The sequence below is a fragment of the Chamaea fasciata genome, unplaced genomic scaffold (assembly GCF_029207755.1).
Source record: "Chamaea fasciata isolate MVZ Bird 193981 ecotype frontalis unplaced genomic scaffold, bChaFas1.0.hap1 SCAF_5, whole genome shotgun sequence".
In the NCBI taxonomy this organism is placed as follows: domain Eukaryota; kingdom Metazoa; phylum Chordata; class Aves; order Passeriformes; family Sylviidae; genus Chamaea; species Chamaea fasciata.
The window spans coordinates 54,203,038-54,313,630 of NW_027094090.1; the positions used below are offsets into that span (position 1 = coordinate 54,203,038).

Genomic DNA, 110,593 nt, shown 5'->3' on the forward strand with positions numbered 1-110,593 from the left:
AATGTTTTGAAACTGCCTGAAACTCATGTTGGTTGAAGTCACTGGGGGCCCATGTTGGTCTCCCTTTGATGTGTCTCCCAACTCGTTAATGCAGGAGCAATCAGCTGCATAATTTTCATGGGAAGCGGGAGGACAGCTTGCTTTAATGTCTTCCTACGTGCAAAATATGACATGTTGAATTTAAAAATGCCCCCACACACTTAATGCAGCTTTGGTAGCTCACTTTGGGGCCCACACTGATTGCTGCAGCCCATGGGGATTCTGTGGGCTGAGTGACAATGGAGGACAGCAAAGGCCTGTGATTTTTAAGTCCTTTTTCCATCATACTTTATGATAAGAAATGCAACATCGTTTGTCCTGTGTTGCTGTAATGTTCCCATGATCTCCTGTGTTTGCAGGAGAGGGGGAGCTCAGTTTGTCCCCTACAGGGACCTGCCCATGTATCACATGTTTATTTATTAATTATATCTGACGAACCTGGCAGACCTGGACACGTGTGCTGTCCACAGAAGAACCCATGCAAAGCTCATCACTTTTTCATAAAACGTAGCTGATTTAAACAGATCATTTACAGGTGGTGAATCAAAGTGCTTGCGGCTGGTCGGTATCCCTCAAAATGTAATCCTGAAGAGAGGTGGCACTTCCATTCCCTGGTTTTATTCATAGTTCAGCCAGAAACACAAGCTCTTGGTGGGTAGTACCCAGTTAGTTTCTCAGCTTTGAACTTATTGCTGTTCCTGTTTCAGATTATTTAGCTTGTTCAGCTCCAATATCCTTTCTGCGCATGGAAAAAAAACCCCTGTTATCAAAAGCTGGTTCACTTCAGCCAATTCTTGTTCCAGATGTTCAGATGGTAATTCCATCAGCTGGGCTGATTTTATGTTCTTTAAAACTTTAGTAGCAAATGTTCATGATTTTCACCTTGAATTTTATTTAATTTTAAAATATAAATACTAAACTTATGTTTTAATATTCAGTGGAAGAATTTAACACTTTATTTTAAATAGTCTTATATCTTAAGTATGCTATTGAATTATTAGTGAATCCAGCTAAAGTGTTTACTTATGTATATGTAAAAGTATAGACATACACTTTAAAAGAAGACAAGATTTTTAAAAATCATCCAAAGTCCTGATTCCCAAACATTAAGAGGGACTTTTGTGTTTGAAACACACTTGCCAGAAGATAATGATTACTTGTGACTTCTGTTTTATCTTAAATGTGAAAACATCATTCTTCAGATGGCTGAGATGGACTGAAACATCTTTTAATGTCCCCTGCACATGTTTTGTGTATAAATTAAAGGCCTCGTATCTGAATTTCCTTCCCTTTTTAATTTTTTTTTTTTAATTTCAGGTGGCTTGTGTACAAATATAGCAGTGCTGTATATAAGTACACACAGTAATCTGTATGTAAGGGGAAGTGGTGACTAAATTATTTGGAAATGCAGAAATAGTTCTTTCCAGAACCCAAGATTAGAAAAAAAAAAAAACAAACCCGCAGCAATGACCTTGATCACTTACATTTGAAATTTCTTTAAAGAACATTTGTAAGAGAAAACGATTTATTTAGGAACCAAAGCTGCTTTTCTAGAAGATGAACACAGCTGTTCTCTGAAACTGAAATAGACTTCCTGCTCTCAGAGGCCTGGGTGAAACCTGCGTGGGGCACTCTCACCACGGTCTCTTTAAAGAAGTTCTCAGGAGTTTTTGGCACGAAAACAAAACAGGACAGGACCGCTGATGCGGGATCCCTCGTGCCTGTGCATTAGTAAATTGGGCACTAATGAGCTGATAGGGCTTGTAAAACGTTTGGCAGGAGGCATTTAGCCAAGCAGACGTGACCGATGCAGGTATCGTCCTGAAGCCGAGCTGCCAGAGGAGGTGTGGCTCTCATCCTCAGCAAGGTCGGACTCGGGATGTCATTAATCTCATCTGAGATGCGTGTTTTCTTATCTGCCCTTACATTGTGCTCACCTGCCTTCTGTGCCTTCCTTTTTCTGCTGTACGTTTGACCTTTTATCACTCACAATGTGAGCTGCATCCAGGCTGTTCTTCTTGTCCCTGTGCAGGAGCTGCAGTGGCGGCAGGACACATTAAATGGATGCAAAAAGTACAGCTGAACAAGTCAGAAGGACCCTGCAGCCTGGCAGAACTGCTGTGCTGTGTCCCAGCCCTCACCTTACTTGCTCTCCACCAACTTTTCCAAGCTAATCCGTGGATGGACACGTGTTCCCATTAAATAGCTTGATGTTTATGCTGTGATTTTCATATTATTTTTCTTAGCTGCTGTTCTTGGAATATTTGCTTTCCTGAAAATCCTAAATATCTAGCTCTTCATCCCAAATGCATTGCTCTGTTTCTCTCAAAATGTTAAAGTCCATGCTCTGTCAGAGGTGGAAGCTAAAATGTTTGACCAGCAAGGACACTGTTGAATAAGTGCCACCTGAAAAACCAGAAATTCTTTCTATGAGGGTGGTGAGGCCCTGGCACAGGTTGCCCTGAGAAGTTGTGGATGCTCCACCCCTGAAAGTGTCCAAGGCCAGGCTGGATGGGGCTCTGAGCAACCTGAAATAGTGGGAGGTGTCCCTGCCCATGGTGGGGGGCTGGAACTGGATGGGCTTTAAGGTCCCTTCCAACACAAACCATTCTGTGATTCTGTGACATCCAGATTTCAATTGTGTAATGACTTGAGTGAGATATTCAGGCACTTTTGCAATGGGAAGAGGCAGCTATTCCACCAATTCACCAGCAGACAACTGAAATTCAGCCCATCCTGCACATCTTCCAGCAGGAATGCTGAAGGGTGATTTTAGTTTTTACCCCATTGTTTGTCTCATGGATGGTCCTCAAATCATTTGTTTTAGGTATATAATGTAAACACTTCTGTAGGTTTAGTGAAGTTCTATTTATAAACTATTCCTATCAGCCATAATCACTCAGACATGACTTACTCCCCACTTAAACAAAATCCCTTTGTTTCTTCTTCTACTTATCCTTAACACAAAAAGACAGGGCTCACAAGTGAAGTGGAGAATAAAGATCATTTTGATGTCTTTTCTAACCTAAAAAATAGGTATCTTCCATGAATGAAAGTTTTATTCTCCACATCTGTGGAGAGGGAGAGAGAGAGGGACATCAAAACCAATAGTACCTACACTGATGATCACCATTTCTTTGTGCTCCCTTGGAGCTGTATTTTCCATGTCTCTCCCTTCTTTCTGGAAAAAATAATCCCTATTTTCTGGCTGTCTGTCACTTTGCTTGGAGCATGGCAAGCACGGTGCTGACTGATACAGTGAGACAGCTCAGTGACTACTCCAGTCAGCCCCGAAGACTTTCCTTATCACTTCTTGTCTCTCCAAGTAATCTCAAGTGATTAACTTGCTTGGGTCCTGCCACCTGATTGACTCAGCCGGGGAGCCTGGTTTGGCTGCCCACCTCAATGAATCACCAGCAAAGGGCATTTCCAGAGAGGTCAGTCCAGGAACAAACGCTGTGAACGCATCTCTTGGAGATGGGAAGCAAACGCAGTTCCTGCCCCCGTCTGGGCAGGATGCTGTCGCCCTCCCCCGTGGCCTCTCAGCCCGAATATTTCAGGAATGTCTGAAGCGCGTTGTTTTCCGCTCCTGAAGGCCACTTACAGCCTGAGCCCGGGGCCCGACTGGCCGAGCCGGCTCTGACACTGCCTCATTGTGCGAGCTGCACCGAGTGGCCGCGGCTGTATCGCAGCGTGCCGGGCAGCGACATCCGCGCTCAGCACGGCTGCTCCTGCAGGGAATGCACGAGGGGAGTGAACCCTGAGGCTGCTCTGCAGCCTCACAGCCCCGCGGTGGTACTCGCACTGTTTGAGATTCTCCTCAGAAAGGTGCTTCACGGCTGTCGCAGCGCTGGAGGGATTTGGGCAGTGCCTGTCAGCCTGGTTCTGTCAGGACTGTAGAAAGACCGCCTTGAGCAACACTTCAGGTGGTTCTTCACTACCAGCTAGAAGTTGATGCCAAGAACAAACCAGGAGATGTGCTTGGGTATCTGAGAAACTTCAGGAAAATTTAAGGAAAATATTTGCACAATTCCCCAGGCAATGGGAATGTGGAAAGACATTTTGAAAGGAATGAAAGCAATATGTGCTCTGAATGTGTGGGAAGTGAAAAATGAGAGTTATCCTGGTGGTTGGGGAGCAAAACTTAGGTGTAGGATGTCATCAGCAGCCAGGCACGGATGAAGGGTGGCAGTGAGGTCAGCCGTGATTAACAGTGTGAGTTGTGCAAGGGATGAGTTTGGCTGTGGCTAGAAGGAAAGTCTCCTCCAGATCAGGCAGATGCTACAAAGGGAGTTTCTGGTAGGGTTGTTATGTCCTGCTGCATCCAGCACGCCTGCTTTGCTCTGATAACACTTTGCTGTGCTTCACAGACTTGGGTATGTGCCTTGCTGTGCCAGCCTCCTGTGTGTATTTCAGCGGAGAGGTGCTTATCTGGGACATTCCAGTGTGGGGGCTACCAGGAAAAGTTATTGCTGGCTCCTCTATGCCAGTTCCTGACTCTTCTGGTGAACATTTTGTCCTGTGTTTGAAGTTAAACACTTTGAGTACCCAAAGGGCTTCTCTTCAGCCCTATCGAGCTCTGACTATACCAGAATTCCTCTCCTGAGCGTAAACAACAATTATCCGCTGATACTGAAATTGAGAGAATGCTGTAACAACTACATGTACGTGGACCTAATGAGGATTTCAGCCCAGTTAAGGTGCAGTTATACCTAAATTAGTGAGTGGGAGACCTCCACGGAGAGGAAAAAAGAAGTTTGGTAAGCCTGCAAAAATTCAGGAACGCAAAACTTTGTCAAAGTGTAACCTTTCCTGTCCTGCTTTTTGATGACAGCGATGATTCAGAGTAACGGGAAGACAATGGTCTGGAACACCCAATCTTTTCAAGCAGCTGTGCTATTGCCGTGGTATGGATTCCCCCAGCTGAACCTGATGTGATTCCCACTCATGTCAGGAGGTTTTCTCTTGCTCACATTTTACATCAACTATGCAGCATCTTCTGATTTGTAACACTGCTCTTTGTGATTTCCAGATCCACCCTGACACACCTCTGAGGTTCATGCAGTGTTCCTGCTGGAGAGATTTCTATAGCTAATTACCTTTTCACCCTCATGGGTGTGTGAAATTTTATGGAAAGCTTCCTTGTCCACTTGAAAAAGAACTAGAATTTGCTTTTTTTCTTGATTTTCAGGGGCTAATTACACAGTGTTCCAGATCAAATACACAAGACTGATCATCTGAAACTGGGCACTTGCAAGAGTCCCAAGCGCTGGGGCAGACTGGGCAATTCTTAAATGTCCTTCTGCGTTTTGGGGGCTTGAAACCAGAAACTTCAGGACAGAGAAACTTTAGACCAGAAACTTTGCAGCAGAGTCAAGACAGGACAGCATCTCTTCCATCAGTTCAGCAGCAGGTTCAGTGTGCAGGGTTTTTCTTCGTGCTTTCAAGCACTGTGGGAAGAGCCAGGGATGGGACAGCCAAGGTCAGAAATTTGACTGTTTCAGGGACAGTTTGGAAGCATTTTGTACTTCAGCTGCTCTGGATTATGAATCCTTTGGGCACCAAATCTCTCCTGTCCTTTTTAGGAAGGGATTGGAGGGGAATTTAAACATGAGGAGAAAGGTTCAGGTATGGATTTGACAGCTAGAAATTGTTTGTGCAGTGCTTTGTCCCAGGACTCAGCATGGTGTCATACGGAAGCTCAAGGCCAAACCAGTTTGCTGTGTTGAGAATTTAACAATCAGGACACTTCAGGTAGCTGAAATCCTGGACAGCTTTGACAGCCCAGCTACAATAGTTGCTCAGAAGAGCAAACATTTCCAAAATAATGGCTTCTAACAGTAAAACTGTGCTGCTGCTGAGAGAGCAAATTCCAGCTCCCTCATGTGAAAGAAGCTCCCAGGAAAAAAAAAAAGTTTCCTCTCCTTAGACTTCCATCTGCACAAGGCTCTTTTGCTGGCACAGCTCTGTCTTCAGAGGATCTTATCATAGCCCTGACTGACACAACTGTGCCAGGAGAGTCGGTGATGGAGCCCTGACCTGAAAACTCCCTGTCTCAGCTGCAGAGTTAATACCCAGCTGGGAATAAGAAGAGGGATTCACTGAGTCCACTTTCTGAGCTGTCCTGTAATGAAAGTCGTGCCTAGCCTGGGTGGGGAATCATTGTTCTTTGGGAAAGAGATCCCCCAGCTCTTTCAGCTATCATGTTTTGGGGAATGGGTTTGGTCTAGAGGAAAACCTTTGAGGCCCAACAAAGTGCTGAATTTATTTACAAAAAAAATGTTAAGAATTGGCTGTGATGTACATGGCTTGTTATTGTGTTTCAGTGCCTTTTCTGTGAGCTAGCATTGATTAAATCATAGAATTGCAGCATGAGTTGGATTGGAAGGGACCTCAAAGATCATCCAGTTCCCACCCCCTGCCATGGGCAGGGACACCTTCCACTATCCCAGGTTGCTCTGAGCCTTGTCCAGCCTGGCCTTGGACACTTCCAGGGATAGGGCAGCCACAGCTGCTCTGGGCACCCTCTGCCAGGACCTCACCACCCTGATAGGGAAGAATTTTTTCTTAAAATCACTTGCTTTCTGCCAGGGATCTTGGAGCTCATCTGCTCACCCCACTGACCCAGCTGAAAATTAACTGCACTAGGACACTACTCCTGGCTGTACCATGCTGTGAGTGTGTGGGAGATGGGAAGTATTGCCCAAAGAAAATCCTGTAAGAAAGTGCATACTGCTCCTTCAAAATGCCTCTGACAGCTCTTGAAATACTGGGCTTAATGCCATTTATTGATTTGTAACCACGGAGACAGTGCGTGCTCCCAGTGCAAAGTGAGGGAAAAGCTCTTTTCCTTCACCTCCTCAAGGAGTGAAGAATGCTGGAAAATGCTCTTACTCCTTGTAACCTTCACAAGGAGGGACCAGCAAATTGTTTGCCTGCTCAGAGGCTGCTGCATTTTCACAAAGATGGAGAAAATCAACCATTCCTTGTAAACCAGCCTGGAGCAAAAAGGGCTAAGCTATTCTGGGAGATGAGAGATAAGCACACCAGAAAGCCTTATCAGAGATTTGTCTTAACTTGCAAAGGTATTTTCTTTGATGAAAGAATCCATACAGTTGTTTGAAATGTTCTGTCTGCTAAGATTTGTTTTCAGAGGTCTCTCTCACACCATCCTGACAAATGAAGCCCTTCTGCATTAGGTTTTTTAATAAAAATCTTCACTCTTTGAATTAAAAATTTGAAGTGCAAAACCCACAATCAACAGAAAATTCAATTCAAAAAACAAAGGCTGAAGAACAGTGGATGCATATTCGTTCCGAGTGCTTGTTTTTGGGCAAGTCCAAGTCCAGACATTTCAGGAAGGATGGAGTGCTGGAGCAGGATCCCCGTGATTCAGCCTGGTGTGACCTGGAGTGTGATCAGCACTCACCCATCAGCTGACAGCAAACTGGTAACATTTGCTGGAGAACTGATGAAGATTGGAGGAAAATGGGCAAAAAGACCAACAGCAGAGCATCAGAACCATGGGCAGGCACCAAAGTCTTGAAACAGAGGTACTAGAAATAGAAGACACCAAAGGAACCCAGGCATTTTTAAACTGCCTTCATTTTCTCATAGTCTAAAACTCACTCCTGCTGTTAAATCTGAGACACACTGGGGCCGTGTAGCCAACGTGATGGCTGATAACTTGCCAGAAAAAAAAAAGTGTTTTGGATCACTTGTCCTCTTTGCAAACTGTGCTTAAAAAGCAAATGATACCTTCCCATTTTTGTTGGGAATTAAAAAGCTTTGCTTTCAACATGTCACCAATACTTTTTTTCATTTTGAATGGAAACGTCCACTTTTTTTTGCATGTTATGGTCAAAAACAGGGGACAAGAATTGTCTTTTCCATGAACAAAACATGAAAGTTTTCTCTAACCCAGCTCTTGGAGAAGGGATGGGAGGAAGAGCTTTGAGTCAACTCCAAACAAAACTAAGAGTTACTTGGCTGAACCCCTTGGTCTGTTATTTGTGTGGCTCCACTCCTGAAAGAGCAGCATCTCAGGCCTGTCTGCCATGGAGCTGGTAAAGCAAAGGCTGGTTCTTGGCGTGGCTGCGAGCCTGTTGATGGCGTGCAGAGTCCCTCACACTGTACAGATGAGAGAGTAAAGCTCGTGTGAATGTAGCAAGGATCACTGCATTAAAACCTGCACCGTTTACCCTCGGCGCTGAGGCAAACCGCTGGCATGGGTGCCCTGCAGATTTACCCAGGGTGTCACTCAGCGCCGCGGTGCTCCGCCGCAGGGCTGCTGCCTCCTGCCAGCAGCAGCACCGGGCTCGCTGCTCGGCGGCCGCGGCCGGACCCCTTCCCTTGCCGAGGAGCGATTCGGGGGGATCTCGGGCTGCTTCAGCGCGGCGCAGACCGGGGACATTCGTCGGGCCCCCGAGGAGGGCAAGGAAGGCCGGGTCCCGGGCAGGGCACCCCGGGCTGTTCCCAGGGAGGTGGCGGAGTCACGGCTCCTGAGGGGGTTTTAAGCCTGGACGCGCCACTTGGTACCAGGGTGAGGTTCGCGCCGTGGTGCTCAGTCACGGGCTGCACTCGATGATCTCTGAGGTCTCTTCCAGCCTCAGCGATGCTGCGATTGCCCGTGAGGGGCATGGGGAACCCGGCGGCTCGCACCACCCCACGCCGTCTCCCTCATGGCCGGCCCCGGCCCCGGCAGCGGCGGCGGGCGGTGCCTCGGCCGGGCGGGGCAGAGCGGCGGCTCGGGGCCGGTCCCGGGGCCGCGGGCGGAGCGGGGCGGAACGGGGCGGGCACCGAGAGCAGCGGGGCGGGCACCCAGCGGAGCGGCGCGGGCGGGACGGCGGCGGGGGCTGCCCGGAGCCGGCGGAGGCGCGGCCGCCCCGGGAGGGCTCTGCGCGGTTCGGCCGCAGGTAAGGGAAGTTCCCGGGAGCCGCTCCGAGACCGCTCGGAGCCCACTGCGGCAACTTCGTGTCCCGGCGGGATGAGCCCCGCCGTGCCCTGCCCCGGCGGCTCCTCCTCTGCCGCCGCCATGGCCCGGGGCCCCCGGCAGCGGGGCCGGAGCCGCCCCGGGCCCGGGGACGGGAGCGCCGCGTGTGCCCGGAGCGGGCGGCGGCGGGGGAGCTGCCCCGCCACATCCCGCCAGCCTCTGTCTCCCTGCGTGTCCCTGTCCCCGTGCCCCGCCACATCCCGCCAGCCTCTGTCCCTGCTTCGTGTCCCTTTCCCCGTGCCCCGCCACATCCCGCCAGCCTCTGTCCCCGCTTCGTGTCCCTTTCCCCGTGCCCCGCCACATATCGCCAGGCTCTCTCCCCCTGCGTGTCCCTGTCCCCGAGCCGTGTCCCAGCGCTTTCGGCACTCCCGACCTTCTGTGCCTTGTTTCTGTGCTGGACTTGACGTAACTTTTCGGGAGGTTTTGGGGAGAGCTTGACGGTCTCCGGTTTAATCTTTCCAGACTCTCGTAGGACGCTTCAGGCACTGGTGCTGTGAAACTGCAGTTATGAGTTTTATCTAGAGCTAACAAATGTGGTTTGATTTAAGGCCTGGGGTTCTTACATCCTGTAATTATTTTGTCGAGGTCTGTTTCTGCTCGAGCCGTGACTTCTAACAGCTGAAATAGCCGTGCCCGCTCGCACCGGGGCTGGGGTGCCGCTGGAGCTGTAAAAAGGTGCTTTACACCTCCGTGGCTGTGTCTGGGGGGAAGGGAAGCTTTGGTGTTAAACGCTTGGCTCTGGCGTAACACGTGTGCGCTCCCTCGTGTGAGTGAGGAGCACAAGGAGAGTTTCAGGCTGGGCTTGGCTGAGCCTGAGCCTTCGGAGGCTCTGCTGGCTCTCCTTACTGTGACCCGAGCAGAGCCGGTACCGGCAGCACCGTGTGTAGGCTCTGTGTGCGTTGCGCTGGCAGCACGTTGAGCAATACAAGTGTCGCCGCATTCCCAAAAGTAAACAGCAGAAATGGGTCACGGGATGGGAATATTCTCCATGCTTACACCGTGGAGCTTTGGGGAGGAAGATGTCCCAGAGTGTCAGCCTGCCTCTATTACAGAGGATTTACTGCCTCTGTTAAAGAGAGCAGCTGTATCTTGAGGATTTACATTTATGTAAGTAGAGGTTTCAGTAAAACTGGTGCTCTCACTAAGAACTGAGGAGCCAGAGCACTCCCTCGATCAGTTTAGTAGCCATCCCAGTGGAGTTTGGCTTTTAGCAGAGCTCCTTGAGAAGCTGGATCAGAGATCGGCTCCTGGCAGTGCCAGTGACTGTCCGTGGTGTGCTGTGGTGCTCACACATGAGGATTGATGTTCTCATGCCAGGGGTGTGAAGCTGGTGTTTCTCTCCTCCCTGGAGGCAGCGGGGGCCCCACCTGTTTGCCTGGCTGTGAGGGGGCTCCTGAGGAGCAGGTTCCCTCTTGGGCAGCCCATCTCCTGCCTTGAGCCCTGGGAGTTCATCCATTTGCTGCATCTGGGTGTAAGAGTTGTGCTGAGGAATGTTGAAGTTGGTTTGTCCTGTGCCCGTGTGTCTGCAGCAGGTCCAGGCTCTGGAGGAAACTCGGTGAGTAACGTTCCTGCTTGTCCCTGACACACAGGGTGGAGTACCCTGGAACCAAGGATGTCCCATGGGGCAGGGAACCGTGGTGAATTTCATCTTCTTTCCCACTTAGATGTGAGCCCTGTTTCCTTTTGGGTTGTGCTGCCAGTGCAGTGTGACACACGTTGCAGGAAGAAGAGGGGTGTCACTGAAAATGTCTGTGCAGGTGCATGGGGAGGCTTTGCCTGTGACCCGTGGCAACAGGAGGATGATTGTTAACATTCCTGAAATGAGCCATTCCCAGGAGACCGAGATTCCCGGGTGGTGCTGCCGGCCTGTCTGGTGCCATTGGTCCCTGGTGATGAGCAGGACAAAGTGTGGTCACTGCTCACTGCCAGGTCAGGCTGGCCTGAGGACGGGCAGGGCTGTGTGTGCTGAGGTGCTGGGTGCAGTGTCCTTTAGGAGCTTTAGTCGCTTTGATCCATCCAAGTGGGAGTTCTCTGATGGTTCTTTCCCCACTTAAAGGAACACTCTCAGTGAAGTGGAAATCCTTCCCCTGCAGAGCTTTGAAACCAGCGAAGGTTTAGTCACTTTCTTGTCGTGGTGTGATTGCATCAAAGCAGGCCTTTGGCTTGCTGAACACAAGGGAGTTGCTGTAAACTCCTTTGAGGAACTGACTGATTTTCTTGGTTGTGCTTTGTATGTGGTTTTCTGGGAAGAGAGGAGGGAGCACGGAGAGGGGACCAGATCCCAAATCTGGTACAGATGTTCCAAAAGCATATCCTTGACTCCTGAGGTGGTTCAAAAGGGGTGCAAAACCCCCCAAATGCCTCTGACCTGGGAGTCTGCTGTTTTGCAGTAGTTTTCAATAGAGAAAGTAAGAGCCCAGGATTTCAGGGGGTGATAAAACATCTTGTGGTGTTAGGTGTGGTCAGTAAAGCCCCTGTCCCTCTGCTCAATTTGCATGCCTTTCCTCGAGGTGCTGGTAACTTTTGCCTCTGCTGCTAAATGGTGATGTGCAGGTTAAGTTGGTAAATCCGAGACAGCTTCTTCTCATTTTTCCCTTGGTGATTGTCAGGGCTTCAAAGCAAAACTGAAGTTATGTGTCTGCTTTAAAGTGGGCAGTTATGATCTGACCTATTTCTGCCTGGCCAAACCACATCTCTAAACTTACAAAAGCAAGGAACAGGTTTATTGGAAGGTTCAGGCAAGTTTTGTTGTGTTCATTTTTCTTGTGTGGAACGTGTGCATGCAGCTGTGCATTAAGGATGTGTAAAAACACTTAATACCTTCATAAATAAAACTACTTAATACCTTCCTGTACTTACGCTGAATAGTGAACCCCTTCCCCCATTAGTAATTGTGAGATCCCATTAGTCATCCCATTAGTCATCCCATTAGTGACTTTGCTTTTGAATCCAGCCCAGGAGAGGTGAACTGTTTCCTTGCCTCATGCTTACTGCTGATGTTTATGCCCACATTTTTTTTGGCATTTACTATAAATTCCCACCGTGGTTGAGTGAAGACAGGGTGGTCATTTAATGACAGCTTCAGAAAAGGTAGTTCTTTGGTGATGTTTGGCTTGCAAGCATTAACCTTTTCATCACGCAGAAAAGGCTCTGTGGTATTCCTCAGAGATTACATCTCTTGCTCTGTGTTTGGAAAAGTCAGCATCTACTCCAAAATGAAATCTTGGTCGTCTTAGAGGTCAGTGTTTCTCTTACCATGAGTTTGTTACCTGCACTTGTTGTGTGTTTCCAATTTGAGGCACCTTCAGCAGAGATCACTATATGTCCTGACATTTCTCAGTGGGTCTCTGGTGAGATCTTTGCCTTGGATCTCCCTCGGGAGGGTGCTCAGCTGGGATCATACCTTGAGATGTAGGGAATGATGCATTTTTCTATTCTCTCCTTTTTATTCCCCCTCCTCTCTCTCACAAATTGACCTGGGTGTTGACTCAGCTCATACTGAAGACAGTGCCTGTTAGTTACTTTTCTACTAGTGCTTGCTGCCAAAATAGTACTTTATTTGGGCTTAAAGGGTGGAATTTTCAATTAATAATTCAGTCATCACACTGGATTCACAGTTGCTTGCCTGTGCTGTGTGTTGCTCTTGCTATGGGCACATATAATTTCCTGGTGTTCTTTAGTTTCCAGAGCACTTTTCCTCTGTGACTTCTGCAGTGCACGAGGAAAGTGTGCTGGGTTGAAGTTTTCTCCTTTTTCCATTGGCTGTCCTTCTGTTTCTGTTAAAAGGCCAGGATAAACCAATTGTGTAAAAAGCTGATTTCTTTCCTCAGTGGAACTATATTTAGATGCAGGTTTTGCAGCCCATTGTCAGTAAAGCCTTCCGGTTCCCTGCCCCTGCCTGGGTCATCTTTATCATTAATCATGGAATCACAGCATGTGTTAGGTTGGAAAAGACCTCCAAGGTCAGTGAGCCCAACCTTGGACCAATCCCCACCTTGTCACCCAGCCCAGAGCACTGAGTGCCACGTCCAGTCCTTGCTTGGACACCTCCAGGGATGAGGACACCAAACCTCCCTGGGAAGCCCCCTCCAATGCCTGAGCATCCTTTCCATGAAGAAATTCCTCCTGATGGCCAACCTGAACCTCCTCTGGGACAGCTTGAGGCTACTCCCTCTTGTCCTGTCTCTTGTTCCCTGGGAGCAGAGCCTGAATTCCCCTGGCTTCACCCTCCTGTCAGGGAGCTGTGCAGAGCCAGAAGGTCCCCCTGAGCCTCCTTTTCTCCAGGCTGAGCTCCCACAGCTCCCTCAGCTTCCCTTCATCAGACTTGTGCTCCAGCCCCTTGCCCAGCTCCGTTCCCTTCCCTGCACACTCTCCAGCCCCTCAATGTCCATCCTGCAGTGCCAGGCCCAGAACTGGACACAGCACTCGGGGTGAGGCCTCAGCAGTGCCCACGACAGGGGGCCAGTCCCTGCCCTGGTCCTGCTGGCCACTCCCCTGGTGACCCAGGCCAGGAGCCCTTGGCCTTCTTGCCCACCTGGGCAGGTGTTGGGTCACGTTCAGCCACTGCCAACCAGCACTCCATGTCCTTTTCTCCTGGGCACTTTCCAGCCATTCTGCCCCAGCCTGGAGCGATGCAGGTAGAGAACTTGGGAGGGAGAGATTGGGCTGTGTAGTCCAGCCTTGTCAAACTAACATATCTGCTGGCTGTGAGTCCTGTTAGCTCTTGCCCTGGAGTGCTCGGTCCCTTTGTGCTGACAGAGCTGATACTTCAGGAGAGTGTTCCTCAGTAGAGGTGCTGGCTGGGAGGAATTGTTTTTGGTGAGGTGAGGATGCTCCTGTTCCCTGCTGTGCCTTTGCATCATTAAGCAGTGCAAGTTGTGTCAAGAACGGCATCAGAGGCCACTTCAGCAGTCTCTGGCTTGTGGTGTTTCAGGGGAGATAAAAGTAACAAACCCAGTGACTTTAAGGCAGCCCTTGGCATACATTTTGATGGTAATCCCTGTTCCAGCAGGCACAGTGTTGTAACTTTTTCATGAATAAAAAATGCCAGATGGTACCTGTGCACAGAAGGCTCCAAGCTCAGGTGTCCTGATGCAAAAGTTAGATTGCACTTGCATCTGTCTTTATAGGCTTTTCCCTAAATGTTAGTGGAGAACTGAAGGCTGAGACTTGAGCCAGCTGCTGCAGCATCTGAGGTCCAAAGTGGAGAACTCTGTGCTGCCAGACAGCTGTCAAATTGTGTCACAGATGGAAAAAATCTGATAAGCGCTAGTGTGAATCAGCATTTTTTAAATCCAACAGTTCTCATGGCTCCAAACGTGATGGATTTGGGAGAACTTTGCGTTCGTGCTTTGTGACAGATGCATCAAAATAAGAGGAAATTATAATGGTCTGGTCTTCCCCACCTTGTCTCAGACTGATCAGTTCTGAAGCAAAAGCACACGGAAAATCAGAGTGTATTTTATGTCAGTGTAGAATTAACCCCAGATAGTTCATGGGCACTGCAGTGGTTGTGAAGAGAGACACAACACAAACAATTTATGATTGGTAACAGAAAAATAACAGTAAAATAACTAAATATACAAACTGCCAAACAACCAACCCTCCAGCTGCCTCATTCTCAAATGATTCCCTTGTTGTGCTCTGTATGGAGGACAGAAACAAGAACACACATGCATTTACCCAATCAACACCAGGATCTGTTTTGAGGACAAGGGAGGGCAGTTCCTTTCCTTGGTTCTGTGGCAGCTGTGCACACAGCTGTCCATCTGCTCTGTCAGCAGGCGTGGCCATGGGGGTCTGGTTCTCCCGCAGCTTTGTGGTTCGTGGGCTGAGTCTGTCCAAAGAGTCCAGACAGAGAAAGGCTGTTCTGCAGAGTCTTGACTTCACATTTTCTCTCTAAAGTGTGTGTACTCTCTCTAAAGTGTGTGTACTAGCTACAGCCAGGTAAGAAGTTCTGACAGAAATACAGCCTTTGTGAAACATGGAAAAGGTGTGAGCACTGTTGAAGGAAGTTAGCTATTTAGACTAGCCCAGGTCATGCAGAGTGTAAGGGATGGGGAGAAGGTCCTGCATCCTGTTTGGAGCCTGGTCCCCATGGTTTTGGGTGTTGTGAGGTTGGCATGTTAAGATGTCTATAGGATCAAGTTATGGTTCTGCAGCGTGTAGTGCTGCTAATTAAATGTCTGTCTTGAAGAGCAGGTGAGAAGAGTATCTTTTTTGTGAAAACACCTTGAGCTGTTGGTGTGTTTCTGGAAATTGTTATGATCTCATGTGGTTGTAGCCCTTGTGATCTTGGGTTCTGCACAGCTTTGCTGTGTCCTTACACAGCTGCCATAGGTTGGTAAAAATCCCTCCGGCCATATGGAGACTGTCAGAGTCTGGTCTCTGTTAGGCTTGGTTCAGGTGGGCTGCTCCTATGGAAGAAGTGCTGTGGAGACAGGGAAAGGGAGCAAATGCCTTGGGATCTTCTCAGTGTGAGGGTGAGCAGATAGTAATAGATGTCAGCTGTGTGGTTGTGTTTTGCATGATTTTGGAACATTTTCTTGTGTCTTCAAAGTATCCATCTCCTCTGTTCTCCTGGTTTAGGTTTTGGACCTGTGCTAAAAGTAGGATGGATTCATCTTTGTCCATCCCCAGCCTTAGGGGGAGTGTGCTGTCTCTAAGAGCTGCTGCATGCAGGATGCTGAGGCAGGCAAGGGCTGGGCTGTGGGTGAGGCTGTGGCTGTGTAGGAACAGGGAACATTCCTGGTGCTGGAACCTGCATTCCAAGCTGGAAAACACGTGGGAAGTGGTGGTTTGATGGCCATGACGCTCAAACTTCTGCTCTCCCTTGTGCACTGGAATTATCTGTTAGACTTTTGTTCAGTGGTGGGGGATGATGTGCAGAGCTCCCTTTGAAAGAACCAGACAGAAATTTTACCCTCCCCAGGAAAAGCAAGGTGCTCCATCCCACAGCTGACAGATCTGTTGTGTGATCTACACCCTGGGGACCTCTGTGCTGCGAGGGGGGACCTCCATGTTGCAGCTGGAGGCTGAAGTAGCCATTCTTGGTGACTTCCCTCAAGATCCAAGTTCAAATGTCTGTTCTCCTGGACCTGGATGTGCATCATAGGCAGTGTCATTACCTTAGTGGCCTACAGAGAGGGAGGGGAGGATGTGTTGGAGCAGCCAGGGCACACTGAGTGTTCCCCATTGCTGCCCACAGCTGTGGGCACAGTGCAAAAGGGTCTTGCTGATAAAGGGGTGGGTGTGTTGAGCAGCTGATCTCCAGGAAAGGCTTGTGGCAGCTGGGTGACTCCTAGTGGGTTCAGGTGCTGGCTTTGTTGTAGTATCCTCTGTCCTGCTTCCAAACCAGGATTAAGCCAAGGAAAATATTTCTTTACTCTTAATTTAAGTCCCTGGGAAGTTGGTTTTGCATCAGAGCGGACTTGAAAAGGCTTGTCAGTTGGATCTTAGAGCCATCAGCATTTTTTTCCCCTCCACTTAACCAAAGCTGGTTTAATTTGTGACAGCACTTTTAATTTGTTATGTTTGTAAAGGAAACATCACAGGGGAAAGTTCAGAAATGCATATTTATATTTCTTGCCTGAGCTTAAATTGGCTCTAAGAATTTGGTTTTTGTATTTTTATAAAGAAAGGCCAGATTTTTTTTTTCTATATCACACAATATTTTGTTTGATGTTTTGTTTGTTTTCTTCTCCTCCAGAAGAAGCATATAGTGACTTGGCTTGGTGTCCATCTTCTCTTGGATGTGAAACATGTAACTAACAGGTCCTAACCAAAAGCAATTTCTCAGAGGTGTCCACACTCATGGTGGAGCTCGTGTTGGACCTCCTGTGCTGGGCAGGGCTGCTGCAATCTCTGATGGTGCTGGACAGAACTGTATTTTCTGGAATATCTTTAGGATATGCAGCAGGAATTTGGATGCTGTGGGGGAGTTGCACCACTCCCTGCCCCCCTCCTTCAAAGGACTGGAGCCTGTGTTGGTGAGGGATCCTAGGGAGGTCTGTGCCCTGCTCTCGGTGAGTGGGAGGACTGCAGCTGGGTTTGGGGTGCAGATGTGCCTCCCTCCCTCCCCCGTGCCCTGGGGGAGGCATGCAGCCATCCAGCAGCAGTGTCTGAGGCTGGGACTGTGCCCCATGGTGTGGGGACACTGCAATCTCATGGCTTGCTGCTGGCAGCTGTTGGGTAGTGGGACCAGATTTGTCATACTGCTCCAATGCTGGGATGCTGCTGGTGGTGTTTGCCTGGTGGAAACATCTGGGACCAGCTGGCTGCCTGATGGGCTGAGTCCTGGGACTTCCCCATGGCATTGCCTGTCCTCAGCCAGCTTCTTGGGGGACTTAGAGGATGATTAATTCTTCACCCCTTTCAAGCCCTCGCAAGAGTTAAAAAAGCAGCATTGAAGGTGTGGCTGCATATCTGGATGGGCATTGGGTGGACAGAGCAGTCATAGGTTTGTTCTGCAGCAGCAGCACCTTGCTCTCTTTCTATTTGCAGTAGAGCTTGAGAGTGTCCTTTTGGTGAGCAGTCATGAGGCTGTAAACGCAGCGTGGAGATGAGAAGATTGAGATTTGTTTTCAGGGTGGTGCTGGTAAACTTCCTGCAGCTTGTGGTAGAGATAATCCTGCAGGTTCTGGCTCCATTGTTGTGGCTGGGTCTAAGGTGAATTTAAGAAAAATGTTTTGGTTGAACAGGCTTTCCTTTCTGTTTTATCCAAAGGGAAGTATCTGTTCAGAGCCTGAGCTGTTGTTCTCATTACTGTGGGAGTTTCTGAACAAGATCTAAATCCATGATTAATTGCACATCCTTATCTGTGTGACACAGAGTTTTCCAGGTCGAAATCTCATGTTTCAGACTCTCTTGTCATGGTGTGCGGTCCTGAATCTGCATATCAGGAATGATTTATCTGAAAGGGTCAACAGGGTGAAAGGCATTCCTCTCTGCATCATTTTGGGCAGAATCAGCCACTGAGGACCAGCAGTGCTGAGCTCACAGACAGCTCTTGGGCTGTTGTTGGAAGGAGAGTGAAATGCAGACCTGTCCATCCTGTCCATGACAAATCTGAAATGCCTGGTGGGGGTGGAGAGGAGGCACTGATCACCTGCAAGGCGTGTCAGGGATGAGACCTCCATGTAACCTGCTCAGAGGGAGAGGGAAACATCTTGTAGCCCAGCATGACTGCGAGGATGGAGGCTCCCATGCCTCCAGAGAGATTTGTGTTGGAGCAAAACCACAATCTAGCCTTGGGTAGGGCCTCCTTTTGTGCAGCATGATGGCAGTGGTAGCTGGAAATATTTTTCCTTGTGGAGCTTGTTGGAAGACAATCCCTGTTACGTGTGTGTATGTTTACCTCCTTTTTTACATAAGTACCAAAGCAGGACCAGGTTCAAGGCTGTATTTTGCAAGGAACCTTCGTGCTGATGTCTCCATCTGAAATCTGTTCCGTTTTCTTCAGCTTGTTGCTCTCAAACCTCACAGTGCTTGAAGGTCCCCCTCCCTTCTCCACTCTTCCAAGGAATTTTGCAAAGAAATCAATAGCTGTCTAGTTATGACAGCAAAATGAAAAAGGCTGTAACGTCTCCATAGCTACCTAAAAAGTACTTGTAAAATGCTGGTGGAAGAGAGTGCCCTGGAATTAGCCCATGCATTCCTTGCATGCAGACTGAAAATCGTTTGCATTAGTTAAGTAATCGCTGCACGCCTGTCGGGTGAGCAATGTTTGGTCACTGCAATAAATTTTTGTTCCTTAAACTCTGTGAAGCTGAAAAAATGAATTTGTTTTACATAGAAAACGAACTGACCTGAACTCTCTGTAGATGAACTGATTGTAAATGGACCAGCCTAATCCAGCTTCGTTTTTTACTCGTGTTTCATGTAGCATCTGAAAAGAGACAGCTTGTGGCAAATTAGCCGGGGTGAGACTACAAAAAGATTGAATTATTCCTGTTTGAACAGTTCCCAGCATGCAAGCACTTGCTGCTTGGCTTGTACATCATCTGGCTTGCCAGGGCTGCTGTGATTGAGGTGAAAGTAAATAACCTCCAACTGGAAATCTTGCTTTTGCTATAAATTATGATCTATTCATTCACCAGTGAAAATACCACAGAGATATGATGAACGAAAACTGTAGTTGCTGTGTGTTTGGCCTTCTTGCAACAGATGTCCCTCCCTGTTGTGTTTCTGAGCAGAGAAGCCGTTTCACACTCTGTCCTGTGCTGTCCTAGGAAATCATTTTGCTCCTGGTGGAACCTGGCACTGGTGTGGAAATGCAGTTGTCAGAACAGAGGTGTTGTGCCTGGCGTGTGTGCGTGCCTCACTCTGGGGCATGGCAGCAGAAGAACAGGCAGCAGAGTTGGGCCTGCCCTGTTTAGACAGGGCTGAGCTGATTGTGGAGCTCTTGGAAACGCAGGAGTTGAAACAAGGGTTGTTTCTGTAGGCGCTTGCCTTGATGTACTGGTGTATCTCTGTGCCGCTCTCAGAGGGGAAGGACTCTGCAGTTTTGAGAGCCACAGGATAAGAAGGATGTGAAGCTCTCAGAGAATGTCCAAAGGAGAGACATGGAGATGGTGAAGGGCCTGGAGGTGAAGCCACATGAGAAGCAGCTGAGGGCACTTGGTCTGTTCAGCTGGAGAAGAGGAAACTGAGGTCAGAGCTCACAGCAGTTCTGCAGCTTCCTCATGAGGGGAGGAGGAGGGGCAGGCCCTGAGCTCTGCTGTGTGACCAGGGACAGGGCCTGAGGGAACGGCTGGAGCTGTGTCAGGGAGGGTTAGGGTGGATATCAGGAAAAGGTTCTTCCCCCAGAGGGTGGTGGGGCACTGAACAGGCTCCCCAGGGGATGGTCACAGCCCCAAGGCTGCCAGAGCTCCAGGAGTGTTTGGACAACTTCAGGTGCAGAGAAGGATTCTTAGGGCCATCCTGTGCAGACCTGGAATTGGACTTCGATGATCCTTGTGGGTCCCTCCCTACTCAGCTCATTCTGTGACTAAAAGGGATAGGGAAGCTACAGCACATGTGGTAGTTTGGGATCAGCTACCCAGTTGTTTAGGATGGTGTATCCAGCTGGACTGCTGATGCTAAATTGGAATTTGGCTGTGATATTGCAGTTAATTTCTCTTCTTACTAAAAATGTTCTATATAATTTTCCTGTGGCTGTGGTAATTAGGCCTGGCTTTGCGCTTGCACATGGTGAGGAGGTACATTTCCATTCCTCTGATCCAGCTGTGTTCATGGAGCTCCTGCAGAGTTGCATTTAGGTGCAAAACAGGGGGTCTGTTTCTGTTTGTGTTAAAAGGAAGGAATTGGATCTTACTACCTTCCCTCTGAGCCTGACTTTGTAGTCTCTTTGCCCTGAGATGTGGAGCCATTTGTGGGTGAGGTGTTACTTGCTGTAAGCAGAGTGAGAAATAGGACAGCTTTTCATTAAATACCTGCTAGAGCCAATGAAAGTACCATTTGTGCTTCTAGTCAGAGCTCCACTTTGCATTGCTTGACTTGCCATGTGTTTTTGGAAGAGAGAGGTGGTTGGGGATGGAGACCCAGTGATGGTCTAAATGGAGATGCCTTTGCTGATGTCCCTTTTGTCTGGGCAGGCTGTTAGGGGGATGGCTGGGGAAGGGAGGAGGACACCCTGGTATGGAAGGGGTGGTGGGGTTTCTGCTGCTGAAGTCCTTGGGCATGGAAGTGAGGGGCAAGGAAACAGGTCCCCCAGGGACTGTAGGGGGACTGGGCTGGGTTTGTTGGAGGGGTGAGAGCTTCACAGCAGGGAGCCCTGCTGGCTTTTGGAGTTGGCAGTGCCACCTGCTGTAGTGTCCATCCTCTCAGTGCATGTCCCTGACTTCCCACAGGCGCACAGGGAAATTCAGAGTGCTGTAATTTGTGGTGTCCTTCCTTCAATCCTTCCTGTCTTGCCTGTGCTGCAAAGTTTTGAGGCAGACATTTTCCTCTGGTATCTAGGTCCTCATGCCTGGATTTTGTTGATGTTTACGCAGAAGGATGAGGGCAGCCAGAGGTTCTGTGGGGTCTGGTAGAAGCCATCCATGAAATTAATCCAAATTAAACTGTTAGTCATTCCCTGATAAGCAGGAGGTAACAGCACAGACTCAACACGCTGCATAGCTTTGAGACTATGAAAAATGAAACGGGAATCCTCCTCTAGAAGTTTGCTGTCCCTGTTTGAGGCCTGATGAGGTTTTGAGACAGGCCAGTACACCAAGCTCACTCTGTAGGCGTTCGTGGGAGGTGAGGCAGATTTCTGGGAGGGGAGTGTGGGTCCAGGGAGGCAGAGGAGTGCTGGAGATGAACTAAAGTAACTATAAATCTATGGGGCTGCTCACGGTGAATCTGTGGACCTGCAAACTCCTCTGTGTGGAGGAGGGAGAGGTCAGGTTGTGTGTCCTGCTAATGTGGGCCAAACTGGAGCTGCTTTTGCCTGCATGATGGGATTTTGTATGCCAGTCTGTATGCCGGCTTCCTCCTGGTGCTCCACAGCCGTGGAGCATGTGGCAGGGATGTGGAAGGCAGGGGAGAGCAGTCTGGACAGGGCAGCTTTCCAGTGAGTGGATGACAGCCCTGTTCTTGTTGCAGAGCCTCTGGTGGGGCTCAGGAAATGCTGGAGGTTGATTAATGGCCAGATCTTCAATGGGAAGCTTGGCATTCCCCAGGGCAGTGGGAAAGTGTGTTGCAGGGACTGGCTCTGGCCCTTGCCCCCTTTTCCAAGCACTGGTGTGAGGCTGTTTTTGGCCTCTCAGCAGTGGTGGCATTAAGGAACCGTCGTAGACTGGAATGATTTTCCCTGGATGGAGCCAGAGACAGCTCCTAGAGGCAAGGGGCTTTGCTGGCTCGTGTCTTTGGAGTGGACAAATTTCTCCCAATGAGGTTTTTAGGCCTCTTAAAGAACAAAAAGTGTACAAAGATGTGCCTGCTCAGGAAGGTGTGCTGGGAGCAGTGGAGGAAAGAGATGGACCAGTGTAATTTTGCAGATGAGTTTGTTCTGGCCTTGAACTGTGCTCCTCTGGAGGGTTGGCAGTGCCACCTGCTTCTTGTAGGGCTGAGAGTGGGGAGGGCTGGATGCTGCCAAGGAGTTTGAAACTGCAGGCCCCCCAGGAATGCAGCAGTGCTTCTCCAAGGGGAAGACCTGCTTCTCCTGCCCACACAGAACTTGTGTTGGTCTGGTGGCTGTAAATAGACCTGTGGCCTTTCTGCAGAGTCTGATGGCCGAGGAGAGGCAGCTTCTGAGTGGGACACTGTGATGTGTCTTGGCTGTGATCCTGTGTGCAAACAGAGCCTGTAGAAAAGGAGCAATTCTGTATTACAGTCTTTAAGTCATATATGTTGATCTCTTTCAACACTGCTTAGGAGTAAAGGATCAAGGAAATACTGCTGGTGGCAAGGAAGGAACTCTGTAACTCTGTGCTTGTGGGTCCCTCCTTCCCGTGGGCTGTAGGCTCAGCACTTGGACCATAGTAACTGCTTGTGTTTGGAATTCCAAAGAAGAGGCTTCCCCTCTAGACTTTTTATTGCAATTTGCATCTGTCAAGTTGAATGCAGATGCTGCTGGCCAGGCTGTGGAGATTCATGTCCACCTGTGTATGTACAGAGGGGAAGAGATGTTATTTTGGCATCTGCAAAGGCAGCTTACTAAAAATAGGTTAAAGCCCATGAACCCAGGAGTGAAAGTAGTTGTCCCAGAAGTCTCACTTGATGCATCTTTGGTTTTTTTCTGCCCTGAGGATTACTTGTTTGGAGTATGCTCCATGTCTCAGCGTTTGCAGAAAAGTCGGCTGTATTCATGCTGGAGCTGCTGCTGTGTGGACGGGGCCAGACTGAGCTCCTAACTCCACCTCTCACTGCCTTTGAGGCTGGAATAAGTTGCCTTCCTTGTTTTCACTGCTTTCCTGCTATCAGGGCTTTTGTCTGGCTTTCTGAAGCCTTTGTGCTGTATGAGGGCAGACAGAAGTCTTCTCTGAGCAGGGGCAATACTTTTTGGGAGGCACTGCCAGTCAAGTGGCACATGAAGAGGTCAGTGTGTCACAGCAAGGCCTTTCCTCTCATTCAGGCTGCTGGCCCTGGCCGCGTTTCATGGGTTTGGTAGGGGCAATTCCTCACACACGCGTAGCAGCCTTTGCCCCTGAGCTGCTTTGTGGCCTCGAGTCCTTTCTGTACCTTGATGCTGTCTTTCCTTGCATCTCTCCCTCGCATGTGTGCATCCTTTGAGCTGACCTGTGCCAAGGAGTCCCTGCCGAGACCTCGTGCAGGTTTTGGGAGTGGAACTGCCAGGCTCCCTCCTACGCAAGGCTGGGGCCTCCGGCAGTGCAGAGCTGGCTTCGTTTTCAGGAAAACAGAATAAAGCAGGTCGGTATTAACTTGTCTTCACAGGGCTGATCCCGGCTGCAGCTTAGCTGGGTCATAGCTGGTAGGGAGAGATACTTCCAGATTTTAATGCTGGGAAGAGAGTGCCTGTGCTTGGCTGTGTCTTCATAACTGTTTTCTGTCATTGACTGCACGCCTGGAATAGTAGGAGGTAGTGTTACATTTCTGGACAAGGCTTTGAACAAGGTCTGCTGTCAGAACAGCTTGATAAACTGCTTACTGTGATGCAGAATGCTAGTCTGTCATTTTGCAAATTGAATTGCTGGAAAGCTCTTATGACTATTAAAAGATACTTTGTGTTAATTTAATTTCCTGTAAAAGACACAAGCTAGGTGATTTAAAGAAACAAAGCAAATGCTTAATCAAGGTAAAAGCAAAAACTTCTTATCTTTCCATATGCAATGCTTGAATATTGCATACTTCCAATGGCGTCCTGTGCAGGGACAAATTAAAAAAATGATACATAAACCCCCCGTACTTTAAAATTTGCCAGTTTTGAAGAAAGCTACAAAATGAGTAATGAAACCCAGGCAAAGTGGGAATGAAGAAAACATTGGTTTAATATCTTCTCTGAGTGATGAGAAGCAGGAAATTTTCCCTTCATTGTATTTTAAATGAGTTTAAAACTGTGTCCCAGACAGCTTGTGAGCAATCAAGATTCAGGGGTGGTTTTGTGAGCAGAAGGGCTGTTATTTGGGCTTTCTGGCTGGGTTCCAGCTCAAGGGATCTCAGCTGGGATGAAATGCCTCCTTGCTATAGGCAAGCATAACCGTTGCCTCTTCTTCCTGTTCCTCAGGGACCAGCGGCCTCTCCTCCCATGTTTTTCATGCTGATGTCCTTCAGAATCCAGTTAAGCTCGAGCGATCTCGCCCACATATATTGAACTTGACTCCTCCCAGCAGTGAGGGGCTTGTGTGCCTGAAATGCTGAACGATTGTCTGGCCACTCTTCCCGTGGTGTTCTCAGCTGTGTGTCCCAGTGGAGCTGGCCCCTCTCAAATGAGTCAAACTTGAGCGATCTCGGGCATCCTTTGAAGGAAGGATGCTGCTCTGGATAGCAGTCGCTGTGCTTTTAAGGATGCCAAGGGGTCTGAAAGCTCTACTGTAATTATATACTAAACTGTTAAAACAAATATATAAAAATAAATATACAAATGTTATGTTGCATTCCGAGTTTATCCACAGGGTATGATGGAGTTGTGTTGAAAATAGTGGGGAATACTTAAAGAGCTTTGGGGTCCCTGAGTGTTGGTTGCCTGCAGTGGTGCTTATTTACTGCTTAAATGTGCTTAATCAAACATTTGCCTGTGTCTTCTGCCAGTTGAAGTTTTGTGTTGTGCTCGAATTCAAGATGTAGATGGGAGAGCAAGTCAGGGACAGTGCTGGAGTTAATTCTTCAATATAGACAAACTCTCTGGTAATCAGTCTGTTTATCTAAGTCCTGCAGCAGTTTAGCATTCCTGTTCTGTTGTTCCCTTTGCCTGTACTCTCCCCTCCTGCTGCACTGCTGTTCAAAGTCCGTCTGGCCTCACAAGTGGCTCTGCCTATCAGTAATACATCAAGTGATGTTCCTGGGGCTGTGTGCGCTTTATAAAGTGTACTGTGTGGATAGCTGCTTGTATAATTTCCAAATGCTTTTCCTTGCAAGAAGCCTGCTGATGCAGCGTGGCTCATTGTGAATTGAATTTATCACTTTCAGTGTTATGTCTCTTACAAGTGCCCAACCCTGGGAGCAAGGTTGGTGTGTGTTTGTATCCAGGTGGTGTTTTATTAACTGTGTGTGTTCAAGAGCTTTGCTTTGTCCTGTTGCTGCTGACTCTGCTCTAAAGGAGTCATAGAATGGCCTGGGTTAGAAGGGACCTTAAACATCACCCACTACCAGTCCTCCTGCTAAGTGGACACCTTCCAGTATCCCAGGTTGCTCCAAGCCCCTTCCAGCTTGGCTTTGGACAGTTCCAGGGATGGGGCAGCCACAGCTTCTCTGGGCAACCTGTGCCAGGGCCTCAGCACTCTCACAGGGAAGATTTTTTTCCTAATTTCCTATGTAACCCCATACTCTTTCAGTTTAAAGCCATTCCCCCTTGCCCTGTCAGTGTCCCTTATCAAAAGTCCCTCTCTCCAGCTCCCTTGTAGTCCCAGAAGGTGCCTTAAGGTCTCCCTGGAGCTGTCTTTTCTCCAGGCTGAGGACTCCAGCTCTGAGTCCTGAGAGAGTCCTGCTACCACGTGTGACTTGAGCAGGTCCCCTTTTCAGGGCAGCTCCAAAGCGTGGTTCCCTGCCCCTGCAGCCCAGGATGTCTCAGTTGGGGTGAGGGGTTCCTGTGCTGAGCTCTCTGTGTGTGTAGCATGGCTGTACCCAGCTGTCCCCAGGCTGGGACTCTCCTAGTGTTCCTGAACTGAAAGCTGCAGGTCACAGGAAGTACAGCTGCAGCGCTTGGAATCTCCTCAATTCTTGAAAAGGATTTCCTGGGAACAAAGGCTCCTATTGCTCTTTTTCTTCAATTTGTTGTTTTGTTTTGGTTCTTTTTCTTCTTCTGCCTGCTAATAATCTTGGCTTCTTGTTCACTGTTCTCTCCCTTTTTAAGGAGGCTGGGGAAATAGTGGTTTCCTTTTTTTTTTTAATTCTGAACTAAGTTTGCTGTGATATCTGTAGGGCAAATAAATCTCCTTTTTGCTTCTTCCTGGCTTAAGAATACCTTTAATTTAAGAGAAACTATAAATCTGAAATAACAAAAATTATAGTTTGACCTTTATTAGTTAGGAAAATAGTGATGTAATGAAATGGCTACTGAGAAGGATCAATGGGAACAATCACATGGCCCTTTACGTGTCATTTTCCTGGCTCTGCTTTCCGGAAAGCCCCATGCTTTGCCAAAATTGGTTCTTAGCCAGTGCAACTATAGTGCTGTGTGGGGCTTTAAATTTACTTTGATATCTGCCCTTATCCAAATGATCAGTTCCATCAAAGTTAGATTGAGCAAAAGCAGAGGGGGCAACTGGTGAGGGGTTGCAGCAGAGTTCCCTGCTGCCCCATCTGTCCCAGAACAATCTCACCCCACTGGAGCTGCCTGCCAGATGTGCCTGCCTGCAGCACAGCCCTTCTTCCCCCTGGCCAGGCAGTCTGGAGCAGGAGGGCTGTGGGCCCTGGGGATAACCTCTCCTTGCAGCCCAGGTTAAGGGCAGCATCCTTGGGGATGGCTCTCAGGTGGCCACACAGCCACCTTCTTTCCTTTTCCCACCCCACCCTGCCCCTTCACATCATCTTGGCAATAATTGCAGCAGTTTGGGGAGCAGAGACCTCCAGCTGCTGAGTCAGTGGGCACACGCATGTCTGGATCGTTCTCCCTCAGGGTTTGGGACTAGACTGTGTCTTCACAACGCCGACTATAAAGGATTTGTGACTGACGTGAAAGGACTTGAAAAACAGTAAAAATTGGTTTAGCTCTGCCCTGGCACCTTCTCCTTCTGCTTTCATGTCATGCAAGTGTGAGCATAAGAATTTGGCTCCCTGGGACTAATCCAGCCTTGGCTTGAGGAGATGGATATTTAGGTGGTGCTCCAGTAAGTCAGTGCTATAACTTTGTATAAAGTGCCCTTTGAATCAAACCTGGTTCCTTTAGGCTGAGACAGAGAGAATGATCAGTGTTGGCCTGGGTTAGCAGACTCTCCTGCTTATCTTGTTCAATGCTCTCTTCCCTCCTTGACTTTACAGTGCTATCAGGTCATGCCTCACTTGGATCCTGTGGTTTGGATGGCTGCCATGGGAAATCAGCTGCAATCCTCAATCTCCTGCAAATCTGATGGAAAACTCTATTGTTCAGCTTGAAAAAGGAGTTGAGGAGACTTGCAGTGGCTCACTGACCTTTTGAAAACACACTGAGGATGGATTGTGCAAAGTTCAGTCTTCAAAACCATATCCTGCACTCTGGTGTGTTTGTTTGGTTTTATCTGTACTAACAAAGCTTATTTTAAACTCAGTATCAGCATTCTTGTATGGTGGCTCCAGTATCACCTCTGGATTTATTACAGCCAACTTCACAGTGGTGGATTTGCATAGGCTTAACAAGGTTACAATGTACAAGTTTTAATTAAAAGTGGTAGAGCCTTTGGATAGGAAGTCAAAACCTCTATTGTTAATACAGTACAATTAAATTTCTCAGTACCTAGTAATTACATAAAATTCATTTCAGTATTGAAAGACTGTTTGGAAACAGAAGGATAGAGGCATGTAGAAGGAGGTTTTTGCAAATATCAACTGCCTGAATTGTTCTACTCTTAAAAAAACACTTTTTTCCATTTGTCTTAAATAGTACTGTTTTTGCTGTTTGCCGTTTGTAACTACAGCCTATTCCTTTGCTTGGCGTGGGTGGTTTTAAACAGCTAAAGCTTTGAGGTTTGTGTGTCATGAGGTGCTGCAATCAGTCATTCATTTTCTCTTCCTTGGTGAGTGTTTACGGAAATTTTGAGGGTTCAGCAAGGACTTGGACTCATCCAGAAGCAAAATCATCTGTCATGAACACTCTTGGATTACAGGGAAGGCTGGATACAAATCTGTATTCTTTGTTTTCAACTGACTTGTAGGGAGTGGTAGTTAGTGCAAGACAGTGATTATTTCAGCAGTGACCTTTTCAGCATCCAGCATATTTATTGTCCAGAACTGTTGCAAAAGCTATAGTCTTTAAAGTCTGGATTGCACGCACAGGACTGGAGTCTAAGCACAGAATAGCAGCTCGGTTTAGGCTGTCTTTTGTTGCTTTCCCTGAGGGAAGCCTGGAACAATGAGGTCAAGAGATGCGCTGGAGCTCCTGAGTGGGTTGGCACCAGAGCCCTGAACCTGAAGCCAGAGCATGCTGTAGTGTGATCACCAGACAGTAATTCTGGAGCCACAGCTCTGGGCAGACACACAAAGTGCCTTACTCTCCTGCTGTGTGTGGTACAGGTGTCTGTCCTGCTCTCCTGTCCTGTGCTCATTCTGAGCATTAGGCAAACTCCATTTACCCTGCTCTGTGTGGAGAGTCGAATTCTTTAATGCTGCAGTGGTGGATTTTTTTTTTTTAAGAAGGAAGTTCATGGATTTCTTTTGGCAAGCAACTCAGAGTAAACTCAGAGATGTAAAGCTTCCTAAATTACTCATCTTTTCCACACAAAACTGTGTAAAAAGTAAGGTTTGTCTCAGACGTTTTTTAATGATCAAATGGTTCTGGCTTCAGACTGAACATCTGAAAGAAACTTCTGGGAAGGAGAGCCTTGGAATAAACAGCAAATGAAATCACTTCACAGCCCTCTTTTGTATTACCAGGGGAGGAGGAGAGTGATTACTTCTTAGCAAATTAGGCTACATAAAAGAACTCTATATAAAGATTATAAGTGCCCTAATGAGTAATAATCAGTGATGCAAGCAGAGAGGGGAAATGCATTATCACCATTGCTGCCATGTCTGCGAGGATTACTGGGGTTTAATGAGGACCTGCGGGAAGCTCTTTCAGTAATTCCATCTTGCAGGAGGTGATCTCTCAGCCTGCCGGTCCCCAGCTTGCATGAAGAGCAGGGGGAAATCCTGAATTAGAAAACAGTGTGGTGTTGCATGTTACGAGCCCTGTGCTTGAGATGCCTTCTCGGCAGAAGAAGCCATGTGTCAAGTTGTGGAGTGCTGCACACACAGCTCATACAGATCTTCCCAGTTTGTTCTTCTCTTCCCTGCGCTTTATTTCTTGTGTTCTCCTGGTTCATCAGTACCACCCTCTGTAGAGCACTGCATTGGTGCGGTCCTCTCTTATGCTGGTCTTGACCTGCAGAGCCCCAGATTTAGAGGACGGTGCCAGTTCAGTGTCTCCTAGACCTTGTCTTTGCTGGGTCAGAGAGATGCTAGGTACCTAAGGATAGTAAACAAGGAATGTATGGGAAGTGAAGGTTGTGTTGCCGCTCAGCAGCTCAGGTGTTTCATAGAAATCAAAGTTTTTGCAATGTTTTTGCAAGCGGTGACTTGCCCTGTAGATAAAGCAGGAACTATGTTTTACTATGTGATCAGGTATGGAAGGCTATTTTCTTCCCTCATAGGTTTATAAGATTCTTAGAGGAAATTTCAGGACCAAAGGAACTGAGACAGAAGCTCCATCATTGAATAAGTCTCTCATGTTTTGTGTGGAGGGGTCTCTAATGAGACTAAACGACTGTGCCCAGCAATGATGGTGGGTTTGGATTGCTGGAGATGAGAGATGTGGTGGTGACTTTCCCTGAAAAGACCTCTTGGAAAAACCTTCTCCTGTCTCTGTTGCTTCTACCATTCCCTCCATGGGACAGCAGCACGTGCTCCTGGGTATGGCTCAAAGGAATAAGACCCTGCAGCCTTCCAGTGGGAGGCTTGGGTTTCACCCAGCCCTTCTGCACAGGGGATGGATCTCTCTGTGCTCCACTACCTCTCCTGAAGATGGTTCCTTCCCCAGTTTCCCTGGTGGAAAATAATCAGTTTAAGTGATGGAAGTCTTTTTTGCTGTCTCCCAAATTTTACACAGCAGTTAAAAATCTGTTTGGCTGAATTGTTGGATTTTAGGAACATCTGTTTGTAGGATGTTTAATAGAAGCATCCTTGTGTGGGACATATCCTGCTTCTAATATTAGCTCTTCCCTGTGGGAAAGATGGTTATTAGGTGATATAACACAACAAATACTTGATGGTGCACTTGTTTACCCTCAGCGTCTTCTAAGTAGTTCTTTCAGCTGGCCTTTCATTTTGGAGTCGAAGCAAAGTTCACCTCTTTCCTTAAAAATACCAACAACTGCTCTTCCACAAAACAAACCAACCAGTTAAGTATGAAATATTTATTTATCCATATTTCATGTGAAATATGAAAGTGGCTCTCACTGCTTGGCTGCCATGGTGGCTAGGGGTTGTTCTTCCATGAGAGTGAAAACTGGGTGGATGAAGTAGGAGAGTTTACTGGACTGAGTTGAGTGGAAAGCTCATAGGTGAAGATGCTGCTCTCTGGGGTCAGATATACAATCAGAGACTGGTTTGGGTTTGAAGAGACCTCAAAGATCATCCAGTTCTAAGCCCCTGCTGTGGGCAGGGACACCTCTCCCTATCCCAGGTTGCTCAGAGCCCTGTGTAGCCTGGCCTTGATATCTGCATCTGACACTGTTTCAGGATGTGGTACAATTAATTTTGTTGGTTGAAATTCATTGTGATTTAAGGCTTATTGTTTTTGCGGGGTAACTTTACTTTTTTGCCTGGGCCCTGTCTTGTTCCCAGCCCCAGTGTTTGGAAGCTCTTTTCCATAAACCTCACCACCTTGCTCCAGACGGCAGTGCTTGGCTCAGAGCCCTGGGCTGTGGATGCCGGCAGCTACTATTAATAAGAGGAGCTAGGCTATCCCAACTGGAGAGAGATCCTCTCATCACAGGACACATCCGTGCTCCTGGCAGGACCAGCATTTTCACCATGCTTCCATCAGGACACGTGTTGCTCTTGACCTGGGGTCTTTGCAAGAGCAGTGGAGCTGTTGTGTCTGTCCTCCTGTCTGGAGGCTGGCTAAAGTGCCCTCTGTCAAGTGGTGGATGTGGTTTTGCATATTATGACTCTGGAGAGCTTGGGGGGAAGCTGCTGCTGGTGACTTTTTAACTTGCTGTATAATTGGTCTGCACTTGAGTGCTGGTCTGGAAGTGGAACATGATTTTGCATCTTGTTTAGCCCCTGAGTCTTGTACTCTGCCTGCATATTTTCTGTGTCATGAACTGCCTCCTTGCTATTTTCTCTGAGAGAAAAGCTGCTTTTTCTGTTGTTGCAAGACACTGACCTCTTTAAAAAGGGTAGACTGAAAGCTAATGAAGTGTTTCCTCTGAGAGTAATGCTCTCTAATTGTTAGTGAAATGGTTTTTCATACTGGTGGCAACAACTGGTTTGTTCCTTAACTAAAGTATGGTAATAGGTTAGTTATAAAGCAGATCCCTGAATAAAATTAGGAAGTGAGACTAACTATATTTGCCACTGGTGGCCATGGGACATGCCCTGAGGTTGCTGATGGAGCAGCTGCTGGGCCAGCCAAAGGAGGGAATTGCCGAGTTCCTGCAGCAGAATATGATCCTGTGAGAGGCTGATTTGGATGTGTCTCCTCGACCTGCATAATAATTTCCCCCAAAGGTATAGGAATGCGATACCTGTTTGGATCTCTTTGCCTTCTGCCAAATGTGGTCAAAATTGACAAGCAAGTTGTAAATTTAAAAGGTTGAGGACTGACAAACAACACTATCACCACATAAGCTTAATTTCTTAAAAAATCCAGGCCAGAAATATGTACTGAGGGTTTTATTCTGCAGTCATGTGCTTTAAAACCGTGTGGAACAATGTGATTAGTAGAAATGGTATTTTCAGGATCATTTACACTGCATATGAAGGCACAGCAGCTGAATCCTGTTGTGTGCATGTGTGTCAGCATGTAACCGACTTAAAATGGCTGAAACAACCCAAGTGTCTGCATGGAGAGAAAGCAAAATACATGTATAAAACTTCTTTGTGAAGCTGGCAAAACATCTAGTTAAGTTGATCCTAATTTCTAGGATTTTCAACTCTAATTCTTTGGCTGCCTCCTCTTGACAGCAGCAAAAAGATGTTATTTTGTTCCTTTTCTTGGTAAGCGCTTTTGGGTTTTGCTTCTTGCAAAGCTTCCTCCTCACTTCCCAGCTCTGGAAACAGAGAGTTGGGCTGTGTGTGCCTCAATAACAGGATTCTGTAAGTTTGTGGTGATTGGAGTTGTTTAAGTTCCTCTGAGGATTGTCAAAGTATTGCTGAGAATGTGAAGGATGCCCAGAACAATTAAGAGTAATTGAAGGGCAGTCATGTTCCTGGAAACTGTTATGGGGAACCTCATGTGAGACCCTGATGCCTTTTTGTCAAGGGATATCTTGTGCTTGTTTTGAGCAGAGTTGGGAAGGAGGACAGAAAACAGTGTGGCAGCACCAGTGAGGTTTAGGAGATGAACACCACTGATAGAGCAGTGCCTTTTGCATTTTTTGGAGTGTGACAGGTTTGAAGGGATGAGGGACATGGAGCCTTTTCCTGGCTTTTTTGCATATGTAGTAGAATAAAACCAAACTGGTATCTGAGAGAGAAAGCACTTTGATAATCTTTCTGTGTTCATTTAGTGATAGTAGTGCATCACTGTGATATCTTGCCCTAAAGAAAAAGCAGTCTCCTCTAACAGAACTCTTGTGCCTTCTGCATTCTTCAGGTTGCTGTCTGATTAACAGGATCCGTGGCTTTAGTCACCTCAGTGTCAGCAAACGTGACACAACTGTGAGGGGAGAACACTGACAGCACCAGCACTTGGTGCTCTCAGATCTGTCATTCTCTCATATCTGATTCCACAGACTTATCATCACCCTGTTTCAATGACATGGGTTTTGGGGCATGAGATCTTCAGTTAAATTAATGAAGTAGTCTTCCATGCTTTTCAGACAGTTCTGCATCTTCCATCAACTAACATCTGCATTTTCACAGATGATGAACTGCATAATCTGTTGCTTTGGCTTTGGCTTGTAGAATTAAAACAAAGCACTAGCTGACAGAAACTTCATGCAGTGGCACTCCAATTCAGAGATGGACACAGTGATTAATATAAAATTAGTCATAGATTAGTCATATTTTTTCTTTGGGTAAATCATGTCTCATTTCACTTAATATCTGATAAGTTAGTGATTTGAAAGCTTTTATTTAAACCTTCGTCAGTTTGTTCTTGCTGCTGGTCTTACAAGTACTTCATTGAGTGGTCTATCTTGTGTTATTCATCTCTGACTCATGAGATTATTCAGAATATTGTATTATGCTTCCAGAAAGTGTTTCTTTTCTGTGGTGATTGGCTATGTTGTCTGTATCCTCCAGTGCTGCTTTGTTGTTTCAGTGACTTCTGTGCATGTACATTGTTCAAAAGTGCTGTTTTGTGGTAGGACACGTGTGAGCTATCAGCTGGTTGGGTCACTGGAGTTAATGATGTGGTTAGTTTTGTTCAGGCCCCTTTAGGTGTGCCAGACCCCCTGGGTTTGGATCAAAACTTGTTTTTTTAAGCTCAAGTCTGGCACTTGTAAATGCACAAGTTTTGGGTTTCAGCTGTGGGTGCAGTAAGACCCAAAACCAGATTGACTTGTTACCATTGATGCTGTTTGATTTTTGCCTGTGTCAGAATGTCTGTGGCCTTCCAGAAACCAAAAATAAAGATAAGGGCCCAAACATCTGTGTTTTCTGTTCTTGCCTAATTTGTCTGAATGCAGCTAGCCTGTCCCAGCATAAATAAGAGATCTGCTACATGGTCTGCAGCAGATGAAAAATGCATCCTGGGATAGGGTGATTTAAAGGTGAGGGAGGCTGTGTTGGTGGGTGATACTTGGCGTGGATGGATGGTGTATACAGATGTGAGGAAACCATTCAAGCTGCAGTCCTGATTGCCTCCATTCCAATTCAAACCAGCTTTTGCCCAAAGGCCTTTTACAAAAAATTGTGCCATTAGTGTTCCAAAATAAGACTGCATCAATGGCTTTTTCCATGGAAAACCATTAGCTCTCCAGATCATTCAAACTGTTAGTGTTTCTTCCTTGCTTTGCTTCTTGGCTTTAAATCCTTCTCCCGCCTTTCCCAGGCAAGATAGCTGGACACAATCAGCTTGCATCAGTGACTTCCTTGGAATTGTACATGTTAATAATTTTTCCTCAGTAATTTTGAATCCTGTTGCCTGTGGAAATTTCTTTTTAAAACGTAGGAAGAACGTCATAATAGATTTTTAATTGAAACACAAACAAGCAGACACGAGGCAAGTGTGTGGGAAGTAGCAGTAATTTGAAATGTGCTGTGACTACTGGGGTCCCATGTTACACAGTCATTTTTGAGCTTTTAGTAGAGAGGAGGGGCTCTTTCAGATCTTACATTTCAAAGCCCTGCTTTTCTTGATCAGAAATGATTAGGCAAAACAGATCTTTACTTTTATCTAGTAAAGAACAGACATGAATCAGACAATTTGCTTGCAGTGCTCTTGCATTCTTCTGGAAATGTTCCTGAAACAAAGCTCCTATGAATCACAAAGCAAAGAAATAGTGCTGCAACTTTCTCGTTAAGCTGTGCCCCTAAACACAAAGCAACATGTGAATTTTTCAGGTCTTTGAGCACAGGGCTGTGTGCTGTTTAAATTCACACAGTGCATAATGAATTGCATGCAGTTATGCATCTTGAATTTGAAAAATAGGTGGCTATTGCAGAAAACATTTGATTGGCAAGGTAAAATACTACTTCTGAACATACAAGATTGTGGGATTAGGATTTGCATTTTCTTCCTGGTTATGAAATTAGAGTCTGGAGAAGAAAAAGAAGACCATATCGTGCACCTTTCTTTCCTGGGGATACTGGAGAGGTTCCCCCCAGGGTGTTTATACTTCATGATGTTCTCTCTATGAAAGCAAAGACCCAATTAACTCTCTCCTGGTTTGCCTAGTCCTGCTCTTATTGCATGGTTATTCCTAACAACTGGCTTTTGATTGTGAGTGTGGTTTTCTGGGAGGTTGTTTTCTTCATACTGAAAGTGTCCGTGGGTTGAACTCGGTGGAGGGCTTTGCTCTTGCAGTCGAGGCTGGAGAGCCCCCGGCTGCCTGTGTGCCCTCAGGTCAGGGCTGTGTGTGACATGGGAGCAGCTATTCCCTCAGCTCCTGTTCTTGGTTGATAATTTACCCTTCCAGTTAAACCAGAAAAGCCCCACCCTTTCCCAGAAGTCCCGACAAGTCCCAGTTTTCACTCATCGTCCTGAACTCCAGACTTTCCCTGGGGCTGTCAGCCTTCCTGGCATCCTAATGCAGGGCACAGGGTGAAGCCCCCTGGATCTCCATAACCAGTACCCTGTTCAGGCTGGAGAAATGCTGGGATGAACATCACAGCCGGTCCTATAGGAAATACTTCTGTAAACAGTCTTCAGAGGTGAGGGTGTGCAAGAGGAGTTACTTTAGCTTAGGATTAGAGGGTGTCTGGTAGTTGCTGGTAGTCCCAACCAGCAACTAAACCCCAAAAAGTCACTTACTCACTCCTTTCCTGGTGGGATCAGGGGGAGGATTGGAAGGGTAGAAGTGACAAAGTTTATGGGATGGGATAAAGATGGTGTAATTGGGAGAGCAGAAGCTGTGGAATTCATTCACAAGCAAAGCAAGGAATTCATTCTCCACTTTCCATGGGCAGGCAGGGGTTCAGCCATCCCCAGGAGACCAGGGCCCTGTCACAGGTAACAGTGACTTGAAAAGATGAACACCAGCACTCCGAACATCCACCCCAAGCTTTATATACTGAGCATGATGCCACATGTGGTCTGGAATGTCCCTTTGGTCAGTTGTGGTCAGCAGTCCCAGCTGTGCCCCCTCCCGGCTCCCTGTGCACCCCAGCCCCTCAAGTGGGGTGGGGTCAGGAGCAGAAAAGGCCTTGGCTCTGTGCAAGCCCTGCTCAGCAAGAACTAAACCATCCCTGTGTTATTCCCACTGTTTGCAGCACAAATCCAAAATTTAGCCCAAACTACCCACTGTGAAGAAAATTAACTCTGTCCCAGCCAAAATCAGCGCCGTAAGTTCATTAGTCAAAATTAAATTGAGTTTGAGGAAGGAAGGAAGCGGGGGAAGAGGAAATGAAGCCCACTTCCCTAGCAGCCTTGGGAACAAACTGAATCCTTGTGTCTGAGGCAGTTTGTTCCCTTTTGAGGAATGCAGGGACACGTTCCCTTCCTCGTCAGCCAGCCAGTGGCCATACAGGTTGCCCGAGGTGTGGGCTGCGTGTGTGTAACTCTGCCTCTGTCGAGAAGGAAATGACTAAACTTGCTGTCAAACCAGAGTAACAAAGAACATCTTTGATTTACCAAAATAGTTATGGTGGAGAGGCTTGGGTTAGGGTTGTGGTACTACCACCCGTGCTAGGGAGTAGTAACTCAGTCTGGAGAATGGCCCTTGTGGGGAGTGTGAGTCTCCTGCAGTGATGGAGGGAGGGAAAACCCAGCAGGGAGCTTGGTTCTGAACAGCTGCTGGGGCTTCCCTGCGCTGTAGAGGACGATGAGGGAGTTGGGGCTGCACTGGTGGCTGCAGCAGGAGGGCCAGGCCAGCTGTGACGGGCAGTGGTGGTCACTCCCACTCTGCAAAGGTGCAGCTGCAGAATCCCACAGCCACCGCGCTCCACGTCTCCTTCCCCTGCCCAACTGCTGCCTGTGTGTCCTGGCAGCCTGGGCAACGGGCATCCCAAAGGTCCTGTCAATCTGGGAGCCTCAGCTCCAGTCAGATATTTGTAATGAAGGGGAGAAGCTCCATCTAATTATTGGTTTTCCATTTCGACCCTTCATATTACTTCAGGCAGGCTTAAAATAACACGGTTAACTAATTTCTTTTCTCCAGCTTTGCAGTTTCATACATGACATTCTGCAGTGCCCTTTATAGAAACCTCAAATATTTTTTTTTCCCTGCCTACCACATTTTGTGTCTTTTTCCATCTGGCAGATGTTTTTTCCCTGCATTGCACAGGGCTCAGTACATAATTATTCTGTTGCAATAGCCTGGAGCCCCAGTCCTGTGACAGAGTCTGCTTGCACAGGCTCCTATGTCTTGCTTAGTTCTGTGTCATTTTTTTTTTCCCCTGGTGGTTTTATTCAATCTACTCTAAAAAACTGTTCTAAGAAGTAACGAGCACCCAATCATTTGTGTGCCCTGAGATCATTTAGTGTATAGCCCTGAAACATTTGGGGTTTTTTTTCCCCTCCCAGTCATACAAGGGCTGAATTCTCTGTCTTCCAGTTTACAACCTCTGGATATTTGCAGTTTGTTGCAACAAGTCAACAGCTAGTCAGCATGCCTTTATTCCTTCATTTTTGAGCTGATTCTTTGCTTCCTGATCATGTTACTTGTTTGTCTTAAAATCCTGCTCTTGCTCATGGCATGATTTTTGCTTGGAGAGCAGTGTCTCAGTGTGCCAGTGAAGTGTTGCAGGTGGGGGTAAACTGGGGTGTTCCTGGTTGTTTCCATCCTTCTACCAACCGTATTTCACTGGGCGCTTGTATTTGAGTCACTTACTCTAAAGCCTCTTCTAATGGGAGCTCGTGTAACTGCATAGGTTTGGAAGTTTTTGGTTATTAGCCTGAAGTTTTATTCCCCAAACTTCCCTTTTGCATTTCAGATACAAAGCTTACTCAGAACCTTCTCCTGGAACAGTTTAGTCAATTTTCCCATACCAAATAGCTCCTCTTTTGTCCACAGTCTGTAGATGGGAGTATCCGAGACTAAAACTTCCTGTCAAACCACAGGAACAGAGAACATCTTTGATTTACCAAAATAGTCATAGCAGAGACTCAGGAACTCAAGTTGTCGGGAGTGAGTTGTGGGGCTGGTGCTGTGCTATAGGCTGCTCTGACTCCCACTGGCTTTCCTCCACACCCTGATTTTCAGATGTTCAGCAACATTGGGTGTTTGTTTGGGGTTTTTTTAGGTCGCAGTAGTGAGAAGGAAGCCTTGCCAGGCATTATTCACCTTTGTTTTGTGCTATATGTGTGTGATCAGCTGGGGAGGTCAATGGCAGGCACAGGCCAACTATGTAATGTAGAGATACTGAGAAAAAATTTTACTGGGAATTATTTGGAATTAAAAAGCTCATTTCCTTTTTGTACATCGACTGTCATCCTTTAATCTCTTGGTATTAGCTTTTTTTAAATGCTGTTATGTACATCATCCACAGTGCTTCCTGTATCCTGTGTCACTTGATATTAACTTTTACAAGATGTCACTGTTAAGTCATTTCAGGCTTTGAGTGATTAATCAAAATCTCTATTTCTCTTTTTCTCAGTGTTGAAAGTTTATATGGATCAGTGGTACTTGTTCAAGAGTGACAGTGGAGATCAACACTAAGTCTGCTCCTGTAGGTGAGTAATCTAAACCCACTGCATTGCTGTTGTCTATTATCTACTATCTGCTTTTTTTTTTTTTGCTTTTTGATACCTTACACAACAGCTCCTTTGGGCTTTCATTTCAAATGTCATTAAAATGATGCTGTATATGATTTCCAGTAAGAGCTGCAGAAAAATGTCAGTCTGCTTCTGCAGATATCCATTGGTTTTGTATCTTTTAAAGGATGGTCCTTACTTAACACAGTCTTAGCTGTCATTTAGAGTCAGAGAAATGTGGAAACTCTCATTTTAATGACAATGGATTTAGGGTTAAGGTGTGGACTGTGGCAGAGTAATGAAGTATATTTAGATTATCCAAGAAGCAAAACTGAAATGATCACTGGAGCTGTTCTGTGGCATATGAAGGGTTCAAGCAGTGCCAGTGCACCCCAGTTTGGAGGGTTCAGCTCCAGCACAAGATCCCCCTGGACATGCTGTGACTGAGTGATGCAGCTGTGCATGTGCAGTTAATCTGACTCAGCAGGTCTATGGCAACGTGCAGTGAAACTGCCAAGAGCTTTCAGATTACTGGGGTAAGTTTATGAGAAAATGCATTCAGCAAAGCAGAGTATGTGTTATGAGATCCTTTGGAAGCGTCCCAGTTCTGTTGGCTTCAAGGAACAGCATTTTGCATTCGGTCTAGACTGATTTGATCCAAGTAGCCTAGTGCATGTCAGAGCTAGCAGTCTTGTTTTGGGAATGGTTAGCCCTCATCTACTTTGTTTTGGATGTTGTGGTATGATTTAGCATCCTAAATTCCAGCTGGAGAGGTGGGTCAGGTTGCTGACCCATGGCTGGGATGTGCTCATCCCATAACTCCACAGCTGGGGTCCCAGTCTCACAGGATGTGAGGACTGGTGTCTCATTTAAAATACCATTTCCCTTATTTTACTCCCTTACCCTCTTCATAGCCCTTGGAGTGCTTCTTTGTGGCTCTTCAACCCTTCCCACACTAAATCACTGTGCTTGAGCTCTCTCTGGGATTCACAGCTGCCCAAAGTCTTGCACCAGACCTGGAAAAAAGTGTGTGTTGTTGCTCCTTGTTTTCAGAAGCCCTAAACTCCACTGTCAAAAGCTTTTATTCCCTGGGTTTTTAATCACTGGTCTACTGGCTTCGCTAGTGGTTGTCACCTGTTGTGTCCCATCCTGGTCACATTTGTTCAGTTTTATCACTGCTTATCAGGATTGGTGGGATTATACTCCAACTGGACTTGCATCCATCGTGGCTGTAAAAGCATGGTTAAAAGTCTGATGCTGGCTGGCAGCCACGTTCTGCTGGATGTGTGTTTGGAGACTTTCAATCTGCTGGCAGCACCATGTGCATGTCTTGCCTTTGCTGAAGGTCTCTCCCTGTTTCCTCCCCAGATGCTGTGCTGATCCCCTGTCCCTGGGAGCAGCAGAAGGCCTGGGATATAAATCTGCCTGGTTTTCCCTGTCACCAGTGCTGCTGCTCCCTGGGAGGGGGTGTGAGTGTCCATGTCCATCCAGGGCTGTAGTAGCGGGTGCTCAGTCCTCCCTTTTCCATTCCTGTGGCTCTAGTACTGGCAGGTCTCTGGCATTTGGAGCAGTCAGACCTGTTGCCCTCAGCAATCAGTCTGAAAAGCCTGATTTCTCCAGCTGCTCCTTGCATTCCCCATTAAACAGATAAATAAGAGCCTCTCCTGACGAGATGGCAGGAAATTCCCGTGCCTGACTCAGCGCTGAGTGACAGGGAAGGGGGCTGTGTTTTGGGGTGCTGGCTGCTTCTTCCAGATGGAGAGGAACATGGGCTTCTTTGCTGGGTTACCACGAGTTCAGCACAGATGTCTGACCTCCAATCTCACCGCACAGAATACACCAATGTGTTCAGACTGGAGTTTCAGTGCCTCTGCCCACAGCCTCTATTTATCCATAAAAGCATGGATTTCCGTCCCGCTGTTCCCTCCCTCGCTCGCTCCATGTTAAACATGCTGCTGCCAGTTCAGCCTTGCCCCACAGTAAGGCCACATGTATAAATAATCCAGAAAAGCTAAATAAGGCCTTTAAAATAAGCCTTAGCAGAGACAGCCGCTTCAGCTTGCTGCCATGAAGACACAGAAACCTGGCCAAGTCCACGTAGCCAGAGTCAGTCGTACTCCCTGCAGCTCCTGCTCTCTCCTAGCAAAACCCTGCAGGTTTGCAGGTGTGTCTTCACCCTCCTACACCGGCTCCAGGTTAGGTCTGGGCTTGGTGGCAGCAGATTTATGGTGTGTCTAAAGCTGAGACAGAGCCTCTCATGCAACACTGAAATAGTGTCCAGTCTACCCTCTTACAGTGCCTGTGTGCAAGAGGCAAAAATCAGTATTTGTTGGGTTTCCCCCCCCCCCCAATGTCACATTGAATATGGGGGGAAAAAAGCACAAGGCTACTTCTGTGTATTCCATTATTGGCACTTGATGACTTGTCCTGCAGGGCCCAGCCCACACACAGCTTTTCTTGGGCTTTTAATAGTTGTGCTAAACTAAATTGTGCTCAAAATAGTAATAATTTCAAACATTTCCCCAGAGCCTGTGGCTGTTCTGCATGTTTATGGGAGGTGCAGCAAAGCCCGTGGTTGGGGCATGGGAGAGTCCCCAGGCAGGCTGTGGGGGGGATTTTTTTGGTGTCTTTTTGCTCCCCTTCGTTTGAGAGGAAACACTGCTTCTTGCAGAGAAGAAGCATGTTATCGTGCTTTTGCTCCTCACATTTTATGTGATGTGGTTTGGATAACCTTAATGTAACTTAAAGTTCTGCTCACCCACAGTTCTGATGGTGGCTCTCTAATACACATAAATCTCTGCAGAGAGGGGGATGTATTTATCTGTAAACAGTGCGCAGCCTGCCCTGTTTATCCAGCATGTGACCCCTCTGCTGCACACGGCGTTTTTCTGCCTTCCTCGCATCCGGCTCTTCCTATTTTATTGACTTTCCCGGTCCTGGAAATTGCTTTATATTTGGAAAACGTAAATTCGTCCCTCACAAAGCTTGCAAACCTGATTTCATTTCTTCCCTTCTTCTTTGAAAAACTCTTTTTGCTCTCTTTAAGACCGAAAACACACATTTTCCCTGTTTATTTAGACAAGCTTATTTTGTCTGCAGAAATCTCATCAAAAGCTAAGTTTCTTTGCTTGCATTTATAATCCTCTGAGGTTTATGTATTGGGAATAATCTTTGTGAGCTGGAAAAAGATTGTCCAATCTGTTTTAAGATGTCCCACTTTTTGAGTATTGCATCTCATTAGGAATACAGTTGGCTGTTTGCATGGCTTTTTTCTTCCTCTGTATAGCTTGGGGGAGAAAATATATCATTTCTTCATCTAGTGATAATGCTTGGCACTTTGCATCTTCAAAGAACTCTGTGGCTATGGATGGAATAATTCCTATAACATTGTGTTTTAGCTTCTCCTTTCCCCCATTTTACAGATGGGAAAGTGAACAAGAAGTCAAGTGAGCTTAGGCCATGGAAAGAGAAACAAGGTCAATTTGAGTTCCCACCTTCCTGACTTCTTCCGAAGCAAAAGAAAGTTTGATTCAGGTTGACACAAAGGGAGATGTAGTGATCTTTCCTAACCTTCTTAACTACTTATTTAAGTGCATTTCCTGGTGGTGCTTTTTTGGTGACTTGTTTTTTTTCCCTATAAATAAGTTTTCTCACTGACTGATGTGGTTGTCGCTTCTTAGTGAGTGGTTGGGGGTGTGTGAGGAATTGTCTGAAGTTTTATAAAGGTGAAGCAGCATGCTAATGGGGTTAGGTTTGTGGGGTGTCACTCCCTGCTGTCTGGGCGATCTCTCTACCCCCTCCTCTTTCCTCTCAAACCAGAAGCAGGGGACACCTTTTCTGTATTATTTGGGAATACTTTTATCCCCATCTTGTTTTCCATCTGAGACTAAGATGGGAAAAGTGAGCCTCAAAATGGGAACTGTGTCAACACATAGCAGCTGATCTTTCTTGTTTCGTCCACCACATGCCATGCTAAGATATTTTTTCCCCTCCCGTGGACTGTAGTGGAACTTGTTGGCTCAAAGTGGTGTGTGGAATTACTGTCATTTGCAGAAATAATTTCATACAACTGCACTAGGCTATAGGTCTTGATTTCCAGCTGCTTAATGAACTGACAAGACCCCCAAATGTGTTGCATGGCGTATAGAAAATGTGAGTGCTGTGGGCAGTAAACTGAGGGATTAGGCACCCTGTTACAGAGGAAGTCATGGTAACAATTTTGTTGCCTACTTGCCAGAAGTTAGTTAAAACTTCTTTTTTTTTTCAGGAGTTCTGGCTTTTTACGAAGTTGCTTTGGAGCACTGGGCAGTGTTAGGACAGGGTAGTCCTCTTGGGGAGAACCGATAATCTGCTAGGTGCAGAGGAGCATGGCAATCACATGAAGAATTCCTTCATTTTCTTTAGGAAAATCTCATGGCTGCTTCTCTGCAGGCTCCCTGGCCACCTTCTGACTGGCTTCAGATGCCTTGTTTGATAAACTTTCTGGCAAAAAGCCTTGCATGGCTTAACACAACTTTATTCTGGGCATGCTGTGCTAGTGAAGGCAGTGGAGAAAGCAGCTGTCTCCAGCCATGTGCTCTTTTGGGGGATGCAAAACTTTACAGAGCCTTTTTTGGGGGCTCAAGATTTAGTTCCAAGATTTTATTTAGTTTTCTGTTTCTGATGGGTGGGACGGATATCCTGATGCCTTAGATGAGGCCTTCAGCGATGGACAGCAGCACCAAGGTATCACAGCCAGTATTTTTTATTTTCATTTTTCTTTGATTTTCTTATATGGCTGGGAGCTCATTTGTGCATGCTCCTTCCCAGTGTTGGGCAGAGCTGTCCTGAACTGCTCTATGCTCCCAGGGCTCTGGTATCATCCTCTGTTTCTCATGACACCCAAATTGCTGATTACTTGTCTGCTGACTTTTTAAGGATCTGGATGTTTTTCCCTCACTGGGCTTGGGAAGCCCTCAAGGCTGAGCCAGGACCTGGATTTTGCAGCAGGGAGTGCACAGCAACTGGTGAAGGCTTTCATGCCTTGCTTGCAGGGTGTGAGTACTTGTGGTGGGGTCTGAGTGTCTCTCCTTTGTCACCTGACAGCTTCTCTCACTAGATTTTGATTTCAGCTACTTAGGAAAAATGTCAGCAGCTCAGCATGTGGGGGCCTGCATGTGCGTCTGGGGTTGTTCCGTTGTGTTTGTTTTAATTTTGTGTTCTGTTTTTTGGTGTTTTTTTTTTTTTGTTTTTTTTTTTTTTTTTTTTTTTTTTTTTGAGGTATTGTGTTCAAAAGTGGTGCATGCCTCCAAGAACACACCCAGGGCAAATTGCTCGGATCATGTAGATCCCCACGGAATTTTGTTGAGATCCTTTAGGATCTCTGGGTGTTCCTTAGGTATCTGAAATTAAGAGGAAGGGACCAACTGGCTGGAAGGGCTGGAAGGTTGGTTGCCCAGGGAGGGTTGGATGGGGCTTTTTTTTTTTTTCCCTGAGTCATCAAACTCACTGTCAGAAAACACTGAGTGGAAAACTGACTGTTGATATTTTTTCAGCTCTCCTCACTGCAAATTGGCAAGCTCCCTATTTCTCCTGTGTTTGAAAGGCTGAGGTGGCACGGTCCAAGTCTGACAAGTGATGACTGGGGAACCTGGGCTGTGCTCTCTGCAGGGGTTCCAGCCGTAAGCTGGCCATCTAAAATGAGCAAGGAAGTGGCTTCCAGGCTGATGTATCTGGAAAATATCAAGGGGTGGGTGACAAGGTGTGAAAGGCAAGGGCCACTCTGAGCAGTGAGAGCGCTCCAGAAACCTGGCAGTGACAGCAGTAGGAGCAGTGCTGGATGCAGCTGGAGATGGGCTGGAGCAGGAGCTCTGTGTCCAGTCTTTCCCCTTTTTCTGAGGGAGGCTCAGACCCACTCTGCATTAAATTGGTGTTTGTCCCAGTCTGCTTATCTGCTGGCCAGCCCACACACTTGCTCCAGGTGTTCTCTTATCTCAAAACCAGAGATGCACCTGAAATTATCCTTCCAAGGATTTGGAAGCTTTTTTGATAAAGCTGTCTGTCTGCCAGTGTTTTCAAGGACACATCACACTTTGAAATTGTGGTATTAAAATAATTGCTTTTGAAATGGAGGGAGGGTCATGTGCCCTACATCAGAAATTCCTCTTAGTGCTCATTAATCCGGTATATTAATGTCATGGCTTACATCCACAGGGTGTTTATATTGAATTTTTAGCTGCATCAGTATCTCTTGCTCCTCAGAATAAATGCCATATAATCTGGTAATAAGCAATATTCTTAATTTAGAAACCAAAAATAGGACATAGACAAATCTGAGTTACTGGAAGAAAGTAGGAAATAGCCTTACCATCATGAGGGGAGAACAAATTCAGTTGAATCATCTAGTGTTTAGTGTAATGGTAAGGCCAGAGAATTCCATCTGTTTCTCTAGGATAGCACAACAATTGCCATATTCCAAAGGCCTGATCCTTCTCTGTTAAACCTCTTCTGAGGTGTGTAAAGGGGTAGTTGGGAAACACCCTTCTTTCCTCACCCTGAGTAGGTCATTGCCCACCAATTGGAGGTGCATTATTAAGCTGTAGGGATTTAGACTTACACCCTCCAGCACCCTGTTGGAGGGAGATTAAGTTGTTCCTCTGGGACCTACAGTGGGCAGCACCGGTTGGGACAAGTTGAGAATTTGGGAGTGGGATCATCCTTGCTCTGGCAGGTGGGCATCATCCAAGATCTCTAATGTCTGGAGCACTTTCCAAGCCGACAGTCCTACACCTGAAGGGGGGACTTTTTCTCATGCCCTTAGCAACTGTTCTTAAGTAACAGCAGTGGAAGCAATAGTCATATAAGCATCAGTGGCTAATAAAGTCAGTCCCTGATACACTAAGGCTGGTAATACTGCAGGATGTCCCCAAGGGGTGATGACTCAGTGGCCAGTGCTTGTTTTCTCCCCACCATGTGGGGCACAGGCTGTTAACTTTTAGCTCAGGTGCTGTCTGGGCGCTGGGTGGATGGGTGAACTTCCTTCAGTGGAGGCTCTCCATGATTCATTCCTTTTCCCAGACACAGCTGCTCTCCCACCCTGTGAACTCCCTCAGTGCAACAGAGCAGCACTTGTTTGCCCTGATTCACTGAGTGAGTTTTGGTTTGTGTTCTGTATGCAGTAACAGTGGCTCTGCGTAGCCCTAGGTAAATTTTGCCTTGAAACACCTTGGTAAACAGGCTACTTTTCTTTGTGATGGTGGTGTCACACCGAACCAGAGTGATGTGGAGCAAGATCCATATTGGAAGTGAACGTGTCTTTGTTGCAGACATGGTGTGAGTTTTGGAACTTCTGTGTTTTCTGTGGTCGCAAACACACCCACACCAGAGAGCTGTGCTCTGGTGGTGCCTCTAAGTGGAGAAGGAAGGCACATTGTCACCACAATGATCAGGATGTTTGTGGAGATTTGCTCATGTTGTGTTTGTGGCAGAGGCCGTGTCTGTCGGATGGTCTAAAGTCAGTTAAGGCGAAGAGAGGGCTGCTATTTATTACTGATAGCACCCACAGGTTGCACAAAGCTGCCAGGATTTGTATTTTGAGGTCCTGTTTTGGTCACTTGGTCAAACAGGCAGCCAGTGCTAAGCATGTTCTCAGCATCATTGACTTCAGTGGCATTAGAAACATGCTTGACATCAAATGTGGGCTTGTGCAACTTGCTGATCTCAGGCTGGGTGGGTCTTGCTGAAAAGCTCCTGTGCCGACAGAGAGACTCGCTATTTCAGGCTGTGGTTCTGCTCGGCTGTCAATCCAATTTAAGGGGACCAGATTATAAACACTGTGAAATGCTGAGCTGGTGCAAAGCTGCTTTGCTGATAAGGAGCTGTTCAAAATATTTGGAAAGTTCAACTGTGCTGCAGGACTGGGCAGCCATTCCTGGCTGCACTCCCAGGGCTCAGTGCCAGGGGTGTTTTGGCTGGTTTGCCTGCTTGGCTTGATGCCGAGTGGCCGAGGCTTGACGTGCCCTGGGTGTCACTGTGCCTGAGGGACAGTGGGGGATGGCAGTGGTAAAGCAGCCATCCTGGTTCTGCCATCTGGGCAGTGAACAGCTGTCTGTCCCTGTGGGGGCAGAAAATAGAGTGGTGCATCCCATGGGGTGCTGCAGCGTTGCCGGGAATACCAAAACTGACCTTACGGCAACTCTGGTCTCACTGTATCTGTTCCCAGCTCCCTACAGGAGATGAAACTCTGATAGGTGGGAATGCTGCATCCCTGTCTGAGGAAGAGCTTTGTTGACTGTCAGTGTTTCAGTCCCAGAATAGTCTGGCAACAGAGCAAATTAGCAGCTTGCAAGTATTTGCAGGAGCCTCTTTGTGGATTTGGTTGCTTTTTGCTCCAAGACATCAGCAGAGATTTCCACAGTTCCTCCCTTGCCCTTGTCTTGGCCCTTGCCCTTTCTCACCCTCTCCTTCACAGTGCAACAATGTGCTAGTGTTTTATTGCTTCCCTTACAGATTTTGGGCACTAGTGAAATTTACAGACTTGCAGAATGGTTTTGAGTTAGAAAGGACCTCAAAAACCATTTCATTCCAACCCCCCGCCGTGGACAGGACACCTTCCACTATCCCAGGTTGCTCAGAGCCCCATTCAACCTGGCCTTAGACACTGCCAGGGATCCAGGGGCAGCCACAGCTTCTCTGAGCACCCTGTGGCAGGGCCTCCCCACTCTCACAGGGAACAGTTTTTTCCCCAGTATCCAGTCTAACCCTGCTGTCTGTCAGTGTGAAGCCATTCCCCCTTATCTGTCACTCCAGTTCCTAATGAAGACTCCCTCTCCAGCTTCCTTATAGGCCCTCATCAGATACTAGAAGGCTGATATGGGATCTGTATGAAACCTTCTCTTCTCATATTTTTGTTATCAAGGGGTGTATCATATATAAACAAAACACCTTTGCATCCCAGAGTAGCTATGCTTGCATGTTCCCACTCCTCTGTAGTCTATCCCATAATTTCCCTTAGGACCTTCTTTGCAGCTGTGCTGCCATTCATAAAATCTCTGCCAGCTGTTCTGCAGTGCTCTGGGCAGGGAATTGGGAGGAGTGAAGTGCACAATCCAGCACGAACGTGGTACTGTGTCCTCTGGATAGTTCCTGCAAGTGCTCACCTGGATCAGATGCCTGGTGCCAAGGAGTTCCCTGGTGCCTGGATGCAGTGTTGTGTTTTCCTGTTAGCAGGATGTTGTCAGCCAGTGATTATCCCCCTGTCACTAAAGGCAGGGGCAGAAATAGCTGCCTGTTGGGAGGATGGGAATGGGGAGCTCAACAACATTGCTACATCAGGAGAAACTATGAGTGCAGTCAGTTCTGACAGTGAGAAACCGTGTAGGTACACAACAAACAGCAGTAATGGGCTGCGTCTGTCTCCTCTAATGCTTCCCCTATCTGATCAGTTGTCAGCATCTGTTAATCTCTGCTGCCACAGAACATGGAGACAGCTCTGAGGTTTGTGTTGGTAAGGGTGTGTGCTGTGTATAATTCACAGAGTGTTGTGACAGCTGTAGTGAATGCTGTGACCCACGCCAGGGAGCAGTGGGATACGGCTGTGTTATCTTCTGTGTTATCCACGAGGAGTTTGGAGCCTTGCTGGTGTTACAGCAGGGGAGGGAACGTGTGTGGTCATGTTGGCCTCAGTAGACATTTGCATGTGCCTCCTTGGAGCACCAGGTTGCTGGCCCGCAGCCACACCAGCGTCTTGGGACCTTGTCAGATCTTGCAAGCAAAGGAACACCAGGCTAGGTCACAGTTCTTGGACAAGAAGCTTCCAGGGAACAGGCTGCTGATGCAGAGATACCACAGACGTCCTTGTGATGCCCTGTGCATTCTGACATGCATGCTGGGTGTGTTTCTCTTTTTCTGTTGTTACTTGTAATTTCTGATCTCAAAAGAACACTACTACAATTCTAGTGTCAATGAGAAATAAGTTGACTCTCCTTTCCCCCATACTGTGGCCAGTTGTAAAGGATTTGAAAGGAGTGTTTTGACATCTGCAGAGGGGTATAGTGTTGATTGTTTATGAGATAAAAATTGCTCAGGCACAAGTTGAATATACACTTGCAATGAGCTTGGCTTTAGCAGTGGGGAGCTGTGCTTCAGATTCCTGGATGCTGCTGCCACATGGAGTGCTGTCTTTTTTCCTCACTGGTGCAAAGTTCCCACGAGTGAGATGTTCCCACTGGTGAGAATGTGTGCTTTACCTGGGTAGGCTCACCCCTTAAGATAGCCATGAAGACCAGAGTAACAGGAGCTCCAGCTCAGGTGAGCAGCTTTTAACCTAAGCCCTTCAGGGTGACTGGTTTAACTAAGCTGTGTTTCTTTTGATTTAATGCCCAGTTTATTTCGCCTGCATGTCTGTCTTCAGTCAGGTTAGTTCTTTTGAGTTTGGCAGCTGGAATTGGGAAAATAATGACTGCTTTACAGCATATTATTGGCACGCTGCTGTGTACAAGTTCAAAATTGTTGACCCCACCTAAGATGGAAGTTTCCTACCTTGGCCCACAGTGCTGCAGTACCAAGAGAGCGTCTTGGGCAGGGCTGCCACAGGTTGAGGTGTTGTGCGAGTACAGAGCAGATGGTCTCAGCTGTCAGAACCACAGCCGAGTACAGCCTGAGGAGTGCCTGTGGCATGGGAACTCGCCAGTAACGGTGTGGAATTGTTTCCTCTGGCTGGAAGGATGATTGCAGCTGTTTGGCCATGATCTGGCTCCTCAGAATTGGTTTCAGGCCTGAAGAAATCCTCTGTCCCATATCTGTCGGTTTTCCTCCTTCCCCCTGCAAGCTCCCTGGGTAGCTGGAGCGCTGCCCCCTGGGCACAAGACACTGGTCACTCACTGTAGGGCTGGTGGTAAATGTCTCCTCCTGAAGCCCTCAGGTGCATGGTCGGATCAGGTTGGCTTCATTACCTGTTTACTCAGCAGGCTGCCTTAGGAGACATCCCCGGTACCCTATTCACACCTCTTTCTTCCCTGCCAAGTGCACACTTGTGCTAAATCTCTTCCTTCCACTCCTCATCAATGGTCACGGGTGTGACAGGACATCAGCTTTTGTTCCATTGATACTGAGACTTAGTTCAGAAAAACAGGACGCCATGGAAGTAGTTGTCTTGTTCATGTTACTTTCCTAAGTCTTGATTTTTTAGACACAGTTGTGCGGCAGGGAATTAAACCCCTACTTTTTGGAAGGTTTTTAATTAGCTGACATTATTGATTAAGATCTTGCAATCTGTAAAACAGTGCACATCAAGCTACTACAACTTGGGCAATGCTCCATTTTCTTTTTAAGGACAATTTAAATAGAATATTAGGGGAGAGGGAAAAAAAAATCCACCCCAAACCAGAGTACAGAAATGGCAGTTTAGGATTCTTGACATTTCTCAGAAAGCTGCTTAAGATTATCTTCTTAAAATGGCAGATTTTGCCTGCAAGTCAAGTAGAGGAGCAGGAACTGATATTTCATTAAAATACTAGGAGAGGCCTAAATGCATTTATGATCATTGAGACATTTGCAGGAAACAGAATCTTAGAACTGCCAAAAGTTTTAATAAAGGTCAAAAAACAAATCCTAAAATCCAACAGCATGGCTCAGATACTTCCTCTGCCAGAGATCTCTGCTTGTAGAGATACCTATCCTGGCTTTTTTTTTTCCCTTCTTGTTGTGTGTGTGCTTGTAAAAGCCCCAGCCTAAACTTCCCAACACAGGTCTGTGCTGCTCCCTCAGGTCCAGTCCCTGGTCACCAGAGAGAAGAGATAAAATTAAATAAAATACAAACAAAATAACATTTCAGTAGTGCAGGATTTCCAGGGTATTTCAGTACTTCCAAAGCTGTAGTGTACCAGGAGGGATCACAGTGGTGTTAAGGGATGCATCCTGGGCTGCACCCAGAGCCCCAGGGCAGCAGGGGAGGGGGGATTCTGCCCCTCTGCCCCGCTCTGCTGAGACCCCCCTGCAGGGCTGCACCCAGCCCTGGGCCCAGCACAGCAAGGACAGGGAGCTGCTGCAGCCAGGCCAGAGCAGGGACACCAAGGGCATCAGAGGGATGGAGCAGCTCTGCTGGGAGGAAAGGCTGAGGGAATTGGGCTTGTTCAGCCTGGAGAAGAGAAGGCTTTGGGGTGACCTCATTGTGGCCTTGCAGTGCCTGAAGGGAGCCCACAGGAAAGATGGAGAGAGACTCTTGACAAGGGCCTGGAGTGACAGGACGAGGGGGACTGGCTTCACACAGACAGAGAGGAGGTTTAGATGGGATATTAGGAAGAAATTGTTCCCTGTGAGGGCGGTGAGGCCCTGGCACAGGTTGCCCAGAGAAGCTGTGGCTGCCCCGGATCCCTGGCAGTGTCCAAAGCCAGGCTGGATGGAGCTCCGAGCAACCTGGGATAGCAGCAAGTGTCCCTGCCCATGGCAGTGGGGTTGGAATGAGATGGGCTTTGATGTCCCTTCCAACCCAAACCATAGTCTGCTTCTATGATAGGAATTAATTTGCAAAAATAACAGAGTTTATCAACAAGACCTGAACCTCTGGGAGGTAAATCACCATGGTCTCTGTGTCTTGCCAGCAAAACCTTCAAGTGGATGAATCCATGTAGGTAAGTGGTGGTTTGGTACTGTAAGGAGGGTGGTGACTGAAGGGGTTTTGTGGCACTGCTGGAGGGGTGGGTGCAGCAGTGGATTTTTCGGTGAGTAGTTCAATGTGTTTGTGATGTAGTGCTGTCCCCATTTCTGTCCAGTAACTGAAGTGGCAGCCGTGCAGAGCTGCCAAAATGCCCCTGCTGCAGCCTGTTTCCATAGAGTGGTAAATAAACATAGAGTTATCCCTGAGAGGAGCTGTACTGTGACAGGAGCGTGAAGATGTGTGACAATTTCCATCCTGAAATAAGCCATGTTTCTTTTCCTAAACAGGGATGAAACTGTAGTTCTGTTGTATATGTACAGCAAACATTCATGACAGTTTTGGATTTATTTTTCACATGTTAAGCAGCAGGATCATCATGGCTGAGGCCTTTGCATCACCAGTGTCTTCTGCAAGCCCAAACTGGACTTGTCTCAGTGCTTTTTTGTGTTCAGCAGAGTTAGTGTAAGATCCTCCTCTAAGGGAGGATCCCTTCCTAACTTTAGCCAGGGAAAAAACATCTTTAGTCCTTTAGAGCTAAATATAACCTCCCAGAAACCATCCCTCCAGTGATGGCTCAGTAAACACGGAAAAATACTCAGCCCCAAAAAGGGAAGCACAGGAGGCAATAGTTTTAAATAGTTATCTGTATAGATCTGTTATATATGAAGCAAGAACCAACATTTTAAAATTTACTTGGTGCTTGAAAGCATGCAGGATTATCTCCAGGTAACTCCAGTGTCTCCGTGTATACCACAAAGGATTTGGCCCCACATATTTGCATGGTTGCTGAGGAAGCTGCCAGTTCAGGATGAGAAAATGCAGTAATTCGTTTACTTCTGTTATTTGGGGTGGGGTTTTGCATTCTTCTGGTTGGTTTGTTTCCTGTAGGGTTTTTTGGCGTGGTAGTAGAGGACAGCTCTAGGATCATCCTCTTACTTCACTGGTTCCAAAAAGGTCTTTGATTGAAGCACAGAAGCTGGTATATCTTGCCACCCTCTAGCCACCCTCTATCACTTTCCATGGCAACTTTTGCAGTGTTTGGGAGTCGGGTTGAGGGTTTTTTTGCCTCTTAAGAAAACCATTGAAGATGATCAGCTCACCCCAATTAAACCACATCAGGGCTTTGACAATGCTGGTGTTACCTTGGTTTTGTCCCAGCCTCCTCCCTCCTGTGGCCTTCATGCACTGGGCACTTCTATAAATCACAAATTCCCACTTGATGGCAGCAAGTCTGGTTGCATCCTACAGGTTAAATCTGTGTTGTTCTTTGGGACCAGGATCTTCAGCCACAGCGGGGGACTGGAGGTTCTGTTTGACCTGGTTCTATTTGACCTCTGATTCATTAATAACTTCTCCTTGGCCAGGTGGTATAGTGAAAATCTGACTATGGTTAATATATGCCTTCCTTTCTGTGAGACTGAGTCTTGCCCTACCACCCCCAAAGGTTAGGGAAGTGTGAAACGCTTTCAGTGTCTGCTTCTTTTAGCATCAGATGTCTAATTTGATTTGTATGTAAGGAGGAAAACTTTGAAGTGTGGTCAAAATACAAAGGGAAAAGTACTTCAAAGAAATGTAACATTATAAGTGTATCTGATCCCTCAAGGTTTTTGAAGCTTTATCTTGAGATTATGTATTCGGAGGAAGATTTGTATGGAAATACTGAGGGTCATTAATGCATCCAAGCTTTTATGAGTGTTGGCCTTGAACTATTTTGTGCTAGTTTTGCTTTCACGTGGTGGCAGGCGAGTGGTCCTTCACCCATCTGTCTGCACTGCCAGTGTCCCTGACCCAACAAAAATTAATGTGGTGTCTGAGGGGGAAACCAAAGCAAAAGCTGATAGAGTGAGACTTGTTCAGCACTGTTATCCCATGATCAGCAGAGATCTCTGGTATGGCTGCATGAAACCACAGTGTGTAAACTCCCCAAACTTCTGATTAGCACTGGTTGCTCTACTGGAGTCCAAGGTTGTCGGTGGTGTTGGATGACAGGTTTCTAATAAATACTTTGAACTTTGGGAGAGTTCAGATCTTGGAGCTGAGCTTTGTTTTAGGGTTGGGCATCCACTCGTGTACAAACGTGCCCAGCTGTGCTGGAGGAGAGTGGTTGTTGTTTTTCCATTTGGCAGACAAGGATTCTGGCATTGAAGTTTTTAATTGCAGGAATTATATTAGCAGTTCCCTGTGCTCAAGGGAGGGTGTGTGTATGTGTGCAGGAGGAGCTTATTAGATGTGTATAAATAATGGGCTTGGGAGCTTTTAATCCTAGATGTATTGTTCCATCCTTGCTATCATCTCTTACAGTGGAACTGTGGAAAGTAAGAAAACTATGAAGTTACACAAGGGCCGCTTTTTCCTAATACAACTTTGAAGCATCAGTGAGGTTACTTTTGGTCTTTCTATGTCATAAAAACATCCTTGATTTATTCAGTGTTTTAATAAAAACATCTTAAATATTATTAATTTTTTATATTGTTTTTGAAGGTTTATTTTAATTAGATCTGTAGGTCAGGGGAACGGAAACAGTTAAGCAGTCTAGGATTTTTTTTTTTCTCTTTTAAAAAACGTCAGGTGATCTTGCTTCCCCGTGCCTTCCTTCCCTTCTATGCCTTACTGTATTTCATGTCAAATAAGGGCCTTTCTGTGTTCAAACTTTCAGGACATTCATAGATCACAAAACTTCCTTCAGCAACCGTGTGCCTCAATAATGCTGTTCTTTCTTAATGAAAACCAATATCCCAGTGGAATGACTTCTCTGGAAGACCTCGAGTTTTGAGAGAGTTTGTGGGGTAAAACTGGCTTTCCAGAAGAGTCTGTAAACCTGACTGGCTTAAACATGTGGCCAATACTTAATAATGGAGAGGAGCAGTTCAGTTCTTGCATGTGATGGTATTTCTACATTATTGTTGTTGTCGAGGGATTTAGCCGCACCTAAGTTTGCTTCAGACTTGTTTACTTGGATTGTGGCCCCACTGGTGCTGTGTGCTAACCCATCCACTGCTGACCCTGTGCCTAGAAAGAAAGTTTTGTAGCCCCTTGCTCCAATTAGACTGTTCTGGATACACAGACGAGGTGATTTGTAGGTGTATTCACACTGAACTGCTACAATTGCACTGTAAACTGCTCTTAAAAGTTATCTTCTTCTCCATTTTAATGTGTTATAGCCCTGCTGCTAAAGGCAGCCCACTATTGGTAAGGTCAGTAATAAACCACAGTTTGTTGCTGTATCTAAAGAAACGGGCATTTTTCATTGTTCTATATAATAAAAAAAAAGTTTCATGCTTACAATACTGGTAGGTAATAACTCCAGTCTCAGTACCTTGTTATCCCAGAGAAATCCATGTAGGATTGCAGCAGCTGCAGTTCTGCCCCAGCTGGGTATCAGGCATCTCTCGATGCAAGCATCTTAATTTTCTGAGTGCTGAGATTTGTCTTCATCTCGTGGACTGCATTGTCCTCAGTTGCAAGGGCAGCACTTTCTGCTCATCTTGCTGATTTGGCGAGGAGTGGGACATTCCCCCCTCCTACATATGCCCAGAGGCTTGGCCATTTGCTGGAGAGTGGTTGCTCCCTTCCATCCCTAGACCTTTCTCTCTTACTGGGGAAGCAGCAGAAAGAAAACATCTCTTCTGGCCCTTTTTCCTCCCAGTTTCTCTCCTCTTCCTGCTGCAGGAGAAAGAAGGGTGTAGGGCTGGGTCCAGTTGTGTTTAAAGCTCTGTTCCTGCAGAGGCCACAGCTCTGGCTTGCTCCTGATCTGCTGCCTCCCTCTGCCTTGCTGGTGAAGACCCTCCTAGCCTTCAGTATCAACCATGACTGTATTAACCTTACCTGTGTAGCCCTCCAGCCCACCCCACCATTGTTTCCATTCCCCCAGCACTGATGTCTTTGTTTTGTGAGCTCCTCTGAGCCCCAGGCGCAGCTCAGCCCCTGCCTCACCAAGTTTTTAGCATTGGGTGATGCTGCTTGGAAGCTGCAGGGACCAGGACTGAAACCGTCTTTCTGCAAGGGGTGGTGCAGAGGTGTCAGTCATGCAAGAGGAGGAGAGGTTGAGATGGGATGGACAGGACAACATCTGTACCCTGAAGAACCATCTGTGGGCTTTCAGGAGAAAGGAATGAGCGGCAAAAGAGCTGATTCCTGTGTCCTGCCTGCTAAATTGCTTCTGTGCTGAGGAGCAAAGCTGGCACAAGGGTAGGCAGGACACATGACTCCCTGGCCAAGCAATGGTGTGGACAGCATATGGTTCCTTAAAGCTGCACTGTAGTAGTAGTGGGGTTTTGGGGATTTGTTTGCTTGCTACTCACCAGTGCAGCATTCAGAAGAGAAAGGCCCTCTCTTCTAGCTGAGAGCACACAGCTTTTGTCCTTCATCTCTTGGCACTGGGACTTTGGTGTTGAAAAAGCAAGACGAAATCAACAGCACTCTGCTCCCTGGCTGAAAATTAAAAAAAATAATTAAGAAACTTTGCTTACTCCAGCATTACTGAAATCCCTGGGGCTGTGCTTTCCCTAGGGATTGGAGAAGGGATATTGGGGAAGAGAAGTGGTTGAGAGAAGGTGTGGGAAGGGCAGATGCCCTGCGTGTGTGTGCCTCTTCACCACCCTAACAAGTGGCTCTGGAGCTGTGCAGTCAGCACAGGCTGTGTCCCAGAGTAAGGAGAGGATGGTCCTGAGGGGATGAGGGAGTGCATCCCAGCAGAGCTACGCTGCCTGGGCAAAGAGGCATCCCATTGTTGTGCATGGGGCAGTGCCTGTGGCAGGTCTGTCGCAGCTCTGGCTGGCTGTGGGATAGCACGCTCTGCAGTTGTCAAACATCAGAGGTCACTGTTTGAGGAGAACAAACACACTTTTCAGAGTGTTTTTGCCCATGAGCCACTTGTCCCTTTTCAAAGCTGAGGAATAATGCAAAATTGGAAGTCTGTGTTTTGAACCCACATCGAGTATTTCAGGAATGTCAAAGGCAGAACATCCATTTTTACTAGTGACTTAAGTCCATGTGCTGCCTAAAGCTGCTTGTCTTGACATGAACTCTCTCATATTCCCAATTGTGCTACCTAAACAAAGGCTGCTGGCTAAGTTCCAGTGTGAGGTATTGGCAAAGGGCTTCAGTTTAGGAGAAGATGAAGATGTCCACAAGTTTTTGAGGAGACAAAGAGAAAATCAGAGGGAAAGTTAGCCTACAATTGACTTGTTTTCACTTTTTCCCTATTTTTTACTCATTAAAATTCAGTTCCATTCTATTACACGGTAAAAAAAAGATTCCTTAACCAAGTTGAATTTTACCCTGCTTCATTTTTTAAATGCCAGGAGAGTTGAGGTGGCAAATCATGTTGTGGCATTGGTGCAGTGTTGCTACTGGCAGCCTCAGGTTCTCAGAGATTATGAGTCTTGAAAAACAAAAGTATCCTTACACACAAATGTGTGCATCAGATATCACACTCTTGTTTCACATATTACTCCTGAAAGGTAGATCTTAACAAAGCAAAATCAGAGGCAGATAAAAGGGGAAGGATGCAATATATACGCAGATTTTCCGCATGTAACAGTTGATGCTGCAAAATTAAAAGGCATTGGATTTTTTGTTGTTTTCTACAGACAAGTATTAAAACACCATTCAGGCTAAACATACTTATTTGTGGACTTTATATGGGTGTTGCCCTCTACTTCTGCTTTGTGCAGTATCAACTCCGAAAGCATGCATCTGGAAACCCTTAGACCTTAAGGTCCAAAATCTAGAGCCAAATCCTTTCAAATCTGGAGGCTTGTGAGTCTGACCTTTGGGTGCAGCTCATTGAAAGAGAGTGGCACAAGCTATGAAATGGGATCTAAATGTGGGTCAGTGCTCAGGACTAGGTGGGTTTTAAGGTATTTTTAAAAACTACCTTTTGGCCTGTCACCCAACAGTGCCCCTTTTGTTTTGTAGCCTGTGTGACCACAGTCTGTCAGTGACATGTTGCTGGGGAATTTGAGGCATTTCCTTGCTTGCATTTGCAGTCTTGGAGTCGGGGATGAATATCTCATTTGTTTTTCTAATCAGTAGACCCAAAGCAAAACAAGTGAGAAAATAATGTATTGGTTCTCAGACTCTTTGAGGTGAGAAGTTGAAGACTATTAAATAGTTAACCAGTAAAACAGGAACAGCCTGAAGTGGTCTGTGGGGGGTGTTTTTTATTTTGGTTTGGTTTTTTTTACAAGACTTCATTTGACCTTGGATTGCTTGTGAGACAAGAGTGAAAGTGAGTCTGAAGAGGGTGTGCAGAGAGGTTTTAGCATCACACAGCTGCTGTGCAGGTGAGGAGCTGCCTCTCTGTCACCCAGCACTCAGAGCCCACAAAACAACATCACCTGTCAGCGCGAAACATGGGTTTTTAAATTTCCTTTCAATTGCAACAACACCACCAAAAGAGCTGCTGGAGTAGGGTGGCAGAGATAAGCAACCAGAATGATTTCAGTGCTGAAGACCCAAATAAAGGGTTTGTTTTGTAATTGGATATGAATCTAAGCCATAAACCTTGACTCAGAGACTTCAGGTGTTTACATAAGATGTTTACTGTGTATGCATCTCTGTCAAAGGATCTCAAGGATGCTTATCTTGTCGAGGCTGAGCTTTTGATTTACGTCCAGAGTGTTTAACAAATTTTAAGGCAAAGTGCAGAATGCGACTCAACTGGTTTGTAGTAAAAGTTGTGTGATTTGAGGTAAGTTTTTCCCAGGTATAAACATTTACATTTTGGAAGGACTTCTGTGTTTTGTGCTCTTAAAGTACTTTAAAGTAATTTGTACGGCTTGAAAGCGTTTATCTTGAGACGTTTCTTACATGCTATGGGATGGGCTTTTATCCCCAGTCTGCTCCCATTCATTTTTATCAGTTAAAGGAAATAAATAGCGTTTGTTGTATAATAAAGAAATAATGAAATTCAGGGAACAAAGAAAGGATCTAGACTTAGGGAACAAAGAGACATTTGTTGCTTTTTTTTGTAGTCCTGCGTCATAGGAGAGCAGTATTGCTTTGATGTCATTGACTACAGCTCAGCAAATTCAAACAGAATTTTATTTATAAAAATAAATAGTCATTATCAATTTAAAGCAAGCCTTTGCCAACATTTGGATTGTTTTTATCCAAAATAATGTTACGGATACACCTGGCTCCACATGGTGACCTCGGATAAGGGGGACAGTGTCTGAATTACTTGGCCAAAAGCATACCTGGGACCTTACTAGATGCCCATCCCTGCCTCAAACGAAGATATTTCTCTATATTATTCCCATTGAGGTATTTCCAGCATTTCCTAATTTGACTTTTTAAATTTAATTTGTTGTTTTATTTCAAAACACCAGAGCAATGTATTCAACTAGGATCCATTTTCTTTTTTAGTTTCTTCTCCCAGGCCTGGAAGGAATGAAATGGAGTCGTCATTTACATTAGAGGAAATGTTAATGACTCCAAGTGTGAATTACCCGCATATATTCATTAGTAAGTGTTAAACTGCTACTGACTGGTGGCACTGTTGTTGAGCATCTTCAAAACATCCCACGAGTATCTGTGCCAGGGATTTGGACTGAATTCATTTGAAACTGTTTGCAATTGTGATTGAAATGTATTTTGTAAATAACTCTCTGTGTGTTTGTGTTTCTCTTCTGGCCTGCCAGAAAAAGCAGAAATAGATGTGTCTGAAATGGCATTTTTCTTCATGAAACAGAGCTTTATTAATTGCTAAGGATGTGTTCTCTTAGTACAGTGAGGCAAGAAAGATGAATTCAGAAGTTGCTTTAGGCCTGGTACATGTAGGACTGAGAATGCAGGACATGGATTTGGACAGCATGTAGGGTCTTACTTTCGCAGTGGAAGAGGTTCTTTCCCCCCACCCTCCCCAGAAAAGATGACTGCAACTTCTTAGCTTTTTCATTTTTCTTTTGTGGTAGGCTGCTCTGGGGTGACAGCCAGCTCTTGGGGGTCCTCTTTTACTCTCAACAGCTCTCAGAAACAAGCCCTAATCGAGGTTTTTAATTTCTGTGTATCAAAATTTCCTGGCTTAAGGAGTGTTATGTGTGAATGGGAGAGCTGGGAAACTTAAGTCATCCATCTTATTGCATCATGTCATAAAAATAATCCGTAGCTGATGCTTTATTTCCCAACGCTGAGCATTTGCAGCCCATGTGCACAAAGAGGAAGGCGGGTGGGACAAAAGGCCAGCCCTCCCTTCCTCAGAGTGGTGACATCCAGGGCATGGTGTGTCCTCTGGGCCTTCAGACCTGCCAGCAGGCAGCTGATTTCCCTTTAACTCGGCAAACCTCTGGGCTTTAAAGCGTGGTGTGTTTTGCAGGTGGACATCCAGAATGAGACCACCCCCAAAATAATAAAAAAATGGACTCGAAGATGTTGCCCCTCAATGCCTCTGTGTGTGCTGTTTGATCTAGGAAAGAGGCAGCCTCTGGGTGGGAAAACTATCATTTCCTACATATGTAAAATGCTTAAGCACTTTTTTTTCCCCTTCTTTTTTGAAGTCTGCCATCTTAATTAAATATGAGATTTTGAAATCCATATCCAGGCAGCTTTCCTGTTTGCATCCAACAGACTGCGCTTCCATTCACAGAGCCCCTTGCTGGTTTGGTTTTTGGTTTGTTTTTTTTTTTCCAGCTTTCCTTGTGTTTATTTGCAGGGCAGCGTTTTGTTTTCTCTGTAAGCCGTTTGGAATACGTCTTCACCAGTGCTGTAGCCAGAGGGTTTGTATGTCATTCAAAAATAAAAATAAAAAATCTCCACCTACTGAAAAGTGAACAGCACAGCCCTAGCAACCGGCTGGTGCGTTTGAACCAGGGGAAGGGACATTAAACAAGTAAGACCACGTTATGTCTTCTCTGTTACAGCCAGGGATGTGGTAGAAATGCCAGCTAGTGATAAGATTAATCATAAATGATAGTGGAGAGAGCTGCATTTTTTTTCTTTCATTTTTGTTTTTTTTTAATGGTGGGTTGTAAATACAGGCTTGACAAAGCGATGCTTGTTCTTGTCGGCATGAACAAGGTATTCAGCTGGGAGCTCTAAAAAGGGGGATCTGCCTCTGTACAAACAGCCCCCCACACCCCACCTGGCACTGGTTGTGCACACAGGAAGGTAAGTGTTGTCATTTTCTTGGAAAGCAGGAGAAAACTTATTTTAAATTGTCTGTCAGGCAGGGCACTGTCAGTACTTTCCTCTCAGGTGTGTTGTCAGTGACCTTATGCGAGGGTTGGATTTCATGAGTCTGCTTGTCTCCTGTGTGCACCTTGATATCTCATTCATCTGCCATGCCACAGATCTGTCTGTGTTAAAATGATGATTTTCCTGTTCCTGCTTCTGTGGATAAAGGGAACTTAAACTGCTTGTCATCGTTAGCTATGCATTATTTTCCTAAGGAGCTTCATTGCACTCCTCCAGGATGGATTTTTGTTTGTGTTACCTGTGTGGTTTTCCATAATCACTGCCAAGCAAAAAACCCCAAAGCCTTGAGTTTTTTCTTAGGTTTTATTTGTGTTAGACCAAAGCCATAAAGAGGAAAGAGTGGAACGTACGTATTGGAAAAGCTCTTCTGCGTCAGTGGCCAGCTGAGGCTTCTCTCAAAGTTTGTGAAGTCAGAGGGTGCCCTTCAGGAGGCACAGGGATTAATCTGCTGGTGTTTTATTGTTGTCCCCTTTCCTATAGCCCACAGAGGGCTGTTGATTGCTGATTCGTGTTTCTTTGGCTCCTGCTGCACCTACCCTTTCCACTCTCTTCCTCCTGGGGTTTGTTGTCTTTTCTGGTTCCATGCAGTTTGGTCCTTTGCTCCCCTGCTGTATGAGGTCCTCTCCTCCCTCTGCCCACCCCCTCCCTGCATGCTGGTGATAGTTGTGCAAAGACCAAAAACAATTTTACGCCTTTGCTAGGGAAGGATACTTCCAATATTATTTTTCTATTGCAGCAATTTTACTTCCTGACTGCTGGATGTGCTGCACTGTGCTGGGAAGGTGGCCAGAGCAGGATGTGCTGTTCCAGGCTAGTTTTCAATGACCACTTTTAGGACTAAATAACCAGGGAAATGGGATTTTGTTGCGTCATCCCCAGCTGTTCAGCCTGGGGGCTTTTTGTTCTTTTTGATTTCACCTCTCCAAGTTTCTCAGCTGTGAGCTTGGTCAGGCTGCTAACAGATGCTCCATGAGTGGTGGAAGAGTTTTTGGAGGTCTGTGTGTATTTGCAGGGTCGTGCTTCAGTAAGTTTTATCTTAAAATTTCTCCCTGCTGCTCTCAGCAGTGCAGCTCCTTTGGGAGTAGCAGTGGAGGAAGCTCTATGCAAAGCAACGTGCCTCTCCTTGGAGGCAGAGCCAGGTAACCTGGAAGTCTCTTGGATACTGTTGGTACCATCAGTAGAGCTGTCTTAGGGATTTCTGACAACCATGGACAAACCCCTTGTTTAGGAAAGCAAGGAGTGCTTTTTGCAAACATGAGGGTTGATTGTACCTGGATGAAGTGCAAGGGTGGTGATTTTTCTATGCCTACAAGCCATGGCCATATTGTGCAAGTACAAATTAGCAGTTCTTTGTCCCCAGTTCATGCATTTCCTAGCCAGAAAGTGAGAATTAAAGGGTGCACTGTGAACAAGTGTGGTTAGGGAGCACTCTGTTCCTTTGTGTGTTTTTAGCCTACATAGGCTTTTCCTACCAGCCTCCAGGACTGTGTTTAATGCTTGATCATGAGCTGCACTGATCTTGCTGATGCTGAGGTGGGAAGGCACCACTGGAGGTCTCCAGCCCAGCCCCTGCCCAAAGCAGGGATGCCCAGGACAGGCTGTGCCATGCAGGGTCCTGTTGGGCTGTGAGTAGCTCCAAGGTTGGAGGCCCCAAAAAGGCAACCCTTTCTATTGCCTGCCATCCTCGTAGCAAAAAAAAAACCTTTTAAAAATAATTTCTTTTTATTTAGGCTTTTTTTCCTCCCCCCTTTTTAATTCTAAGGTGAACTTCCCTGTGTTTTTATGTGTGCCCATTGCCTCTTGCCACGACACTGGGCACCCCTGAGGAGAACCTGACTGTCTGCTTTACTCGCCCCATGAGGTGTTTCTGCACTTTGAAAAGCTCACGTGCACTTCTGATTCCCAAATGTTGGTTGGTTTCTGTGGGTTTGTGGTTGCTTTCTGCTCTTGGTCTTTTTCCACTTAGAGCTGTGAGGAATCAGTGTTTTGCCTGGGGCTGTAGAAGCCCCGGGCTTTCTCGTCTGTTCTTTGCCCTTTGAGGGAAATCCACGGCAGATTGTTCACACTCTGCCTTCATAGACACCCATATTTGAGCAGGACCTGATATGTGAGCCAGAAAATCTTAAGCAGTTTAAAAAAAGAGACTTCAGTGTTTTCCAAGTGAATGTGTGTGCAAAAGCTGCATTTTCTGCTCATTATTATCAGATGTGGAGGCACCAAACCAGTTGTCTTGTAGGATCTGTGTATTCTGGCAGGTCTTGTACTGATTGAAGCTGAATGTTTACATTGTGTTTAAAACTGGGAGCTTCCTCCTTGAAGGCTGAAAGTCTTTAGTTACGATGCGACTGCATTTTTTAAGATTTGCAACATTTTGACTTGTTTTTGACTGGTATTTTTTGGTATTTTGACTGTTTAAGGTTCTCTTGGTTTTTCTGACTCTGACAACCATGTAATGAAACCAGGCATTTGCCAAAAGCGCAGCAGTCTTTGTGCTGTTGTTCAAAGGTTACCTTAGGGTTTGGACCTACTTCATGTAATAAAAATGTTATTGTGGAAGATGAAATGTTTGTTGGCATTTTAAGGATAACATTTCAGCAAGCTGGCTGGCAGCCTCCAATAAGAGCTACTTCCCAGCTGGGTCAAACCAATAAGGTGACTCGTAGGAGGGGAAAATTAACAGGGATTTTTGTTTTGGTTTGTTTTTTAGTAGATTCTTTTCCAGGACTTATGCCAGAGATACGGTGAACTACTTTCTTAATTGCTCATGTTGGGGCAAATGTCAGCAGTGGTGCGGCCTAATACAAAAACCAAATGGCAGGGCATGCAAAGGTTAAAGCGAGTTTTCCTTCCTGATGTTTGTTTAGCTTTGTTCCCCAGCTGTATTTTTAGCAGAAGCAGTCTCGTGTATTAGATTAAAGTCAAGACAATCTGGGCGGTGTTGGTGTGTTGTGTGTCCGTCGTGGTGGGCTGGAGGGATTGGAGATGCCTCTGACCCCTGCAGCTCCACTTCAGCCAAGTTCCTAAGCACCTGCTTAACTTAACTTGTAGCCCATCAGGATTTCTGGTTTACTAGCTCACCTACAGGCAGCACTTTGGGCAGGCTTGCTTTTCCAGCCTGTGAAATCCTCCTCTGGGGACCACTTCTGGCTTGTAGAAGTTCGAGAGTGAGATCACATTGCATCGTAATGATGTGAATCTGCTAAACTCAGAGCAGGGATAGTCCATACATGCACAGTACATCCAGTGAGCTGTGGACATCTGAGAGATCCTGCCTGTAGGCAGACAGTTCCATGCCAGGAACTTCTGGATTGTCAGACATCTAAAAATCTCAGTCAAGTGGTCAGACTTCTCTTTTTCTATTTCTTGGGGAGAAAATTACCACAGACACACATATGGTTTACTGCTGAGTCACAGCTCCCTTTTAGTGATAGAAGGCCTCTGTCTTTTCTGTGAGCTTCCTGGAAGTGCCATGTGGGATTTTGGAGGTGTTCTCTGGGGTGCCCTGTTAGTGGCGTGGCCCTGTGAGCAGAGCAGGCCATGGGCCACTAGAAACTGGGTCATCAAGTCAGTGCTTTGATTCCTTGATCTCAGTCCATGCCTCATGGTGAATACCTGTGGGTTTTATTGTGGTCAACAAATCATCTTTCTGATCTGACAACAGTGATGCCTGAATTCAGAGAACATGCAGTGAAATTAAATTCTCTTTTGCAGATTAAATTGCAGACTTGAGGCTCTGGACCAACTCACACCATCAGCGTTTTACTCTTCGTTAGGGTGTAGCTGGTGATTGTTCCTGGGAAGAGAGAAGATGATGAGTGATGCAAGTGACATGCTCGCTGCAGCCTTGGAGCAGATGGATGGTATTATAGCAGGTAAACACCTGGGGCAGATGTTTATTTTGCTTTTTGGGTGCTCCTTTCTCCCACTGGGAGGACAGAGTTCCAGGCGGAGAAGGGAATAGCCTGGGAATTGCTTTCAGTGCCTTCCGTAGCTTAGAGCTTAGAGTTTACAAATAACCGGAGTGGAGGGATTGCACAGACTCTCACAGGCTCCATGAATTGGGTTTTTGCCTGTCCTCTCTCAAAGGGCTGCTGGAAATGGCTGAGTGATGCAGGTCAGCTCCTTCATGGAGCAGCAGGAGAGTCAAGGACAAAAGTGGCTTCTCTGAACTTCCCTCAGCTTGGAAGAATTAAAACATTAATTGAATTTTCCTTTTTTTTTTTTTTTTCCAAAATTGGAATACTTTGGGTCCACATGTTTGGTTTGGAACTGCCTTGAACATCTGGATTTTTTTATAAGTACCTGTAAGCTGTAAGTTGCCCAGTGAGAGGCATCACAAAGAATGCAACCTCTGCTTTTAAGCTGAGTCTAGTGAGTTAGAAAATAATATGAATACCCAACACATAGGAGGGAAAGATTAAGAAGTCAGTAGTCAAAAATACCCTCACAAGTATAGCAACACAGTTATAAAATTTGTAGTAGTTCCACTTAAACAGTTTTCCTTAGGACAAAAATAATCATACACTGTGGGCTTTGTTTGAACAATGACTCTTCTCTGCCTAAAGATATTAAGGACACATAGCAGGAACACATGTAAAGAGGATTCAGTTTGATCATGATGATCTCCAAAAATACATGTAAGCTGTGACTTCAGTAATTTCCATAAGTAGACACTGGTATTTGGATCCGATCATGTGTTTGTGTTTCCAAGAGCCCAAGTTGGTTATGTTAACCCAGAAACAAAATGTGATGTTGGAAGATTTAAGTCAGCACTGACTTCATTTACCCATGTCTGTGAATAGATCTATAAAGGAATGTAACAAAGGGATATCAGCTCCTGTGCTGTTGAGGTTATTTTTCTCCTTATTGTTTTCAGTGGGAATTTAGCAGAATACTTGGATTTTTGTGACTTGCCAGATGAGGTGAATGAAAGTTCATGAAAATATGTATATGGCATATCCTTGTAGTTTCTAAAAGTTGACAGCACATGAAGGTCTGTCATGAACACGTCTCATTGTGTCGAGGTATTACAGAATTAAGGTCGCAAATCAGTGTACTGGAATTACAGTTGGAATTAGCTAGGTTGGCTTAAATCAACCTTAATCCTAAATTCACAGTTTCCTTTCTTACTTAATATATAGCAACTTCTAATGTAGGTCAAATATGCATCCTGTGAGTTTATGCAAATGAGAATTTTTTCTCTTTATTACCATGCTAATGTCAGTGCTACTGTGTCAAATTGCTGGGTTTAAAATTTATTCCCATGCAGAAGCGATTTGGTCTTATAATTTATCTTCATCTTTATTATTTAAAAAAATTTCCGGTGCCTTGGAGCAGTGTAGCATATTCCTGCATGGAAAACGCAGGGCATGGTTTCCACTGGACACCATCACTGGAATGTGACTTGGATCATTCGGTGCCTGCAGGGTGACTAAGGGCATTGACAGAGGTTGTTCCATCCTTGGCAGCACCTTCTGCCTTGGGAATTCATCCCAGGGAGCAGGAGCCCAGCCCATGCCTCAACCACACAGGCAGGTTGTGGCATTCTCATTCCCTGAGGGCCAGCCCACCTCATTCCTGCTGGAGCTTCCCTCCCCAAGCACCAGTGCTGAGTTCGGTTGGGATAAACCCTGCCAGGAACAGCCCCCAGCCTCGGGGTGCACCCAACCCTTCTCCCGTGCCTGACCCCATGCAATTTTGCTCCCTGCAGGTTCCAAGGCGCTGGAATACTCCAATGGCATCTTTGACTGCCAGTCCCCCACCTCTCCCTTCATGGGGAGCCTGCGGGCGTTGCACCTCGTGGAGGACTTGCGGGGCTTGCTGGAGATGATGGAGGCAGACGAGAGAGAGGGGCTGCGCTGCCAGGTCCCCGACTCCACGGCAGAGGCTCTCATCGAATGGCTCCAAAGTCAGATGGTACAGTCTCACCTTGTTTTACCTCTACCAGGCTCATTTTGGGTGTTGGCTAGACTGGCTCTGTTTCACACAGCTGTTTATTAAGCTTAGAGTGGGTATCAGGAAAGATATTTTGTTTTGGAGATACTGCTGTGGAGTCTTGGAAAAGCTGTTTCTCAAATGCCTTGTGCAGTGGGTTGGCCTTTGCTGTCTTTGTTGGACCACTGTGCCTCAATCTAGGGAGCAAACAATGCTTGGTAACTGCAGTTTCATCTCAGAGGGTTGGGGAAAGACTTTTGTTTAAGAATCAAATGCTTAAGTAGGGGAAAAGAGTTCTTTTGAATGCTTTTCAGTTAAAAAGCATTTTGGCAGCATTTTTTCTATGGGGATCAGTGTTATTACTGAGCTTCCTTACCTGATTTGTAACTTAAGGGAGTGGTGTAGCTCTGCATCCCTTCAATCCGGTTATCAAACCAAACTTTTATTTTCTGTGTTTGTGAATTGGCCTGCTTTTGTCTCCTTACTTTAAAAATACACGGAAATACAACTGACAGGGCAGTTCTTTCCCCAAGACTTGGTTTTCCCAAAAAATCAAAGATTATCTGAGTGTAGGTTACCCAAAGGCTGCTCTGGGAAATAAAATGTTGTACTTACCAGAAGATGAGTTAAAACAGCATCATTTTTGAAGAAGCTGCTGCTTTTGCCTCCAGATGCCCTGTGACTGGTGACTTCCAAGCAGGTCCAAGGAAGAGTCCTCGTGCTCATGGTGTGTGACAGGGTTTGTGTTGTAGAGGCTCAGGTGTGTGCAGGTTTTGGAGAAGCTCCAGCAGTGGAACTCAGGAGTTGCTCCCAGAAGCCACACTTCAGTTTTTAAGCCAGTCTCACCACAGCTGCCACAGTGAGGGCGGTGGGTGGGCACTTCTGCATATTCTGTCAAATCCATCCTGCAGCCGTGGTCAGGTCCTGCTGTGTCCCACACTGGGTGTCGGCCAAGGTGACACCCTGCTGCTGAAATTGGGGTGCCAGCCCTGGTGAAGGCTGGGCCTGCTGCAGGACTGTGGTAGCTCTGTGTTCCATGTGCCCCTGCTGTTGGGACAGATGGCCACCATCACCTGCTCCCTTCCCAGGATGCAGCCCACAGGAAGGACTCAATCTCCTTGGAGTCATGGCTGATCTCACAGAAAGCATTTTTATCTTGACAAATGGGTTGATCTCAGCGCTCAGTCACAGCCCAGAGGACTGCTGGGTGCAGGGCTGCATTGGCTGCGGCTGGCGCTGGGCAGCCCTTTGTGCCATCTGCTGTCCTGGGGGCTGAGCGCAGCTATGCAGGGACAGATGGGCACCTTGGACTTGCTGCTGTAGCCCTTGCAGAAACATCTGAAGGGAGAGCCTTCTTTTTCCTTTTCTAAAATCTTTGCTTTGAACTACTCACTTGGAAATGCTTGAAACTTAATGAAGCACGTGGGAGTCCTCCCACTGCCTCCAGTGGGATTTGGATCTCGCCCCCACTGTCAGAGTGTGGCAGTCAACGCTGAGATCAGGAGGCGGAGACAGGAGTGATACTGAAGTCAAATCTTCAAAACAAGCAGAGTTACTGCTAACATCAGCATTCCCTGCCTGTGTAACATACAGCTGTGAACATCGCTGTAACTACTCACTGCTCTCTGTGGCCACAACAGGTTTCATGCAACTATGGCCTTGATAAGCAAAAAAATATGCCAGATAAACAGTCTTGGAAAGGGCACTCTCCCATGGTGTTCACAGTCATCTCTAGGCCATGTTTAGTGGTGCTGATCCCCTGCAGGTTATTCTGGAATAAAGGGGCTCAGCAGCATGGCTGAGGCTGCAATGCCTGCTGAGATTAATGAGGTGGAGACCAGTCATTGCCCCTTGTGATGGCAGATGTGTGATTTTGGGGTGCCTGGCTGGTGAGGTCTGGAATGGGGCCCTTCAGACTTGCACGATGTGAATTGTGTAATGGCAGTGAGACAGCAGTGGGTTTTTATTGCATCCATAGGCTCAGAAGGAGAGGAAGGGCTCTGTTGTGCTGTTCAGTTTAGTACCTCCCAACCACTGGAAAAGATGTGCAGGGGCTGTGAGTGCCAAAGATTGCAGAAAATTGCTATTCCATCTATGCCTCAATTACTCTTTATTCTGCCTCAAATTATTACCCTGTATTCTCTGTCATCCTTAAAGTCCCATGTAGGAAAAACTTAATATTCCACTTATAGTGTGCTGCAGCTACAGGATTTGCAGGTGTCACCAGTCCCTGTCTGAGCAGGGAGGTGTCACATGAAGTGCCTGGGTGATTTGCAGGAAGGTTTTTTGCAGCTATGCCTCTCCTTAGAGAGGAAGGGCAGACACCTTCTTTGTTTGAAACTGGTTTAATCCTCCATGCCTGAAGTTGCATCCCCTAGGATGCTGGAACTGTTGTGTGACATCCCATGTGGGGCTGTAAGCAAGTCTCTTGTGTCTCAGAGGAAAACAAAAATAGTGTTTGCTGCTGCCAGACAGTGTGTCACAGGAGAAAAATCCTCCCCTGGCTCCTGCAGCCAAGCCACTGGTGCCCACATTGGGAAAAGGGGATGACAGCAGTCACTCGAAGTTTCTGTGAAATAGGGCAGAGCATTCAGTCCTGCCATGCCAGAATGGGCTGCCATGTGTCCTTGATCCTCCTCCTTTCTGCTCCTCTCAGTGTGTGTGCAAACACTCAAAAAGGGCCAGTGGATTAAAACACCTCCTGCTGCTTTTTGGTTTTTTAACGGGTGGGTGCCAGATGGCCACGTGACACCAGAGCACACGTACAGCACCCGGACATCTGGCACACCTCTTCCAACAGAATCCATCGTGTGGTCCCCCAGGAGAGCTGGGAAAAGTTGTACATGCAGCTCTCTACTGCACAGAGAAGCCAGTTTAACTGTAACATGTCATTGCAGCTCAAAACTGATCCCTGCTGCTGAAACCCTGCTCATATCTCCATGTGCCAATGGTGAGTGTCATGGCTGAAACTACAGACGAGGCTGTTTGTTCCAAGTCTGGAAAGGGGCTGAGACTTCTCTGAGCTCAAACAGGTTTGGACTCCATGCTTTCACTGGGAACCAGGCCTGAAATCCATAGCCAGGTCATAACTATTCCAAAGTTCTGGAGTTTTTTCAGAATACTCTTGGTCCGCAGAAATGTTTAGTGTATTTCAATGTGCGCCTTAATAAGGCATGTACGGTACTCTGTGAAAATGGAGTTTCTGGCTTCAGTACAGGCAGTGTGTGAGTAATCTCTAACATCAGCACCAGTAGCAAAAGCATTTTAAACAAAATTCCACATTTTGCAATACCAAGGCAGTCCTGTTGTGTCCAGCTGGAAGCTGATAGATCCATCTCTTGAAGAGTAATTCTCGCAAACCTTGCTCCCAGCCATGAGCGTTGCTCCAGATTTTCTTCAGTTGAAACAAACAAGAGACAGTTTTCCTTCTGGTTATTACTTTTCTTGAAAGTGGTTGAGGGGTTTTTTGCATTTTTTTAAAAATACATCTTATGCAACAACCTTCCCAGAAAGAAGAAACCAACTGTTTCTTGTTAAAAACAAGAGTGAAGGGTAGGAGTGGGTGGACAGTACCGTCCCACACCTCCGAGCCTTTTTCCCCATGCTCCTCATCTGAACTTGTGTTTGTGGGTCCTGGTGTGTGCCTTCTCCTCTTTAAAGGATGTGCCCCTGAAGGGAAAGTGCCAGGATAACACACTAGTTTTTCTTTAAAACCCACAGCAACTGCAGCTGTGGCTTTAGCTTTGGAAGTGACTTTCTGAATTTAAATATGTATATTTTAAGGCATATTTTAATAATTATTTTCACTCCATAAGTGAATTTCTGAAATTGACTTTAGGATGAAGCAAAACTTTATGGCCTCCAAAGGTTTCTTGAATCATATAGAATCACAGGATCCTTAAGGCTGGAAAAGACTTTTAAGATCGTCATCAAGTTCAACCACAGAACATTTTCAGCTCATCTCGGGATGATGGTTGAGCTGAGGTATTCATCATGGCTCATGCAATCCAGTGTGTTGCTGCTATTTCACTGACCGGCTTCAGATTTTCACATTTTTTCTTTTAAGTTTATTCTTCCAGAGAGTAGCTGGGAGTAATGAGAGTTAATATGAGGGGATATTAGCTTTCAGAGAGAAATTTTCCTCGCTGGATAGACGTAGCTTGTAATCTCACAGAGATGTGCTGACCTATTTGGACAAGAGGGTGATTCCTAGGTGGAGGAAGCAGTTTGGTTAACCAGGAATCATCTCTTACTCATGGGAAAAAAAAATACATCTTGTCTTCAATCCCAAGTTTGTTGTTTGATTATCCTGATGTGGGTGTACAGTGCAGTCATTTGATTCAGCTTCTGCTTATGTTGAGTTTAGGTATCAAAAGGTCCTATGCTAATGTGTGGCACCAGGGTGTTACCGCCAAACAGTTTGAGATCTCTCCTCAAGTTGCAATATGAAAGAAGTCTTGTGATACTGTGTCAGCCTGTCATCATCCGCTCCCTGCTGGCAATGCATTTTGTCCATGAGAGATCTACCTCTCAAAGTTCTGGAATCACAGCACCCTGCTCCTTGCTAGAGGTGATCATCCAGATTGGTGTGTTTTTAGCACTGGAAGATAATAGGGGCTCGTTTATGGTATGCCTCGGCATGGCATCTTCGTGCATCGAGGATGAGTTCCTTGGCAGTAAGAACAACCCATCAAAAATCACCATTCCCGATCCAAAATGAATCAGTTTGGCTTAAAAAGCACAGCTTCTCCTTTGCTCTCCTGATATTTCCTGAGTTATTCAGCATTCGTGGTTTTGAGATTTTTCTCTATCAAGGGCTGTTATAGACGTTTCATTATAATAATAAAACTGTTTTTTGAGATAATCACAGGACTCTGGGTGCTGGGCTCTGCGGTCAAAAATACTGAGAATTTGTCATGCTGCTGCTGGTAGTGGGTCAATTGAAACTTGAACCCGAGGACAGAGGCTGGTTGTTAATGTTGCTTGGTACATCATTCTGAAGTATGACATAAACTTGGGACAAACCACTTGTGAGACCTGGGACAGTTGAATCAACTTTTTCTTCCATTTTTTTCTTGGCGTCTACAACTGAATTAATTACATGTGCTCCTGCGGCTTTTGCAATTGCTAGGAAAGCCCCTCCTGTTTATTTTGTGGTTAGGTGAAGGGGTGGGAATTGCTCTTTTCTCCTGTGTTGTTGGGTCGGATGCTTTCCGGGAGGGTCCGGAGGAGTGGGCTGCGCGGGTGACAAGAGCGAGGGTGGAGGTGGCCGGATGACACCTGCGTGGGGCTATCCTTGCTCCCGGTCAGGTTTATGCTGCTCTGCGCCTCCCTGCCTGCATCCTCCTCCCGTGTGTGCCGGGTTGGAGGAGTTTCGTGCCGGGCTTTGATGTGTTAATTCCCCAGAGCTGCTTGCTCCGCCTGAGGAGCGCTGCTGCTTCCCACGTCTCCCACTCCGCTCGCCTCCATCCTCGGCAGGGCGAGGGGACCTGCTGTCACTTAACCTCGGCTCAGAGGAGCCCGGAGCCCTCAGCCTCGGCTTCTGGCGTCCGTGAATGCATGAAAACAGTCATGACCAGCATGGAGTATAGCTGGGACATTCACGGGCACTGCGTCTGGCTAAATAAGGTAAGGCGATCTCTGCTTGTGCTGGCTCCTGCATTTCTCCCGGTGACAAGCCATAGCTGGGCAACGCTGGGAATGAGCCTCTCATCCTTCTCCTGTACCAGGCACCAGCTGGGCTGCTGTTGAGGGAACGGAGTGTTGTGGAAAGGTTGCATCTTCCCTGTTCAGCAGCGTGTTATTTATGCTTACAAAATGTTTCAGGTAAATGCCTGAGTGAAGGGCTGTCTTCAGCTGCTTTTCTTTCAGAATTCACTTTTATTGTAATGAAGTCTTTAAAATATAATGTGGGGGGCTTTGAGTGGGTTTGTGGTTGTTTTTATTTCTCCCCTTGTCATTCTCTGTGGAGGAAGTAAGCTGTAAACTTTAGGAAGAGCTTAGCAGCAGGTCTGGTGCTAGAGTATGTGGAACAGGCTGCAAATATTCGGAGCAGGGAAGCGGGAAATGCAGGAGAGGCTGGTTTGGGAGGGCAGAGCTGGGCTCCCACATAAACTTGTTACACACCAGCTCAGACAGTATGACCAGTATGAATTTGGGATGGGATTGATGCTGACAGAGGGTAAAGCTGTCATGGGTCTGTATCACAGGTGGTGGATACTTGGCTTGGGAAACCTGCAGGCTCTGCCCAAGGTGTGCACCAAGTGATGGTGAGGTAGCTGAGGCCGGAGGAACCCTCTTGCAAGGGGCTCTAAAGCTGAGGGAACAGGCAGAACAGCAGCAGCTTTGTTTAACTGGGCATAGGTAATGTGTATTGTAATGATCTGAACCAGTAAGCATGTTGCTCTAATTTAACTCCAGATGGTCAGGAAAGAGGTGTTGGGAAAGGCTCACTTGCCCAACTGTTGACTTGACTGTGGTGGTCAAAACAGTCAGTGCAACCTGCTGTACAGGGAAATGATGCTGTGGAGTGGCAGCTCCTTCTATGCAAACCAAACTGCACATACAGCAAGAGCAGTGTGATTTGTGCTGCTTGTTTCATCTCCAAAGCAGAAGAGAAAATTAAGGAAAATGAGGGTATCAGCTGGGGTAGGCTAAAAATGAGGTTTATTTTTGAAAAGAGAATTTGGCAACTGAGAGGAAACAGATTTTTATTACTATTATTATTAAGAGGAGGTTTAAACCAGCAGGCACTAGAAACGTTCCTGCGGTTTGGAATGCTAGCTCACTTCCAGGGAAAAGGGATTAAAGACTGAAGGCAGGCAAGCTGTGAAAGTTCGGTGATGCATCTACTTACTACAGGAATAATTCCCTCCAGAGCAGCATGGATTTTTACACTTAGATGATTACAGACAAAGCTTTACACACGTGTTTATCAGATTAGCTGTGGATTGATCTTGCAGAGTTTGTAAGTGCACTGGGTCTGATCTTACAAGGCATTTTAAGTAAATGCTTGACCTCAAACTTCTGCGAAGCCTCAGTGGCATTGTGGCAACTGTTCTTTTGTTTTTAGGATTAAAATCGGTATTGGTAAATCTGCATGCTCTTCCCATATAGTTCTTTGCAATTAGTCACTAACACTGAAAACACAAGCAAAATCTAGCTGCTTAATTGAAGATGGATTTTAAGTTGCTGATGAAAAGAACCTTCTTTGGGAAATGGAAAGCCTTTCTTACACAGCTAGTAAAGTATGTTAATCCTTTCTTGACTTAAATGATACAAATTTGATCCAGAACTACCAAATGCCCTAAATATGCTTGCAGTTGCTGTTCAAATATTTGCTTTTCTTTTTTGCTTCTCTTATTGTTTTATTTCTTTGCTCCCCCCCCCCCCCCCCCCCCAGAGCAGAGCTGTTGCTCTGCAGGGTGAGTAGTTGCTGGGCTCAGTCCCAGGGGAGGATGCAGATTCCCTGGTGAAGAGATGCTCCTGAGGGACACACTGAGTGTTGCTCACCCAGGTTTTGCGCACACCAGGTCTCCTGGCATTTTTCAGACCTCCCTGCAGCCCATTCCTTCCCGTTGGGGCTCCCTCCACCCCATCTCCTGATGCACTAGTTTCCTAAATCCAGTGTTTGATCATATTCCTGCTCCGTTTCTCTTCTGTCCTGCTCACTACCATTATTGCTCTGTTCTTTTCATGTGTTTCATCTCCCCTCTTCCTTCCTTCCTCATCTCTCTGGGAAGAATATCATGGCCAGGAATCAACGTTTTACCTTTGAAGACAGTCCAGAGCAAAGATCTGGGAAAGTGTCGTGTGTCCAGTTCCTGCAGGCCCTGGGTGTGTGCACCACTGTAAGCTGTGCTCAGGCTGCTGCTCTTGGAAATAGCTGCCATGGTCCTTCTTTATCATCCATTTCCCAATTATCGTAATTTTCTCCACTGAAACCAAAGTCAGGGGCTTTCTTGCCTTTTCATACCTCAAATTGAAAGTCAGTCACAGGTATTATACAGAAGTTACAACACTTCAGGCAAAAAGCAAACAATTCTTGTGTTGTACACAAAATTTTCTGGGTTTGGTGTGCTACAGGAGGTCTGATTTTATGCAGATTTTAGAAGATATTTCTGCCAATACCCAAAAAAGAGATCTTTGCACCCGGTACGCACAGCTTGCAAAACTAAGACATCTCTGCAAGGTTTCTCCCAAAGAATAGATGTACTGCCCTAAGTGTTTGAGAGGATGAGACGAAATGGCCTCAAGTTGTGCCAGGGGTGGGATTAGGATTAGGATATTATGAAAAATTTCTTTCCTGAAGGGGTTATTAAACATTGGAACAGGCTGCCCAGGGATGTGGTGGAGTCACCCTCCCTGGAGGGATTTAAAAAATGTGTGGATATGGCACTTGATGACATGGTTTAATGGTGAACATGGTGGTGGTGCTGCTGGGTTGATGGTTGGGCTTGATGATTTTAGAGATATTTTCCAGCCTTAACGAGTCTGTGATTTTATTAGCACTAATTTTTGTTTTGTGGGAGACAGCCTTTGCACTTGTCCTGTTTGGGGTTCCCATCACCTCTCTCTAAAGGCAGGGTGCAGCTGCAGCCTGAACTCTCCCTCTCCAAATGCTCCTACTTTAAAGCCAAGGCTGAGGTGCTGAGCCAAGCGGATTTTTCCTGAGAAATGTGAACGGAGTTTAACAACAAAGGTGTCTTGGCAAGATGCTGTGCACAATGACTAACGTTCTGCTTTCACACCTCGTTGGTTTTCGCAGACATTTTAATCGTGCTGTGAAACCAAGACTTCCAACATTTTCTTTCTGCAGTCTTTGGTTTTAGTTAATTTGTGTCTGGTTACGCTGTCTGGAGGTATCAGGGGGGTCAGTGGTTCAGATGTTTATGTGGCGGTTGGGAGGCAAGGAGTCAAGTCTGTGCTTTGGCAAGGAATTCCGTGTTAGCCTCAGCAGCATGGAGAGGTGTCTTTGCAGCTGCTCTGCTGCCTGTAGCGAGGGATGGATACCACTTTCCTACATCAGACACGTGCACCAGACTGATAAATGTGTTGTATATTAAAAAATACAAATGCTGTTCTTACGCAGGCTGAGTAAGTGCTTGAGATTTACTGGAGGACTTAAAGGACAAGGGAGTTGCAGAGCAGCAAAAGTAGACAAAATCCTCAGTCCTGTTTTCACAAACAACTCAGGTCACAAAATCTGAAGCATATTCTACTAGTTGAACAGCTAAAATATTTGTTTCATTTTGAGTTCTTTCACCTAAATTGAAGTGTTACAAAATGGAAGATCTCACTGATCTTGAATGGCATGAGCTAAATTCTGGTGGAGGTTGGGGGGAAAATATGGCAAACTCAGAAGTTTAGGAGAACTTTGCCCTGGGGTTTAGTGTCTGGGTGGCTTAGTATTGGGCTGCTAAATAATTCAGATACAGGGTCATAATTCAGATCATTGTGATGAGGTACTGGTACAAAATTCTAGAGAGCATCCTTTCTTAGTCTGCTGGAGCAAATTTCAGGGGAGATACTGTGGTCACCAAGTAAATTTCATGCTTGGGAGACACTTGTGGTACTGCTCAGTGATTTAAGACTTGCCAGGACACAACCTGATTTCTTGAGAGCACGGAGGTGAGGTCAAACACTTTTACCTCCTGTTGCTTTATGTCACATCTTTAAGTGATGCTGGAGGGAGTTTTGTTTCAGGCTCAAACAAGGCAGTTTCTCCCACCACCCAAAGTCAGACTTAGAAAAGGAGTAACTTAGAAAAGAAGTTTTAGCTAGGAGGTTTCCTGAGGTATGCTCTGTAATCAGGGGAGATTCAAAGCAGGAGCTGGAGGCTTGGAGCTCCTGAGTGGTGGTGGCCTCTCAAGGCAAGCTTGTGCTGCAGGCTTACAGGGGCACAAGGATCAGTCACCCAGTTTCTTTTCATCACATATTCAGGAGGAAATCAGGGCCCCTCAACGTTGTTGAGTGTCTCTGCTGAGCACCCCGTATTTCAGAGCAGCTTCTCAGACTCCTCTAAGCGATTTATGCCATGAGGGGAACAAGACTTCCTTTTCTGAGCTGAGATCTGATTGTGGCGTGGATCACGAAGTGCTTTGAGACAGCTTTGAATATGGATAGAATAAAATCCTTCCCGCTGCTCAAGAGCATTGAAGTTATTATGGAGAAAGTTGCTGATTCCTCTGAACTCTCTGATAGCATTAACATGTATTCTTGTTTCTCTCTAGCCTCAGGCAGCTTTACAAAGAGATGTGTTTAGAGTGCAGACAATCACCCATACCCAGCAGAATGTGCCTGATGTAAAAGGATGTCTCTGACTGTGTGTATGACTTGCAAGAAGCATAATACACATTTTGTAGATTGTATGTTCGGCTTTTTTCACTTGCTGAATGTCTCAGGGTATTTGTCTCTTTGCAAGTATGGCTTAGTGTTGTATAGCAATGAGTCCAAGTTTTGTTAGCAAAATGCTGAATGCACAGTAAGCGAATTTTGCAGAACTGGGTCACCAGAAGGTTCTTCCTTTCTCATCTTTAAGCCCCTGAACAATTTTCTCCTGAATGGTGGTGGTGTATCCTTTGTTGACAGTTTATTTGATTTGTAACTCTTAGAGGGCTGGAGAATACTTCAAACCAGTTCTTAAACTAAAAATGCTCTTTAAGTCTTTTGATAATGTTGGATGACACTGTGGCACAATAGCTGACTATGCCATATTTGTTGTCTTTTCCAGACTAATGGACACATATCTGGGAATGGAGATGTTTATCAAGAAAGGCTGGCTCGTCTGGAAAATGATAAGGAATCTCTTGTTCTGCAAGTGAGTTGTCACCCAAATTATTTTTTTCTGCTCTTGCATTCACAAGACTGTCTGATAGTGTGTGATAAAACCTCTGAGGATTTTTTTGGAGTTGTGATGACTTGGACAGTGTTCAGAAGACTTGCTGGTATGTGAGAATTAAGCCAGATTAGGGAAAGGTGCGAATTTAGATTGCAGGAAAAATCTAAAGGTCGTTCTGTCTGTGTAGCTGTTCTCTTTGAATTTTGTTAGCGGAGCAGGTCTGTAGAGCAGCCACCTACTTACATCCACATGTATCCTTAAGATCCCCATTTCCCAGGGCCATTCACATGATGTCTGCATCAGGAGACAGTTGTCCTGTCCTTAGGAAAGATGAGAGGGCTGCAGGACGGGCCAGCGGGCAGAAGGAGACAAGCAGGTTCCTTGGTGGTCCTGCTCACCTGCTGCTGGGCTGGACGGGGTCAGCCCTGGCTGCTCTGGCTGCTGGATTCCTCTTGCTGTTGGAGCTGGGAATATCTGGCACCCCTTGAACTGCACAGGTGGCATTCCCTGATGTGGACCCAGCCCAGGAGCTGTGACAGCACTGAGCTCTGCTTTAGGCAGCTCACCCTCCTTCCCAGCAGTAATCTGTCTGCAGTCTTAAAAATGTTGTCTTGGTCTTACCCAGCCTCTTGGCTCTGTGTTTTAACCTCCTTTGCTTTTATTGTTCTGAAAAGGGGAAAGTGCTTGTTATGGTACACTGTGTGCAATCACTTGGGAAGGAGAATAAATTATAAGCAGTGAGGTTTATGTGGTGGTTAAGGTAGGAGCTAACGGGTTAATGTATCGTCACAGCAAAGGCATAATCACTGGTAGTGAAATGCAGCAGCCACCCCTTGTGAAAACTTTCAGTGAGAGAAGGGGAGCTGCATAATTGCAATGTGTCTGCCAGAACTTTGGCTGAAGTTTTAGTAAGTGTGAGGGGAGAGCCTTCCCTGTTCTCCTGTTCCTTTTGCAAGTGTTGTGTTCACTGCAGAGCTCTGCTGCTCCTCTTCCTCCCCTGCATGGTCCCAATTAATCTTTGGCCCAACCAGCACTGTTACTCACCTGCAGTTCTTCATGTGGCACAGGTGCAAGGTATTAAACATGCATCACTTTTTTCCTACTGTCCAGGTAAGTGTGCTTACAGACCAGGTGGAGGCCCAAGGAGAAAAGATCCGGGATCTGGAGTTCTGCCTGGAGGAGCACAGGGAGAAGCTGAATGCCACGGAGGAGATGCTGCAGCAGGTATTTCACAGCTCCGTGTCTGTCTTGCCGTCTTGTCTTCTTCTGTCTTAAACTTTGGTGAGAGCAGTGCCCTTCAAGGTGTTGCAGCCCATGATATCTCTTAACTAAGGGATAATTTTCTACCATGTTGTCTTTAAAGTCTTTGTACTTAGTAATGTCAGTGCTGCTTTATGCTGCAGGAATCCAGTTCTGCTCTCCTTTGAGTCCTTCCCCACTGAACTTCAAAGAGCCTTAGATTAAAGCCTCTGGCTGGATGGGTGGATTCCCCTTACAGCTCCTTGCTGCCCAGAGCAACTGTGATGACAGACAGGGTTTTTTCTTGTCCTGGCAGCCAGCCCGTGATAGTGCCCCCGTGATCCCAGATGCATCCTAGGTGCCTGGAATCTGTCAGATGGATAATAGCTGTGTCTCAGGGCTTCACATAGTGCAAGGATGAGGGCGATGCTATTCCCCATGAAGGAGACCTTTAGCTGTCAAAATAAATTACTGGTTTCTTCCCCTTGGGTAAATAATTCTGTTCTCTTCCTCTTTATCTTGAATCAGGAGCTTTTAAGCAGAACAACCCTTGAAACTCAGAAGCTGGATCTTATGGCAGAGATTTCCACTCTGAAATTAAAGCTTACATCTGTAGAGAAGGATAGATTGGACTATGAGGACAGATTCAGAGACACAGAGGTGAGTAAACCCCAACAGGATAAATTGTGAAAGCTGTGTGTGTCTTCACATTACCTGAACATTTTCTGGGATTTTTTTTCTTTTCTTTTTTTTTTTTTTTTTTTTTTTGTCAGGCAAAAAGAGGACTCATCTTTAATGTTAGAACATGTTCCTTTTAAAGTAAAAAGTGTCCTCTTCGTTAAATTCTGGTTTTACAAAGGAAGATTTCCGAAGGCAGTTTTTGATTCTGGCTGTCAGGTCTCAGGAGAGATGGATTTAGGTTGGATTTAAATAAAATCATGAGCATACTGCACTCTCCCGACCCCACATGAAGCTGTCACCTTCTGAGTAAGGCATGTCTGAGGCAAGTGCTTCAGCTTGATGTGAGCACAAAAAGCACCCATGTGCAGAGACACGGCACAGTAAAAGAACTTTGGGGGTTGGTAGCAGAGACTGAGCTAACTCAGTTGTGGGGTTGTTGGGAAGCCTGACTTCAGACCCCAGCCTTACAGGAGCCCAGGACCAGCGGCTGGGGGGAACAGAGCCTGGTGGAACTGCCATCCCTGGCAGCGCTCTCCAGAGGCATTTCCCTCTGTGCTGCAGGTCTGTGTAGCTGGACCTCAGTCATGTTGGAAGCCAGAAAGCCTCAAAGCAGGTGGGCAAACCCAGGAAACCCCAATTATCAGCTAAGCTGTCCTGACAGGATGATAGAGCCCATCATATCAGAAATACCTCAGAGTCTGCCTATGAAGCAGAACGAAATTTCCAGTTCTGGATATGTAAATAAGCTGAAATGTCAGGTGTTCGTTATGATTGTGGATGTTCCAAATGTCATTTGTGTCTAGAAGGAAATAAGCCATATTGCCATTGATAGGACACAAAATTGCCCTTTCCACTTCCGCCAGGGTTTTCCCAGCTCCTCAGTTTCCAGCAAAGAATCATTCCTCACTTGTGTTGCAAGCACAAGAGCTAAAGTCAGACTTGCTTTGGGATTGCGCTTTGGACCTCTCTGAAGTAATCTGCAGACCCAAAGAAGTCCACAGGTTGACAATAAATGACTTGTGTCACTTTCAGATTTGAACGTGATTCTTTGGGTAGTGACAGCAGTATTCATTCCTGCTTGGGTGCCGCCAGGCTGTGGGATGGATTCCTGTTGCCTCCTGTTATTTTTCCCTCTAGTTTGGTAACAGGTGTTACGTGAAGGATCCCAGCACAGGCTTCAAAGCAGCTGATTTTGCAGTGCAGATGAGCTCTGTGCACGGCATTGCTGGAGAAATTGGCAGAGGGGAAGGGTGGAGGGAATCACTGAAGGTCTCCTGCATCCGTAGGAGGTGTGTGTAAGAGCTGGCTGCTCTCACAGCTCTCCCGGGACTCTGCCCACACAGAACTCAGCTCTTTCATGAATTACAGCACACGGCAAATAACTGTGGGCTGACACTTACTCTAAGCAGCCCAAATGAGGGATAAACAAGCTGGCACCAGCAGTAAATGGCTGTGGGGAGGCAAGGTTTGGTCCAGAAGACCACAGGGAGCAGGTGCTTTCCTACCTGGGTTCTATTGTATCTTCATCTGCAAACACCCGGTGGTTTCTTGTGCTTTCTAGAACTGGTAACAAATATGACTGAGCTTTGAGTGATTTGCTTCCTCTAGATCTGTCCCTATTTTTACTGAATATTGTAGAGTTCTCCTGGACTCCCTCTTTCTTTGTTTCCCCCCTGAACTGCAGTCTCTCCATAACTTCATTGCACAGCTCAGCATACCAGGAAGGTGGACATGGAGCTGCAGGTTCCCAGAAAAATGGTTCCAGTGTGGAGAGTACACCACGAACTGCAAATCTGTAATCTCTGTGCAAGAGGCTTATCTTCTATGAAGACCTCTCTCTTTGAAATACACTAAATGCCTTTGATAAAAATAACCTAAATGTTATTTAAGTAGTAGTTACTGTAATTAGGGACTGTATGGATTTATATCAAGAGTATTTATGCCAGAACTGATGAACTATTACTAAAATGTTTCTCTCTCCGTTTGAAAATCAGAATGATGTAGTTTAGTGTGATATATATTATTATGTTGTTTCTTCTTTATTTCAATACTTTACAGCTGTAAAAGTGCTTAGGCTTAAACACTGGAAGGGATATTATGTCTTAATTTCCATTTGGTTCAGTGAAAATATGAAAGTCTAATTAGCTGTAAGGGTCTCAGCCCTTACAAAATTTCTAACAGATATTTTGCAGACAGTACTTATTCAGAAGTATACAGTATTTTATTCAGTGTTGATCTAATTATATTGCTGTTTATCAGTTATTTTAGAAGAGTTTAGTATTTAAATGAATATTTAAAATATTTTACCCTAAAACACATTATGGCATTTATGTGGAATGATTGAAATGGAAAAAGATTCATACCCAAACTAGGAAAGCAAAACTATGAATATTGCTTCTGGTTTTATTTAGGGAAAAGAAAAAAATTGATGTCTGACAACTTGTGGAGCTACTGTCTCCTACAGAATTACCATTCTGATTAAATCCTTCATATTATCCATTTGTTACTTATGTCTGTCGTTGCAACTTCCCATTCCAGCTTGGTTGGTTACTCATATTCCCCATTCTTTGTGTAAACAGATGCCTCACTAGTTCTTTGTGCTCTAGGATTTGCTGTCTAGATGTTCACAAACACCCAGCTTTTTCAAAGCTAATTGTGTACTTAATAGAGATTTGTAATTGTTCTGTTCTTTGAGTTAATCCAGTATTTCCACTTTCTCAGCAGACACCAGCATTATTTTCCTTGAGGAACATGGCTGGTCTGAGTTGGGCTGAGTTTATGTAAGAAAATACCCACCCTGCAAGGGGGTGGTTTATTTAGGAAGGAGTCCATAGCCAGACTGGGCCTTTGAAGCAGCAGCCGGAGGGTAAAACTGGGAATTCTTTGGGATTTATCCACCATCACCTCCAGTCTGGTTGCAAGATTGTTCTGTTTTCTGTATCACACTGAATATTTTAAAAGTCACGTAGTTCAAGTGACAAATGGCAAATAGCTTCAGCAGTGAGTTCCACACAGCATATTTTGACATTGCATCATGCTGCAGGAGAGGAAAGCCCCAAACAAATCAATTGTCAAGGCATTTCAGGTGTACCTGAATTAGAAAATCATAGATTAGAAGTTGTATTTACGCAAAGCATGAAAATGTTCTGTATTTTCACTTTCCTCGTTGTTCTGAGAATTGAACTTGGATCTTTCTGAAGAAATACAGATGCTGCTCTCTTAGCATCAGGTTCGTTAAGCACAAAATAATAATCAGAGGCTCGTAAGCTTAGGAAGTGTGGTGTGGGGCTGGAAGGCAGGTGTTACCAGGGAGCCAAGAATACCCTCTAAATGTCAGCTGGTGGCTTGTTAATTTATAAATATAAATTTCTATTAATTATACTATTAGCTCTGAAAAACTGTGCTTAGAGCTGTTAGCTCAACATGCAGCATTACTTGACCTGGATAGGGTTTGCCTCAGATATAGGATAGAAAGCAAACCTAAAGACCGTAAAAATTCCTTATTTGAGGGTGCTGAAGCCTTGGCACAGGTTTTTCAGAGAAGTTGTGGCTTCCCCTGGATCCCTGGCAGTGTCCAAGGCCAGGGTGGACAGGGCTCTGAGCAACCTGAAATAGTGGGAGGTGTCCCTGCCCATGGCAGGGGTTGGAACTGGATGGGCTTTAAGGTCCCTCCCAACCCAAACCATTCTCTGACCTAGAAGATGAGGAGGCTTGGTGGAGCAGTCAGACTCGATATTGGTTTGACCAGGGAGGCTGGGGGCACTCAAGTTTGATCCCCAAACCTGGCAGGATCCATCAGGAGTTTGAGCTAGTCTCCCGAAGAGCTCAGATGTGAGTTTATGATGGCTCTGAGTTTCTTCCAAGCCAGGCTGAATTTGCAAAGCCCAGATGTAGTGGTGCCACTGATGCTTAAGCACAGGTGCCTTTGCTTGTAGAAACCTGTGATGGCTCCTCTGTTCAGCCCTCAGTGAGATGCCTCTTTTAAGTGGTGGAAATACGGATTTTTACAGTGTAATCACTTCATATTTAGAAAAAAGCAGGTGATGGCTGGTGAGCCTGGGGTGGGAGGGACTGCAGAGGGAGGATGTGGCTGCTACATGTTGAACGATGTCTGCCACTGTTTCCTATTGCCCATCCTTAGTATTGAGCTCCAGGCAGCTGAACAGAGAAGCAGGAGGCCTTTCCTGGCCCTGAGCACAGGGAACACAACTTCAATTTATGTCTCCCTTTGTCCTCTGCCCTCTTACATTCGGTGCAGTAACACAGTAACTGAGAAGCTCGGTCTCTGGATATTTAGGAAACTCTGAGTTGCTTGACTTAGTGATGGATTTGGGTGATGTGGTTTTGTGTACTGAGATCTTTTTATGCCTGGTTTTCTTGTTGTTACAGTCTTAGCAATCCTTCTGTTTTGTTTACTGAAGTTCTTCGTTGTTTCTGGTTGTCTTTTTCCCTCCACTCAGGATTTGATCCAGGAAATAAACGAGTTGCGGTTGAGGGTGGGAGAAATGGACAATGAAAGACTCCAGTATGAGAAAAAACTGAAAACAACCAAAGTAAGTGAGGCTGAGGGGAAGAAGCAGAGATGGGTGTAAATCAGACTTTAGGAATTTACTCTTTTCCCTAATCCTTGCCTGCACCCTGCAAAATCCTGAGCGCTCTCAGGTTCTGGGGTTTCATGGTTCTCACTTAGCAGCAGTAGCTGTTCCCAGATTTCATGCTGTGGTTTTCAGCTTGAGCATTGGTTTTTTTATGAAGGGTAACTTACCATGCTGTTAACAGTAAATTTATTACTGTTTAGACCTTAGTTACACATGTGTGTCAAGAAATACTGGTTGCAGTGTGTTAAGGTGTATGCCACAGGTTAAAAACAGCATTTGTTTTCTCCTAAATGTGCTAAAAATAAACCCCTTCTAAGGAGAAAGCATTCACAAGTGTTTCTAGCAGCCTGTTTCTCTAACTGTCTAACTTCTCTTTGCCATTTAGCCTTGTCTCTTTTCTACCTTTAGTTCTCTCTCACTCCTCTGTCTCTGTTACCAGTCTTTAATGGCCAAACTTTCTAGCATGAAAATCAAAGTGGGTCAGATGCAGTATGAAAAGCAGCGGATGGAGCAAAAAAGCCAGATGCTAAAGGTGTGGTAGTTTCTGGGTAATGCTGGGCCTGTTTTGAATCCTTCATGTTCCACCCTTTACTGGTCTGTCCTGTACTGTGCTGTCATGCTCTGTTCTTCATTAATTGCTGTGTGTTGATATGCAGTGTGCCCTTCCTCATTAGATGTGGAAAGCTCTTTATGTAGATATTCCTCGTAAACAGCTTTTCTGTTGCAGGGGAGAGGATTTTCCTGCTCTGAACCTTGCACAGGTTACACATAATGGCATTAGACTTGGGTTAAAATCACTCCCCTTCCAAGGGAAGATTGTCTCATCTGCAGCTTACATCCATTATTCAAACAGAACTTTTTATCACCCTTTTAAAGAAAATGTATTCATGAAAACTAGCTGGGAAATAGTGATTCTTCTATACTGTCCCCTCTCCCACATGTAAATTTGCATATTGTGCTTCTAATTCAGGGGAAGAAATACACATTGACAACCACATGCAGCTCTAGATGCCTGTGGGTATAACAGCAGCTTCTCAAGTGACCAAGAAATGGTCTTGTTTTGAAGTAGCATGGATCCTGCACTGGCAGAAATCCCATCATAATCAGTGCCAACTTGGAGCACTGGAGAATTGTAATTGCCCAGCCACGCTTGTGGAAAAAGCTTTGATTTCTTGACAATTTTAAAGTTGAGCTATTTTTTTAACGATATTTTAGAGCAAACAGGATCCAATTTCAGGAGATTCCATAGCTGGGCAACAGTTGGGGTTGCAAACGTCACTTTGTATTTGCAACGGGTCATCTGAGGGTAGCTCAGGAAAACACCTAAGCTACACTATTCTAGTTTGGTTTATTCCATGAAGGATTGAAAACATCATTTAGAAGCTGTAAATGCCAAATGATGAGTCTTGCCTTGTTTTGCTTTGTTTACAAACTGAACAAATTAAATTTTCAGTGTTGGGTACAGTTGCAGTGAGGGTCCTGTCTTGATGATGCTGTTGCACAAGATATCCTCGGACATCAAAGAAACATGTTACTAAACTGGGTAGGATTTGACTCAAATTTTAAAAAGTTAAATGCATGGATCTGTGCCAGTCACTTGCTAGTGCAGATGGTTAGATCTAAGTTAAAACTTGACAGCATTTTTCTAATACACCCCAACTCCCTCAAACACCATCTGTCTTATTCCCAGGAATCTCAGCTCTAAGCTTTCTTTCTTAATGCTTGATCAGCAAACCCAAACTGTGGCAGAGGTACCACATTTTTGTCTGAAGTGCTTTCCAGTATGTGTCCATGTGCTTGCTGGTGTTGTGATTGATTTTTCTTCCATAGAAGCAGTGGTTAATTTCTGAAACTCTCCTCAGCCTGGTATAAGCACAGTTTCGGAATTGTTCGGCTTCAAATATGCAAAATGCCCTGTAAATACCAAAAAAAAGTATGGAAATGTTAGCATTCAGCCTTTTCACCTGCATTCGTTTTCTGTCTCTGCAAGGTTAAACAAATAAGAAAACTGTTGGGTTTTTTCCCCCTTTTACTCTTTCGTCTTTAAATTTGGATGTGAAGTTCCTTTCCAATTATGCACGAGACCAACAATTTCAGACCACAGACCCCCTGATTTTGCTCTGTTATGGGCTCAGAGGTCTGTTGGGGTGTTCAGAGTCACTTTGGTGGGTGCACCTCAGGCAGTGTTAAATGTCAAGGGCCCTCAGTCACTTCCACCAGCTGAGGACCTGTCCACTGTGCTTCCTAGGAGGGAACTGTAGAAACATCTCAGCCGCCTGTGGAAGCTGTCACTGAGTGCCTCTGTGTCTTTACAGGATGAACTATCAGCTCTGAAAGACAAACTAGAGCAGAAGGAAGCTGAGGTGAAAAGGTTGCACGAAAAATTGGTTTGCAAGCTGAAAGGAGAAGGGGTTGAAATACTGGACAGAGGTAAGAAAAAGGGAGGTTCTGTCACCGTGTCCTCCTCAGTTGTCTCATCTGAGGTCATGTTTCCTAGTAGAGGAAATAACTGATAAAAGCCTCAATTTTCCTGAACTATGTTTTGATGTTTACCTCTTGAAATATATTTAGAGGGTGTTGATGATGCAAGTGCTGAGCTTACTGTCACAGCAAGGTCTTGGTCAAATTTAAACAAGACAAAAAAAATCCCTATTTAGCTCCTTATGTGACTTACATGGGGCCTCAAAAATACAGTTTATACTGGCTGAGAAATTTTTAAACTAATTTCAACAAATGCTCCAAAAACGTTGTGTTGAAAAGGAAGCTTCCTGGTAAAGACCTGGAAAAACCATCCTGCAGACAAAAGTATCAAGGATTGACTCTGGATTTGTGTGCTCGTTAAGTCTAAACCTTAATTAAGCTTGGATTAGCACAGAAATTTTACATGCTGGGTAATTCTTTTATTTGCTTGTAAAGAAGAAACTATCAGTATTTCTTTGAGGGAATCTTAGATTGAGGACTTATTTAAAACCAGATTTTTTTGTTAAAACATCACAGAAATTTTCCACAGACTTTTTTGACCTGATGTAATTTCAATTTTAAATATATCTTACCAATAGTTATTCCTGATTTTAAGATTGTGCTTTTGAAGTATGTTTTTAGAAAAAGAGATGCGTGCGAGATTAATCTCCTCCCCTGACCTGAGGAGGAATATGCTGTGTGTAGATTGTCACATTTTATTTCATGAAATGGTGTTTTCAAAACCACTGCTTAAGATCACTAAAAGTGATCACAATGAACTGCGATTCTATTTTTTTTAAAGAACATTTAAATGTGAACAGGGTCTGACTTCATTGCATTCATGACTACTTATATAGGGCTTTTTTTCCCCTGGGGAACTACTTGAACTCTTATTACCCTCTGGTCCTCAGCTTTATGGTTTTCAGTGTAGCTCAGCAGATCTTTTGCTGTGATGAAACATGTTTTATCTGCCTTGGACTGATATTAAAAAATTCTGTTTGCTGATAACAAATTATCTGCCTCATTAGCTGAATGAAGTGAGGAAGAGTTGACTCATTAAGTATCAATAATATCTTAAAAGTTATTTCATGTCATAACCTTCATGCTAATTTCCAATCCAATGGATTTTCCCCGCACAGATGAAAATTGTAAAAAGAAGCTCAAAGATAAAAGTAAGGTTCCTGATGTCTTTCCATGAGCATTTGCATTCCAGAAGTGCTTTCCAGAATAGCTTTCTGCATGTGTTTGCAAAACTGCTTTAACAAACATCGTTAGGTTGCATCATCTATAACCCTTAGTTACACTTAGAGTAAAACTGGAGAGCAAGAGTGAGTAAATCACACTTGAAACCCAAAGTTTTTGAAGAAAACCTGATAGATGATGGAAGATTGGGTCTTGGAAAAGCTCACAAAGCAGTTGCCTCTCAGTGAAATGCAGTTGCAATCCAGTAGCCCAGATTTTTCAGCCAGCATAACTGAGAGACAGTCACTGGAACTGGATCAGGTGCTGGTTTAGCCCGATGTGTCTAAATGTCTTTCATCTAGAAAGCCAGCCAGGCAGATTCTTTTCTTCATGCATTTCATTAAGGAGGAGATGGTTCTTCCTGCTCTGTTTGCTTTCCATGAATTTTTAGGGAGTTGAAACAAAGCTTTTTTGCTTGTGAGTTTGGCCACCTGCTTACATTTGTAGTGAAATTTGAATTTTACTTCATTTATGCAAGGTATATCTTTAGGAAAAAATGGAGATTATTTCCATTCTTTTTGAATTCCTAGTCCACACCGCCTCCGGAACATACATGTTCCCATGTATTTCTGCTTCTTGGTAAATAAGGATTATAGATGAAGCACTGTTGTCTGTGTTAGGAACTTTTCCCAGGCCTGAACTGCAATGTAATATTCCAGCATGACTGCTCATCACAGCAAATACCTGTATCATTCCACTGTGCCCTCCTCATTGCTCCATCCGTCCTGGATTAGGGCTGAGCATCAGTGCACGGTGCTTCCTTCATCACATCCATTATCCCATGGCTCTGTCGAGTCGGTTTGTGAGATGCTGTTTGGGGCGGTCGTTGACTGTTGTACAGAGGATGTGCTTTATTGCATTCCAAATGTAATGTTTTTGTATTATTATTTTGGACTTCTTGTTTTGCAGGTATTTGGTTGTTTTAAAGATAGAGATAGTGAAAGTCAAGCAGTAGTTTCACTCTTGACTTTTCCATTCTTGTAAGGCTTGGAGAGGGGTGGGGAGAAGAAGGAGAGTTTCCTGCATTTCATAATTACCTTGATAAAAAATGTCAGACAAGAGGTTTTGAAGAAAAATAGCTTCCTTCTTTGTGTTTGCATTTAAAAAAAGTATTTAAATGGCATATGTTTTGTCTGTAAATTTGTCAATCTACTTTCAGATATTACTGAGTTGCTTCTAGATTTTTTTGTTTTTCTTGTTTCCTTACACGGTCTTATTTAAATTGACTTGGAGAACTGTATTGTGTTTTTAGATATAGAGGTACAGAAAATGAAGAAGGCGGTAGAATCTCTAATGGCAGCAAATGAAGAGAAGGTAGCAAAGTCATTATTTTTTCAATAATCATTCATTAGACTGATTTAAATCTTTACGAAAACCTTCACATACGAGCTTTTCACAATTCAATTAAAAATCAGATTTGTAAGAATCAACAGTTTTCTGCAGTCAGAAAAATCAGATTTGTATGAATTGGTGATTTTCTGCAGTCAGAAGCATTGCAGTGCCTTTAAAGGGGCTATGAGGATTTATGAGCTCTCTGCATCGGCACAGGGTCTGTACAGAGTCCTTACACTGTTGTTTTGTTGAATTCAGTGTGATTAATTTGTGTTCTGCAAACGTAAAGATCTCCATACAAGTGCCAGATCACAGGCTGTGTTTCCAGAAGGGCTTTGCTGTGAAGTATGGATTATTTTCATACATGGTTTTATGCTTTCATATGCATGTGCATTTTGTAGGATGTTTTCTTTTGATCCCCAAAGCCCTAAATCCTTTGTACATGGCAAATTTATTATGCTCTTTGACTTAATAAGGGAGCTGAAATCCACTTTCAAGGCTGGGACAGTTCTAGTGATTAATCAGATGATAGTATTTGCTAAATACAACTTTCTGTGTTTCAAAGCCTCTCAGCATTCTGAGTCCTGTCCCATCCACACTTCCCATTTCTTTTAGTCCCACAGCCAGTTAAACTAAAGGATCTAGTATTTGTACTTCATATTTCTGGGAGAGGAAGCACAGTCACAACTTCCTTTTATTTTAGGATCGGAAGATAGAAGAGCTTCGGCAATCTCTAAATAGGTACAAGAAAGTCCAAGACATGGTGATACTGGCTCAAGGTAAAAAAGGTATTGTACAACCAAAGAAAAAGAAAATCTGCTGTTTCATTTAAACTCCAGGTGTGTTGTGGTGATGAGCTTAACTGTGTGACTGAAGCAGAGGCTGTATCTATACCACAACATGTAAGGGCCCATACCATATACTCTAGGGTGAAGATTGTCAATAGCCCAACAAGAGTGAGGAGTCAAAATACATATTTTTGTGGTGTTGGGTTCACACCATGCTGAGTGTTGGAGGGGGAGCAGTTTTTAAATAAGTGTTGCCCTTTCTTTCAAGCACAGGAGGGTGTTAGAGCAGACCTTGATTCTCTGGGGTCTCCACTTCATGGAGCATGGACAGAGATTTCAGGCAGTGAAAATTGGGCAAGAGAGGTTTTTGCTGTGAACAGACTTTGGTTTGTGTTTGCCTCAGGTCTTTGGCAACAAGCACCGGGTTTCTGCTCACCCTTTAGAAAGTATTGGTTGTCTTTCAGAACCAGTCCAAGCCTTTTGGTAGGACTGAGGCAGTTCAGGAGCATCCAGGGTGGAAGGAGCAGAGTATGCCAGCACTGGTGTGGGCTTCAGCACTACCTAAATGTGACACACGCAGTTTGTGGCAGGCTGCAGACCTGATGTGGTCACTTCTGGGCTGGTGATAGACTCCTAAGCAGGGCTGAATTTTTCCTCAGGGTACCTTGAGGGTACCACAGAGACATGTTAAGTTTCAGGCAGACTCAGACTTCTGGTATTTTCCTTAGTAAATAAGGAAATGAAGTATTTAGAATGAAATTGCAGAACACACAGGAAAGAAGTACTCCAGTTTATTCAGCTTGTTGAACCTGATGCAACTAAATGCCCTGAGGGTGTTTGCTGGGCTTTCTGACCTCCCTCTGTTCCAACCCTGCTATGTTGAGATGGTTGAATTGAGAAGTGGCACTTGGCCATGACTCTCTTTCTTCTATTGTAGTCTGTCCTAAAAAACCCCAGCAATCAAACGTTTCCATTTTTGGCCCCTAACGGAGCATGCTAGCTGCAGCTTGTATGGGAGCAAGGGTTGTAAAACAACAAGTTTCCATGTTCTCTCCCTTCAGGCAAGGAGAGTGAAAATGAAGACTTGAATTCAGGGTCTGTTTCCATGGGTTTATTGGACACACCAAGTGTGACTGACCCAGAGAAAAGCCCATCCCCAACCCCAGTGACAGCATCTCCAATCCATGATGAGTTCAACGTAAATATTCATGAAGAGGTGGGTTGTGGTCTTTTTGCTTTATTTCACGCCATCATTTCTTGAAAACACTGCTTGTGCTGGATTCCTATTGCAGATGACAAAATTCAAGTTTCTGAAAAGATTTTTTTTCTGGGTTTCACAGTTTTTTGTAATGTCTCATATCCTTTTGGAGAAAGTAGTTTTCTTAAGAAAGCTGCTGAGGAATTTCAATTAAACTTACTTTTCTTAATCCTCACATGGGATCAGGAGAAAGCAGATAGCTGTGTATATCATGAGAAGAGATCTAAATGACTTTTTCTATTAGACATAGAAATTATTTTTCTTAGCAAACGTAGCTGTTTTAGGAGTTACATTTACTTTGACAAGAACCTGAAGTAAATATGTTGGGACTTACTAAATATATCTTGTTGTATTTAAAAGGATGCAATCATAATTGCATCCATTCAGTTAAATGATACGTAGGCTGTGATTCAATCCCTGATTTTTGCAATCAGATTTTCTAGTAAAGAAACTATAAATCTCTTCTCTAAGCTCCAAGTCAGAGCAGGGTCTTGACTCCACTTAAACAGCAAGAACACACTATGAAGAAAATGAAATTAAATTAAATGTTTAGCAGCTTTTTTGTACTCTATGAGTGTCAGAGAACGGGGTTAAACCTGAAATGTGGATACCCTTCATGGTGTCTGTGGTAGAGACAGATTTAGCAGGCAGCCTTGGGAGACTTGTGAGATTTTTGTGTATACTGTAGCTTAGCTGTGCAATGATTCGTGTTTTATCTGCAGTGCTATCTTTCAAGGAGTAAATCATTCTATTACAATAAGGAAAAAATCACTTTTGAAGCCTTATTTCAGATCCTTCCATGGTTTATCTGTTACTCTTTTTTCATTTATGATTGCTTAATTTCAGCTCAGAAGATTGTAACACTTATTCTTCCTTCTTTTCACAATTCCTTACAGATCCACACCAGCATTTTACAGATTTCAATCCCTTCCTTTTCATCGACATCCAAGAGCTCCGAAACTGTTGCAGAGAGTCTGAAAACACACCCTAAGCCAGATCCTGCAAGTGAAATGAGGTGTTATGGTTTCCATGTATTTTTTAATTGTAAATCAAATTTTCTATGATGTTTAAGAAGAGCAGTAATCTGTCAGTCACTGAATTATCAAGCCATTAGCCAGGTAAACAAGGCTAGGATTCCCTTGCCTAGCTGCAGCAAACCGAGCTAATGTTCTGAAGTGCATTGATTAAATCCTGAGTAAGCAAAGGCTGGTTTGGTTGCTGTTGTAGCAGCATTCATGGTTTGTACCAGCTGCTTCACAAGGAATGAACAGAAGGAGAGGGAAGCTGATCTAATGTAATCAAGGCCACAGAATCATTATTTTTGTCTAGGTTTGCATCGTGGAAGTCTAGCTGGCATGGCATTGGCTCTGCCTACCCTAGTGATTTGTGCTCAGACATTTTTCACAGCTGCTAAAGATGGTTGTAAGGCACTGCCAGAACAAAAGGGCTTCCAGCTCTAACCTGAGAAGGGGAGGAAACCCAAGGGATGTGTGGCTGCAGCCTGGGGTTGTGGCTGCGCTGTGGCACCCAGGGGTCCCCATGCTTGGAACCAGTGACAGCTGCTGGGTGAGGAGTGACTGTCACCTTTCACCAGCATTTCTAATCCTGCACCCTCCTGGTCCTGGGAGGAAGCCCAATCCCTGCAGACCTGCACTGGCACTGCAGGGGGTACAGAAAAGCGCCCCAGACTCACGGCTCAGCAAAGGCTGTGCTTGTTTTTTTTCCTTCTAGATCCAAATCCCTGGCTTTATCTGAAGGAGTATCAAACACTAAGAATCCAGAGGCAAGGAGATGCTGACTTGAAACAGTCACCAGTCTCAGTGTGAAATATCAATGCAAGCTCAGTTTGATGTGTGATTTTTCCAGTTCCAGTCAAGGAAGGGATCCTATCCAGAAGCCCAGCTTTGCTCAGTTTGTGCTGTGCATGTTCCTCAAGCAGCTCGAGCCATCAACAGCAGGGATTTCACCTGTGTCTCCTCTGGAAAAAAAGCAAAGCACGCACTAACTGCAGCAAAGTGCTCCGTGCTGTGGGTGGTGACTGGGAGAGGGTGACTGCCACTCCTTGTGCTGCTTCAGACCCTGCTGGAACCTCTGCATTTAGTGAAGCTGAATAGTTCAGTATTGTTATCATCTTACAGTGAGAGTTGTCTTTCCTGGGGGTCTTGAGCTCACCTTTGTCCTTTATCTTTTACAAGACTTGCCACCATAGCAGGGAAGATTTGCCATGTGTTAGTGACATAAGAACTGGAGCGAAAACAGAATTAAAGCAGGCTGAGATCATAGGATTTCTGTCTTAGCCTTTTTTCATATCTTTTTTGTTTTTACAGTGAAGGAAGATCAACAGGTTCCTCCCCTGAAACTCATCTATGTGATAGTCCAGTGTAAGTGCCATAATCAAAACTGTTCAGGGGACATATTTAAATGTGATGGTCAACTTGAACCCCCGCAAAGCACCCCCCATATTTTACAGACACTTGTAAATAGGTCAGTTAATTCCAGCCAAGATGGTATTTGGTGATGGTAGGTTTCTGCTCATGTCCTATGCTTTCATGATCATTATTTTCCAGTGCTTTATCTGGGCACATGGTACTTCTTGTTACATTGTGAAGCATCTCTAATTTGGTGGTAGACTGTCAATATACTTTGAAATTTATAGTTTTCCACAGTGCGTGCACACATGATTTGCTTTTTTCTTTTGATAGTGGGGGGAAGGTGATCAGCTCACTACAATGAGAAAATAATTTTAGTTTCTGCCACATATCCATATTCCCTAAAGCAGCAGTTATTCCAGTGTGGAAGTAAGATATTCCAGTATCTCATTAAATTACATGGGCTCTGATTACTGCATTTACTGCACTGATTACTGCATCTTAATTCAAAATATCATTTGGTTTAGTACATCTCATCATGTATTACAATGCTGTCTTTAAAGCTGATTCCTTTGAGCGTCTTTATCTTAGCAAGTTTAATTCTAAAAATTGAGCTTGGTTTTTATGTTGTTGTTTCAGAACTTCCACACTGCAGAAGTCCAGCAGTCTGAGCAGTCTGAGGAAAGAGGCATCTGAAGTGGTACGTTTGGTCTCTTACTTCCATCTCCTTGCACATAGGTGTGGCATCTCCGTTGTAGCCCCGTGGGTGTTGTGTTGCCTTCTGAGAAATTCTGAATCAAAGCAGGGCTCTTTGTGGCATGCGTTGGCAGTGGTCACACACATATGGCATCTTCCATATTCTACTAAAGAAGAAATCTGTCCTTGAAAACACAGGTGCTTTTTCCCCCCCTCTTTGTATGAGGCTTTTACCTGAGACTCTCTTGCTGTGGTTTTGCTCAGATAATGAGGTGGGACTTTTTTACTTGATATGCTTTTCTGATTTAAGGCAAGAAAAAATAACTCCCACCACTACTTCACACCTGTGTTTAAGGTGAATAATTTTGGAAGACCATGCAGTTAATGCACTATAAAATGCAGGCTGGGCTGGCTGTATATTTCAGGTAGTCAGAAACAAAATACTGAACTTTCGGATGTCTGGAGATAGCTTTAGTTTAGGTTTCTGTGGAAGTGACCAAAAGCAGCTAACCTCTAGCAATGCCATCAAATCAGTGCAGTTTGTGTGCTCTTTTCTGACAGCCCAAACTCCTAGAAGCTCCTGAATTCCCTGATATCTCCTGTGCCTTGCAGTGTAGGGAGGAGTCTGACTGGACTGAAAATGTCACCAGAATCTGATAAGAGCTGGAGTTCATGGGTTGGGGGGGTCTTTGGTTTTTTGTTTGTTTGGACAGACAAGGAGTAGAGGCTGTAGATGTTTTACCTACTTGGCTTCTACCCTGTCTGGTTGCTGCTCTGGGTCCCCTCAGGCAGCTCTGCCCGTGAGTGCCTTAACATTCTGCTTGTCACTAATCATATGCACAGCTAATCCTTCACAAAGTGAACCAAAGCAACCCTATTTCCATGTCAGCTTACTGACCTAAAGCAAGCAAGGCTTAATCTGTGTGAAATACAGCTCTGAAGAGATTTATTTTGGGGAAAAGAAACAGTCAGGGAAGGGTATTTCAGTCAGAACTTAACTCGAGTAATCATAATGAATTGAATACTGGCTATAAACTACGACCTTTTTAAATGTCTTAATCTTTCCCAAACAGGACAGAGACTGTGCACAGAAGCCAGCAGAGGTAATGTATGTGTGTAGTGATGTGTGTCCTTGGAGAAACACGGGCAGTGAGGAGGTGTTGGGAGGCTGAGAGGTGTGGAAGTTCCAGGGGGAATGGAAGTCCTGCGGACAGGACAGTGAGGAGTCTCTGGTGGGTGTCACCATCAGTGGCCCTGCTCAGTGCTCAGCATGTCCTTGCCTCCTTACACATGGATTGTCTTCCAGTGTGACTGAGAATGAGGTTACCAGCTAAGCTAATGTTTTTCCCCCACTAGATAATTAGCAAAGCTAACCATTAAGCATTTTACTGACTCTGTAATTGTCTTTGATTAGCGTATCTTTAAAAACCTTTGGGTTTCTCAGTTGTCTTCTGTGAGTAGCAAGTGTGTTTCTGAAAAGCCTGTCGTTGCAGAGCAGTCACTCTGTGGTACCTTAAGGCCACATCTTGCAGTTCTTATCTCTGGGAACACCTGAGCAGAGGTGACATACCTCAGATACCACTTGTAGGATGAATGCTGTATTGATTCAGCAAAAGCCAAAGGATTTTATTTGGGCTGTGAATGGTTTTGCTTCCTTCTTTCTAAGAGACAGTGAAACAGCTGGCAAGGTTAAAGTACTGCTTTAAATTGGCTAACTGGAGTGTATGTTATCTCTCTTGGCATTTATATTCTTTGCTTGATATGTAATTTCCTCTTTGCTTTGGCAGTAGGCACAGTCAATTAATCCATTAATTAAGAAATTGCAGAGCAGTGACAGACAGAAGGAGCTCTCTGACACTTGGCAGAGAACCAGTGTACTGTGGGATGTTGTCTCTCTGCTTCCCACTTAGTGCCCCTACAGCTGCCAGTGGGGGAGACAGAGGCCCTGGAAAGCTGGAGAAGCTCAAAGCCTTGCAGGACTCTCTTTTTACCTTTTCCATACCTTTAAGTCAGCCTTATAGAAACTGAGGAACATCTTAAAGAACAGAATTTACTCTTAGCAGGTAATGATAGTAATCCTGGATCCTGAACATATGTCAGGGTTTAATCCCAGCTGACAACAAAGGACCCCACTGCGGGTCCCCCTCCCTGGCCCAGTGGGATGGAGAGGAGAATCAACAACAACGAAAAAATAGAACTTGGGGGTTGAGTTACTAATTGAAGTTAATATTTTTTAATTATTGAGTTAATAATTGAAACCAAGTAAAATCATCACAATAATATAATAATGATAAAAAACTAATAATGAAAGGGAGAGGAAGAGAGAGTGAAAACCCAAGAGACAAGTGATGCACCACAATACTGTCGCTCATCCCCCACTGACCAATGCCCAGCCCATCTCCAAGCTACGATTGGCTCCCCTTCCCTGTAACCCCCCCAGTTTATATACTGGGCATGGAATTCCGTGGCGTGGAATATTCCTTTGGTAGCTCAGGTCAGCTGTCCTGGACATCCTCCATCCCAGCTTCTTGTGCACTTCCTTGCTGGCAGAGCATGGGAAAATGGAAAGTTCTTGACTCGGGGCAAGCACTGCACAGCAACAACCCAAACATCCCAGTGTTACCCACATTATTCCCTACTAAATCCCAAACACAGCAATAAACCAGTACACAGTGTTGAACTAAGAAGAAGTTAATTCCATTCCAGACCAAACCAGGACAACATATTCAAATTAAGATCTTGTTATGTTTTTCTTTATGGTTTTTACCTTCTGTATTCTTGTAGTGACAGATGAGAAGGACTTCCCAGATTATCTGCCAGCGGTCACTTTGCAGGCTCTCAAAAGGCCCTCTGCAATTCCCTTATATTGACTCTTTATTTCCCTAATTCAAGCAGGCTAAACCTCCTGTGGAAGGCAATAATTTTGCAACCCTCCCTCCCAAGTCTCCTTCTCACGGTGGCATAGGCGACGAGGACAGTTTTGGCACCCGCAAAGCCAGATCTTCCTTTGGCCGAGGCTTTTTCAAGATAAAAAATAACAAGAGGACTGCAAGTGCCCCCAATCTGGGTAGGTACCGTGCCTCTGCATTTAGATTCTGTGCATTTTGAAGCATCTTAACAACAGCTGTAACTGCCTTAAGAGGCAGGAAAGCCAGCCTTAGGCTCATCCTGACTTGGTGGCACTTCTGACAGTAGAATGTTTGGAAAATATCAAACAGCAAGAAAAAACAATCACTGATGTAAGGAAGTATTTGATGTGGTTCAGACTCTGCTGTGGTATCTCTCCTGGGACCTTGTAGGGGCTTGCTGCTGTATGAAGTGCTGGCTGTCTGGCAGTAGTTCACACATGGGATTTGTGGGCTTTTTTTCCCCTGGCTTCATCCTCGGTTTTTCTTTCATAAGATTTTCAGATATACAGAAATAGGACAGCAGCACTCGGTCTCTTTTTTTTTTTTTTTTTATGTACTTAAGCAGCCTTGCAAAAGAGGTGGTGACAACAGGAACAGGATTGGCAGGTCATTCAAGCTGATGTTGATTTTTTACCTGTAATGTTGGTGGGGGGGTATTTTGGTATTGTCATTTGGTGACATTTGTATATGACAAAGAAATAAAATGTTCTGCTTAATGCAGAAGTCGCTGTTGTCACTAACTGGAATTTTACTTATGTTTACTGCTCTGCTCTAGTAGTCTTTCCACTGATCCAGTTCTAGCATCCAGTGAGTCCCTGCATCAGATCTACTGCCAGACATCTGAGGTTTTTGTTTTGCTCTTGTACGAGATTTAGGAATTTAGCTCTCTATTTCAGAAGCCTGAAGGGGGATAGCTTCTGCTTTGTTATGTACTCCAAGAGAATTTTAGATTTTTGGTCAAAACAAGTAACCTACACATTGATGATATGTTGCCCATGTTTGCCTGTGACATACAGCCTGGGAAGTTGCTAGCTTACTTGGAATAGATGTACAGTCTATTCTGAGGGGTTAGACTCTTTGCCTTGGTTTATTTCATGTTTGCTTTTGTGTAATCCACTGTTTCGTCCTGAAATTAATTTGTGTAACAAAGTGCAGTACTTGCGGCTGTCATAAAGGAGTGGAAGATGGGCCGTCTAAATCAGGGTGCTGTGACTTTGAGTAAATTATTTATGTTATCCAGATTTCAGTGCTTCCTTCTGTAAAGCTGCTGTCCAGATATTTGCCACCTCACAGAAGCAGTGGGTCCTGGAGCAGGTGACCTCCTTGCACCAAAGTGACTGTGGTGCCGTTTTTCCCTCCCCACCACAGAGCTCTCCTTTGTTGTGAAAGGGAATTTCCCAGTGAATTGGTGATCCTAATCCCTTGTGAATTCAGCATTCGTGTGGCGCTTGTGTCTCATGTCCCTCCCTCCTTTTGTCCCGTACTTTGTCGCCGTGAGTTTTGAATTGTGTTTGACCTTGTGCCTCTGCGTGTTCTCTCCCGTTCTGTGCTGCGTGTGGGTTTGTGCCTTGTGTGGATTTCTGAAGATCGCAGTCGAAGTGCCAGTGCTCCTACTTTAGGTACAGTAATGCTGCATGTCTGCCCGTGCCAGCCCTGACTGCTGCTAACAGCTGGCCGTGGCCACACTCTTCCCAAACCACAGCCAGGCAGCAGAGCTCTGCATTGGAACTTCTGCCCATCACTAAAAGGAGTTTTCATGTAACATCTGCCCTCTGCTAAAAGTCAGCTGTGCTGTTCCTGAGTAGCTGCTACTAATGAGAGATTGCGGGTCAATTTGCAGAGACTTTTGCTGTAACTTTGAGCACAAAGTTACCACAGACCGAGGTACCGGGTGGGAATTGGTGATGCTTAATTAGCTTTGTGCTGCCACCTGTCCTGGATCCACTGGAAGAGTTTAAAGGGTGGGGAAGTAAGGAATGAGCTGTATTTCCCAGGCATTCAGTTAAGAGAGTTCTGAGGGAAAGCATGTGTAATTTGTCTTCTGGGTGTATTTGTATTTAAGATGCAATAAAGCAAATGAGAAATAATTGGGGCAGATGGGGAAGGAGCCAGTCACATAGTGACTGTCTGGTGATGTGAGCATTCCCTGGGTGGTGCTGGCAAGGGCAGGTGAGACCTGCCTTAGGAAGCAGAGCCGTCTCAGTGGGGTGGTGGTACAGCCACACAGGGTGGCAAAGAGACAAAGGGCACTGGGCCCTCTCTTTTTCTCACATGGCCCCCTAAATGTTATCTTTTCGAAGGGGTTGTGTTAGTGCATGAAAAGGAGCCAGGTATGAGGAGCAAACAGCACAATTCCCGCAAATCTCTGCTACTAATGCATCCAGCTTTGTCCTGGTGTTCTCTCTTTAGAGTGCCATTTACATGTTTTTGGTTTTTTTCACTTTACCTTCTACAAGTAAAGCAAAAGCCACGAATGCCACAGCCTGGTTCGGTGTTATTGCTGTCTCTCTCACTGGCAGGATCCCTGTGTTTGATAGTGGCCAAACCAAAGTGCCTGGAAGTGGTCTTTGGTGTGACCTTGTTGCTTCACTGCAAGGTTGGACAAGGTGGAAAATGGGACATGTTCATAGGTATTCTGGCTGAACCATCTAAAGTTTGTCCAGCACAAGAATACACTAGCAAAGCCAGGAGTTTGTTGCTGGTCATGGCCCTTTTGTGGCCATCTCAGCATTAACTCTGTGACGTGAGACCACATGTCCCAGCAGTAAAGTAAGTAAAGCAGCAAAGTAAGCTCTGCCTTGATGCATTGTTTACTTTTCTTCCGGAAGTCTGAAAGTCTGTTTCAAACACCAGTGATGGTCATTTAATTACAGAGCTGTATTAAAAGATGCTGCAAGTGATTCCAGGCCTGACTGTCTTGCCACAGCTGCTTCAGCTGAACAAGCTCGTGCTCTCACTCTTCCCCAGCAAGCAACTGGCATAAACTCCACATCGTAGTTTAATTCAGCTATCTAGCACTTGCTGGCACACCTCTGCTTATGTAGTCTAGTAGATACTGCAATTCTTTTAGTTTTCTTTTTAAATGATCTTAAAATTGTTTTTCCATCAATAGTTTAGCTTTCGTGGAAACTTCCCCTTTGGGGACAAGAGCCCTCGTGTTTGTTGTCATGGAAAACAGCTACAGATCAAGGATTTAATGCTTTTAGAGTGGGTGGTTTTGTTCACTCAGAAGATACAGTTCAGACAGAGCCTAAACTCCATGGTGTTCCTCTGAGGAGTAAAATATTCCACAGTTTGCGTAAGTGAGGGAAAGAGGGCCCTCCTTCTGGGACAGGAGTTTTGTTGCTGGAATTTCCTGGCCAGGGAATGAAATACTACAGGTTATTGGGAAAGATATCTGCAGGGAAGTTACTTGGCTTTCTGTGCTTTGGGGACTCCTGGTTTAGTTCCTTGCCACTGCACTGAATTGTTCCTGGGCACCCACGTGCCTTGGCTCTGTCTGTGAAAGCACTGTAGGAGCACTCCCTGAGGAAGAGTAAATTTGGGATTTAATTAACTGCTTGATTCACGAGGTGGATTTTCCCACCTTGGATGCAAAGCATTTAACTGAAGCAGAGCATTGCCTCGGAGTGTTACCAGCCAGGCCCATGAAGGAGGAACATGTGGCGTTTCTCATGGATTTTCCTATCCCTCTTTGCCCCACCTTCTTGGCATGGTGGCTGCCAATAATTTAGCAGGAGTCATTCCCAAGGTCAGGAGTATGTCTGTACAGTCCTGCACAAGAGGGTCTTGACAGAGGTTTTGTTTTCTAACAGCTGAAACGGAGAAGGGATCTGCAGACCACTTGGATCTAGCTGGCTTGCCCCCTCGCCCAAAAGAAGCAGATAGTCTGCAGATAACACCACCTTCTCCAGATTCCAGGAAAAAGGCCAGGGGAATCAAGAAGTTGTTTGGAAGGTAAGTAAAAGATGAGAGGTGACCATTCTCCAGAGTTGGGGCTTGGGCAGAAGTTTGCTGGGAGCACACCTTCTCTTTCTCCCCTGCCAGTGTGTGGCTCTGTGGTGTAATATCCCAAGAGCTGGAGCCCGTGTGGTATTTGGGAGAGATAACAGTAGGCTGGGGGCAGGTAGAAGGGGAGCTACAAGCCCTAGGGGAGATCTTGCCTGTGTTGGTTGCAGTGGCAGCAGAGACGTGCCTTTTTCTTCGCCAAATGTGAATGTGCTTTCTTCCTTTAGGCTTAAAAGAAGCCAGTCCACCACCTTCAACCCAGATGACATGTCCGAGACGGAATTCAAAAGAGGAGGGACAAGAGCAACTGCAGGCCCCCGGCTGGGCTGGTCTCGGGACCTGGGGCAGTCCCACAAGTAAGACAAGGGTGGGGCCAATGTGTTGGTGCTTGGATCCTGGCAGCTCCAGCCAAGCATGGGGCCCAAAGGAGGAGGGCAGTGCCAAAATGAAACATCCCCTCTCCTGTCTGAGCGAAACCAGGCAGATCCAGGCTGCTCCCTCCTCTGAGAGAGGGTCTCTGCAGGGCTGAGGTGGGCTGGGTGGTGGGATCCTGCTGCTGAGCTCTGAGCCCTCATGTGGCAGTGACAGATACTCCTGTCCCTTTCCTGCTGCACTTCCAGGGATTAAAGGAGAAAGTGAAACATTCCAGTCTCACTCCAGAGCTATAGCCATGCTAGGCAGCAGAGATGGCTCTTTTCAGTAGGATTATAGAAGCCTGTGTTTATTGTGACAGTGGCAACCGATCAGCAGCGCCCAGCACTTCATCCTGCTGATGGTTCCCCCTCAGAGATGGTCCCAGCTTCCACAAGATGTGAATTGGGCTTGGTTTTTGGCTTTCTCATTATTTATGAGAATAGGAGATTGGAAGCACAGGGTTTATCAGTCTTTTTGGGTAAAATCTCCTGCAGTGAGCTGGACATGCCATTCGCAAAGTGGACCAAGGAGCAGGTTTGCAACTGGCTACAGGACCAAGGGCTTGGCTCTTACATCAATAACGGCAGGCACTGGATATTGTCTGGGCAAACACTTCTGCAGGCTTCTCAGCAGGATCTGGAAAAGGTGAGAAATACCAGAAACACGCCTTTCAAATAAAGGGGGGGAAAAAAAAAACCCCACGAAAAAATCACAGTTTCCATGAATGTAAATCAGGTCTGTAAAGTGCACCTGGTAAAAACATGTAAACTAGATAAGTTTTCAAAATACTGTCACCTGAAGTGATGCTAAATCCGTTTCTTTTTAGCTGAAGTTTTGGAGAAATTTAATGCTCTGTAATGAAGCTAATAATTACAAATATGTGATTCAACTTCATTAAGCATGGACACATCAATTGACTGTAGCACCTTCTAAAAATATGCGTGTGAGACTGCCTCATTATCATATGGGTTTGTAGCCCTGCTTCATTAGCACTCATATGTGCTACAGTTATTTTATGCCTGTGTGAGAAGGGTGTAAAAAGGTGCTGTTTTGGTCTAATTGTATTTTCTGTCCATTTTATACAAAGAGAAATGAGGATTTGTTACACACAGGTTGATCAGTCTTTGTCTTTAATTGTCACAGAATTGCTTGTCTATTTTTAAAAATAAGAAACACAGAAGAAATTAATTCAATTTACACTTTTAATCCATACTATTTTGCTGTTTGAATATTCAGCTTTTAAAAAAATCACTCTTCTCACCATTTAGTAAGCCTGTTTTCTCAGTTGGGTAGCTACAACTGGAATGAGAGAAGTAATGTCTTGTAATAGTGTTATCAGAGGTAACATTAACCAGCAGGCACTCCTGAAAGTGAAAATGGGATTAAAGAGATCCTGGAATGGCTGCACTTGCAACTAAACTGGGGAATAGTGTTACGCATTTGGAACCATTAACGAATTTCAGTAATTCTTGGGACATTCCTGTGTTCTTAACTAAATAATTATTTTAACTTTGCCTAGGAGGTGAGGAATTAATCCCAGCAAGTATTGTTTTGAATGCTGGCATTTTTATTATATGGTGGGATTTTTTTAACCTGGTATGAGAATATTGTGGCCAACATTTTAATTCAATTTGGAATCCATCACTCCTTGAAATTAATCCAGCCTACTGTGAAACTAACCCACCTCCGTAAGTGGGCCTTTCCCTAGTGCTGAAGGTGTGCTAAAACCATGCTGAAATGCAGCAAATAGAAAATGCACCTGCCAGGTACCAGCAATGCTGAGGAAGTGTGACTCAGAAACCCTTTGTCATTCAGCAGGGGGAGGAATAAAACAGTATTGTCTCCAGATTTACTGCTCTTCTTCCTTTCACAGGAGCTTGGGATAAAGCACCCTTTGCATCGGAAGAAGCTCCAGCTTGCTCTGCAGGCACTGGGATCTGAAGAGGAAAACAACCATGGAAAACTGGATTACCACTGGGTTACCAGTAAGATTTTACTGCATGCTGAAGCAGTGGCTTTGGATAGGGGTCCCTAATCGTGGCTAATTTGGGGCACTGAGGATGGGGACAGTAAGTGGTGCAGGGTAACATGCTGCTACTCTAACAGGAGTGTCTGTCCTGCCCTAGGGTGGCTGGATGACATTGGCCTGCCCCAGTACAAGACCCAGTTTGATGAGGGGAAGGTGGATGGCCGCATGCTCCATTACATGAGTGTGGTGAGTAGATGGTTTCTTCCTTTTCTGACATCCTTTCAATGTTCTTGGCTTCTCAGTGTTCAAAGGATCACTTTAAACTCTAGTGAGTGTCCTGTGTTAATGCCAGTAGCTGTAACCTATAGAAATCAGATACTACTGCTCACCTGCAAGCATTTCCTAAGTTCTTTCCATCTTTAGAGCTACTAGGTTCAGGTGGAAGAGCAAACACAGTAAGCAAGAATTTGGACTCACGCATGAGAAATGGGAAATACTGAGCTTAACAGTTGTGTGTCACAGTGGTGTGCACCTTGTAAAGGTGTGCAAATGCTGTGGTTGCCATTCATGCTTTTGCTGTTCATGTTGTTATTAATTAATAGAAGCAGATGAAATCCTTTTCTTCAGTGAGCAAGCATTCTATCAGCTTGCTTATTTACCTGGATGTTTAGGTGAAGAAAACCCAAGCAATTTCCTTTGAAGAAAATTGCAGTTCTAAGAGCTAGCTTGTTTGGAAGCAGGCTACACTTAACAGCTTTTGCATTTCAAAGTGCTTAGCACAGGCATCAACTCCCCACTTCACTGCCAGTCAGGTTTCCTTTGTGTAAAGGCTCAGGTAAGATGAGATAAGACCTTCCTTCTCTGGGGACACAAATGCAAATTGAACATCTCTAATATTAATTCTTTCTGTACAACAAAGAAGAAATCAATCACAGCCCTGCTCTCTCATGAACCATGAGTTACCTTTTCATGCCACACTTTGCATGTGTTTTGCATAGGTTTTATGTCATGGTTTGCAATTTTATTTATTATAAGATTGTTTCTTCTCCTTCTTAACCCTGGGAGGTGTAATGCCAGCAGCCTCCATTGAGTTTGATGTTGTGTTGGGAGACTTTACTACCATTGTCACTGCCTTTTAATTGTAGATCACTGGGGATATTTTATAGCAAGTTTACCATCAAATTATGACAACAGATTTGCCATAAATAGCCAACAAAATATGCAAAGTATTAAACTAATACTTGTTACAATCTTTTGAAGTTGCTCCAATACAAAACAAATAATAGCGAACATTTATTATTTTATAATAAATGAAATAGCAAACTATGACATAGTAACCTACTGTCAGATTCATCACAAAGTTAGCTGAACACAGTGAGATGTTTGGGTGAGCAAAGAATCTTGTCTTAAATATCTGGCAAAATAGATTCCAGTGCTCATAACATATGAGTAAAACTGAAAGATTAAGCTAGGCTAACCCTGGCTTAGCCCTAACAAGGGTGCATAAATTTATTTAAGTTAGCCAAATTGCACTTGGACTTTGAGACACTTTTCTTCTTCCGTCCCCCTTTTTTTTTTTTTTTTTTTTTTTTTTTAAATTCTAACCATAGAGAATTTTCAGGGTAATTTATTGTTTTCAGTTAAACTTCTATCTGGACATGTGAGATATTAAAACTTCTGGCAGGATTAAATGCCAGGTGAGTCTAGTGTAGTGTGTTGGTGCTGCCCTGTCCTGTTGGCTCTCATCCTGTCACTGAGGACGTGTCATCTCACCCTTTTTCCCACCTTGTTACCCCATGTTTCTTGTACTAAGCTCAGTACCCTGTGTGAAAGACGTCCCCCAAGAGCTAGTACAGCGAAGCACGGGAAGTTTTTGTTTTGGGACAGAGGGTTTGATATGAATCACCTGTGTGACATATTAAAATCTTCCCCCAGATGTGTCAGATGTGCCATTTCAAGCCAGGGGCTAAAGCAGTCCACTCCAGGAGGATGCTGGTCCCATGGATAAGCATGTCTGTGTTTATTAACTCTCTCTTGCTCTTTGACAGGATGATCTGCTGTCCTTGAAAGTCATCAGTGTCCTTCACCACCTCAGCATAAAGAGAGCCATTCAGGTTTTGAGAATAAACAACTTTGAGCCCAACTGCCTGCGCAGGAGGCCGTCTGATGAGGTACTGCTTTACAAGGAGGCTGTGAAGAGGAATCCTCTAGGGTTTTATCCCTGGTGTTTGATTCTTCCTGCTCTGCTCTCTCCTCCTGTCTCCTCATTCTGCTTCCTTTTTAGTTTCCCGTTCCTCATGTTGTTCTTTTAACCTAAACCTCTGACATGACTTTCTTTCCTCTACCTGCCATGACCCCAAACTCACATCCTCCTTTCCAAGTCTCCTGCTTCTCCTCCAAGCCAACAGCTGGCTGTTTTGGCCCAGTCTCTGATGTGCTCTCTGGAATGCAAATCATCTTGAACTCAGAGCACTGTTACCACAAGGCTTGTGCAACTCTCTGGAAAACTGATGGCTGTGTCAAAATTTTCTGTGTAAAAGGAGCTTGGCCCTGTTACCGTGCAGGAGACTGCCATCACTGTGTTTGGGAGGCAGTGAATGCTAGATAGGGCAGTGGATGATAAAACAACCCAGACTCTTGGATTTAGATTCACAACGTGTATCTGCAAGAACAGCACAGCAGCTCATGGAACCAGCTGAACTTTCAGCTCCACTGGTAGAAACAGCAAATAACCTCTAGTGCACAGCACAATAATCAAATGACCTGACACACCCCTGCCCCCTGCCCAAGGCAGCAATCCAGAAAGAGATTTTTTTCTCAAGTGCACAGTAGGATTGTATTCCTTAAGGGCGGGACAGGTACGTTTCAGTAAAGAATGGGGCTGGGGTTCAGCTGATTTGCGACATCTCACCTGCCTGTCCCTCCTGTTGGCAGAATAACGTGACGCCTTCCGAGGTCACCCAGTGGACCAACCACCGCGTGATGGAGTGGCTGCGCTCCGTGGACCTGGCGGAGTACGCGCCCAACCTGCGGGGCAGCGGCGTGCACGGGGGGCTGATGGTGAGCTTTCGGGGTGCCTTCGTCCATTTCATGGAAAAAAAAGATGGCTGGGAATCACTAGGTCAATGTTCTGACATTACCTTTGCTGCACACGCCTTTTCTGCTTATTCTGCTTAATAAGAAGTTTCTTACCTTATGGTTTAAACGATATGAATGTCTTGAGTGGAAGTAGTGTGGTTTAATACTCTGTAATCCCCTCAGGATTCTATTTTGGTATGGCATTCTCCACCTCCTGTCCTACAGTACTGCCATGCTGTTGAACAGCCACTTTCTGCCTTCCTAACCTAGATATGGTTTTCTTTTGTGGGGGAAGCTTGTTACTTTTGTAAAAATTTGGGTTACACTATCAAACCAGGATTGTTTTTAATTGCTCTAGCATCACATACTCCAGACAATAAACTTATACCTGCAGAGGTTTATTGTGGTGATTAGGAGTTATATCCCTGCTCCAGACGTTTTGTGTCTGTTTATTTTCCATGATTCCTCTGGCTGCCTTTTCCAGAATTGGAAGATGCTGCTGGGTAAACATTTTGTGATAGCTTCACACAGTTCTTCAGTTAAGGGTGGATTTATCTGTTCATTTCTTCTTATCTGACAATTTGTTCCTATTCATAACTCCAGAAGGAAAGCCTGGAGGTAGCATTTTAGGAACCCTTTAACGAGTTAACTTTCTTTCCTCCTTCTTTGTTGTATATTTCCTCTAAAATACAAACAAAAATCCCAAAGCAACCTTAGGGAGTGACCAAGATAGGCCTGGATGTCCTTGAGATCTCATCAGACAGCACTGGCCTCAGCTGGATTCTCTGTGATTGAATTCCCAGGTTTTGGAGCCCCGTTTCAATGTAGAAACCATGGCCCAGCTGCTGAACATCCCACCCAACAAGACGCTGCTGAGGAGGCACTTGGCCACTCATTTCAACCTCCTGGTGGGGCAGGAGGCCCAGCAGCAGAAACGTGAAGCCATGGAATCCCCAGACTACGTCCTGCTGACAGCAACTGCCAAAGTCAAGGTAGGCCACTTGTTCTGGGAGGGGTGGGAGGTTCCAGGGAGGCATTTGGATCTCGGGTTTTATCTGTGCTGGGAGGGCGCTTCAGTAAGGTCTGAGGAAAGGAGTTGGTTCCTAAAGAAGGAAGCATGAGAGCAGGACCTGGCAGATCTGGGACACTTGTGTCTATGAACAGGCCACTTCTCAGCCTCTCTGACATGCACAGACAAGAGGTACCACTCGTGTTGTCCTTCTGTTTGTACTGACAGATGTCTGGGAGGGAGACTGTCCCTTACTCTTCCCAGACTCATGGTTTAATGTGGAATTTTGACCTCATTTGGAATCTGTTAAATGGTGGTGTCTTAACAGTGGTAGAATGAGAGGACACATTGTCCTTTCAGATGCCACTGTCACAAAATTCAGAATATCTGTATAGGAGAGCACTGGGGTTTTGACCCTTCGTCATGGAAACACAGGAGGCCACAAGTAGGCCTGTTAATTCTTTGCTGATCCTCTAACTCCTTGGCAAATTTCTGTTCACTTTTAAGCCAAAGAAACTTACCTTCAGCAATTTTGGGAGCCTGAGAAAGAAGAAGCAGGATGATGTGGAGGAATATGTGTGTCCTATGGAGCTAGGACGGGCGTCTGGAGGTGGATCGAAGAAGGGCTTTAAGCCTGGCCTGGATATCCGAGTATATGATGATGATGATTTGGACAGGCTGGAGCAAGTAAGTCAGTTCTAACAGTTCTGAGTCTTTGAGCTGTCAGGTTTGGTGGGAAGACCTTCCATTTCCCAGGGAAGTCTTCCTTTTGCTTTGGCCCGTGAAGGCCCTGACTTCTTGCTGTCACACAGCATTAGTGACAAAAGGCTCTGCTCCCAAGGAGGTTGAAGCTCTGAATGCAGCACCTTTAGGGCCTGCTCTGGAGTAACTCTCCTCTCCTGGCAGGCCATGCTTCTCCCTTGGTCTGAACATCTCAGGTGTCATCAGTAAATTGTGTACTGCACTTAATTGTCACTCTGTCATAGCAGGACAAGGGGGAATGGCTTCAAACTGACAGATAGTGGGTTTAGATCTTAAGAGGTTTAGGATATTAGAAAAATGTTCTTCCCTGTGAGGGTGGTGAGGCCCTGGCGCAGGTTGCCCAGAGCAGCTGTGGCTGCCCCATCCCTGCAAGTGTCCAAGGCCAGGCTGAATGTGGCTGTGAGCAACCTGGGATAGTGGAACATGTCCCTGCCCATGGCATGGGATTGGACTAAGATGATTTTTAAGGTCTCTTCCAAACGAATCCATTCTATGATTCCACTCTATGATAGAAATACGTTATTATTAATTCATGATTCATTCTCTGTTTTTTATAGATGGAAGATTCAGAAGGAACAGTGAGACAAATAGGAGCGTTTTCTGAAGGCATCAACAACTTGACAGTAAGTCTGTGAATGGGGTCTGTGCAGTAAGGTCTCTGTTTCTGTGGGACGGGTGTGAACCCCTGGCAGTCACTCACATCAAACAATGTCAGTGAGGTCCTTTGGGTGTTCTGCAGGGACAAAGGGCACAAGAAAAACAAGTGGCTCAGGAAGGTATCTGCCCATCGTGGTGGGAAGGTTTGGTGGCCTGTGCTGGCTCCCCATGCACCGGGGAGGGCAGGGCACACAGCCCCCATTGCCCGTGGTTGCTGGGTTTCCAGCTGGCAGTCAGGCTGCATTTTCTGCGTGGAAGCCCCAAGCCACTGGAGCCAGCAGACAGCAGTGAGCTGGTTTTGCAGCAGGGTGGGTGAAAATATCCCTCAGCAGAACAAAGCAATGGCTGGCAGGCAGTGTTTGCTGCCCAGCACAGGACAGGTGACTGACTCCAGTTGTGAGAAACCTTAACTCTTCCCTCCTTTCCTTTCCAGCACATGCTGAAGGAAGATGAAATGTTCAAAGACTTTGCCACTCGCTCTCCTAGCACCAGTATAACAGATGAGGACTCCAACGTGTGACAGTCACCACCAGGCACTAACAAAGGCTCGTTCTCCTGCGTGCAAGGACATCCCTGTTCCATGTGACAGGCAGCAGATCATGTACTTTACATTGCTCTTGCTTCTGTTTGTTAGAAGTAACACTGAAGGGTGGAGAATTTTAAAAAGAAAAGGAGAAAAAACAAGGTGCCTACTTAAGTTGCCATAAAAACCACCCAGACACTGGTGAATGGTAATCGTTTTAACTCTATTTAATGTACAAACTGGTGATATGTTTCAGAGTGTTGCGTTGAAATTGATGTGGTATGATAGTGCTCCTTTTGCTTATTCATGGCCTCAGATAATCCTTTATACTGTTTGAAAAGAACAGAAGATGTTAGGTGAAAGTGTTGCGTCTGTAGATACCGCGCGTCAGCTCTCTCTGCACTCTCAGCTGAAAACTAGAAATTACTGCTCTTTTCTAAGTGCTTTTCTTTGGCACAAACACCAGTTCAGCCCTATCCGATGTAGGATTTTAGAGATCCGTGCCCTGTGTAAGCTCCCCGGTAGCTCTTGACTGTTGCTCCTATTTTTATACTGTTTTATAAAAAAAAAAAGAAAAAAGAAAAAATAAGTATATGAAGTACGTATAATAGCAAAAATTTAAATTTTGTGAGAGAGAGTGATGGAAAGTTGAAGGTGTGTGAGGGAAAGGGAGAAGGTTGTAAAAAATTATGCCAGTTTGCAAACCAGCTGGTTACTGGGAAAGGCAGGCTGACCTTTGGAACTGTTTGCTTTTGTTGCTTTTACTGAGTGCACAGTTTAACGATCTTCCATTTGAGATGAAACAATTCTAAAGCATGTTTCTTCTAGCAGTGACTCATCCAGAAACTGCACATTTTAAAATGTCTTCTTTCTTGTCCCCAGCAGCAGTAGTTAGTGCATTCAACAAGGTTATTCACACTTTCATAACTTAAAAAATTTCCTTAAAGTTGAGAGTACTCCCTGCATATGGAAGGGATATTTCTGTGCTGTGACTAACGTGAAGATGGTGTAGTTGCAAAAAATAAAGTTATATAGAGAAATGTATAGGAAATATATTATTTCATATTATTAAGCCTAAGGTGGGACTTTTCCTCCAAAATTCAGATATCAAATGTGTTTCTCGTCATTTTACCTTCTTCAAGCACAGCTCCTCTGCTCTTGAGGATCATCAGGTTTTAAAATTCCTAACTAGTCAGTGGGAATCTTGTGTCAGACTTCCAGTATTGCGAGGTGTCCTAGCCAAAAGCAAACAAACAAACAAAAGTAACTTTTCATTCCAGTGGTCATTTGTATGGTGTTGAACGTTGCATGTATTTTAGCACAATGGCATGAAGCTGCTTTGCTCTGTAAAGGCAAACAAAAGTCCAGCTGGAATTGTTCCTTGCGGTGGTGTTGCTTTGCCAAGCGTTTGTCACTCGTTTTGTCGCTCTCCTTGCTGGAAGTGAGACCATTCCTGGTGTCATGCAGGGGATTTTTGGGGTTTGTGCTGACTTTGGGGGTGTTTCTAAAACACTGTTAACAAAGCTAGGAAAGCAAGACAGGTTCTTCCCAGGATTTTCAGGGAACTCCCCTCAGATCAGAGGCATATTCCAGCATTAGAATGATGTAAGTTGATAACCTGGACCTTTGAAGGTTGTGCAGTGTAGGTGATTATTGATGTACAAGATG

The 110,593-nt window shown here is 45.4% G+C and overlaps 1 protein-coding gene across 13 annotated transcripts; it reads left to right on the plus strand.

Annotated features, from left to right (window-relative positions):
- Nucleotides 1-8,860: 8,860 nt before the first annotated feature.
- PPFIBP1 (PPFIA binding protein 1) lies at nt 8,861-109,951 on the plus strand. 13 transcript variants are annotated; one of them, XM_066183724.1, is made up of 31 exons: nt 8,862-8,954; nt 38,231-38,306; nt 63,871-64,031; nt 65,870-66,075; nt 76,826-76,912; nt 78,044-78,157; nt 78,701-78,832; nt 83,314-83,406; nt 83,891-83,983; nt 85,767-85,881; nt 87,051-87,083; nt 88,406-88,467; nt 89,189-89,273; nt 90,335-90,489; nt 91,428-91,546; nt 92,859-92,912; nt 93,540-93,600; nt 94,670-94,699; nt 96,489-96,663; nt 98,092-98,124; nt 100,321-100,462; nt 100,741-100,869; nt 101,422-101,572; nt 102,801-102,912; nt 103,054-103,142; nt 104,945-105,067; nt 105,831-105,956; nt 106,778-106,966; nt 107,491-107,670; nt 108,303-108,368; nt 108,836-109,951. In XM_066183724.1, exons 3-31 carry the CDS (start codon nt 63,968-63,970, stop codon nt 108,920-108,922), a joined length of 3,105 nt encoding a protein of 1,034 aa, XP_066039821.1. In that variant the 5' UTR covers nt 8,862-8,954; nt 38,231-38,306; nt 63,871-63,967; the 3' UTR covers nt 108,923-109,951. The 13 variants fall into 13 exon arrangements, with proteins under 13 accessions (XP_066039824.1, XP_066039830.1, XP_066039821.1 ...); XM_066183725.1 differs by having other exon boundaries at nt 96,492-96,663; XM_066183727.1 differs by lacking the exon at nt 87,051-87,083 and having other exon boundaries at nt 8,861-8,954.
- Nucleotides 109,952-110,593: the final 642 nt, after the last annotated feature.

Excerpts from the sequence above, each read along its gene's own strand:
- PPFIBP1 (XM_066183724.1), top strand. The coding sequence starts at position 63,968 with ATGATGAGTGATGCAAGTGACATGCTCGCTGCAGCCTTGGAGCAGATG. Across the intron at positions 94,700-96,488 it reads GTGCACAGAAGCCAGCAGAG|CAGGCTAAACCTCCTGTGGA; the intron begins GTAATGTATGTG and ends CCCTAATTCAAG. Across the intron at positions 108,369-108,835 it reads AAGGCATCAACAACTTGACA|CACATGCTGAAGGAAGATGA; the intron begins GTAAGTCTGTGA and ends TTTCCTTTCCAG.